Source organism: Melospiza georgiana, chromosome 1, assembly GCF_028018845.1.
Source record: "Melospiza georgiana isolate bMelGeo1 chromosome 1, bMelGeo1.pri, whole genome shotgun sequence".
In the NCBI taxonomy this organism is placed as follows: domain Eukaryota; kingdom Metazoa; phylum Chordata; class Aves; order Passeriformes; family Passerellidae; genus Melospiza; species Melospiza georgiana.
Genome location: NC_080430.1, coordinates 61,378,147 through 61,500,042, shown reverse-complemented (window position 1 = coordinate 61,500,042; position 121,896 = coordinate 61,378,147). Strand labels below are relative to the sequence as shown.

At 44.2% G+C, this 121,896-nt stretch overlaps 1 protein-coding gene across 1 annotated transcript; it reads left to right on the top strand.

Moving 5' to 3' along the window:
* The first annotated feature begins 538 nt into the window (after positions 1-538).
* Positions 539-110,136, top strand: NFATC1 (nuclear factor of activated T cells 1). The gene is made up of 10 exons (XM_058025065.1): positions 539-671; positions 9,486-10,584; positions 19,622-19,781; positions 43,524-43,726; positions 46,845-47,017; positions 48,951-49,091; positions 64,236-64,291; positions 65,524-65,656; positions 78,087-78,773; positions 108,188-110,136. Exons 1-10 carry the CDS (start codon positions 539-541, stop codon positions 108,235-108,237), a joined length of 2,835 nt encoding a protein of 944 aa, XP_057881048.1. The 3' UTR covers positions 108,238-110,136.
* The last annotated feature ends 11,760 nt before the right edge of the window (positions 110,137-121,896 follow it).

Genomic DNA, 121,896 nt, shown 5'->3' with positions numbered 1-121,896 from the left:
CGGGCGGCCGGGGCCCGTCGGTGCCCGCCGGTGCCCGCCTCCCGCTGGCGGCCCGCCGGCGGCGGGGCCGGGGCCCGGCTGACATCACGGGGCCGGGGCGGGGAGAGGGGCCGGGAGGGGAAGGGTGGTGGGGGGGGGGGGGTGGGGGGGGTGTTTTCCAGCTTTAAAAAGGCGGCGCCGGGCAGCGCAGCCCTGCGTCAGAGCGAGACTTCCCCGCTCCGCACACTCACTGCCCCCGTCCCCTGGCTGCAGCTCTCCGCGGGCGGCAGCGCCCGCCGCCCCGTCCCGCCGCCTCAGCGCGGGCAGTGCCTCCGAAGTCCCCACGCACACCCGCCCTCCTCTCCATGCCCCGTCCCCGGGGGTGCGGCAGCGGCGAGCTCCTGTGCCTCCGCGGGCGCGGCTACCACGCCGGGGGCGGCGCGGTCCCGGTCACCGGGTCGTGAAGGCGGGCGGGGGGGCGCGGGACAGGCGGGACAGGCGACGAGGGGCCGGCAGTGGCCCAGGGCGCGGCGCCGGGCTCCGCCACCCCGCCGGGTGGATGCCAAGCGCTGCCCCGCCGGCCGCCGCCGCGCCGCCGTCGCGGGACCCATCCAGCGGGAGAGAGAGGCCGGCGGCGGCCCCGCAGGACGACGCCCGCCCGCTCGGCAACACCATGAAGGCGGCGGAGGAAGGTAACGGGCGGCGCTGCGGGGGGCGGAGGGCGGGCGGGCGACGGTGTCCCCCGGTGTTTCCCCGCGGCGGCCCGGAGGCTCGCCGGCGGCCGCTTGCCAATAGGTGTCTCTTTCGCCTCTCGCAGGGCGCCGCCACAGCCGCGCCGCTGCTCCTGGCCGCTTCCCGCCGGTCCTGGGCCCGGGCCCGCTGCCGGAGGGGCTACGAGGGCGCCGGGGATCCTGTCAGGGGCGCACGCTTGGGGATTCCCTTCCCATCTCGGGGTTTGATTTGGGGGGGTCAGTATACAGCCCATCGTTGCAAGCAGTCACGTTCCCGGGAAAAGCAAGGAGTCCCGGGCAGTGCCAGGCGCCGTACCGGCGCTCCTGGCACACCGGGACAGGCGGGCACGCCGCGGCCGCGCTGCGGGGCTCCGCCGCCTCGCTTACCCCGCGCCCCCGGCGGGCGGGCGCGCTGCCGCCGCCGTCCCGGCTCGGGGGGAGCGCTTGCCCTTCTATCCCAGCTCTGAATCACAGCTTCTTTCTCTCCTGCTGCGAAAAGTGCCCTGAAAACACAGTGGCAAAGTTTCTAGAGGGACAGATGGTGGGAGCAGAGCTCGGGACCGCGCAGCTCCTCCCGGCTGAACTTGGCTCCTGCCATGGGTAGCGTCTGGCTGACTTCGCCCTCCCATCTTGCCAATCGAGACACTGTTCTCCCCCCGGAGCATCGCTATCCGCCTACCGCCGAAACTTTCGGACCTCGCCGCTGCTTACGGCTCCTTTCGGCCCCGGCAGCGGGACCTCGCAGGCATCCCCGCCGGGCATCGCCTCCGCGCCGCGGCAGGTGTGGGGCAGATCCTGGCTCCCCGCTGCGGGCCCGACGGCTCCCTCTCCCCTCCCGGCTTTCCCCGGCTCACAAGTTTCCTCCCTATCCAGCGGTGCCGCCGCTTTGCAGCGGCTGCTGCTGGGGCTCGGGCAGGGCTCAGTGAGCTGGCACGTCCCGGGCAGAGAAAGTTGTGAAGAGGCGAAGTAGGGGGGTTGTCCATGTCCGCCGCGTTCTTTCTGCAGCGTGGACAACGGGATTCCATTCCCTGGGTTTGTCCCCGGAAAGCTGGAAGGGAGCTCAAGACCCATCTCTCTTTCTTTCTTTCTTTCTTTCTTTTTTTTTTTTTTTTTTTTAATATTTATTTTTACACAGCTGTTTTCACCCTTGGGGTTCATTGCAGTTGACAAGATTCTGCCAGGGCGAAATCTACAAGCGCGGGTCTGACTGTGGCTTGCGAAGTGGAGAGCCTTTTGGGATGAAAGTTAATTACACTGTATTTAATAGAAGTGGCTGGCGTGCCAGTCGCACACTCAGACATCCGTGGGCTGCACGCACGGCTCTTCCAATGCCCTGGGCTCCAAGCACACTGAATACACCGTTTGTAAAAATTACATCCAGAGGCAGCTGACATAAAATGCCTTCTGCAGCCTCTTGTAAAGGATGAGGCTTTATTTCTGTGGCATTTCTGATGCCTATGTTAAAATGTGCCAACCCTCGTTGACAGTTCTCTTCCCCAGCGGTGTGGTGTATTTTGTAAGGGACTAAGAAAATGAGTCCAGCCAGAAAGAGTGACCCAATCCAGGAAACACGTAGGGGAGCCCTGCAAGTCAGGATTGCTGTCTGCAAATTAAGGAGCCATTTGATTGCCAAACAACAACAATCAAAGAAAATACTTTATTTCTTGTTTAGTCTGGGAAGAAATGTGCAAAGAGTCCCAGTGGGAGGACCTCGTTTTTTTCTTTGGGTGGTAGCGAGGTGTGGTGTCCTTTACCTTTGAAAATGCCAGTGTTTATGCCAGGTTTAATGCCATTGACAAGTTACATTTCACTTCAGGCTGGGGGGCTGCAGCTGAAGCAGACCATCTGATGCATCCCTTGTTGAACCCGCTTTATGGAGTTGGAACAAGTCCAATTAACTCCAAGGAGAGGCTGGGTGGGCAGCGGCTGAGCTGGTAGATTGGTCCGCGGGTGTGCAAGGGCGGCTGGTGACACGGAAATGGCCTTTTCAGGGCGCACTGCCTCCCCATAGCTCGTTTCTCTCTCCTCAGTTCAATGACACTGTTTCGAACGGGACTGTTAGCTGGAGGGCCACTGTTAATCTGTACGCACATGCGGTGTCGCTTCGTTTCTAACCTTTTCATGGCACATCTTTCCTCTTTCTCCTTCTCACGGGAAGGGTGCCAAATGAAATATTTCATTGACAGCACTAATACTAATGGCACTGACAAATCAAGCCGTCTGTAAATAGTGTGGGACAATTCACCAGTCTTGCAGGTACCTCACGGGGGAGAGACGAAGGATCGAGGGCAGCAGGTACTTGGGAGCTTCTCCTCTCCTCCCTGCCGGGACACTCCAGGAGATGGGCGTCTGGAGGAGAGCAGTGTCGGGGAGGGTTGTCACTGGTGGAGCCGGGGGCCTGGCGGCTGTCCCGCCTGTAGGCCCTGGGCAGAGAGGGGGCCAGGAGGCACATCCGTACCCGCTGCCGGGGCAAAGGCTGAGGGGCGTGCACGGGGGAAGCGGGCCGCTCCTCCCTGCGGCGCGGCCTGAGCCGGCGCCCCGGGGCGACCACGGTCGGGACGGGCGCAGGGGGAGCGGTTCCCCTGCTGCCAAGGCCTTCTGCACACTCGGGTGGGTCAGCCCCGGCATTTCGGCACTCACGGCCCCTTCGGGGCGAAGCCCAGCTCGGCTCCTGTGAGAAGCGAGCCTGCAAGGAGGCTCGTCCCGGCGAGGAGGGGGGAAAGAATAATGGGCTCAGATGGAAAAAAATTGTGTTTTCCTGGCACTTTAGAACGGAGATTTCGGTCGCAAGCCTGGAAAATGGTATTCCCTGAGTTTATAAGAGAATACTATTTTCAAAACTGCTTTAAAAAACTTCCTTTTGAAACCCGACCTGAAGCTTCGGCAACTGAGGAGCCGAGCCGAGCTGCTGGGGCGGACGCTCCTTTGCCTGGCGGGGATCTTTAGAAGGTCCCGGTGTAACATGACAGGAAAGCACCTCGAAACATAAAGAAAGTCTTAATTTACTTTTCCCCTAATTTGTATCCCGTACGAGCGGGAAGAGAGACAGGCCGGGCAGAGTCCTGTCAGCACAGCCACCGGAGCCCTTTGCAGGCGCCCTCCCGGTGTGTGGCGGCGGCCCGGAGAGGACCTTTCCCTCTCTGGCGCACGGAGGCGGCCGGCAGCGTTCCGAGTCCCGCTTTACTGCGCTTTTTATAGCAGCTGGCACTAGTGGGTGCTGCGACTAAGTGAAATTAATAATAAATAAATGAAAGCGGAGCCTCTTGGCTCACAGACGCGGCGTGGTGGGCATCCTCGGAAGAAACTTTATCAGTCGTCAGCGAAGAGGGAACACGCCGGTGTCCCCCTTGAGTGGGCTGAGCCGCCCTCCGTCCCCACTTCCCTCCCGCTGAAGCGCGGAAGGAGCCGCTCCGGCCCCCCGCCGTTACCGCCGTTCGGGAGCAGGTGAACTCCCGCCCCCTGCCCACCCCCGGGCTCCCCATCCCGCCCACGGCGAGCCCTCGGCGGTCTGGGTCTCCCCCGTTGCCGGGTGCCCCGGGTGGGGAGAGGGTTCCCGCGGAGCACGGGCTGCGCTGCAGGGGCACAGCCCCGGCGGGAGGGTGCGAGGTGGGCCGGGCACCGCGGTTGTTTGCATCGACCCGGAAACATCAACAGCGCGCGGGAGGGCGGATCGGAGGCGGCGGCGGCAGCGAGACAGGCCGCCCGTCGGGGCCGAGATCACGTTACCGAGCGCAGCCGTCCCACGCCGTGCCGGGGCTCCGCGCAGCCCGGCCCGCCGGCAGCAGGTGTCCGGGCGCGACGGGGCGGGCCGCGGCTGCGCCACCACCGCTGCCAGGGTGCCGGAGCGTGGCGGGGGTCGCGGCGGGAGCCATGACGGGCGTGGAGGCCGAGCAGGAGTTTGACTTCGATTTCCTCTTCGAGTTCAAGCACAGCGATGAGGGCGGAGGTGGGTCGCGGCAGGGCGGCCGGGGTACCTCCGGGGGTGCTGGCGGCGGGATGCTGCGGGGAGCCCTCCTTGCGCTGCCCCGTTCGGGAGGGGAAAAGGCTACCTCCCTTCGCGGGGTGGGGGAGCCGGCAATCCCGCCCTGACGGGTCTGCCCGGCCCCGGGCGGCGCTGGTCGCCTCAGCCGCGCCGGAAAGCGGCGAGCGGGGCCGCGGCGAGCGGGATAGAGTCCTGACCGAGCGGCAGGCGCTCCTCTGGCGGGTCCGTGGCAGCAGCCGAACGAGGTGCAGGGGGAGACGACCCGGGGGGCCGCCGGTGCAGAGGTTTTAGAAGTTTGGAGTTGTTTGAAATGTCCGGACCCCCTCGCTGACCGCTCGCACGGCTTGCCCGGCTGGCTTTGGGTCTTGCCCGTGACAGAGATAGCCTGGTTGAGAACTCACTTGAGCCCCCTTTCCCCATTCCCCCGTGAGCCGGAGTTAGGCTCAGGGTTTAGCTTGAAGGTCATCCGCAAATAAAAATAACGGGCGTGAATTTGTCACGCGTCACAACTGTTTCCAACTCTGGTGTCTCGGTCCGGCTGTCTGTTTTTATGGCTTTTAAGCAACGCTTGAGGTGGAAATGCGGCGAACAAGGCTGGAACTGGCAGAGAGAGAAGGTTGCCGCTTCCTGGTGCGTGGTGAACTCGCTGCAGCGTCGGTGATAGCGGGTCACCGTAAGAGCTCTTGTACAAGTGGGTGACTTAACGCTGCCTCAGAGTAGGGCTGTGTTTGCTCTGTGCCTTATCTTTTTGCCTGTAAATTCTAGCAGGTTTGCAAATCCTTGGCTGCCTAACGCAACCTGCCAGGACATGAGCGAAGGTGTTTGCACCTTCCTAGCTCTCCCCAGTTGCCCACCTCTCTAGGAGAATGTTGGTGTCCAAATAGTTGTTATGAGCTTCTAGTTTTTAGAAGAAGGCAGTTTTTAGAGTTTCACACCAAGCTTTTTTGATAAGTGTTCTAGTGATCTGAGTGTCTAAAGTGGAGGGGCCTAAGCAAATTAATGTCAAAGTCCTAGTGTGAGAAAAGTACCTAACTCCATTAGGCAATTTTGAAAGCATGAATTTAAACACAGACATAGATATGGCTTCATCTTGAGTAATGTAAGACAGCCTTCATCTTCTCTAAAGGCCCTACAAGCTGCAGGTGTTCAGCATTCCTATTTAAAATATGTAAATAAAAAACGATGGTGCTCAATGCCTTGCAGGATCCGACCATTAATGATAGAAAGGAATAAAACTTGCTGACTGTGAAATAACTAGAGGAAAAGAAGGAGCTTTTTAACTGCTACAAAGGGAAATGTAATATGTGGAGGTGTGCTCACAACTCAAAAGGGTCCAATTTCTTGCCCTAGTTATACTTACCATGAGTGTGGATTTGTTGGAGCAGAACTGATGCAAACCTGCACTGGTCTATCTGATACTGGGCTTTGGCCCAGGATATTAAAATACCCTATTAAATGTGTCTTGGTAGTCTGTACACTGGTCCTGGGTGCCTCTGTGAGTCACAGTCATAACAGTGACACTACGACACAGGCGTTACCTGCCTTTCATCTGCATCAGGACTGTCAAAATATCCTACATAGCTACATTATGTGATGCAGGATTTTATTTCTACCTGTCTCATTCACCCTCGTGAGGAAAACATCAGCATGTTATAAATGCTGACTATGGATGTGTGTTTGATGAATTTTGTAAATATGGAAGTTTTGGAGAATGAGCTTATTTCAGAAATTTTAGATGGTGGTTTTTAGCCCACAAACCAAGGTCTCTGTCTTGTTCCTAGTTCTGGCTTTTATATTTGGTAGACATATTTTCTACATGCTGCTTTTAATTTTAAGATATCTAAATACGTTTGGAAGGCTTTGGATTTTGCATCTTTTTATTTTGTGTACTATTGTACACAAGCTATGAATTGTATGGTATTATTTTTCTTGGGCCTTTAAAAATTGGCTTAAAAAAAAAAAGCATAATAGTTCTAAATGTGGCTATTCTTTGTCATGTGAATTAAGGAACTTGTTGCTTATAGCACTTGAGGCTGTCTTTTAATAAATTTTTTTAAACTGGATTCCAAAGGCTTATCTGAGCTTTGTATTGCCTATTGAGTCTGGGCTGCAGATCTCCAGCAGACTGCAGTGTTTGAATTCACTCCAGTCATGCATTAGAATTTGAGCAAACTGCTGGGCTCACAGTACTTGTTCCTGTTATTTTGTTTGTTTAATATTTATTTTTAATACAAGATCTAAGAGCGCTGATTCCGCAGTCAGCAGAGGCAAAGCCCACCTGGTGGGTGCAGAGCTGGGGCAGCCTGCCGAGCCCCCAGTCCCTGCCTGGCGTGTCTGGCTGCATGGTGCGTGGTAGGGACTGGCTGGGAGCGCTTCCCAGCTGTGCCATGTCACCAGTGCCTTCCAGCTGTGTGCCGGAGCAGGAGCCTGTGGAAGGGTATGTGGAAGAAGAGCACAGCCAGTGTCCCAGCAGCAGTGTGGACGTGGACATCACCTTCCTCTGGAGCTGGAGGAAGCAGTGAAGGGGCTGAAGCTGCCCTGAAGGCACTACTCTAGACCTTTTCTCTGAGCTAGTTTCTGAAACAGATAAGGTCTTACCACAGCTGTACCATGTCAGGGGTTTTTTCCATGACGGGTAGGAGGGAGGGAAGTGGTGGTGGTGGTTGTGGGTGGTGCGGCCAAGTGGCAAGGCAGCAACAAAACAGAACTGATTTTGGAAGGAGGGAATTTTGATCCCCCTGGCAGATCTGCCCCTTGGTGTGACCAATGCAGTTGGATTTTGTCAAGTAGCACCTCTTTTGCTGTATTTCCTGCTTCCCTGGTTGTTTGAATAGAGCGTGAAGCTGCAGCATGTTTTGAATAATCCAGTGTTATTTGTGGCACACTGCAGTGTAATTTAATGACCCTTCCTGAGCAAGTGGCCAGTATCTCAGGGCAGACTAGAGAGCAAGTTCAAAAGGTGTTGTTGCTCATCATTCCCAACTGTTACCTGCTATGACATGCATCAGCTGGAGCTGTTGTGAAGCTGCCACAGCACATTAATTTTTCCTAAGTACCGTTTGCCTTGGAGTCGTTGCCAGAGAGAAAGGTGAGCGTGGGATCACAGGTGGATGACACCAGAGAGGGCTGAGCTGATAAACAAGAGAAAGAGAATAGCTAGCTGTGCTGGTTACCAGCTTGGAGACTCGTTTGCATTTGCAGAGCTCCCTGGTCACCTCCGGAACAGCAGCTGCAGTAATTAACACAGCCTTTCCATATCTTCCGAGGGAAGGTGCGCAAGATGACTGCCAAGGGAACTTGCCTCCTGGGATAGAAAGTGACAGGTTTCCCATGTGGACTGGCTGTGGCCGCGGGGCATGTGGAGTTTCCATCTGTCCTGCAGGAAAGTGATGCTGCTGCCATAATAAACCTCAGGGAAGGCTGATGCATTGCAAGCACAGCTTGGGGCTGGAGCTGGGTGCATTTCCAGACTTCTGAGAGGAACCTGTACACCAGCCTTACCCAGACTCAGAGTTCAGCAGTCATTGTCCCTGATACAAAGATTTTGCTCTCTTTTTCCAGTAAAGTAAGAGATACTGGTGTTAGGGCTTACGTGTCTGGTTCATGTGTCCTGGTGACGCAGAGCCTCCCTATATCAGGAAGAAAAGAGGTGAGGATTCCTCATCCCACCACAGCTCAGAGCACCAGGGGCATGTTGTCCTTGGTTGAGGGCTGCCCATTTCCCCCATGGGCAGCCAACCAATATCTCTGGGTGACAAAAAGAGTCACTTATACATCCCTGGGACAAGGGAGCAGAGCTGAAGGAATGCCTTCAGCAGGCAGACAGCCAGGCTAGGCAGAGATAATGCCATGTGGACCAGTTTTGAAACGCTGGTCCACAGGGATGCTGCTCTGCAGGGATGGAGGCATGCAAAGGGCACGTTGTTCCTTGTGCTTGGTCAGGGAGCCCATTGGCACAAGGCTGTGATGTGATCTGTCACTTTCCAGGTTTTCCACACTGGCTGTGCAGCTCTGCTCTTGGTTTTATACTCCCGTCACTGTTAAATGGTTGGAGAGCTGGCCCAGAGCACACTGCTGGCAACGCTTGATGTGGCGTGTGCAATAACCAGCAATTTCAGTGGAATTTCAGCTGTCGCTGAGTAGTGAGACATCCATGTTTATCCTTCACCTGGCCTCTGCCATTTGGGCTGGAGGATAAGTGGTCCCAGAAACCAGAGCAGATGAATAGATCCATCTTTTTCCAAAATCTTAGTTAACTGGAACCAGTTGGAAACTTGCTGTAATTGAAATTTCGATTGTGTATAATTTTTTTAACAGAATGCAGTTGATCTTTTTCTTTGCTTTAGTCTGCCTCCACTTTTGTTTTTTTGTCCAGTTTTTTGTGAATTCCAACTTTTCAGTGAGGGAGTTAGGCTCACTTATGTAAAAACACATCTCTTCAGCTGCATCTCTGAAGGCTGCAGTCTCCTAGAATCCTGAAGCAATGTTGTTTGGCGACTCAATTTTTTTGCTTTAAAGGTTCACCTAGGAACCATGTTCTCAAGACCTGCTCTGTCTGCATGCATTCCCCATCCCAAGATATCTTGTCTTGTTCTGTTCAGTTGGTGGTGTTTTCAAGGATGCTAGTCTGCAGCCTCTTGCCCAACATGGCACACCTCTGGGCTGTGCTGTTGAGGAGAGCTGTGCTTTTGTGTGTTGTGCCATGTCCCACCATTTCAGCTGGGTATGTTACTAAGTGAGTACATTTGTGCAGCACCTCATGTCATTCTTTGTTGTTTGTTTGTTTCTTCCAGAACACTATAATTATGCATCTTCAAATGTAAATGCTGGCTTGCCTCTAAATGTGGCACATTCCTCACTGTCAACTCCATGTCATGGCCTGCAGACATCAAATCCCGTCATTTCAGTTGTCCCATCGACAAGCCATCCTTCTGGATACGGAGGACACATTGACAGTGGAGCCTCCGAGTACTACCTGCCGCCAAACATGAGACCTAATGGGGCTCCAGCGCTGGAGAGCCCCAGAATTGAGATCACGTCTTACATGGGATTGCATCACAACAACAACCAGTTTTTCCACGATGAGGTGGAGGAGGCCATCCCTAACGCCAAGCGGTCGCCTTCCACTGCCACTTTGAACTTGCCGAACATCGAGGCGTACAGAGACCCGTCCTGCCTCAGTCCAGCGAGTAGCTTGTCTTCCAGAAGCTGCAACTCTGAAGCGTCTTCCTATGAGTCCAACTACTCATATCCATACACTTCACCTCAGACCTCTCCGTGGCAATCCCCGTGTGTGTCTCCAAAGACCACCGACACAGAGGAGGGCTACCAGCGCAGCATGGTGGCCTGTACTTTGCTCAGTTCCCCGAGGCACTCTCCATCGGCGTCTCCCAGAACGAGCATCACAGAGGAGAACTGGCTGGGAGCTCGCAACTCCAGGCCTCCGTCTCCCTGCAACAAAAGGAAGTACAGCCTAAATGGCCGGCAGACTTCCTATTCCCCACACCACTCCCCCACTCCTTCTCCGCAAAACTCACCGCGGGTGAGCGTCACGGATGACACGTGGCTGGGGAACACAAACCAGTACACCAGCTCCGCCATCGTCGCTGCCATCAACGCCCTCACCACTGACAGCACCCTCGATATGAACGATGGGATTCCCATCAAGTCGAGGAAGACCACCATTGATCACACCCCATCCATGACTCTCAAAACGGAGCCGGCTGGCGAGGATCATGGGACCATATCGCCAACTGCCGATTTGTCACCAGAAGACTTCTCCAGCTTCCAGCACATCAGGAAAGGAAACTTCTGCGAGCAGTACTTGTCTGTGCCACAGCATCCTTATCAGTGGGCCAAACCAAAGCCTCTATCTCCAACATCCTACATGAGGTAAGGAACCCCGACTTAGAGGACAATCCCAGTAGTATCTTTATTGCATGCTTTTGTTTCCTCCTTTTCCTTCCTGTCTTGTTTCCTGCCAAATCTGCCCATCCACTCACTCCACTTAGCTGTGTCTTGTGACACTGCCTCTGTTGTTGGTGTGGTGTAACCACGAGTCAAGCCTTGAAGGGTGAAAGAGGCTGTTCAAGGAGCTGTCTATGCATAGGTTGTAACCAGTTATCCACTTTCCAGGGGATGAGCCCCAGTCTGGGAAGTCTGGAAATCAGGCATTCAGAAGCTCAGGGAGCAGGACCATTTCATGCCAACAAACCTGTGGCTTTACTTGAAGTTTATTATGTCTCAGTATTTTTATATTGCTGGACAAGCATATGATCTCATTATGGTGATTGTTGCAGGGCCTTTTACATTTATGCTTTGTGCACAGTGAATACAAGTTAGTTAAGAAGATGGTTCTTTTGCGAATTATTTCAGCTTATCTGAAATTTTTTCAGCTCATCTGAAGGCTGTCTGTCAATATTTTTCTGTCTCTACTGGACAGTGATTCTCTGGGTTTTTTTGTCTTCCCTGCTACTTCTGTTTAAAGAAGAAAAACTAATTTTTCAGCTGCTGGTGGTTCAATCTGTTCATCAAATTTATTTATCACAACAGGGCTCTGGGTAGGAAGCAGTACAGAATAGCTGAAATCCTAGTTACATTCATTGCATTTTCCTTCTGTCGTAGATACAGACTTTATTTTGGAGTCTTCTGTAAGAGGTATGTGGTGCAGGAAAATAGTTCAGCTTTCCAAGGGCTTGTAGGCTGTTCCTAGTCCCTGATTCTGATGGTCACCCCCTTTCCTCCTCCTCCCCAAGCACACCTGGCTTCTTGCTCTTGACAGTGAAGCTGCCTTTCTCAAAATGAAAGCAGTAAGTGTGTAGCTGAAGTGTTTTAGTTAGCAATGCGTTTCCTGGTTTCCAGCCTCGTCAGTCTCACCTTTCTTCAGCCAGCACCTCTCTGCCTTGTGCTGTCTCCTGAAACTGAGGTGGAGTGGTCCATGGCTCTTAATGTTGCAGCACACTCCCCTTCCTCATCATTCTCATTCTCCTCTGCATTGCCAAGCTCCTTTCAAGACCCTGGCTCAAATCAGTGCTGGGAAACGCAGCAACCCCTTTGGGTCGAGCCACCCAGAGTTAGGCACTCATCTTTCAGAGCTGGGGTGGAGACTTCTAACACCAGGCAAATCCTTCAGAGCCTTCCCATTTACTTAGAAAAAGCCTTTTCTGTTCCCCCACTGCAGTGCCAAGTAGCCCATGTTCATCAGAAAGGCTGGCCCTCAGCTGTTGTGTCAGGGGCAGCTTTTTGTCGATGACTTCAAGGGCAGGAATAGGACAGTTTGCCCAAACAGGCTTTTATCTTTCCGGTGCAGCAAGCGGCCGTAGGCGCTGTGCCACGCTCCATCAGGAGGCACCCGGAGTGCCTGTGCGCTAACACAAACAAGAAAGGTGAAGTGCACAGAACGAAGCCCCACTATGTTGTGTATTTAACATTTTTTCCACTGTTTTGGTCTTGTATAAAATATGTTTCCTGGTTTGCAATATGTTTCCATGTGATCTCATTAACTCGTGCTCTAGGGCAGTTGGAAGTTACTGTTGAAATGTGATTTTTAAGTTATTTTACCAATCAGATACACTGACAGTGCTTCCTTCCACCAAAAATACCTCTCATTTTATGTATATGAAAGTACTGGGCAAGTGAGCACGGACGTCAACAGGACCACAGCCTACGCAACAGAAATTGTTATTTTAAATCTTTCCAAAAAAATTGGTTAAGAATTTGTCACAACAGAGCTGGATTTTTTTCCTGTTATGTTACACATCTGTTCTATTTCAAATGCGAGGACTGGAGGGGTGGATTCCAACAAACAACTCAGGCTCCAAAATCTACCCGGTCATAATGATTTTGAGATAACCAGATTTGATTACCTCCTCTGTCCCTTCCTGAATATGCGGTACAGTTTTCATCAAAAGCCAGCATGCTTTGGAAAATCACTGACGCCTTTCCCTCCCTCTCTTGCATTCCCATCTCTTTGGGAGCAGGAGGGAGCGGGCTCAGGCACACCATCGGCTGAGTGCTGTCTCCGTTCCCAAGGTTTTATAGTGGGCATCAGTCTTAAAAGGAAACTGCTCTTTGCTATTGTTACTAAAATTGATGCTGTTTTTAATTTTTCATAATTGAAGTTCAGCCTGCTTTAGGCTTTTCAAATCCTGGAGCAGGGGAATAATAAGAGTATATAATGAGGCTATAATAATGTCTGTCTTAAGAGAAATAGAGTCTTTATGTGTTTCGTGAGCTGGGATGCTCAGCCCAGTCCCCAGGCCGTGGGCTCTGTGGTGCAGATCTGGGCTCACACATCTCCTTTCAGACTATGATCATGTGACTGTTCCTGCACGGGGCTCGAGGGTGCAGAGGATCACAGGCAGGGTGGCAGGAGAGTGCCTGACCTCACAGCTGAGGCTTGAGCTGCACAGGTTAACCCAGGGCTGGCGGGGTTGCAGCCCAGGGCCTTGCACCAAATTTCGGATGAAGAAAATATTTAAAGACCAAGCAGACATTCCAGGAGCAAGCAGTGAGGTAACAATGAGAATCACACCTTTTCTACACCAAAATAGTTACCTAAATATACCAGTCTGCCTCAAAAAGCCCTGGAGGTAAATCATCATGCAGAGTCAAGAGATGGTCTTTGTGAAGCTCTCTTTCAGTTTTATTTCCAACATATTTTTTTATTTTAGTATTTGTGCATTGTGCTGTCTCATTCAAATGCAACTAGTTTCTGTCTGTAGTATCTCTCTTAGAGTTACTGTAGGAAATAATTTTAAGAGAAGCACTCTATTGGGCAGTTACTGTATAAGCAGAGGAGGCTCTGTGTTTCTCAAGCCCTTGCTGTGTCAGTGGTGTTCCTTCTATGCCATTTCTCCATCTCTCCTAAGTGCTATGTAATGCAGGATGTCTTGTGGGCAAAAATGCCAAAACCAAAATGGAAGTACAAGACTGGACTTCTGCCCTCGGCTATGGGGGCACTGTTAGTGACTACTTCCAAACTGAAATCCCATTTTTTGTATTCTGCACCTGCTTATAAGCAGGTCCTAAATCACCCTATATCACAACAAAAAGTATAGTCACTCACCAAAATGCCATGTTTCTGAGTATCTTGCACATTTTATATGACTTCCTCTTCATTTGCTGTACTTGATTAAACACAAAGTGAGATTTCTCAGAGGCAGTTTCTTACTCTTTGAAAAGCAGTGCATTGTATTTATATCAAGTGTAATCAGTTTAATCCAAGGGGTGTGTTGGCCTTTAACACTTGAGCTTGCACTAAATGTAGTGTTTTTCAAGAGTAGGAGAAATGGTTGGGTTTGTTGGTTGGGTGTATGGCATATATGAGGTCTACCACACCCAAAGGAGATTGCAGGTATTACAGGTGACTTTTAAAAGCTCCCGATGGTGTTTACTTACGCAGTTTATTGGTTTTTAACAGTCAAAAGCCACATTTTCTTTAGCTGCCGTTTCTTTTTCAGCCTCAAAAATATGCATATATGTTTTTCACCTCACAGGCACGTGGTTATGTAGTTTTACATATGGAGACCGAAGTCTGTACCTAGAGAATGTATGGTTGGATACCTTTCTCCATGTTGCAAAAAGTATATTTGACTTTTGTCTGCATCAGTGAGCTTTTTTTGGGGTTTTTTGTGGATTTTTTGGATTCTACTTTTGGGACTCTGACAGTATTAAACTCAAGCATGCAAAAGTTGAGGCCCCAAATTATACAAATGATGTATCAAACAAACTATGATTACAAACTATGACTTTAAAATGTTGCAGAAATTTTTCTTCTTTCAAAAGAAGAAAAATTCATTTGCAGACCTTTCAGATGCTTTTGATTTTGCAGGAGTTTTTTGTCTGTTTGGTTTTGGTTTTTGTTTTTTTATAGGTGTTTTGTTTCAGACCATGAAATAGAGGGCAACCCTACTTGGGAAAAGTTGAATTTCTAAGAAAAAGGTACCAGCAATCTTAAGATGAGATGAGACAGTCATTGATGCAGCCGCAGCGGATTTGCTGACCTGTGCATCCCTGGCGAGCTTGCGTGTTTATGGCAGGCGAGAGGAAATTCCTCAGACAAAGCAAAGGCAGGGCTGTCTGGGCAGGACTCAGTGAAGTGAGGACTTGTGGCTGTGTGGCAGTGACCATCTCCTGGGACTCATTAGTGTTAATTGAGGGGCTGGCACTGGGAAGTGGACAGGGAAGAGCCCAAAATGCCGCTAATCTTTTTTTTTTTTTTTTTTTTTTTTTCTGCTATATTCTTGCTGGATAGGAATGTTTGGATGCTTTCAACATGTTTGTTTTGCCATCACATAGCAGTGGTTTTTTATTACATTTGGTTGCTGCACCATAAGGCTGAGAACTACTTGGAAGCCTGTCTCAGTAAAGTGATATATTTTTGTTTGTTTGATTTAATCCTCCCCACGCTTTCTCCCAACTGCTTTTTAGTTCATTCAAACAACCCTGCGAGCATCTTATTAATGACCTTCCTTCACCAGCTCATTTTGACACCCTAGGATTCTAAATTCAGAATAAGCAGAAATGCAATGCCAGCCACTTGTTATCTCCATTCCTGCAGCAATAGTTTCTTGTCATTTCTCTAAGCCATCAAATATGAAACTTCCCTTGCAAACCAATCTCTGAGTGTGAATTTTTAGGACAAAAGGGTGAGGTATTATGTGGGAGAATGACAACGACTCATGTTTTCAGACTTCAGCATGAGGAATTCCAGGGTACCTCATGCACTTCAGAGAGAAGCTACTTGTTCCACATGCCAGCAAAATTCAGCCAAGTCTAGGGTGGGACACAGCATCTATTTTAACAGCCCACAGCTAGATTGCTCAATTGTCAGACAGGAAATTCAAAAAAAAGACAGAGTAAAATCTGCCCGCGTTAAGTCATAGGTGAAATATAAAGCAGGTGTATTTTTCTAACCACAATCGAGTTGGTGGACACGTAGTCATCACCGTTGTTTTCTTACTCTTTCAAAATCACACACAAGGATCTTTCACAGGCATCCACTTCGATGTGAGACGAGTAATAAATAATAAATCATAACCATAATTGCATTTGGTGCAGAGTTGGAGCAGATTCAAGCTAGCAGCTTGGTAAAAGTTTCAGCAGCCCTGTGATTTTTGTAGTTTGTGTTTTTGTTTCTACAGGAAAACTCCTTGTCAGAAAAAACTATGTTTAGCACAGGGCATCCAGTCTCAGCTGTATTCCTTCTAGGTCACTCACTTTACTTTGGGTGCTGAAAGACACTGAGCCTCTTCTCCTTCTAGGCAGTGGTTCATGCCACTCTCAGCTGTCTGGGGTAGGTGACTCTGTGCTGCAGTATTTGTCCAAGAACAGGGATAGTCCCAGGGTGAGACTGGCAGTTGTTCTTGTGCCTTCTGCAGTTAGGAACAAAAATGTTTGTGAATCTCTTTTTCCAGTGGCCTTGGGCTAGTAGCTTAGAAAGTGTAATTATAATTTAATTCCCAAATGGATAGCAGCCATGTGAAAATGGAGCTTAAACACCTTTAAAAAGTTTAGCAGAAGTTTTTAGCTTTGTTTCCTCCCTGTAACTATTCCACTGGGCTACTTAGTATCTTTCTTTTTTTTTTTTTTTTTTTCTGTTTTTTTTTTTTTGTAACTTGATAAATCTTTCTGCTAAAGGCAGAAGTCAGCCAGACTGGATAATCTGTTTTTGATTTAATCATACTGTGTATCTGGTGTATGCAAAATAAATCACTATTCATCTGGTTTTTAATCTGATTTATGTAGGACAGAGTTATGTTGAGCCAGTTTGCTACAGCCTAGCACCAGGTTTTGTGAACCTGCCTTGAAGTAACCATACCTCATTGTAGCATTTAGGAAGACTACAGTGAGATTTATTAGGGCACAGAAAGAAATGGGACAGGTTTTCAGCTGGTGGAAAATGTCATCTGAGGAAAAAAGACTGATGTGTATTTGATAGGAAGACTGCATGAAGACCTTTAATTCCTCTTCTTGACTGCTGTGGTGGGAGCCTTCTATGTGACACAGGCTTGATGAGGTAGTTTGGACCTTTTCAAATTAATATTTGCAGCAACCAGATTTGATTTTACCACTACACCACTACACTACATTTGATTTTACACTACAATTTGGTTTTCGGCTTTTTCGTTTAGGCACGTTTAGCTGCAGAAAATTAAGTGCATGATGAAGATAACCTAACAGGAAATAGTTCTGACAGCCCCAGTCCATGACACTGCTAAATGCTTCACTTTGCTTCCTTTATCAGGAAAACTCCCATTAATTGTCAATTTGTAATTGGGCAGGTGGTGCTTTGGAATTTTGATTGTAGATTTGAGGCTAACAGCAAACCATATTTTTGTTTTCATACTTTATTTGAGAACATGAATTTTGCAACTTGATTATACTAACATTTTCAGGTGCTGATTTAAAAAGGGGAGGTTGTGTGTTTCTTTGGTTCTTTTCTTTCAAAGATATGTCATTAATTACAAAACTATGACTTCTATGTATCTTTAAAAAAACAACCCTCTTCACTTCAGGACTACATGCTGTCAGTCAGAGTTCTCCTTTTTAAGTGTTAAAAATTTCTAATCTGATAGATGTTCTATCCTCAGAAAAAAAAATCCATCAAGTGAGAATTTACTTAAAACCAGAAACATCTGTTTAAAAATGTGTGCTGATCATCACCAGGAGAGACACAGCTGTTTTGCTCTACTCTTTGTCATTTATCATTACTCAAATATGCTTCATCCAGATCTTTTTTTCAGACTAAAATATGTGTACCTAAAGTGCTAGGCAAAGAGCAGTGGCTACATACAATGGCCATCTGTCCGTAATTTTCTGCGGTCTTCTCGTTCCTTATATGAGCATGTAGCAGCAGAAGAGATTCCCCTTACCTCCAGAATAAGCCCTGGCCATTTTGGGGGAAAGGTTTGCACAGGAGCTCAGAGGGTGCAACATCCTTCTTGTAGCTGAGGCTGGGGCTTCCATTTGTGGAGGGGCAGAAGGAAAATTCAGTTTGTCCCTTGCAGGATCTTGCCAGTGGAGAGGGTGCCCCCCTGGCTTCTCTGGACTCCAGATGTTCATGGAAGCTCAGAACCTGCAGAGACAACTTTCTTTTAGATAAGCTTCCCCTTAGGGTGAGCTGGGATGATGAATACTTCCCTTTCTCTCTGTTATTGGGCTCCATGTCCTGAAGGCTGGAGAACAGAATACCTTGATGTTTGGAGCCTGCAACTTGGCACTGAGCTGTGCTGGAATAGCAGGAGGTGCCCAGGGAGCAAAGGTGGTCCTGGTCCTCACCCGGGCTGGGACGTGGTGGCTCCAGCTGACCCCTGTAATGTGTACAGTGTGTGTCCATGTGTGCAGATACGTGGCTCAGACTTGTAAAACATGAAGAAGGATAAGGTAGGGAAATGTAGCACTGCCTGAAGTCTCAGCAGTGCTCAGCACACAGGCGGTAACAGATGTGAGTTCAATATGCTCGTGGTACAGGGCTGGGTAAGCACTCAAAAACCCAAAAAGCAAAGCACAAAAGTGCCTGTGCTAGTGGTAGAAGTCCTGTCCTGCAGTGGAGCCAGCAGGGCTGCTGAGAACTGTAGTGCCTATGGAATATACCAGTGCGCTGAGTGTGGATCACTGGGGTGGTAACATGGAGTATCCAGCCTCCAGCTGAACAAGTGTTTGCAGTGTATGCATCCAGTGTGGAAGCTCTTGCACATCCCTTCCCCTTCAGGCAGCTCACAGGGAAAGGGAAGATGTCACCTGTGATTCCTACTGCTCAGACTGCCCTTGCTCCTGGGCTGCAGCAGTGAGGCAAGGATCCAGTAAATCCCCAGTTCCCAGCCCCCTTGCAGGCTGGGGAGAGCTGGTGAGCCCTTACCTGCAGGCTGTGGTGGCACAAGTCCTCTCACAGTGCCAGGGACCCCTGGCCCATGGCACCTACAAAGGGCCACGATTTTCTGCTTGCTGGTTGTCTTCTCCAGGCTGATGGTAGAGGTAATGAAGTTTCACATGAAAGGGCAGGGGAGGGTGTTGCAGTTGGGCTGTTTAACTACTTGCCAAGACTTTTGAAAGACACTCACTAACCTTATTGCTTAAATTTTAAGGTTAGTAAGTCTGTCTCAGGGCTGCTGTTTCTACTGTCCTTGTTTCTTTTCTTTCAAAGCATCAACTTGGCATTTCTTAGAGGTCTCCCAGCTATTTTCAAGTGTGGTTTTATACTGGAAGAGGGTTTCTAAGAATCTCATTCTCTCACCATTGAATGCTGTCAGGCTGCTTGATGGTAATAGGTGCTTGGTATTTTAGTATTTTAGTTAATTGTAGAGTCAGTGTTGAGCCAAAAGAGTGAGCTGCATGTTCTGCAGGCTTGCTCATCACCATCAATAGGATTCATAAGCAAGTCCTGACTTCAGAGTTTTCTCCTTTGAAGTGTATTAACCCAAAAGAGATCAGCTTTGCTTCGAGGCTCTCAGACATGCTTTGTGTTGGGAGTGAAGCAGGGAAATAGCTTTTCCTTCTTCTTTCCACCCCCTGTAAACAGAGCAGATTTGTTGAAACCCATTAGATTCATTAAATGCCAAACTAGTTTGGCATTCACTTTCACAGCAGAAATCGTCTTTCTAAAACTCCCCCGCGTCTTTCTGCCTTTTTATTTTGCTTTGAGAGTTAGTATATATAATATTTGTAATCTGTGTCTTAAAAATTTTCCCTTTTGGATACAAATCAGGTAGCATCTGGACCAACAGATATGCTCGACCCATGAACCTTCCTAAAATAGCCGATACCTTCTAAATTACTTATGACATTATCCTTATAGATTAAATTTTAACTGTAAGAGGGTGAAGGATGAACTGTGAGACTTGGTGTCTAAAGTAATAGTGCTGGTTGCTTGTGGTTTGTGATAGTGTCCTTGATGTTAATTTTTAATCTGTTTTCCTTTCCATTGTAGCCCATCCCTGCCTGCTCTGGATTGGCAGCTGCCATCTCACTCAGGACCTTACGAACTGCGCATCGAGGTGCAGCCGAAATCTCACCACCGAGCTCATTACGAGACAGAAGGCAGTCGAGGGGCTGTGAAAGCATCTGCAGGGGGGCACCCCATTGTGCAGGTACCAAACGGGTAACCAGCAGCACAGGTTGTGTATCTCAGTGCTCTGTGGTGAGCGCTGTTTCTTCTCTAAAACCAAAAAGTAATGGGAGATTTTTCCTGTCCTCAGAAATTCCTGCATATGACCACTCCTTAGACTTCATTTTAAACTGGGTGGACCAAGTTTTTGGTGAAAACAATGCAAGAGCAATGTGAATACAGGGTGGATCGCTGCTCTGTCTGTTTGGGGCTCAGCAAGTGTTCAGTGGTGACCATGGACCGACTTGTGCAGTCAGACTCCAGACTTTATACTGTTTATTCAGTTTATACTGAAATCAGCTGGGGACGTGCCTCAGTACATTTAGTCCTTAACTGGCAGTTGGATCTAATCAGATCTGTGAATGCATGTTGGAGTGCAGAGCTGTAGCAGGGATGTAGATGTTGCTGGTTTGGATGTTGCAGTGAGTTCTGAGCAAAGGCTTTTAGAGTTTTTCTGTTCAGTTTCTAAAACACTTCCAGCTGCTTTGGAAAGCATCTGAGAGCTGAATCTAGTTTCATGAATTCCACCAAGCTCTTTAGTTACTCTGTATAAAGCATTTAATTTAATAACACTCTAAACTGACCCTTAATTTGTTTTTATGAGTAGTCTCATTCATTTTTAAAGGCCTTTGCTCAGGAGTAGGAAGAACAAGATTTGGTTGTTTAAAAAAAAAAAAGAAAAAGTAGTGGGAGAGAGTGGGAGACAGTGCCTGTCCCTACCCAGCTGCTGCTTTCTCACCCAGCAGTTAAATTCCCAGTGCTGCCCATCAGGGCTGTGTCCCTGTGTGCAGCAGAGCCCAGGGTTTATCGCTGCCAGGATGCCACAGGACCCATGGATGCCAGGGCACTGCTGCCATGCTCACACAGCTTGGGCTCGTGCCACAAGCCATGCTGTGGGAGCAGTGGCTTGTTGAAAGCCCCGATGGCTCGAGATGATGTACGGACCACACGTGCAGGGCTGTGTGTGTTTGTTTATTTGCTGTAAGTCCCTGTTTGCAAACATGTCTGTGGAAGGAACGGTGGGAGGCTGGGATGACGCCGGGCAGAGAATGCTGCTGTGTAAATGTGTGCTGCTGCCACAGCTGGAAAAGGAAAGTGAGGGGAGTTGTCAGCAGCAAACACACTTAAGCTCTGCCAGAACTTGTCAGTGACATGGGATTATGGAAGCTGTCTGCTGGAAGTTGAAAGGTTTTAGCAGAACATTTGTGAATGATATTAAAGAGGAGCATGTGGCAGACATGCTTGTTTACAATTAATGCCTTCTCTGTTTGTGGCTTGATGCAAGGAAATGCAAATGGGGAGGTATCAATTCGCAATGGCCAGCTTGGCACTTAAAGTTTCTTACGTGCATTTTGGAAAGACTGAATGTGATGCCAACATTTAATTGGACTAAATGTGTCCAGACATTTCCCCTCTCATCCCCTGTCCCAGTCTGTCAGGAGGGAGCATGCTGCTTCCAAACACAAACAAGTGTCAGAAGAGAGGAGAGGAGAGGAAATTACAGAAGGCCATGAAAGGAGGGCAGAGGAAGCAGACAGTCCCAGCCCTGTCAATTGGCCCTACCGGCTTAATAAGGATTAATGTATTTTTCAGTCCTTTTGTTACAACCCAAACGTCCGTTTCTCCAAAAAGAACAGAAACATAAAGAGATGCAGAAAAAGCTTTTCTGTGCTGATATTGCCATCATGGCAAATTATCTGTTTGAAGAAATGCATAAAAGCTCTGACTTAGACCAGAGTTGAGTAGATGGATTGGTTAAAAGTACTTCCAAAAAGAAAAGAAGTGTTTATAAATAATTTTTGTAAGACAAATAGTAAGTACTTAAAAATAAAGAAGTACCTGAAAAACAAATGTATGTATAAATAAATGGATAAGAAGGAAATCTAGGGAGTATTTTCTGTTAAATTGGTGACTGGCGCAACCTGAAAAATGCATCTCTGAAACATCAGCAGGTTTCCAGATGGTTTGCATCACGTTTGATTCATCCCACTGGGTTACACAGAAAGGAGCCCAAGTTTTGAAGTTCAAACCCAGATGTAAGCTCAAACAGAATCTGAATGTCTTCAGGAGAGAGATTTTGGATCAAGCTTTTCTCTCTTTAATGTTTGTGGTGTTTTCTGTTGACTCAGGGAAAACGCTCATAAAACTGCTTTGACCTCTTGTACTACCCTTTTCTGTTACATTTTTCCCATGCTGACCCTCAGGTCTTTCTTATGTTGGTACTTTGGGGAAACTTGCTTTCATTCTGCTGTTGTTAAAGCTCTTCCCCCTTTATCTTCAACAAGAGGAGAATATGGATGAGGTCTCTCTCCTCTCTGTTTTTCTCTTTGTTTCAAACCCCCTCTCATTGGCATCTTGCTTCCCAAAGTAGGAGATGTTCTCACATTAATACCTCCACAAATCTGTTGGGCATGCTAAGGCAGAGAAGAAGTAAATCCAAAAAACATCCACTGTTCATGGCATGGTTCCCAAGCAAAATTGCCAGGAGGTTGCTTTCTCTGCAGCTGGAGCAGGTTTGTCTATCTTTCCTAGGCAACATTAGCTTCCTTGCTGCTGATCTCTTCTTTTAAGAGGTGGAATGTCTGAGGATCAAAGGTTTCTGAGGCAAGCATGCTGGATGAGAAGATCAGTAGCATAGGAGGGCAGGAGTCTCTCATGGGTATGACATGAAGCTTCAGAGCCAATTTTTTCCTTAGCTCCTCCACTCTGGTGACTTTTGTGTGTAGCTGGAGAGGGCCCCACGTACAGCTGAGGAGCTGGCACTGTGCTCAGTGCCACCACTGTATGAGATTGCTTTTCTCTCCCAAACTGAGCACAGGGAGGGGCAGGCAGAGCTGAGCACGGCAGGCTGCCTCAGGAGCTCAGACTGACCCACGCAAAGGCAAGCCTGGTGCGTGCTGGGGGCTGCCTGTGGCAGCAGTTCTGTCTGCCACTTGCTCCTTATCATCTCTGAATCATGTATGGGACTTGCTCACTGGAAGCTCCCGTGTGCCATCTCCCAGGCGTATTTCAGCCAGCAGGATTTCCTGTGGATTTCCTTCTGTGGAATGGCAGCACCTTCCCCACTGCACTTAGGAATTATATGGTTTGGAGTGCTTCATGTTGCCTGTGAAGGCTCATGAGCCTGGTGACACAATATTCCTCTCTTTCACGTTTTGCTTTTGCCTGTTTGGGTATTTGGCTGCCATGGCAGCTCCAAGCTATTGCTGTTCCTGATTGCTAAACGTTTGGAGAGTAGGATGAGCCGGCGCGCCTGGCGAGCTAAAAATGCCGCAGAGGATTGGCAAGCAAGTGGTGCTGGGGAGCGGTGCTGGTGAGCTCACAGCTGGCACTGGCTTTCACCCCTTGGCTTGGGGAAGTATTTCGCGAGTTGCTGTTGCCTTTGGTGATTTTAGACTGGAGTACTCCCACCTCTGAGTCAGAACAGGGATGGTGCCCTGGCAGGTACCAGGCATTGGGAAGCTGCATATTGTGTCCGGTGACTGTTAAACCTGGGACCACTCTGAGGAGCAAAATCCTGTCTGTTACCATCCTGCTGGCACTTACTCCTTCTCAAGATTTCGTGGCTCAGGTGAGGATTTTTTAAACAAAGCAAAATGAAGCAAACAGGTTAGTTAGCAAACCCACAGTATTACGTAGCTACAGACACATTTTAAGTGAAATGAATTTAATTCAAGGGGTTTACATCCAGAACACCTTTAAAATATCCTCCATTTGGACCTATCTCACAATTCTTCTTTTTGAGAGTAGTGGTGAGGAGTTGCACAAGATGGGGTTTGCATTCCAGCCAGTGATGGCTCTGTTTCAGCTACAGGTAAGTAATGCAGCAGATAAAAGTTTGCACTCCCCAGGGAGGGATGGCACCAGATTGTAAATACGTGGTCTGTAGATATTCTAATTAATAACTCATCTTTGAAATAAGTCAAGCACTTTGACTGCCTGAGATGGAATTTTTACAAGCAGGGTGTGGTGTATCTATGAGATAAAATCCAAATACTCAAGAATGTTTAATTAAAGGGCATGATGTACTCCCATAGAAGATTGTATTCAACAGTGAAAGAAAATATTCAAATGCATAGAGTAGTCTAGTAAGCACTTTTAAAAGCCATGACTATTATTAAACTTTTTGACTCAAAATATGCCATGAATTCTCTTCCAGGTCACTCCTGACATAAAGTTGATAAATTGGTTAGAAAAAGGAAAGAAAATTAGTTGTAGGGGTTTTCCTTTTTATCTAAATAACCAGTACTATCCAGAATTTGTTTTTCCCTTGAAAAATTAAGTTATTATGGAATATACAGTGAATGCTGCCTTGTCTTTCACTGTACCTCTTGGAGTGAGAGGGTAGAAGTTGTGTTTGGCTTCTGTGCTCCAACACAAAATTTCATCTGAGCCTGTGCAGAGCTGAATTGTCGGAACGCCCTCATTTTACAGACGGAACTCAATTATTTGTCTGCTGATTTACATAGTCAAAATGTTGTTTGTTCTGGGTGATTTGCTCAAGAATAATCGTGTCCTTTCTTGACAAGACCTCAGGTAGGCATTTCAGGTCTGATTTTCAAAGGCCTTGAGGCATACACTGGGATTTTTAAATCCCCTTGTGACTATCAAGTGTCAGGCTCCCTTCTATGGCAATCACTGCCTTGGTATTTTTTGTACATCTCCACATCACCATAATTAGGCACCAACATGCCCCTGAGTGATTTGTGCATTTCAGCAACACATGGAGTGTCTTACTGTTTGCTTCCCATGGATCGGTTGGTTTTGTTGCTTTCGGTTAACGAGCACAAAGTCCCAGTGCAGGTGCTGGCCACCACAGCTATCTGCCAGAGCCTATAGACCATCTCCAGTCCTATGAGGAATGAATACCTTTTGCAAACCCCCTGGGGAATAGAAAGCCTTGTTGACAAAGCAGTGTAACTTCAGGGGCCATCTCACTCTGATTAGCACCTCTCATACCCTGGCTTCACACACAGCCAACAGCACGAGGTCAGACATTCCTGTGATAACCAGAAGGCTTGATGGGAACCAGAGAGAACTGGAGAGCTAAAGTAAAGGAATGGAAGGAGCTGTTCACCACTGATGATAGAAAGAGGATGAAGGTAGAAGGAAGCCAAGAGGAAGGCTCTTCCAGACAGAGCAGGCCAAGTTCTTTGCAGCACTGTTGTGGTGCTGCACAGTAAGAGTGAACCCATGGCGAGTTCCATTTTGTGGGACCTGCAGTGCGTTCCTAAGTGCTTTTCTTGGTAGGGATCCCCACTGCTACAAGTTTGTTTTAAACAGCAGAACTGCCACCATTGCTGAGTGAGTCAAGGGAATTATAAAGAAAAAACAGTCCCTTGTGGATCCAGCTCATGGCCATCTGACACCTGAGCAAGAGGAGAGGATGTGGAAAAAATAGTGTTAGCTGCTTCCCCCTTCCCTCTCTGAGTATATTGGGGCAGAGCAGAAGGCATATTCTCATTACTAAGCAGTGATTCAACTCATCATGCTACGGTGGACTTCCTCTCTGTGCTGCTCTTAGCTTCTTTTTAGATTTCAGCATCACTGTTTTGTTCAGATGGAAATATAATCCTTCCTTATGTTGGGCATATAAAGACATTGGCAAGCACCTGTTAGCCAGGTTGCAATTAATAGCACAAAGCCATGCAATCACACAACAAACCAGACAGGGAACCTACACTTTATAACCTTGTTTTAGGCAGCCCGTACTTCTTAAGACTAAATCTGAGCTGAATAGCTTTCTCACTTCTTGCATCTGTATAGTTAAAGCAAAACCTCAAACTAGCACACAGATAATCAAAACTGAAATGTAGAATGATTTGGCAGATGTTTTAAGGCTGCTATTGCTTCTATAAATCCAGCAAATGGAAGAATGCCCATTGAAAGCTTTTCATCACAGTTGTTGGGTGGTTTTTTTTATTAGGAGAGTGTATTTTGGAAAGGAGAAAGTTTCTCATTTTTGGGGTTTACATGAAGTTGGTGCTACAAAGTAGTTCCACAAGCACAGCTGTATCACTAGCTTGTGGCCTCCCTGAGGAGGGATAAGTCCAGAAGGGAGCTGTCCTGGAAAGTGTGCTGCTGTCAGCTGGAGAAGATTTCATGACCCTGAAAATGCAACTTCAGTTCTGATTTATGAGCTGTCCTGGGGACAGGCCTCTGCTGTTTGGTGCAACGGTCCTTTACAAATGAGAAATGAAGTTTCCATCAGCCAGGGCTTGGGGGATGCACTCTGCTCTCTGTTAAAAATGATACCTCGCCCACGCTTGGCATGATGGACGCTGCAGTACATATCCCGGCTGTTGGGATGCTGAGATGTTCAGTCTGGCTTTCCAGCCTCAAGGCTTCAGCCCTAGGTTTGCCTTCACTTTGGACTCAGTGGCTGCAGGCAAAGCAGAAGTTGCTTATGGCCTTGAGGGAGGAGAGGATGGAAAACCTTCACATTCTCTGCTGGTGCTGTCTCCATTCCCTTGGGAAAGGGGGTGATGACACCAGCTCCCATCTGTCATTTTCATTGGCCTCTCCTGGTTTCCTTTCTTTCTTCTTTGCAATAAGGGAGTCAGTGGCATTGCTGTCACTGTGTGGGCTGTCTTCTAGCTGGCCTCTGGGGGCAGTTGATATGGCAAAGACCTTCTGGATTAGAAGGGAACCTTTACCTCCAGCACTGCCCACAGAGCCATCCTTTCTGCTTCCCTTGTCAGTCTGGTTTTGGTAACCAGCCGGACATGCACCCCGAGTCTCTGCAGCCAGTGTGATAGAAGTCTCTGCAAAGTCAAGAAAGGCAAAACATAACTGTAGTAGTCCTCTCTGATTCCTCTCTGATTTACTTTTCCTCAGGCCTTGTGCTGCATCCTTTTGACTTGGGGAACTGTTTTGATTGTGGACAGAGGGTTTTTCCTGCATGTGGTCTAAAAGGGCAATTAATCATAATTTTGGAAGTGTACCTCTAAAATGAGTATTACTACTTTTCAGCAAGGAATCACGACTCATACTTGACTGTTAGAGTGTGATAACTTTTCCTGCCCATTCCATCCTTTTTGTCCTGTGCTTTATATTGCATCACTCCTGCTAAAAGTTGCAGATGCCATGTGTCTTGCACTGTCACAGAATCAGAAGGCAGAGAGTACCAGTAGTGCTAGAAATGGCTACCCACTTTTCTAAGGAAAAATACAACCTGGGTAGACCTTTTGCTTGCAGACCTCAAATAAAAAAAATAAAAAATAAAACCAACAAAACCCCTAACTCAAACCAAATTACATTCAAAGCCATATTGAGGCACTCCTGAAGTCAGACAGCTTAGCCTGCCTAATTCAAGCACATGCTTAGGGCTTTGCTGACTCTTAGTTTAGCCATTTTTGAGAAAATAAGACTGGATGGGTGAGGTGTTGACAAGTGGATTTAAAATAGCTTTTCATGGCAGTTCAGGTGATATGTGAGGCTGTGGTCTGGGCATGAACCACATTCATCACTTGATTTATTTTTGGTGTAGTTGAGAAGACCTACACCAAAGTTACCAATCAGCAAATCTGCTCCAGACTTGCCAGATTATTGCACGTTAATGTGTACCCAGAATCTGAAATGAAACACAGTTAAAATTAAAATGCAGCTTTACCAGAAGCCAGATGCTTCATTATGAGCTGAGCTAACCTACCTGCCAAATACTGCTAACCTGCATGAGGCAGGCGATTAATTTTTTACAAGTCTGCTTTGGGAACTAGACATCTGTCCTCTGTTCCTAAAAGTAATATCTCAGGGCAAACGATTTTTTTTTTTCTTGGTACTCCAAATTACATAAAACATATATCATGAAAATTATATTGCCTGCATTCTATATCAAGATATACTGGAGGCCAGTTCATATTTCAGATCCCTTTCACACCAACCTCACTCCAATGGAATTTCTGGTTTTATACTTTCTAATTTTTATATGTAAGAAGAGTAAAAAATTACATCTGTAACACACTTTGTGATCTGGAATATCAGTATATATGGTTATAATATAGATTTTCCATTTTAATTAGCCATTATTTCAACTAGCAGGCTGAATCAGTGGAAAATATGGTGTCCAATTACTCAGTTGCTCTCTCAAAGTACATTGCATCTTCCTTTATGAGCAGGGGTTTATAATTTCTTTCTTTGTGAAGAATAGCTTGAGATCTACTGTGATACATGCCATGAAAGGGAGATGATCCATTACAGTATCTGCTGTATACATACACAAATAAAATTTGTTGCATGCTGTCAGTGCAGTGAAATCAAATAAACTTTCGTCTCCCTCGACATGTTTAAGAAATAATTTATCCGAAGTTGCATATTTTCACTGAAACAGTTGAAACATGCTAGTGACCAGTTTACTTACACATGGTAAAAATAATATAGGTTGCAGACAGATTTGTAATGCACTTTTTAAACACCTGTTTTTAATGTTTCAATACCCAATAAAGCAGAGGAACTCCTGCTTTTGGTTTGCATGCAGACGTTATGCACACTGGGATTTAAAAGTCTGCTGCCTAGGTTTCAAATGCAGTAAACAGCACTTGCAGGCACAGTGTGGGTACATTTTGGGACTTACCGACTCTGGAGTCTCCCTCAATGAGTTTTGCTCTTTGGGACATCGATAACGTGGTGTTACAGCCAAATGTGAATGCTGGTGAAAACCCACAGTCTTCCTGAGAAAGAGAACGTCTTCCTTGCCACTTGCAATCCTGCTTATTTAGAAATACTGCTGGTCCAGTTCTGTGTAATGAGAGGGGGAATAAATGTTTGAGAGGTGGAGCAAAGTGATCTGTTACAGTGAAACCAAGTACTTAAATACGTCCTTAAACTTTCATAAAGTTGGATGATATGTTGAACATGTACTTAAGCTTTCTGTCAAGCAAGAATACATTGATTAACTGGCAATTATTGTGCACTGCATTGCTACTCAGGTTACTCAGCTGCAAAATCTGCCGTAAGACATTTTTGCTGCCTTGCCACGGGTGTTATAAGAGATTGGGTGTCAGGCGTGAGTGTGTGGGGCTGTGAGCTGCCCAAAAATAGCATGATAAAGGGGAGCAAGTTGCAGTAGCTGCATTCTGTTCTTCCAGGCCTCTTTGCTGCTTTTCAGGAGGCCTACTAAGTTTTCCCTTTTAAAAATCCGATACTTTTTGGGCATCAGTTGCATCCCTGTATATTGCTACTTCCTTTTGATGGTTTTCAGGTGAATGCTACTAACTGGATCTTTTTCCTCTGTCTTCAGTCTCTGTGATTTTGGGATCCCTCAGGGTGACTGCCTCTTGTTTTTTTTCTGCCACCATTGTGCCTGTCTACATCTAATGGCCATGAAGTCTCTGAAGCTTTTACCGGATGTCTTGATAGCAAGTCAGACGTGATGATTCTGGAGCCAAGCTCTCCATCACTGAGCAACATCTTCCCATTACTTTCCTCTGTCTTTGGGCAAGCTGTACCTTTCTTCATGTCATCTAAGAGTGCAATTTAGACTGTTCAGTGAAGTCTACTCTATCTAGCTGCTTGCTGTCCCTGTGCCAGCATGAAAACAGCAGTATCAGCATGCATGTTCTGCGCAGGCCATGGATACCCACACTTGCTGTGCCTAATCAGCCGCACGTTCCTGTCCCCTCGGCTCTCTGGCAGGGAAGGACAGTGGCTCGCCTGGGAAGCCCGCAGCACATCGTCACTGCACAGACACATTAATAGCTAGAAGGGAGCGGGGTGGGAGAGAGATCATGTTTCGTTTCTGGAGAGCTGTTCAGAGATGAGCTGTGCATGAAGCCCCAGTGCAGCTCACGCATAGAGGGTTAGTCCCGACTTTTCATCCCCCTCTTAGCGTTTTCACCTGAGGCAGCTGCTTGGTTTAATGCTGCAAGCAGAGACACCTGAGCCTCAGATGGCTGCGACATGTCAGCATAAAGAGGCTTGAGCAGGGCTTGCAGGGTGCTGCTGCTGTTCACCGGCGGCTGGACTAGCAGTGCCTTGGCTCTCCTGCAGGTGCCCACCGGGATGTAACGCTTTGCCCCTGAGCATGGGCAGAGAAGGGATCAGAGTGCCTGGTTTGGATGAGACCCACCACTGCCAAGGCAAGCACTAATGCACAGGGCAGCAGGGCACTGGATGCAGCCACAGGGCAAGGGGATGGATATGGGGCAGAGGGATGGATGTGAAGAAAGGGGATGGATGTGGGGCAAAGGGATGGATGTGGGGCAAGGGGATGGATGTGGGGCAAGGGGATGGATGTGGGGCAAGGGGATGGATGTGGGGCAAGGGGATGGATGTGGGGCAAGGGGATGGATGTGGGGCAAGGGGATGGATGTGGGGCAAAGGGATGGATGTGGAGCAAAGGGATGGATGCTGCTCAGGTGCTCCCAGCAGCATGCCAGGGACAGCAGGAAGCACCAGGGCTGGTGAGGGGCTGAGCTCCTGCTGCCAGCCCCCCCTCCCTGCATATCCTGGCCTTACATCTTGTTGTTATGATTGCTATGGAAATAATTTCAATATGTTTCACAGCTCTGAGTTGCTGTGTCTTGCATTGTTTGGATGGAAAGCTGCTTGACTGGTTTTGGAGGGTGGCTGTACATGCACAAATACTAGCTGATTTTTTGTGGTGGTGGAAAGTAGGAGATTCACAGCATGGTTTTAATTAGAACTGCTCATTTAGTCTTTCATTGCAGTGTGTTCTTTAGTTGAAAGATAATTTAATTTTCTTTGTTTTGGAAGATTTTCGTGCTTGTCTGTGTGAAATGTCTTTATTTACTGTGCCTCATTGTGCTTTGTGCATAGCTTTGATTATGAGGAGAGTCAAAAACAAAACTTCCCTGGGCTGCACTATTTTCTACCTGCTGTGGGTTTTAATATAGTTCCACTTGTATATATGTACCAACTGTCTGCATTTCTAGGACAAAATCACCAGAGAAAATTGGCAAAGCATGAAGGGGTAGATTTAGCTGTAAAACTCTTAGTGACTTGAACAGGAATAGCGTGTCTAAAAGTTGTGAAGTGCTGAAAAAGTGTTACTGATATGGGTCAGTTTGGTTTTTCATCTCTGAGAAGTCCACAGAAGATATCACTTGTTGAAAAAAGGCAAAAGCCACAAAAAATCCTGCCTTCTCTTGCAGCACTCCATATTAAGATCTTGTAACACCTCCTCTTCAGTGAAGAGTATTTAGTCTGGTTGTAACACAGTGCAGCATGGATCAGTCTTGTTTATATATACAAGAATATTTAGGTAGTATCTGTCATATGAGATTTTTTTAAAAAGCTACATAAAATATGCATATCTCTCCTATAGGTGCAGGAACTCATAAATTGCTCATAAATTGCTCAGACTATGCAGTTACAAAAAGAAAGAATTCTAGATGGTATTTTTAATCAATCCTTAATAATCCTGAAATAATTTTCTAAATGGGTTTCAAATTAATTTTCAACCACCTCTTTTGCAGTGACAAACAAATTTAGACCACAACTTGCAGGCACATGTGCTAGCATCTAGGTACACAAGTAATCTCAAGCACATGTCCTGGATACATCAAAGCCTCATTTTCTAATCCCTCACAGTTTTCAGGAAAACCTTAAAGTATGTGAACTGGAACAGCCCCACTGCTGGCTGCAGGAGCCTCAGTTGAGAAAGAAGCAGGTTGGAGAGGCTTTGCAAAGAACAAGACAGTGCAGTGAAAATAGTGGAGCTGGGTAATGGCTCTGCAGTTTTGCTGTCCTAAATGAAATCCCTGAAAATCTTAGCTCAAATAGATTTTACAGGGGTAGTTGCTCTAATCACAGGGCAGTGTTAATCTGGAAGCCTATCTGTAATAGCAGATGTTTGTAGGAAAATGGCCTGGTGAGTTAAAGCATTCTTCTTCCCCCAGTTTGAGTAAAAATAAAGAAAAAAATTAGGAAATTTGGCCCTTGGATTCTCCAATTATTATTAAATTCTCTTTCCCCTTTTTGTAGTAGAAAAAGGTGTGTAATACACACTTGAATTGAATGTAAGAAGTAGTAATTCGCAGGAATAGGGCTCAGGATTCTATTTTTTTTTATTAAGGTTTAAGTATGCCATCCAGTTTTGGAACAATGACTACAGCAAGGCCATTGAAACTGTACATGATGGTGCTCCAGGACTTCCTGTGTGCTCCAGAGCAGAGGTCGGGAGCCCTTTTGGGACTAGGGGGGTTGCTGAAGTCTTTGCAGGGACATGAGCTGCTGCTTTGTGGCACCCTTCTGAGGAAGGGAGGGAGGGCGAGTAGTCCCATCGCAGGCACGGGGAGGGAGGCTGCAGAGAGCTGGTCAAGTGTCTGCCTTCTGGCCATGACCACCTTGTGCCCAGCCTGTGCCGAGGCTGACTCCAGGACCAGGCTGAAGCAGGCTCCCAAGGCCAGGGTGGAAAAGCCAGAGCACTGAATGTAGGCTGTGGGGGAGGCGACTTTGATCTTTCCCTCTGGGAAGGGAAAGGGCTGCGAAATACCACTGTCCGAGGTGATGGTCCTGTGCCTCTGCTGTGGAAAGCTCTGGGTGGCTGCCTGAAATGAAATGCCTGCTGGTGACGTTGCTGCAGAGCATCATGTCTGTAGTGGGCTCTGCCTCTGCAGGGGCCTTTTCCCAAGAGATCTGCCCCGTGTCTTAGGGTAAAGTGTGTGTGCCTCACAGCACTGCCCAGGGACTGTGGGACACTCATGCTTTGAACTGTGGCCTGGGCAAGTGACAGGGGCAAGTCCACATTTCAGAGCTTCTTACATGTCTGCTGCTGAGCTAATTGCCTTGGTTTCTCTCTGTAATCAGGGGAAGGCTCATCAGTACAGAGTTTAGTGAGCTATTAATTTTATTCTGATGTGAAGATCTGAAGCTGCTTGGGTAAATCACACCTTCAGAGTGCCTGTCTTGTTTTGCTGGCTGTGATGGCAGCCAAGGTGACTAGACCTTGTTGTTGTCCAGCCTGTACGTGTTAAAAGTAAGGTGGCATGAATCACCTGGCTTTTCCCTTTTTCTTTTGTCTGGATGTGTTGTGTACAATTGTTTCTCACTGTGCTCAGCAGGCTTTAAGGTCTTACCAGTTTGCCAAGACTGAGATGTAGTTCTTAGGCTGCATACCCAGGTAAGGCTGGACTATGGCTGGGAGAAGCAGTGCCTTTTAAGACCTTGGCATTTCTGTCTCTGGCTTGGAACTTGACTCATACTAGAGCCTCATGCTTGAAGTCAGCAGGTTGATAGAGTCACAGTCTTGGTTTGGGTGTAAAAACACAGATTCTGGTCTCCATCACCTCCTTGTCCTACCTCCCTTCAAAGGAGATATTGTTACCCCATCATCCTCCTCAGTTCCCAGTCATGCCCTGGCATCCTGCTCCACTGACTGCAGCATAGTCTCGTGCATTTGCAGCAGCAGATAAGCTATTCTAGAAGGCTTTAATTGGCAAGTTCTGCTGTTAATATTTGCAGCATTTTACTTGGCTGTCCCACTGGCTTTAAGCAAGGTTGTGGTGTTAGCCTTTGAGTGTTCAAGTCAGAAATTCTAGTGCAACAGCTGTTGCTAAATAATGTTCCTCAATGTGACAATATTTAGAATGATTGATTGAAAATAGTCCCCTGTATGTTGAGAAAGTTTTAGAAATCTTTCATGCTTATTTTATTTACTTGCAGTTGGAGATCTCAAGCCTTTCAGTTCATTGTAGCACTAGTGGCAGAGCATCTCATGGTATGCTCATTGGTCAGTCATGTCTATTCCATCCATTTGGGTTTTGGATTTTTTTCATTAAAAAAAAGCATCAACCAATGGCATCACCCTCGAGCAACTTACAGTGTGGAATCCAATCTCTCAATATTTCTTATAGTTTAATCAGACTGTTCTGAAGGTCAAAACTTTGAATCCAAGTTATAAGATACACCTGAACTATTTTTATTGCTGCATTTAGATGCTTTCCATGGAAGACATGCTCTCAGATACAACTGCAGTGTAATCAGAGCTGTAGCACCAGGTGGATCAAAGGTGGTTTGGGGAAGTAGAGTAGGACCAGAAGTGGTCTCCTGGCAGTGTGGGTACTGCCTTTGTTTTGTGAGGAGGTTGAAGCACAGATTGATTAAACAAAGAAGTCTGGAAATACGTAAAAAGTTGTTATGATTTTTTTCCTGCTCTAATCAAATCATAATCTCTGATAAAGCAAAAACTTTGGCAGTGCTGGAGATAGGAACTTGCTCACTCCATGCCCAGCTCACTGCACCTTCATCTGAGACATCTTTGCTCTGCACTTTTATAAAAAGCCTTGAAACGTTTTCCTTCTTTTAATTAATTCCTACATAAAAATTAAAAAAAAAAACCCAGACAAAAATGGACAGAAGTACTGTGAAAGCTGTAAGCCATCAGTATACATGTGGCTTTCAGAAGAAGCTTTCAAAGGTTTATTTCATACCTTCAGCCAGCCTCCTTTCCCCAAACACAGAAAGCAGTCAGGGCTTGATTCATGGACCATCTGATTATAATAAGTCTCACTTGGGGCATACAGCTGTATACCATGCTACTGCACACGTGCTTTATCTGCCTCCACCCTTGGGTGTTTAGTTCCTGCTCTGTGCTGTGGCTTTTGACTCCATTGGCTAATTAAATAGCAAAATGTCTCACATAAGATTTTTTTGGTCTTTTTAAACAAGTACTTGGCAAATCAGAGAAATTAAGAATTGGAAGTAGTAATTTTCGTGGCAACAGAACAGTAAGTGCAATATTCTTATTATGAATATGGCTCAGTATTTATAGCTCTCCAAATATTTACAGAGATAAAGCCTTTAAACATAGCCCCAGCTTTCTGTCTTCAGTAGCGGTTTAAATAAATGTCATTTGCAGAGAAGTTAAAATTGAGAAAAAAGGCAGCCATTTCTAGTTTAATATTGTCTCACTGATGTCCCTGAACTCCAAAAGTTTTCAGCCTGAAACTGAGTTCTCTCTGTCCCATACAAGCCAGTGTTTATCTTGACATGCACCTCAAAGGCACTGGCCTTTAATCAGATAACTCTTGTGAGTAGATGGGTGCCCCATTGTCCTCAAATTCACAAGGGTGAGAATTCAAAGTCGTGCATTTCCTGAAGCACTCGTGAGCCATCGAGTTAAAACATGGCATTGAGGGTGTGTCTGGGATGGAGTCAGCGAGGGATGCTGGCAGTGTGCTGCAGCATGGCTGGGATGGGCAGCGGTGAAGGACATGGTGCTGACGGCACCTGACACACCCCCGAGGATCCCGGGCCAGCCTGTGCTCACCACAAGAGCCTGCTGGGTGCGAGCGGTGCGTCAGCAGCATGGCGAAAGGCAGGCTCACAAGTGTGAGCTTGTCCAGGCTATCTGCCTAAGAAGGTGTCATAAATTCCTTCTGTAGGGCTCTTGTGATCTTTTTTTTTTAACCCATGCATGGCCATGGGTATGACTCCCCAAACTGAAAGCTGTGAAGGATGCTGAAGACAAATGTTTTGAGTAGAAACCTAACAGAGTATCTACTCTACTGAGTTTCTTAAGTTTCTAGAGTGAGGGGTTGGGTAGTTTCAGGGAGGACACTGTTGTGTTGGATTTACCCCAGACCTGGATTTATAATCCTTGGAGAGTGATGAGGCAGCAAGGATTAGAAGAACATTTCTATGGTCTTGGGGTAGAAGATGTCATGAGAACCGTAATGATTTCTTGGTGTCCTAGTGAATAAGGTGCCCAGGACTTACAAATCTATAATATTAGTAGCTCCTTTTCTAATAGGCATCTCTCTTGTGAGTCTAACAGTTTTAGGAGGAGTGTGACATGGGTTGGTTTTTAGGTACGTCTATTTTTTAGGAGGAAAATCCTTTCTAGAAATAGGGAGCAGTATCTTGTGGCTGTTTAGACAAGGAGATTTCATGGCTGTGCTCAGAGCCAGCAGCCACGAAGGCTGTTTTTCCCTGGATAGAGACTGAAATTACTTGTGAGCCAGTGACTGAGTGTACAGCATCTCTATTACATTAAGATTAATAATTCCTCAGCGTATTTGCAGCTGGAAGTTTTATATAGATCTTTATTCATCATGATGTGAACAGCTGCTCTTTTGCTGCTCTGTTGAGTTAAGGTCCAAGTGGCAGCACTAGAAAGTGCCACATAAAACATACTCCTGCTGTTTCCATTCACTGCTCTCCCATCCAGCTCTAGTCCTTGGCCCAGGGTTGGCCCCTTGCAGGAGCAAGCGATCTTATTTTTATTTGTGGACCAGCTCTGACTGCATTTGGATCTTATAACAGAGTTTGAATAAATCCAAGGAAAGTCACTTTCAGAAAGAAAAAATAAATCCTGAAAGTAGCACAAAAATCTGTAGGAATTCCTGTTACAATGTTATATTAAGTAAGTGAAAGACTATGGGATAGTAACGTGTTTCATTGCACAGAGCATAATTTAGTCTCTTTTTTTGTTTAACTGCATCAGATGTAGTACAGCAAAATCTGTCACAGCCAGAGGGTCATCTCAGCTCCTAAGGAAGTGTTTTATTTTCTGTTTGGTTGTTTTTTGAGAAGTTGTTCTGTTTTTACTGTATTTCATTTTGAAGTCTGTCTGCTCTGTTGTTTTGAATAAGATGCTCCCCTTTTTTTGGCTTGTCCTCTCGAAGGAGTGTCCAAGCAGACCAAGTTTAGTACCTGAGTACTAGAGTCTGGAGCTGAGCAGTGCACATCATCCAAAAACCAGTGCCCCTTCTTGCTTGCCTGGTTGCTGGCAAAGGGAAGATTTTCCTGGTCAGGATGATGTGCCTCGCTCAGTCCTAGGTACATGGAAGTGGGCGTCTAGGCGTCTGGAAAGAGCAAGGGGCACACGGATGGTGTGGCAGTGACTGAAATGTGTACACCTGCAGAGTGTGAGCCTGAAGGTGGAGAGAAACAGCTGCAAAGAGACAGGGATTCTGCGACATGCCCAGCAAGACACGTGCCTCAGTGGTTTGCTGGTGCTCTGTCGATGCTGCCTGTCTGCCTCATTGGCACTGCCAGGGCTGCTTGCTCCTTGTCCTGTGGGGACCTGAATCCCCAGAGTAGGGGCTGCCAGCCCCTGCCTGGCTCTGCTTGGCAGCTCAGGGTACAGCTGCCTGCTTGTGCCCTGCTGCTGCTCTTCAGCATGCACCCCTGATCTGCAGGAGGACTGCCCAGCTTCCCTCTGGAGCCGAGGGGTCGAGGGGAGTTCCATATACTAGTTCCCATGTCACCTGGATTTGGGAGAGGAGCTTGAGAGGAGAGTTGCTACAGTCCCAGTCCCCCATGTCAGGGCATCTGAGGTGTGTTTTTTTTCTCAGACCTCCCCCTACAAAAGAGTTAAAGCCCAAACCAGGTCAGAATAGGTATTAGGGAATTTTGCGACGCATGGGGCAGTTTTTTCCTGACTCTTTTTCCCAGAGGTGTAGGTTGCTGGCTCCCAGAGTGTTCAGCAGCAGGTTTTTGGGCATTTTCACCTGGAGGCATGGTGGCAGGGCAGCTCACTGGCTGCCCAGGCAGAGGCCGGGCAGGATCTCTGCAGTGCACACCAGAATAGATGCCCTGGTCTCCTGACCTCACCCCCTGTGCCTGCGCTTCACATGACAGTCACTGCCCGCAAGATCAGCTTTTCCCTCCTGCTGTTCAAACCCATGATGCAGTGGCTTACGTCCTCCAGTGCTGCCGTGTGGGAGCCCAAAGTAAATCCTTTTTCTTGAAAATCAGATTCACGATGCTATTTTTATGTGTGCTCAGTGCTAACTGCTGAAATCAATACGCAGGATGTTTGTGCACTTTCTTTGTAGATTAAACAGCTGGATCTTTGATTTGGTTTTAAAAAACCAGGACACTGAGCACTCACTGATGGTATTTTATTGAGACTGTATATTAGGTACACTTTTAAAACATGACAATTTGTTTTATTTTATCATTCATCATGTGCAGTTCCTGAAAAAAAAATACCTGCTGCTTGAAAAGCAATAAAGCTATTTAGTGTGTAGCTCCAAAGCTCTAGCTTAAAGAGACAAGCAGCCCTTGTCTTGACTTTAAAATGTCCCTATTTTATAGGTTTAATTCTGTTTGACCTTTTTTGAAAGCATTGCTTTCCAAAACATTGATGGGGATAAAAGGGAAAGAAGCACCCTTACACCAGACTTGGGTTGTTAGTCTCCCTGATGAGTCTCACCAGACTGACTCGGGTATTCCTTGAACATTTCTGGGAGTGCAAATGGTACAGGTAGATGTGTAAGGCTTTGCTGAGCATAAGCACTGTGGTACCTGCTGCAAGCAGTGTGGCCATCATTTACATGGTCAGGTAAGTATTTATTGTACTTAGTATTTTTAGAGGCATAAAATGGATTGTTGTCTTTATTATATACCAAACATAAGAAACCAGGCAAGAAAAACACACGCACTGATATGGATGTTCCCTGTGGCATTTTTTGGCACATCATTATCATTAAGGAGGCAGCCCCTACGGGCCTCAAGAGTCTCAAGCACAGCTGCTGACTGGTGTGGAGAGTGAATACTAAGTCCCTGGTCATGCCCTGCTTTGTTATTAGTGGGAGCTCAGCCTTTAATGCATTGAGGCAGGCTAAGCCCTAAATTATACCCCAATGTTCATTTGATATATTTGCAAAAGAGTCCGGGTCTGTAGGAATGCACCACTGTAGGGTTTTTGCAGTCCTTTCCCCAAACTCGCAGTAAGTACACTTGAAAGCCATTACACAGGATAGCTCCCTTTCTTCCTGACTGATGTCATGGGTGGTGCAGAGGGTGTACCTGGTGTGTCCCGTGAGAACAGGGCCATTCTTCTGGTGGCCTCCAGGAGCCTCTCCAGACAGAGGCTTCCTTGTTATGACAGGTAGCTTTCTGAGCATTTCAACAGATGCTTGGGCATGCCAAAAGCATAAAAGCACTTGGAAACGGAACGTGCAGAATATTTCAACTGTGTTTCTTAAAATAAAGCCATGGCTTAAATAATAGAAGTTTTCCTCACTGACTCTAGAATAACCACTGAAGCTGAAATAGTGTTTGAGTTATTGGATGTGTCACTTGCAAAATTTCCTCAAAATTTAGTAACTGTAGGAAGGTTTGGGAAGGTTTTGTGTTCAGAACACCTCATCTCCTTCTGCTCATCGTTTCCAAGTCTGTTCAATTCCAATTGGCAGATTTAATAGATGTGTACCAGGAGCACATTTGGAATCCAGGCAGCCTCAGTATGCTCACGTCTGTGATAAACCGGAGGTCATCATAGCTGTAGGACTGAATCAGATAGTACCTTGCTCGTGGCTGTGAGGGGTGACAGCCCTGTTTCCCTCACACTTCACTGGCCACTGGAGATTGGAAGATTCCTGGTGTTCGGTGCCATGGCATCTGGACACATGAAAACATCCAGCCCCAGTGCATCTCCCTGGGGAAAGGCTGGTGTTTGCTTTGGCACCCTGCACTGAGATGAGCAGCAGCCTACTGGTGAGAATCGAGACATGTTGGTGGGAGATAGCGCTGGGAAAGCGATGACAGAGAGGTGTAGGAATCCCAGGGAAGGCCTGATGCGGTGGCTCAGCCCATGCAGCCTTTTCCCTCTCTCTTGCATAAGAGGATGTATGGTGACGAAGAGCTTAGCTGTGATCGGTCCTGTTCTGGTGTTAATTACCAGTGACTGCATCGCTTTTGATAGAATTAGAGGAGTGTGTAATAGGCCTGCAATTAAGTCTGATTTTGATCTTAGCAGCTTCAGACAATAAAAATGAAAATGTCATTTGAGATGTGTTCAAGTATTTTTAACAGTGTTGTTCAAAGTTTTCTGAGGAAAAGCGCAGAGTAGTCAGTGTTTGGTCAGAATAAGAGAATATGACCTATTTTCATTTTGAAACCAAACACTTGGCTACACAGTTCTTATCTGCATATTTGAGTCTTTCCTGCATCTTTTCTTTGTACCAAACCAGGTGACTGCTGTATCACTGCCTTTGTTTGGGAAGGGAAACTCATTCAGAAACATTGTGCTCCTGGTCCTTTTTTGCAGCTAATTCTTTTCACAGTTTCACAGCCGGGGAAAGTACACCTCTTTCCACTTGGATCTATGTATTGCCAAGGAAAGCATGCCTGGTAGGAAAGACACGTCCTTTAATATGAATGCTGTAGCTGAGCACACCTTTGTCACCCATACTCAACCGCTGAGTTATTAGGAGCTTTGGACTGTGTTACACAGAGAAAAAGATAAAAATAGGGTGTCTGACGCATGCATCCCATGTTGCACGCCAGGAAACTGAATCGCTCTTCCACCTAGTACAGTACCCCAGAGCATATATGGAAAATATGCATGGATATGAACATGTGAGATCTTTCCTCACCAAGAAAAATGCTCAGTCACCCTTTTTTCCCATCCCATTTTATATTGATCTAGCTTGATATTCCCTTTGACTGCTGGCAAACCTACCAGCCTAAAGTCCCACAACTGTGCTTTTACTGCCACTGCTCCTCACTGTTAAACCTGTCTCCCATGTTTTGAGGGAACTGTGGAATATTCTTACTGCACCCAGCTGACAGTAAGCAGGATCTTGCCCATTCACCAGACATCTGCAGCGTGCTGAAAACTCCCGAGGCTCAGCACTGTCTGTCATGGAAATAATGCACTGGGTGCGTAGTCTAAAATAAGTCATTCACAGTATGTGCCCATTTAAATGTTAATCCTTGCATCGCTTTCTTTTATTGCTTCTGTTGGCATACACGATTATGTGACATAATATAAAAGTAAATAATGTGATGCAATGGGTAAAGCTCAAAAGGAAATACAAATTAGAGATCCGATGCTTCCTAACACAGAATATGACATAAAACTTACAGTGACTTGACTGTGAATTTTTCTTATTTTGAGGGCAGCATATAGCAGTTGAGCATATAGCAATTACATGAGTCTTTCTGGAGGTTTCTGGCACTTTCTAAGTCGAGGAGTAAGTGACTTTAGGTAATAGATCCAAAGTTAACTATGGCTCTGCTCTAGGACAAGGCCTTTAAAAAAAGCAAACATAAATTCAGCTTGACGATTACAAACCTTAAAAAACAATGCAAAACATGCAACTCAGATCTCATTATTTATTTTCCAGCATGGGAACACTTTTCAGAGGAAGGCAGGTGTGCAAAGCTGAGGACTCTGGGTGTTTGATTGCCTCCTGGTAGGAAACCTGTGGGAAAAGCGCAAGCTGAGGCTCAGCAGTAGGTTACAAACTATGGCAGCAGGCAAGTTCAGATTTAAAAATAAAGCCTGAAATAGCAGAACCCAATGCAAGACCAACATTTTTGGTCCTCTTTGCCCATGTTCAGTAAAACATATGGGTACCTTGGTGTGCGATTTTGCTTTTGCTGAATTGAGGTTTGAGTTACTCGCTAGTCTATTTTTACATTTTAAGCGTCCTTGTAACTCAATATGTGTTTGTTTTAATTTTACACTCTCCATAAAAAGCATCCTCCATGACGACTTGGAGAAGTGACCGCTGGCAATGCATAGAAATTTATTTGCCTGGCATGTCACACTGTCTTACTTTTCCCCCTGCAAACCCATGTGCTGGTCTTGACCAAAAATACCCTGGGATACCTTGTGTCTCCTCCCTTACCTAAGCTTTGCTGCTGAGGCTCTGGAAGTGGTGAGGCAGGGAAGATCAGCTTGGGACAAATCCAGGTCACTCCACCAGCCCTGCTCACACACACCGTTGGAATTAATGAGCAGCCAGGCTGTCATGGAGGGGGAACAGGATGGTGATGAGTAGGACAGTGGCTTCCCTGTGGCCACTGACTGTACCAGGAGCACACCTATGATCACCCACCTGCAGCTCAAGCTGCATGTCTGTCTCTGAGGGGAGAAAGCCAGGAGTCCCGCTTTTTGCAGCTTAGTGCTGATGTGTGTGTCAGGGACCAAAGGGGTGGGTGTTCCATGTAGAGCTGGAGGGAGGTTCATAGCTCATGGCATCCCACTGAAGGCAGCATACAGGCAGGGCTCTGCTTTTCTCTCTCTCTTATTTTGCTGATAGTGCAGATTATCAAAGTGCTACTAATGTGTTTCCAATTTTACAGTTCTGGCATGGAACCCTCATATCATATCATATCATATCATATCATATCATATCATAATCATATTGTATCATGTTACAACCCCCTGGTTCTGAGCTGCCTTCATATGATGTCTCAGGAATGCAGAGCTGATAAAATAATGTAGAAAAGCTAGAAATGAGCCTTCTCTTCTTCCTATCCCTGCATCCTTCCAGTATTCATGTGCCTTAGGTGAGGATATAAAATTGCTGCACCAAATCAAACAAAAATGCTTCTGTTCTCTTTGCTTTACTGACCAAAGTGTGGGGTGAAAAATTTACGGTGTGCCCAGTTGTCAATGGAAGATGTGTCTAGGCTCATTGTCCTCCCTTCCTCATGCATTGGTCACTTTGGTATCTGAAACTTTGCCACTGTGAAGTGCTGTTGCCATTCACCATGTTTGATAGTGGAGGGAGGGCTTTGGGCCTGTTAGTACCCACCAGAATTTTGCTGGGTGCAAGGAGTAACAGTGATTCAATATCTTTGTTTTTAATGGCATTCCTGCTATCAGATGGTAAAATACCCTAGAGAGTTAATATGAAATTGCTTTGTAAGGAGTGCGAAAATTTAAGGAGAGTGAAAATAGACAAAATACAAATTTAAGCAGCATTTGATATATGGGTTTCACTGCTTGTTTTCAGCTTTATTTAGCTTTGAACTTGCAGCTACCTTAAAACTAGCGTTGCTCCTTACCAAATTGTGGTAAGTTTTGAGTTTCTGTATTCAGTGATGGTGAATAACTCACGCCCAAACCCACATGAACCATTCAGAGTGGAACCTAAACCTACAACAAAATGAGTAGGTTTGCTCTGGGGTGGGGCATCTCCTGGGACAGTGCACCTTGCCCACGTTCCTCCCTCCTATAGTTGCTGCATCTTCCCTTCCCTTGGGATAAAACTTCACCACTAACCCCTGTAAGAGAACTGGTTTTGTGAGACTTATTTCCCAATGTCAGGTGGCAGCCACGAGTGGGATGTTGTCTGGGGACTCCACAGCAGTGGGAACCATGAGTAGCTACTACAGGAGATGGTACGGATGAGGTCAGGCTCTGCTTCCTCCGCATCCTGTGGCAGAAATAACTCTTGTTGTCATCAGAGCAGTCACTGTAATGTGGATGAGGTTCAACCCAGGCCCAAGAGCTTCAATGAGATTTTTGTGTGATTATAACAAGAATTTGACACACATGGTGAGCTGCTAATCATGTATATGTGATCTGTCTCCATGCTGTCCCAGGATTTATTTACTAGCATAAAAATCAGCTAATGAGGTCACAAGCAGCCTGCTGCTGCTGCATGAGAGATGTCCAAGGAAGCATGGGGATGGGTGAGCTGTGTCCTTTACCCTGTGCAACCTCTGTCAATTTTGCATCCCTCAGTACTGTGAAGGAACATCGAGTTCATTGTGTTTTTCTGCTGAGCACTGCAGCAGAATTTATGCAAAGTTTTCTGTGGATGTAGCAGGAGTACTCAAAAGCTCAGCCCATCTAAAGTGCCTCAGGTCCTTTAGGATAATGAGACATTTTGTGAGTGCACCTTTTTATTGTACCAATATTACATTACAGGAAAAATGGAAGGGGGGAACTTAACGCATAGCACCTGTCACAGGTTCTCTCCTTGAATTAGGCTCTCCTGCTTATAAAACTTTAATTGATTCCTAGCAGTTTATGTGCGTGGCGCTCAGTGGGCGTTTTCTGTTCTCTTGCCAGCTCCATGGTTACTTAGAAAGCGAGCCGCTCACGCTGCAGCTGTTCATTGGGACGGCAGACGACCGCCTGCTGCGACCCCATGCCTTCTACCAGGTTCACCGCATCACCGGCAAGACCGTTTCCACCACCAGCCATGAAACAATACTTTCCAACACCAAAGTCCTGGAAATCCCTCTTCTTCCAGAGAACAACATGAGAGCAATGTAAGACCAAGGCACCATGTCTGACTCCTAGCAGTTTCGTCTTGGTCAACTCACTTAATTTCTTTGGGGTTTGTTCCTTTCTTTCTGTACACAATTTTCCTTTCCCTATCTTTTTTTTTCTTTCCCCGCATTTCTCTCTGTAACAGTAGGTTTCCATAACGTTGCTGAGACAAATTGCTGCTAACCAGCGTAACAGCAAAACGAACTGCACAAATATTTATGACAACTGATTTGCTTTCATTCTAGAGTTTCAGCCAATGTGCTTATTTGCCATTTAAAATAAGTATCTCGGTTACTGAGCTGTAAATATCTCCTACCTCAGCTCCTGCATTTAGTTTCTAAATATGACACCTGTTGCTCCTATACGCACTAGCACAAGGAACAGAGCTGATTAAAATTTATCTTTGGATGTCAAAGGAAACTCTTAGAGAGCATTTCCAAGTACCCTTGTGGTTTTTCTGAGACGAGTGAAACCACTCATTTCTCACATAATAAAACTCAGCATTTTTCATGGCACTTGCTTACAAGCAAATCTTCCAGAACTAAGAGTTACCTCTGAGAACCTGTATTCAAATTTGATGTAGTTTACAGATTGAGTTGTTAAACTGGGCTAAGTTTAGTGCTATGCAGAAAAGCAGGCATGGTTATCTTAGGATATCTGGGGTGAAAATTAAGTGCCCTGTAGGTCCATTAAGCATCTGTAAACATCGTTATAGGATGGTACATAAAGGTTAAAATAGCATTCTGTGTAAGTGATATACAGCAAACCTTTCACACTATTTTATCCTGTCCTCTCTGTACCCCTCCCTCAAATCAGCCTACCCCCTGAGTTGTCTCCTCCCTTCATTCAAATCATCCTAAACATTATCTGAGGTGTTTGCCTTGGGAGGAATTTCTGTGTGCTTGCGTGCAAGTACAGCTCTTGGTGTGTGTATAAATATAAATGTATTAATATTTATATAGAGATGCATGCTCCTTTGTGAGTGTATATATAGAAAGATAGAAAGCAAGCAAGAAATCCTGACCTCCACCAAACCAAATACCACAAGAAAATCACAATTTCACTCCTTGTTGTCATACAGTTTGCCTTGCCTTAACAAAGTGGAAAATGCTGTCAGACACCTAAAGTCCTTCCACACATAGTGGCTATTAGAAGCTGGTTTGCAGTGTCATGTACAACATGCCCTGGAGTGCCTCATGTAAATAGAAGAGCCAGAATATGTTTAGCTGCATTGCCAGCTGGGCTTAGAGTAATCACTCAAGACCTGAAGATCTCTCTCAGTGCATTGTGTTAAAAGTCACAACAAGCCTTCAGAATTATTGGCCCTGTTCGCTGCCATCGTATGTTGGTGGGGCTGCATTGGGGTTGAGGAAATTTCACCAATTTGTACCCACACAGTATTTATCTGGCACTTTATTTATCCAGTTTGAATCACGTTTTTGGCCATCTAGGAACTTTATTACCATTTCATTCATCTTTCTCCCTAAAATAAAGGTAAGTTACACAGTTTGGGAGCCAAGCTGAATATTTTTGTGGCATGTGTGCCAGACTGTGGTACAGCTCACTCAAGAATCACAAACAATGCTTTGGCATATAGAGGCCTTAGATGTCAGTAGTCTAAAACCTCATGAAGGACTACCAATGAATTGAAATTTGGAGCCAAGGACTTTCCTCACACTTTGTGTTCAGGCCTTGATTCAGGGAAACACCAAAGCTCATCTGCCCATTTAAACTTCCTATTGACTTCAGATTTCAATATCCATGACTTTACAAGCTTGAATTTAAATACTTTTTCTTCTCTGAACATTTGGGTATGAGTTGTACGTCAATAGTCATTCAGTTTACAAGTGTTGCTGTAGGAGAGACAATATGGAGAAATGCACCATAACTTACGGATCTTTGCGTAGAATTTTGACATGGATACAAATACTCTGTATTCTTATGCAGACTATAAGAATTCTTATGTAATTCTTATATAGTTCTTACAGCTTCACCTGCTAGTAAGCATTGTTGGGAATCTTTAATACTTTCATTAGTTTCTTTGATCATGTCAGCAAGGGCATTTTTTAAATTCTGAAATCCATACTTTAGAAAAAATGCAGATCAAAACTGTGCTGCCATAGTGTTTATTTGCAGTTTGCTTCAGAAGAGCTTCAAAGGTCTAGAGGGGGAATTAAACTCTTTGAATGCAAAATAAAATTAACTATGCATACTCAATGTAATAAAATGCATGCCAGAGACCAGTACCCAGAAGAAATTGCCATGCAGCCTTTGTAGTCATGGCCAAGGCAGAGGTATTTTTGCAGTGGGTTTTTGAGTGCATATGTTTATATGTCTTTTGCTCTGGGAGCTTCTTCTGTTGAAATATTCTTTGACAAAAATCTTGGCTCATAAACTCATCCAGGAGAAAACCAAAGTTAAAAAACTAAAAAAGACAGTGCGGCCAGAAATTGTAGTAGTTGTATCTGATGAAAAGCATGTTTTTCCCTAATGTGAGGAGAGGACTCTGAGTGTTGTTTTCTTCATGCAGAGCTTCAGCTCAGCGCTAAGCTTGGGAGTATTTCTAACTCATTGAAATACAAACAAACTGACAGTAGAACTGATCTCAGGGAGAGCTTTTTTGCTCATTAATAAGAACTTCAGGACTTCACCCTAGATTGAAAATCTTGTCAGATTTTTGTCTAAATTAGTTGTAACAAGTAAAATTTTAAGTAGCCTGGCATTCTACGTTAGTAACAGTTTCTGCACTATTGTCGCATCCCACTGGCTTTCCTAGTCTTGCTGTTTCTTTGGGCTTTGGCTTATCTTTAACTACAATCCTTATAGGATGTGTTGGGGAGGAAGGGTCCTTTAGATTTTCTTCCTCTGAGAACTGAGGTAGCCTCCTAAATTTGTGTTCTTACAGCAGCCACTACCTGCTGCTACCAATAGCCCCAGCTCAGCCTCTTGGGAGTGCAAGTACTAAACAAAGTCTGCGGCGCTCAGCCTGGTCATTGGGCCGTGCCTGATGCAGTTTTTTAAGAAGAGCGTGCAGGAGAGAGATAAGATATGCACGCTCGTGTCTTCCTGAAGTCTTCTTGAAGTGAATTGAATTGCCCTGTGTTTCCTTTTGGATAGCATCGACTGTGCTGGGATATTAAAGCTCCGAAACTCTGACATTGAGCTGCGCAAGGGAGAGACGGACATTGGTCGTAAGAACACGCGTGTGCGTCTGGTCTTCAGGGTTCACATCCCACAGGCCAATGGCAGGACTCTCTCCTTGCAAGTAGCCTCCAACCCCATTGAGTGCTGTAAGTAGCAGCAAGCATCGTCCTCTTGCTGGATATTATCAGAAAATCTTTTAATCAATAAGGTTGAAGAAGATGTCTAAGATCACTGTTAACTCAGCACTGCCATGTCCACACACCTTTTGAACAGTTTTTAACTTTTCTGCCCTATGTGCATTCTGTCCACACCAGCATGCTTTACAATGGTTTTGCTTTACCTGTCTAGTTAGTGAACTTTAATCTGCTTTCCAAAAATACATGATTTACATTGAGAACAGAATATCTGTGTCTTAGGAAAAAATGTGTAGCTTTGTGCATTGAGTGCTGTAGAAAAACACACACAAGTAAAGAACAGTTAACTAATAGTAGACCTGGGAGGGACAGGGCCTTTGGTTTTGGTGACTCCTTATCATAAAGGTAACTGCTGTAGAAGTTTTGGAAAACATCTCTCATGTCCTGGTCACTCTGTTTCCCCATCATAAAGCAAAAAACCAGCAAACAAAACCCCAGCCCCTTTGATAAGGAGCTAGCAATATCCTAGAACTGACACACTGGCCTGCAGCTTCAGAAAACCTCCAGAAGCCAGGTTTCTGCACTGGGGTCTCTTTAAATGAACAGCCTGTGTTTTTTCAGATACACTGGGACACCCTTCAAAGATACCTATACCATTTTTGCTCTCTAAGCCTCATCAGCCTCCCCCACACAAAACAAAATGTATCTGCTTTGTGTAGCTTTAACAGTCCAGCATAAGTTGTGGAAGCTGAATTTCAGTCTAACTCCCAATGCTATTTTGATTGGCTGGATGGACTGAAACAATTTTATAAGGTTTTGTTGAATTCCATTCACAAAGTGGATCTTTTTGATGCTGACAGAGTAAGGGGGGAAACTTGATATCTGGCAGGTATGTGAGGGGTGAGCTCTGGCAGAGGGGATGGGAAGGAAGGCCTGACCATTCCTAGCTCCATTCATGCTGGAGGGCAAAGCAAAAAATGTGAGGAGTCATGGTTTCATCCTGCAGTTGTTTACGAGAGCTTTTCAGTTGCTACACAGCAGGATAAGGCACAGTTTGAATCTATCCTGAACTGGTCTGTGCAAAAGTGCCAAGCTCAAGGAACCACTAAATGTGAAGCTGGTTGGATTTGTGTTAGGGTACTGCTGCTGCTTTGAGTGTTGCATAATGAGCAAAAGCATGGCACATGCCTGCTAAAAGAAGTGGAAAACAGGAGAAAAAATAAGTGCTAGTGGTATTTCCAGTGCAGATTGTAGAATAAGTTGGTGCCAAAAACTTTATACATTTCTTCGTGCATGTGACACCAGAAGGAACCATATAATCTGGATAAAATGTCGCATTGTCCCTTGAAGCAGCACTCTCTTCATGTCCCACAGTTGAGGGGGCATAAAATTTGTGCCACAAGAATACCAGATTCCGTTTACATGATCCTGTGTGCTTGGGCCCTCAGGTTCATTTGGAAATACTTTTTCTAAAGTGTGAGCTGCTGCTGGATCACAAGGGCTATGTCTGCTGCTGCTGCTACAAGACAGTGTGCAGAATTGACTGTAGGGTATATATTGACTGAAACAAATTTTGCACATGCATGATTACCTTGTCCTGTATGCCTTGTAAACATACAGCATATAGAATGAGAGAAAATTATTTAAAATAAATGAATTTCCATTAAAATACACTTTCTGATATAGTACATATCAAGCTGAGTGTTAAAACACTTGTTCTTTGTGAGTCTTTTCAATCTGTACTGCTGTTTAACACTATTGTTTACAATGAAAGCACTTGAAAATGAACCATGTTTCCTGTAAACCTTGTGACCTTTCTTTGTTTCTGTATCAAACTCAGCTTATCTTGTGAAGGTAAGCATTAAGTTACTTACTAATGCAGTATTTACTTTTTTGTGTGTTCGTGGTTGCCTTTTTTTTTTAAATCTTCTTTGTAACTCTCCAGCTCAGAGATCTGCCCAAGAACTGCCTCTGGTGGAAAAGCAAAGTACCGACAGTTTTCCTGTTACTGGAGGGAAAAAAATGGTACTGACTGGTCATAACTTTCTGCAAGACTCCAAAGTCATCTTTGTGGAGAAAGCACCAGGTATGTCTTTTCAATCTAGACTCCAATCTGCCTTCCCCCCCACCATGTTTGTGTCAAATGATGAAAGCACAAATATGGTAATGACATTTTCTTCTGCACGTAATATGTTTTCCATGTCACTGGGAGAAGCTGTGGAAAGGATCTGAGCCGTGCCTAATGCTGAGGTTTCACACTGTGACAACTGTAGTTACAGGTAGACAATAGAGACATTGAAAGTCAACCTTTGGTTTTTGTTTATTGTAGCAAATCGTGAGTGTAGCAGGCAGGACCTGTGAAAGGGGTTGGAAATCTCTGGCACCATGTCCCCCTAAAGCCTGCAGCGCAGTGCATCTTAAACATTTCTGCAATTTGTGCTGCTGCAGGTGTGTGTGCACCTGTGTCTCCTGTGGCATTTACAAGGTGCTGGCTGAGGAGGACTTGGAGCACACACATTCATTTGAAGGACAGGTTTGCCTTGAGGACTGGGGGAAGGACTGAGCACAACTTCCCCTTGCCCAGCACTGCTCCTGCAGTGCTGTGGTGATGGGACTGGTTCCCCTGGAGGAATCGCAGGCCAGGCTGAAACGGGGAAAACAGCATGGAGTGGGAGCTGGGGCTGGGGCAGGCTGTGCCTGCAGGAGCGGTGGGTCACAGGGTGACAGTGCCTAATGGGTGTGAATGCCCCCCGCAGGAATAAGCGGTGGCAGTGGAGCTGGGAGTCAAAGTCAGCCCTGAAACGAGACTGCTAAGGATAGTTCTGAGTCTTGTTTTGGAAAGGGTTTCCCTGGCACTGGCACAAGCTATGAATTCCTCAGCTGCCGGCTGAGCCCCCCACCCCCACCGAACTTAAAACAATCTTGGGCACTCCTCAGGCCGCTGCACCAGCTTTGACACCGCGCCTGTTTAACCCTTTATGCCCACGAGGTTCCCTCGCTGCTCCCCTGCCCACGGCCCCTACGGCACCACAGGAGCTTGGGCCATGGGGCAGGACGGCAGGGAGAGCAGGGGAGGCTCTGGAGGCAAAGAGACCCAAGTCTTTGGGCTTAGCAAGCTCCGGACAAAAGCAGAAGACTCCCCTGAAATTCCCCACAGAATCCTGGGTCCATGAAGTTTAAGTTGTCAAAAGTGCCTAGGCAGAGGTAATGCCTTGGGTTTTTGGGGAGAGCCAGTTGGCACATTTCTGTGAACCCCAGGCACTCCAGCACACACAGTGGGGATGTGGCTGTGACATCAGCAGAAACATCCTTTTTGTTTCATAAGAAAGTTTAAAAAAATAGGAAAAATGTGGTATAGCAATTGAAAAAAACCTGAATTCTGTTCTCTGTGTTCCCCTCATGGGAGAAGAAAGTTAATGTCTACTTTACTTTAAACTTCCTTTGCTGCACAGAACTGGGTTAGTGTGACATGTCAGAAGTCCTCAATCTGTCTCGTTTCAAGGAGGAAACCACATTAAAGGGTGCCTTCCTTAATACTTATTTCCTTTCCTCTTCCTTTTTTGAGTTGGAAAATTTAAGTATAGCTTTCCGAAGGATTGTGATTTTGTTGCTGTTTGCTGTGTGTTACCACAGCGTGATCTGAACACTGTCTCCCCACTCCTATATTCCTATACCACATTAGGTACGCTAAAAACAGGATATTCACTGTATAGCTTTCAATTACAGAATTTAAGGTTCTGCCTTTTTTTAGTAGTCTCACTGTGCATTTATTGCAGTTGCAGGGCCGTACAGCCTGCAGGGGCTGAGCCCTTAGAGTCAGAGTGTGGTATCTCCAGGAGCTGCAATAATTGTGTCAGTAGAAATGACACACAAAAAGCAAAGCTGCTGGCTAATCTGGGCTGAGCAATTTTCAAGGCTTCCATGGTTTGTGTGCTATGCTGCCTCACACAGCTCAATGCATCAGAAGCAAACCAGAGTAATGTATCATTACCTTAGTGGCAGACTGCTCTGGCTGGATTTTTGAACAGTCACTGTATTTAATGTCAAGTGAACAAGCATTAGCAGCCTTCACTTTTGCAAATCAGCTTGGGGTGTTTCTTTTCCTTTCAGCTCTTGAACATCAGTGAAAGTAGGTCAAGAGAAGGAACACCAGCATAGTTTCTCTTTCTCTTAGAGCACTGGTTATGAACCGCTGTGATTAGCTGAAGACATTCATTAGTTTTGCTGCTGTTACCACTTTTGTTTTTGAATTTGGAATGTTAATCACGTTCCTAGTAGGTAGCAGCCAAACACAGCTATTACAGAGTAATAGATCAAAGTAATAGATTGTTGTGCTCATAAAGAGAATGTATCTTTTGTATAAAATTTAAATATTGTACTACGTCAACTTATGTCTTCAGTCCTTACTCAGGCAGAGTCCCCAAGCTGGGAGGCAGTCTGCTGGAGCTTGTCTAATTCCTCCTAGTCTGCATACTTAATTGGATAACGAAAGAAGTTTGAGAAGACTTTTTGTTTGCGTTTTTTTTTTCCCCAGCTTTCCTAAGTCTGCTGAGTGAATTGTGGTCTGCTGAATGTTTTTCCAAGAATGAGTCCCAAGCTTTCAGTCTTCAGGGCTAGCCCTCAGCTGTTGTAGTCTCTGGAGGAATGGCATTATCCTGGCCTCCTCTGGTGGGGGAGTCAGTCTGAGCAGTGACTCATACAAGAGGGAATCCCTGAAGAATGATCAAATCAATCTTTCTGCCGGGGCGGCAGTGGCTTCCTGCTTTTAGCTTAACCCCTTGCAAGCTGCTGCTCAGCCACATGTATGAAGCAGAGCAAAACAAACTTTGCAGCCCCGTGACTGTGTCTCACACAGGGAAAATAAGGTGTCCAGGGGGTGAAGGCATGGCACACTGAAAGGACCATGGGAGAAGCACTGTGAGGACTTTCTCTGGAAGGAGAACCCCTCATGGTGAAGTCAGGCAGAAGGTGCCCCTTTGAATAAATAATGAGTGTTCAGAAGTGGACTAAAATTTGCTCAAGATTCTACAGTACCATAAAAAAGTTCTTACATGTTGATGTGAGGCTTTATTTTGCCAGATTTTGGGCAATATTCTGTTGCTTGCACATCAGACCATTTTTTCCAGTGATGAGCAATGGTATAAAATGTCAAAGAAACCTAGTAGTAGTGAAAATGTGAATGTTAAATGTACTTCGAGAGGTTCAATTCAATTCAAATTCTGAATTCTTTTAAATTCAGAATTTCCTTAGACTGTGGAGTCCCACAATGACTTTGAGGCTTAAAAATTACACTAATTTTTTTTTTATCTCCTTTCACTTTCTGTCTCTCTTTGTAGGCATATGTTTCTCTTCCTGAGGTTCAAAAGTGTCTTGTGCATGTCATAGTTGTTGAGTGCCGTGTTGAGGGTGGCCAACACCTGTCTGTCACCAGAAGAATCAGTACTTTGTAAAATGCTGAAAAGTCTGCAACTCCTTACTGGCCAGGTCCCTTGATGTCTGTAGGCTGGGGGTTGCTGTGCAGTACGGTGTGCATTTTAATTACAAAAGTAGGTGAAATTAAATTGGTGTTTGTTAGCTATGGCAGGAAGTGTTTGGTGAGGAGTAAAAATGTTTCCTGTTAACATGTGCATCTGCATGGATCATGAGCTGGAATTATAACAAAAGACTGATTTAGTTACTTAAAATTTTAAAACTTTTTATTTTATTTGTAGATTATAAATGTACCAAGCAACAAAAGTCTTGAGGGAAGTTCAGAAAAAGCAGAGATGTTTGAGGAGTGTGTTTTAGGGATTGCATATCTATCAGCAACCTTTTTTTTTGATAACTCTGCAAACACTCTTTTCAAAGCTAATTTTTTTAAGGTGATGAGTTATTAAACACAAAGCAGCACAAAATCCTAACTAACCAAAACGACCATATGCTGGCTCTTAGTATATCAGATTATGATCAGTGATCTATAAAACTGTTCACTGCACTGAAAAAATCCCGGTTTTCATCCTTCTGTCTACAAAATATATCTTGTAACTGATGAAAGAAAGGTCAGTGATGAGACACAAATCCAGTATCACAAGGGATTATGCGCAGGAAAATTATGGATTATGTTATGGTAAATTATGGATTATAGTTCCTGGCATGCTGTAGGATATTTTGGGATAAAAAGAGTGTTTTGGAGGTTAGAAAAAGTCTTGTATTGAGATCTGAAATAGTTAATCTACCCTGAAAATCCCTCCTTGCTCAAAAATCGCTCCTCACTCCTATAGCTTTTAACACTGGAACTAGCTCAAATATTTCCAGACTTCACAGATTTGGCCAAGTCTAGGCATACCTGAAAGATCAGGTTAAACTGACAAAGTCTTTATAATCAGTTTGTGACCTATGGGCAGAAATGGTCATTGTATGTATTATTATTATTAATTATTATAGGGTTGAGTTGCCACTAGTTAAGTCAGAGCTCCAAACCCATTTCTTGTCTTTTGTGCTTAGTGACGAGAACTCAGGGCAAGAGTTTTAAAGAGTGAAAAGGCAGAAATGTAACACCCAACTTCACTATGGGATTAGTTTCTCAAATAACACTGACTTTGGTTCTTTGACTCTGGGATGTTGATGTTGAGGGTCATTTTGTCCTGGTCAGAGGCTGTGTCTGATCTTCCCTGTAACAACTGCCCCTCCCTGAAGATGCATCACTCTCTTTGATGGACATTTGTAGTGTGCACATTATCTCTAAGTAACTCCAGACTTAGAGACTTCAGTGGTTTTGAACAACTTGTTAATTACTCAGACTTCAGCAATAATCCTGGCACCTGCAGTTCTGTAACCTAATTGCATAATATCCTCAGCTATTATACCCAAAGTCTTTGACACTCAGAGTTCCTGAAAGATGGTAAAATAAACCATGTGTGAGCAACATTTCCTCCAGGAATTTTTCTTTATGAATAATCTCAAACAATTAGGAAGCTTTTCAGATTTAGTTATTGCGTCAAATTCTTCATTCTGTTGTTGTTTTTATTTTATTAAATGAATTTTTCTGTCAAAACTGTTCCTCCTCCCTGCTGAGCAGATTTTGCTCTTAGAACATGAAGGTGTTGATGTGCAGTAGTTATAACTAGAGCAGATGAAAGATAACTGGGTGAAATCACTAATACAATTTTTTAAACATATATTTATGCCAAAGGAAATCATAACTTTCTGTGAGTATTTCAGATGGGAAAATTTAACAGTTTGCCATCTGTTAGATGTGTGGTCAAGCTCAGTCAGCTGAATTTCTGCACAAGAAAAATGTGATACAGAAAAGAAGGAAGCTGGATGAATGTAACTGTCCACTCTAGCACATCACAGGTTTTTTGTTCCTCTCAAATTTCTCTGTCTCTGGCAAAAACTAGAATCAATCAGTTGCTGCCTTAAGGTACAATTGTCAGTTTTATAAATTCAGTTCTGTTTCCCACATGTGTGAGCAGGATTTACCTTGTGACATGGCAGGTAACTCAAACACAGTCCTTTAGCTTCAGCAAAACTTACAAAAAGCTCTGGAAGGTGATATGTTGACAAGACATTTGAGTGGCATGTGAATGGAACGGATGTGTTGAGGAAGCATGTGGGCTTTTTGGTTTGACTCAGATACGCTGTAGAGCTCAGGGTTTGGAGTCTGTTTTGACGTGATGTGATGGGATGGTGAGATGGGTGACCTGAGTCTTGGCAGAGCTTCACGTGGTAAAAGATCTGACATTCTCAGAGATCTTTCCATTGCTCTTTCCACTGCCAGTAGCAGTTTGGGGGGCAACTGGCCAAAAAGGGGTCATGTTTCACACCAGTAATCATACTGTAGCTCACGTAATAAATAAGCAAGTGGCAAAACTCTCCTTCCCCCTCTAGTCAGATAGGCAGATACTACTTAATTTTGTCTTTATCTGTCTGTTTATCCAAGTTCAGGACACACATTCCAGTTGGCAGTGTGCAATTGCATGCTGACTCATGCGCAGTGAGGTTAGAAATTCGGGAAACTAGATAAACTGGAAATTTCAAAGGCATACAAGTTGGGAGCATGGAGTTCATGTGAAGGTCACTTGAACCTAGATCCTAGAGATGTATTGATAGCTGAAGGGGTTTCTGGCCACTGCCCAGAAATAGATATCCTTAGGCAAATTGTGTCATCAGATGCTGGAGTCATTTGATGGTGGAACCCTTTCATGCGCACGGAGGAGTAGTGATGCAGCTTGTAGGAAATGTCAGCACGTTTCACTTTTTCCTGGCTGCTTAGTCTAGGGAATGGTGAAGACAGAGTGGGACAGCAGCCATACACATGAGATGGTGTCAGCAGCAGCAAGTCTCATCCAGGGTGTTGCTCTCACTGTGAAGAATGAGATCAATCAATCACAGATACTTACTGTGGACAACAAAGAAATAGGGAATAACCACATGGTCTCAAAAGTCACTTGTCAGAGTAATCCTGTAAATTTTTTATTATTATAGAAAATGTGGCTGAATGCTTCAAGTTCATTCTTTCATGTCTTCCAGACTAAGTGGCTTCAAGCAGCTGTATCTGTGCAATCAAAGCTTTGTCTCTGAACTTTTACAACTAGCACAAGATTTCAAATAGTTTTTACTGTTACTGTTCCAGTAGGACCGTCTGTCCAAACACACAGGAGTTCACAGCCCTTACAAGAAATCTGAGAGTCTAACGAAGTGATCAGTGCCTGAAGACAGTGGAGGAAAGAAGTATGGTAGATTGACCTTGGCTGACTGCCAGGAGACGACCAAGTGGGTCTCTCACTCCTCCTCCTTAACAGAACTGGGGGGAGAGAATAAGATGAAAAATCTCATGGGTCAAAGTAAAGACAGGGAGATTGCATATCAGTTACTGTCACAGGCAAAATGGGCTCCACTTGGGGGAAGCAAGTTATTGTCAATTAAAAATAGAGTAGGATAGTGAAAAACAAAGGTAAAACTGAAAATCTCCTTTGCCCCTGCCTCACTTCCCAAGCTTAACTTCACTCCTTCATTCCTGATTTCTATTTCCTCTCCTTGAGTGGCCCAGAGGATCAGGGAATGGAGGCTTTGGTCAGTCCGTAAGAGCTCCTCTTTACCATTGCTTCCTTCCCGTTCTGTTCCCTTGCTCCAGTGTGGGGTCGTCCCATGGCAGACAGTCCTTCATGTACTGCTTCAGCATGAGTCTTCTCCATGAGGTTCTGTCCTTCAGGAAGAGCCTGCTTCAGCCTGGGTGCCCTGCAGCCATTGTTCCTGTGAGAAAACCTGCTTCTGCCTAGGCTCCCTTTCAGGGGCTGCAGCTCCTGCCAGGAGCGTGGGCTCTCACTGGCTGCATGTGGATCTCTGCTCTCACGTGGTTGTTTCCATGGGCTGTGGGGGCACAGCTGTCTCACTGTGGTCTTCCCCACAGGCTGCAGGGGAATCTCTGTTCTGGCTGCTGGAGCACCTCCTCCCCCTCCTTCACTGTTGGGGGGTCTGCAGGGGTGTTCTCATCACTTATTCTCACTCCTGTCTCAGCTGCTGCAGGTTTTTTTCCCTTCTTAAGTACGTTGGCAGGGAGGTTCCACCAGCTTTACTGATGGGCTCAGGTTTGGCCAGCTCAGGGTCCGTCTTGGAGCCATCAGGAACTGGTTCTGTCAGACGTGGGGGCAGCTTCTGGAATCTTCTCCCCCCCTCCAGCAAAGCCACTAGCTAGACCTTGCTACGTAAACCGGTACAAGGGGATGCCTTCAAAGTTGTTTGTTTTTATAGGGAATGCCTACCTTTTTTGGAAAATGACAACTTGTCTCTTGTTGCTTTCCTGACATCACTAAGAATTGCTTCGTGTCTCAGGTGGGTAGCGCAGGAAATGTGGAGAGAGCTGAGGGAAGAGGAGCGTGTTCCTTTTAGGTCTGCTAAGGAAGCCAGATTATACCTTCAATGTGGAAGAAAATACAATGACATTTAAGACAGGAATAGAGAGATAGATTGTTTCCAAAGTGTGCCTTGTTGCTGGGATGCTGATGTCAGGGCAGAAAACCAAACTATAGCAGGAGGGACCTCTAAGATTGAGCCTGACCTTCTTGGACAAGAGAAACAAGAAAAGGGACATGAGGGGGACAATGGTATGGAAAAAAAAAAAGCTCTTCAAAACTATCTGCCAAAATGTCACAAGGAGTTGCCATAATGAGTAGTTTCTGGAAGTTGAGAAGTTACGGTCATATAGTTGAAGTGTTTGTATCTCAAAAAATAATGAAGAAGGAAGATTTAAAAGCAGTTGGATCAAATTTACATTTTAAGATGAGAAATAACTAGAAGTAGCTATAGTACAGGTGGTGGTGTTGGCATCCACCACAGAAGTAGAGGAAAATAATTATTCATGGAAGAAAAATTTGGAACTTGATTTAAACTGGCTGTGAGGCTCGTTACTCCAATAGTCTGAGAAAATATGAGACAGATTAGACAGAAGAAGATGGACCAGGAATATTTTACTCAGTTTCAGCTGCAGAGTCACAGGTTCAGCCTACTAGAGTTTCCCAGAGGAAAGTAAAATTGTGAAGACAAGGAGATGACGTGAATGTAATCAAAACCAGAGTGAAGTGCTGTCATGACTGCTGGTGGGTGGCTGTGCTCAATGTGCTTTGCTTGACCTGCCTGCTCCAGAGAGATTTTTCAGGGATGTCAGGCTGCAGTTTTACTTGGAAGTTGTGTGTCTTAGACCTGGAATTACTTAAAGTTATTAAATAAAACCCTCAGACCAATGATAATTTGAATAGAGGGAGATGCCAGAGAGCACAAATTGCACAACCAGCTTCCATTCTGCTGAAAATAGTATCTGGCAGGTCTTTCCAATGGTTTTGGCTCAAAACGAACCTCGATCCATCAGTTGTCAGCACTTTGCCTCCTTTTAATTACCTGGACTAAAATTACAGTTCATTTGCAAACACTGGAACTCAGAATAATTGCATCTGTTAGACAGACTGTGGTAAAAGGCAGCTAAAAAGGCTTCACCATTCAGGCAAAGTGAGTCCCTCAGCTTTTGGCTTACCCAGCTGAGCAACCAGAGGGGAAGCACGTGCCTGGCACTCACTCCAAAGTATGGTAAGATCCATTTTGTGCTGGATTTTTACACCTGCTCACTGCATGACGTTCGTATTGTTAATTCAAGGTAAAGAAGGGAGAAAAAGTAACTCGAGAGTAACATGTTGATGGCAAACAGACCTAAGTCTACATGGCACTCAGCTCAATACTGCAAAAATGTACAGCTGAAGGAGTGGACAAAATACATATGCTGCAAAAATGCTTATGAGAAGACACCAACAAATACAGCACCTTTGATGTGGAAACAAAAATAGGTCAGTAATGCCCGAGCCCTGCCGCACATGGACAGAGGCATGCCAGAAGGTATGCCAGGGATGGGGAGCAAAGCTGTGGGGAAGTCTCTGTAGCAGGACAGTAGGCTGTGAGGAGGGCAGAAGAAGACCTGGGGGGCTTCCTGGCATGGAAGAGGGAAATAAAGTAAATGAAAATCAGACCAGCTGTGTGGTCTCATAGCAAAAGTGGTGTAAGAGCAAAGAATAGAGATGAGGGTGGCTGGAGAGGCAATGAGGGACAACGTGCTGGGCAGTAGGCAGGCCATGGCACCAGCTGGAGCTGCCCCAGGAGGTAGAGCTGCTCTGAAGGTCGCTCTGGGACTAGGAGGCATCTCGCTGCTTGCCGGTCCCTAAGAAGCTGAGATCTCAGGAGAGCAAAGTGCCACTGAGGAGATCAAAAGAAAGGTCCTGGCCACTTGCAATTCAGACACTTGCTTTCTACTAGCACACACCGTATTTCTGAATGTTTCATTGCTGTCTTGCCCCATCTTCCCTGTACATCCCATGTCAGACTGCTTGGCTGGTATTGGTTCCTCCTTAGTGCCTGACCCTTGTAAATGTCTTTAAGATGTACACCAGTGTATAAGGATAGGTATAGAATCCCACCCACTTGGTGGGATCCCCTTCCCTTGCTGGTGTCCAGCTGGGGAAGCATTGTTTGCAGCAAGACAGCTGTAGGACCGGCTGAGAAAACTGCCCTGTCTGCTTGTGGTATCCTCAAATTCAGCAGGCTGCTGCCCCTGCAAAATCTGGCAGCAGTACACCCATGCCAACCCGTAAGTGCCAGCTGGTGAGACAGTGCCAGTGGGTCATGCCCAGGACTGCCCTGGGGAGTTCTGTCCTCCAAGCAACAGAACTTCCTCCTTGCCTCTTTCATTGCCAGTCCAACTTGCCCTTCCCCTGGAAGCTGATGGCATCTCTGCAGAGAACTGGATAACTCTTAAGTCTGAATGATGAGACTTTGCCATAGTCTTCATCCTCTTCTTTGCACAGAAACCCATCCACTCCTTCTGAACGTCTTCACAGATCAGCCCTCTCAGTGTCATGAGGGCACTCACCAGGGGAGAAGGGTAGCAGTGCAAGTTGAAAGCTTTCAAGTTCTTAGTTCCTCAGGGATTTAAATATGCATTGTTAGAGCCAAATAAGAGGGCAGACAGCCTTTGCAGAGCACCTCAAAGTGACTCTGCATTTCATCTGTGCCCTGCCTATTGTGGACATGTTAAAGTAATCTGGACTGTAACATAGGAATCATTGTTCAGGGTAATCTCGCAACACATTAATCAAGTAGTGGGTTCCTTTGGGAGGGTAGGGCTTGTTTCACCATTTTACTTGGAATATATGAATTCAAATACAGACTTACAGTGCAGCCAGTGCAGTCAAACTGTGTTGAAGCACAGACTGGAAGAATATAAAATGTACCCTGTGTATAGGCAGTGAAATCCTAGATAATGTCTATTCTTCTCATATCTCAAGTGAACACAGGTCCACTAAATATTATAGACTTTTAAAATCTCCTGTAGTAGAGTGGAATCACTTAAATATATCTGAATGCTCCCATTATGCCCATTTCATAGAGGCAAGATTTAAGTGGTTGCCAGATGTTATACCCTCCTGAGTTTCCAAGCTTAGGGTTTTTTGCATTTGTATATTCTTCCCCCCTTTCTGCAATCCATCGTTTTGGAAAGTTAAGCTGGTGGTTTGATTGTTTTGAGCTTGCGAACCTCTGACACTATGGTTGGAGTTCCCTGAGACGCAAAGGTAAATCCAGCCCTAGAAACCCCAGGGGATCTCTCTGAATGGGCAGTGATGTGGGGAAGATGCTACAAAAATGTCTTTGGAAAGTCTTTACAGCTCTTTGTGTTGCTCTTCCATGAGGAAAATTTGTATGCCATGGTCTGCAAGGCTCTATGGGTGAATAACTGAATCTGCTAGATTTACACAACTACTTTTCAGCCGTGCTTCTGTGTTAAAACAGACCTTTACAGTGCTTTTTTATGTGGAAATCTTGTAGCTGGGTGTGGTGGGGAAGCCGCTTGGTGACTCATACTGCAGGGAATTCCCTGATGAATTAGAGTATTTTTACTTCTGGACTTGTGCGCAGTTTCCTTCAGCGCTGGAGCGAGCAGCCGATAAGAGCAGGCTACAAAGGTCCATTCACTGTTCAGCTACCCCATGTTAAAACAGGGTGTTTATGCCTTGCAGAGCTGAAAATCCACCCTCATAACATGTGGGTTCACAGCATTTTCATCATTAGCAATCCCAGGTGCTTCGAGTTTCACAGCAACGAAGAAAACAAGGCAGAAGCGGATGGTGGCGAAGCAGGGATGGCTATAAATAACAGGGATGGGTCTGTAAATGTCAGGCTTCCTGACCAGCCTGGTGTCTTAGCTGGCAGTAGTGCTGATGGCCACCTGTCAGCACAGCCTCCAGCCTGTGCAGAGCGGGTGAGAGCAGCTTCTCCTTCCCCAGCACTGCCACTGTCTCTTTGGAGGAGGAGGGATTTGAGGATCATTCATCCAGCCCATGCGTGGTTCCTCCTTGAAGCCGTGACTCTGTCGGGTTAATGGCTGTTCTGCTGGCAGTGAGGGAGCAGGGCACTCTACCAGGGACTCTGCAGGGCTTCTGCCCTGCCGTTCCGTGCATGGATGTTTTGGGTTTATTTCCATTTGGTAAAAAAGCCCCTCACAAAATGAAAGAAATCAGTATAATACCTTGACCCAACTTTTTAGCTATATAAAGAACTGTCTTTCTCTTGAAAATATTGCACTATAAATCTTCAAAACACCAAAACAAAGCCAGGCATTTGGTTTGGAGAAGACACTTCTTATTACTTCGTAAAAGTAAATAGTGAAATGAAAGGGAATGAAATAAGACCTTTGGAAAAGACGTTTTCTCCGTTTTCCTTCGTGCCTCCTCCTCTCCTTCCTCTCCTGACTCCATCGCCCCCCCTCCCTGTATAACAACTGCCCATTTGGGTACGGTAATTCCAGAGAGCAAACTTTAACGGGAATGCCTGAAATGTGTCTGCTTCAGCTTTGTGTTATGTCTGTAATTTGAATTATTTGCATTTTGGAAAGGTATAAATTGCTTTGGTGTACTTGGGTTGGCTGGCGGCCAGGAGGGAGTTGCCTCGGGCCCAGACCAGGCGCGTTGCTGCAGATGTGGCAGGCGTACAATGGAAACTTTTGTGGGCGAGCAGCCCTCACTCCTCCAGCACACGCTGACAGGAGGCGGCATCCCGCCTGCTCGCCAGGCTCCCCGGCGGATGGGCACTAGGGCAAAGCCATTTTCTCCGGCACAGATGGACTATCTTGAGGCTTAGGGCTCCCACAAACCATTCCAAAGCCATTATTCCTTTTATTTTACTTTTTTCTTTTTTTAATTTCAGCTGAACTGTTTAAACCTGCAAAACATGTTTACTGTAAAAGGTTGACGTAGTGGTCTAAGGTTTCCCTCCTGGAGCTGGTCCCAGTCCGTGGGCGTTGAGATTTCCCTCTTGGTTCACCAGACGTAATATGAGGAATTGTCTTTTTTTCTTTTTTTTTTTTTTTTTTTGGTCTCTTGCTTCATAACAACTTTTGCTCCCTGTGTTTTTTTTAATAAAATGTCACTAGCTGTTAATGAGTTGTCTATTCCCTACTTCTTCCTTCTCTTCCCTTTCCCCTCGGTTGCCGATGGTCTGGACAGTCCCGTGGGAATTTCTTGGAGCAAAACCCGTATTGTTCTTCCTAGCTTCCAAAGACAAGCCACGGCTCTGGATTTTTTATTTTTCTAATAGTTTGGATTACAGCATCTAAAATATTTCTGAACAAACTCCTTTTGTCATCATAAAAATTTTAAAAATGCATAAAGGGAGTGCTGCATGAAATAATTGAAAGAATAGCTGGAGATGGAGTCATTTTGAATTTTCCTGAAGTATCGGCAGGAAATAAAAACCAGAAACCTGAATCAGATCATTCCTCTTGCAAAGCACAAATTAAACATAGCAAAAAACCTGAACTTCTGGTAATCCATTTACAAAGGCAAATTGAACACATGTTAACTACTAGTCTGGACGTCTGTAGGTTTTTAAAAAAAATGGCCCAGCAAACCCCTTCCAAAGCAGAAGTTATTACACTTCACAAAATGTGCGATAGTGCGATAGTGTCACAGCGTTGCGTTTCTTTTGTAGCTGATTGGATTAATTAGGGGCAGGGAGGGAGTGCTACAGAGGCTGGACATAAAGGAGGCTTCTCCCAGACATGGGATGTGTCCTGGCTTGCTGAATTTTGGTCAGGGTTTTCTACTGACAGCCCAGGGGAAGCATCTGTTGGATAAATTGTGAAGTGATCACCAGTCCTCCCAAGGAGCCTACTTCAATTCTGGCACTCTCCAAAGGCATCGCTAAGGAGGCTCAAGCACTGAGACTCTCAAGTCTGGCTGCTCCTGCTCTCCCTGCAGCTGAATGTGGCAGTACCAATTAAAGGGATTCCTCTTCCAGCATCACAAGTTAAAATGTAGCAAGAAACTGAGGGTAGATCTGCTAATTGTTTTCCTATGGGAAGACCTGCCAAATTCACTGTGGAATTTGTGCTGCAGCCTTCATGTTGTACTTCTTTCCATACATTTAAGAGAAAGAGGTTTTGGATATTAAAACAATCGCCAGGGATAGTCCCTCAGCAGCATTCCTTTCACAGTAGGACAGCTGTACACAAAAATATTATTTACAGACATTTGTAATAAATCAGGCAGTTCTAAATGCGTCACCTTCATCCTGGCCATGAAAGCGAAGAGAAAAGAAAAAGTACCATTCACTCTTTTACCTTTCAGAGGGCTGTTTTTCTAAGGCAAGCCCACATCCATGAGATGAAGTTCAAAATAACTAATATTTGCATTTGCATGTCCCAGTGCTGCAATAAATGTACAAAAGAGATGACGTAAGTTTCCGTTTCCCCTTCGTTTCAGTAACATCTGACAGTGGTGGGACTTGTGAAGCTGCATGTGTCTCCACCGTCCAGCTTATCCAGCTTATCCAGTCTGCTTATGGCCTTTCATTTGTGTTTTTCCAGGACTGCAGAATGGAAACCTTACATTCTGTATTAGTTTTCGTGTTTCTTTCCTATTGAGGTCTCAAGATGCAAGGAAATTAAAGCCCACCTTGTTTTCCAGTGATTTCTGTATCAGTAATGTGCAGGAAAAATGACCAGACAAAGCCAGTTTCTTTCAAAAGACACGTTCCCAGAAAAAGGTATAGTTGTGGCTTAAATCTGTGTTTGCTGGAAAACAGAAATTTGGTAGATTTGGAGGACCCAACACACCACTAAAAGCAGCTCCAGAAGTGGGACTACTGTAGCTGAACAAGAACAACTTCAAAATGGAGTCTAAAGCTGTGTTTCCAAGCCTGTGGCCTTGCCTTTTGACCCAAGTAGCAGAATTATGACAAGCCAGACTAGGAGTATATTAAAATGAAATCCTGCATGGCTGACTAGCTTCCTTAATGCTACCTTTCTTTTTGTATTGTTTAGTATTAATATTGAATATGACTTACAGCTTAGGTAGTGTTCAAAAGGTGTAATAAGTAGAAGTATTGTGGTCTGAAAGTTCAGCAAATTGAGATGTAGAACAGTTGCATATTTTGTCCAGTCTAGTGGCAGAGCAAACTCCCAATGGCTCCCCCCATCATGATATTATGCACTCTGAATTGTGGTTCTTCCCTTCAGAAAAGCTGAAGGGGCTCCTGTCACAGGTGACCCAGATGGTCTCTAAGGTGGGCAACGCTTTGGGCAATGCGTTGTGAGAGCTCCTTTTCACATGTGCAGTGCCCCTTCAAAGAGATTGTTTTTGTGAAAGTCGTTCCTTTCTTGGCTTGGGAAAGGAAGAAAGGAAAGAACTAGATATCTTTTTCTTTTGTCTTTTAGATGGTCACCATGTGTGGGAAATGGAAGCCAAAACCGACAAAGAAATGTGCAAGCCAGTAAGTCTGCCTTAAATATTTTAACATCAAGATGAAAAATATATATTGCCTTCTCCAGCATTGTTACTAAAGAGGGATTTCCAAGGCTTTGGCACTGAAACAGAACAAGTACTTAGGCCTCCCCTCCTGGAAATCTTTCTTTAACGTGAGCATGGGGTAAAAAAGCCTTTGCTGGAAGCTATCCCAAAAGTAGGAGAGACCATTTGGAAAATATTTTTTCATTGTCCGGGATGGGCCAGTTCCATCTGCTCGTCTTTTGTCTTGCTGGGTCAGTTCTTTCCACTGCTCCCAAAGCAATTTCTGATCATTTTCCTTGGCTTTCCTCTATCTTCAGCAGGAGAAACATGAGTCCCCTCACAGGAGATCCACATTGGAGAAGTGTGGCTCTCTCAGCCATGACTCCAAGTGGGAAGTACGTCCACTATTCCACGTCTGCAGGAATATGCAATACTTGCAAAATTGCAGGCAAACAATTTAAAGATCTCAGCTGAATTCAGGCCAAATGCAAAGAGAATTCCCCGTTACTCTTTCAAAAAGTGCCAAGGGAGGTTTTGATGGTCATAGCAGATTCACTGTGCATATCTCTGAGCTGATGCCCTAGAAGCTAAGTCATTCCTTAGCCCCATGCTGGAGTATTTGGTTTCTGGCAGTGGAAGAGCATCTACACATTCACCAGCCCTTTTTCATGTTGCACTAGATGTGCTTGCAGCAGTGACTCTCCCATGCACAGAAGCTAGCGTGCTTAGAACTCCCTGGATTCTTATATAAAAATATATTTCACTGTGGAAAATTGAACTATTTGAGTAATTCTGTCCTGATGCCTTTCAAGGGAAATACTGTTAGGTTCAGATACATCAGGGATGACCTGCCAACCGAGGCGTTGTGCTTTCTCCTGCTGAGTTGGAAACCACAATTTGATTGTGGTCCCAGATTCTTGACAGAGGCAAGCTGGATAGAGCCTTGTCCATATGCAGTATCATATTTGCTGTCCAAAGGGAAGAAGGGAGCGCTAGTGATTTTGTAAAGATCTTAGCCATGCTAAAATAATTTCCCTACTTCTAGAGTCCTTGGCAAGGACGCTGGGGTTGGTGGGAAGCCGTCCTTGCCCACAAAGCCCACCAGTGTCCCTTCAGAGAGTGTTCCTCTTCCTTCTTGGGGTTAACTTTTCAATACTACTGTACAGCTAGACTGCCTTAGTTGTGCCTTGACTTTCTGATTTGTTGCTTTTGCAGAATTCATTGTTGGTTGAGATACCACCTTTCCGCAATCAGAGAATTACCAGCCCTGTTCAGGTCAACTTCTATGTCTGCAACGGGAAAAGAAAGAGGAGCCAGTACCAGCTTTTCACCTATCTTCCTGCTAATGGTAACAAAACAAATTCCTTATCTCTGCTAGTAAAAGTGAGATAATGATCATACATTATTCTAATAATTCTTTAGTAATTCGAATATTTTGGAAATATACCTGGTGCTATGAGAGTGAGAATAAGTCCAGGAGAGCTGCTTTTGTCTCTGCTGCCCACAAAAGAGACTGCAGATTGTTTCCATTTGCATCGGTGGCAGAGACCTGTTGAAACAAGGACTTCTGCTTTTGGGAGCTGAAGAGCCACAGCACAAACTCAGACGTTTGTGAAGGCACTGAGCTCTCTGCTAAGCTATGGTCAACCCTTGGACTGACTTTCTAACCCCAGAGGGTAAATTGCATTCAAATAACATTTCTAAATTCACACCACAGTATTTTAAGCATGCTGGGCTCTGAACTAGAGGTGGTGTGTGGATTCCCCTTGCAGTCATCTCGCATCTTGCTGCCTTGCACGGGGTGAAAACTGAGATGGACAACATGGGTAGAGATCAGAGTGCTCCATGTAAAATGCTTCGTGGATGCGAAATGTTCAGAAATGTGTGACCATTTTTTTTTTTTTTTGAGCTTATATTGGTAGCTGTGAAGTGACAATAAAGTCACTCATGGTAGCTGAATTCCAAGCAGGCTTGTATGAAGATTTTAATAGCTAGTAAATTTAGGGGTTTTTTTAAATTATTATTTGAAATGGCTTTTTTTACCAAGAGCACTCTTTGGGGGAAAGTAGGAAAAGAAAGCAATTGTTGTTGTTGTTTGGGAACAAAAGGAATTAGAAAAAAATTATGAAGCTTTGCTTTTCTTTCCAAGTGAAAATAATCCTTCTGTGGGAAATACCAACAAAGCAATATTCAAGTCACATCACATGACTTGAAGAGACATGCTAACTTTTTGTAAGTGAAATCCTATAAAATACACATTTGCAATTTCACCCAGTTAGCATGCATGCACTTTTATTGGGACTTAAATTAAAAATACAGGAAACCTGACCTGGCAACGGAGTGCTTATTGCATATGTTCTGTGTAGCTGTGCTTCACTGAATCAGCCTGCTTATGCAAACTTCATTCCCAGTGGGGATGTCTGTACATTTAAAAACTGTTCATCTCTTAAATTGGAAAGAAAAAGAGTTGTTATTCTCTTCCACAACACTTTTCAGCAACAAAAATCAGTTGTAGAGGCAATCAGGTATTGCCTTGTCACCCAAGTTACCCTCATAAATATTTCAGATTCAGGCCTCTTCTTAGCTGCTGTTTATTAGGCAGCATCTTCCCTCCAGCCTTTACATAGGCCTTTTTTTACCATTGTATTCTAAACCCTGGGAATAGTGTGCACTCCTGCAGAGTTGGTTTATGCTATCACTATTCTGTGTTTGGAACATTTGATGCGAAGAGATGAGAATACATACTAGTGACAGCAGACTTAGTGACAACAGGGAACCAGCCTAGGCTTTATTCTGCAAAGGCATCTTTAATTATGGTAATTGTTGAAAACATTAGGAATCTTGTTTAGTCTGCTGCACCAATTTAAATTCAAGTGAAATCTTTTCATTTCTGTGTGAGGAAACCTGAAAGAAAAAATGTAACAGCAGGGTAGGATAAAGGAAAGCAGTATTCCTAGTAAATATTCTTTCCATTCCTATTTGGTTCTCCATTCACATTCTCTTAATACATATGTATATGTGCATGTAGGTAATTGAAAAACACGTTGCATTCTTTGCAGCCTCACCCATAGCAGTGGTAAAAGTGAATGTGCTTCTGCAATCATCAGAATTAATAGTATAGTATGTTTTTAATAAGCATGTGTTGTAATGCCTGTGTTACAGCCGTAAGGGCAAACCCTTCTGTGGCTGGTATTTTTGCCATCATGCCTTTCAAAGATAGATACAATCACCTCTGCTGTGTATTTAGAAACCACGTACAGTAATTGAATCAGTCATTCATGCTGCTGTATTTCTAGGAGTCATTTTAGGCTTCATTTGATTTCAGTCACAACATTCTTTTACTGCTTCAAGGCATTGTAGAAAACCAAAGTTTAGCTCATGCAGAAAAAATTACCTAAGTCAAGAACCACTGGGTGATCAATGTAAAAAAATGCAGAGGAGATAAGCATGATTTTGGCCCAGGTAACACTGTGTTTGTTGTTTAAACAAATCCCACAAATAAAGAAGGTGGAGGGTTTTGACAAGCGAATGTCAGAGTGATCATGAAGTGTAAGATGTGGTTTTACACAAATGAGACAGTATCCTGTAAACTGCTTCTTAATCTTCTGTGCTTTAGGACTAATCAAATGCTGCATTTCAGTGCCTACTGTAGTTTTGCAGGTATTTCTGTGTGAAGGAGCTTTTAAAAGCTCCATGATGCACATCAGACATATATTTTACAGCTCAACTGGACTGTGCCAAAGCAAAATACCAAATGTGGACTAAAGCCTGAATGTTATGTGAACCTCCTGGCTGTGCTCCTGGGGTGGGTGTGGGCACATGCAGAGCAGTGGGAGAGCCATGGGCTCGCTGTGCAGCTCCCACCCCCACTGTGGGGCTGTAGGGGGTTTTTCCTGTAGCTCCTATTTCTCCTCATTCCCTAGGGGAAAACAGCCAGTGGATCCAGGGACACGTGACCTCACTCATCCCACCTCCCATGGATGGTCCTATAGCATCTCCATGGAGTTCAGCTCTGTGACGTGCAGCCAGCACAAGCTGCCATCTCCAGCAGTGTTATTTCACCATCTCAGGGCTTCTCCCATGCTGCAGAGATGTGGCAGGATTGTACCTTCCCTCTGTTAGATCAAGTGTTTGGCAGAGCAGGGACTTACTTGGTGAAGATGAGTTTCTGCTTCAAAAATAAAAAAAAACTGCTGTAAAAATTGAAATCTTACTACTCTGTAAATGAAAAGTTTAAATAACAAAGCAAAACAGAAAGTAGATGCTTTGCAAAAGGAGCCAAGATCTTGACAACGGGCTTGCTTAAGTCTTTGGCTTGGGATAGACTGTAAACCTAAGTACTCATAATCCACTTTTAATTGAAATTTTGATTTACTGTTCTGCTGAATTTGAGCAACTCATGAATGCTGTATTAGCTTATATTGTACAGAAATGACTGTAATGTCATTTTTTTAGTGTTACTTCAATGATCCATATCACTGAGCAATTGCATGTCAGTTTTGTCCTGGAGGCTGCAGGCTTGTAGGCCCTTGGAGACTCCTCCACAGACATGCCTGGCACAGAAATATAAGTAGTTTCCATACCATTCTGGCACAGGTGAATTCCTGCAGCTCATATGGTAAGTACTGATGCATTTTGCATTGCCACATCCCATCAAAATTTGAGGAGAAAGGCTCTGGACCAGACACTGCAGTCAGGATTCTGAGCAGAGCCTTTGGATGTTCAGCTTTTAAAGTGCCTCCACTGCTGTGGCTCCGTGCAGGGGGCTCTGCAGCTCCATTACGTGTGGCAGAACATTTTGGAAAACCACGTTTCAGGGTTAAACTAACCCGGAGTATCTGAAGAAGAACACAGGCGTGTATGCTGGGATTCTAAATCCTGTGTTTTCATCTAAGAAAGCTGAAGGACTTCTCCTGCTCAGAAGACTTTAAACAATGAATGATAAGGATTAGATTTCTGTCTGTTTAGATTTCTTTTAAGTAGGTACAAAAAAATAGAGGAAATGTGATCAAGAACTTATTTTTGCAGATAGGAGTGAGTACTCTCTATGTTTTCTGTTATCCAACAAGTATTGACATCAAGAATGTTGAACACAGGAAAGTTTTTCTTTGAATTTTATTTATAAAGTAGTGATATTTGACTAACTAAAGACAGGCTAGTTTGTCCAGGAAATATTTAATAAAAAGGAAAAAGGAGAATTGATGTTTTCTTCTACTGGAATGAAAAATACGCTTTTGCAAAGAGTTGATGATAAAGTATTTCCAGTTTCTGTTTCTGTCAGGCTTCGTAATTGTCAAAGCATTATTAAAAGATCATTTAATTGCTTCTGGTATTTATTAAAATGGTGTTGATATTCTGGTTAACTTTTACTTTGAGATGAGTTTCACTACCCACAGGGTCAGATTTCCAACTGCATAGCCTTCACTCACAGATAGAGCTTTTCTGCAGCTCCTTTGCCTCCCTGCAGTCATCTGCACAAGTCTTCAAGATGTTGCGCTTCTCTGAAAACCTGGCCACAGTGACTTGGTGGAAGTCCTTTGAATCTGTGGGTGAGAGCCTGCCTGTGGTGACTAGATGTGCCTCAGTGTTGTAGTTTACAGCCCAGCAGCGCAGAAGTGAAGCTCTTAACATTGTAGAATAGAATCGTAGGATATCTCAAGTTGGAAGGGACCCATAAGGATCATTAAGTCCAACTCCCCACTCCTTTCAGGACCACCCCTTGGTGTACGTCTGGAAAGGGTGTGTGCTGCCCACAGCATATTGTCAGCATTCTCCTGACTTACTGCCTCTGCTCTAAAATTATCCCCTGCCCACCATACAGATGGGTGCAGCAACACTTTGCTTATGGCTGCATTGAGCAGCCATGCCTCTGTTTCACCTCAGCCCTTCCGCCCACACCTCACTCCCTAAGTTCAAAGATGACATCAGCCCCTTAGCAGAAATGAGGATGCACAGTGTTGCCACTCTGATGTGACACAGCATGTGGCTTGTGCTGATTATCTCCTGACACCTCTCACCTCTCGGTATTTGTTGAAGTTTCCTGCTTGAGGTTGGCAAAATTATCAGCCTAGTCCTTTATGCAAACGGTGGTGGCTTGGGGGCTGCTGGGGGAGCAGGGCCAATGCAGGGCCTGTGTCGTGCAGGGACCATAACCTGTGCCTGGTGCAATACAACCTCAGCAGTGCCTCAACAAGGGGACGGAGCGTGGCTGAGTCAGGCCTGGAGCCTCAGACCTGCTGGAGGTGTTTTCATCCCCAGGAGCATGTGGACTGCTGCAAAGCCAGCACATGGCAGGACAGGTCAACAGAGGGGACGGGGTTAATGGTTGGCCCCAGAGGACTTTTATTTTAGGTGATAATAGGAATCACAGTTACTCATTTTTACACTGTACACTGACACAGTTTATTTCATTTTGGCTACTCAGTGGCTGATTGGTAATTTTGATATTTAGCAGAGTAACTAAAAGCAGGTGAGATTTTGTCAGAGTCCTGTTCTCATTTATGACAATCACAAAGTTCATCATCACTGGGTGTATCAGCCCCTCCACTCCCATCCAGGAGCCATGGGAAGTCTGTGGAGGAGCAGAGGAGGCTCGTGTTGCACTCACCAGCATTACATCCTCAGGTGCTGGGTGCCCACTGGTGCTGCCCACACTTTGTGCATTGCCCACACTTCATCCAGGTGACATCCATTTTCAGCAGTCAGACAGAGCCCATCCAGCTGCATCTGACCTGCACACAGAGTCTGTCTTGATCTGTGTGGAGAGGCATGTGAGGAACACTGCCTCTCTGTGGTGCTCCATCTTCACCTGGAAGGCCAGGAAAAAGCATCACCTGTGTGACTGCCCTGTGAAAGGCAGGGGTGGACAAGTGCTCTGTAGAAGCCCCTGGCTGTGTCTGACCATCAGCAATGATCACCCCTAGCAGTTAACTTCCAGTGTATAAAGTTATATTTTCTCAGTATCTCAATTTTCAAATATTCCCCTTCAGCTGTAAAAAAACCCAGCCCGTAGTTTTGGTCATTGAACTCCTCTGCATGAACATTTTGAGGACTCCTTGCCTTGCTTTCCAGTGCATGTCAGCACTGGTGGTGTAATATTGTGTAGCATCATCAAAACAGACCTCAGCCCAGTGGATTTTAACATCTGACAGAGGTGACATAGAAAGCTTTGGCCGGTGCAGAGTGGGTGTTGTGCACAGTTAAACGTCCAGTTGAAGGCAGCAGTGGAGCCAGGTGCTGCACCATGCTCTGGAAGCAGCAGTAGAGCAGCCCAAGTGGGCATATCCCAGGACTTGATTTTCCTATTCAACACTGTAGGATTGAACAAATTGTTCTGGTGAAAAATTGTAACTTTTAAGAATTTTTATCTCTTTCTTTTGAAAGAAAGCTAATGCATAATTTTCTGTACTAGCACAACCCAAAATGCCCTCCACCTACCTTCTAGTTCTCCCCACCTGATTTAGCAGGGTATGCAACAAGCATACCCTGTATATAATCTTCTGTCTCATAAATATGTGTAGAATAACCTAATAGATTAACAGCTGTTGAAAAGCATTTAGCAAATGAGTTAGCTGGAAAGCACTTCCAAATCAGATAATGCCACTGTCCGAGATTATGTGGTGAGGTGTATGCACAAGGTTTCCATCTCCCCGAGCCATTCTTGTATAAAACTGTACATATTCATCTGAACCTGTAAAAATCCATACACAAAATCCAAAAAGGGCTGGCAGGCAGGCATGTTTTAGAGTTAGCCCTCCTGATGAGTAGCCCCAGTAGTAGTGTACAAGTAAGAGAGGGCGCGTTCAGATACTTGTGCAGATAAAAGGTGCACACACCCATGTGCTCCCTGCAGTGTCTTGATGGCAGGAGGCTTCCTTTGTGTCTGAGTCACCGTGCACTGGATTTAGTAACTAAAAGCAAAGGCTTGATAGCAGCTTGACCTTTAAAAGTGTTTTGGCTTAATAGGTGCCTGGGGGAAACACCAAGTTCACAGACAGCATCTGCACAGGTCCCTGTAGTTGACTGTCTCACAAGATCCCTGGGACTGAGTGCTCATCCCGTGTCGCTGAGGTTGCCATTGCTGCATGTACGTTGGCAGGGCATTTCAGAAAGTTCTGCTCAGCCATGTTGCTCGGTGTTACTGAAGCAGGGATTGTGTTTTGTGAGGGCAGCCAGTCCCTTGCCTCTCCCCAGCACCAGCTGCTCCGCAGTCAGAACAAGGGGTGAGGCCTCAAGTATGCTGGATCTGGCCAGTGCTGCAGCAGCAGCCAGCATTTTGTCTTTGCACAAATCCATGGAGATGTGTCCACATCCCTAATTAGTCTTTGGTCACCCAGCAGCAAAGCAGTGACAGGAGCTGGGGTCGCCAGTGCAATGTCTTCTGAAGGTGTGCTGCCAGTATCAAAACTGACTGACGGGAGGATTTCAAAGGCACAAACGGCCTTTCAGAGCTCAACTCAGTAATGGAGATTTAGATAGCTAACTCCTCAGCTCTCTTTGAAAGTCCCATCCCAAATTCTTACCAATTGCCAGATATTTAGTCCAGAAGTTGAAGAAATGTGTGTGTGCACATGATGAAAAAAGTAGTGTTTTGATTTTCATACTCTTAACTAAAATCTGTGTGCAGGTGCCAGGGAACTACATCATAGTCTGCACCATGAAAGGAAGCTATTTTGTTGGATAAGCTCAATCAAACTTACAGATAAAATAAATATATTTTAGTGCCATAAATGTCTACACTGATAATACTACATGGAATTGGGAATTTGATAGTTAAATGTTAATCAGGATAAACATCTGCTTAATTGGTAAGATTTTATTTTTTCAGTTCACATATTTTAATAACATTCCTCCCCCCCAAAAAAAAAAAAAAATTAAAAACCCATCTGGATTGCTGAAGTGTAAAAGCAAACACACACTTGTTAAAATTGTCAAAAAATATGTATAGTTTATATCTGAGTACTTTCTGACTCCTTTTACTGAATGTGCATGATTTATTATTTTTCTTCTAGGTTTGATATATTAACTTTTTACCTGCTAGAAAGGGCTTTCATTTAAATGTGGGCTTGCAGAATTGGCTGAAATATTTCTCCCAGATTCAGACACACACAGAAGGACCATTGTCTTCCACCAGTGCCTTGGTATGATGTCATAACCCTGATCTCTCTGAGTAAGAAGCTTTGATTTATAGCTAGGGCTGCTGCCAATGCGTGGTTCTCAGAACTTCATATTAAATTAGATGACATAATGACATGAGTTCAGAGTCTAAGAAGGCATCACCAAACCATTGAAAACTAATTTGAAATTAATTTGCTTATCAGACTAATTTAGAACAGTGACTTCCGTCATATTTTAATATTGAAAATCAAGAACTGTATAAAACCATCTGTCAGCTGACCTTGTGCATTGTGAAGTAACAGGCATTAAAAATATCACTGTACCGAACTTGCATTCTTTTTTACCTTTTTAGGGCAAGGGCCAGATCCTTCAGCACTCTTAAATGAATAATGTGGCTTCTGAGTCTCATCTTTTGTGTTTACAATTTCACAAATTCTGGCTTCATTGCTGCACTTAATTATAGGTGAATCTCAGTGTATCACAAATTCAGTCACAGTTTTTTGTTGTAGCCAGCTGAGAGTCTGCAAGACTGGGTGCTACCTCAGCACCACAGAGCAGTTCTGAGATAGAATAATTGTTGCTGTTGGGTGTGGTTCTGCTGGATTTAGGAAGTGACTCTTTCTGCTGAAAGTGTTCACAGGTTCTGAACAGCTGTGAGGCTTTGCAGTTAATTGCCAGGCCAGGCCTGCTGTGTGACTGACTAGGAGTGTCTCTTTTAGCTGGCAGGGTGTTACCAAGTCATTCAAGATTTGAAATATTTGGGCTAAAAGTTAGGCTAATACTGTTTTCTGTTAAATATTATTCCTGAGAAAATTAGCAGTGCTGCCTATATCACGTTGCATCTCCCTCTGAAATACTCACTTGTGGGAGTCAGTGATGATGGAAGTGGATGTGTGTTATGACAGCTAACTTACCATGCCTCCATGGGGATGTATAAAAGGGCTTAAAACCCCTTTTTCAATCTTGGTTTTGTAAAGACTGGCAGTTCATCAAGCATGAGTCAGTAGATAAGTGGTAACACAAGCTGGGCTTTGAACAGGGCTGTCTGCTGTGTTGTCTCATGCAGAGGGTTCCCCTGTGAACTGCCTAGGGTTCTCCTGTGCAGAGCCCTGATTTGGACTTGATCCTTGAGAATCCCTTCCAAGTCAGGGTATTCTATGATTTTCTTATCTAGGAGAAAACGGTGAAGGTGGGTACTAAGGTTTGCATCAAGTTCAAAGTCAGGTACAGTTGCCCACCCCAGCTGAGCGTTTCAGTCCCCCAGAAGTCAGTGAGACAGTGGGTGAGGATGTGTTAGTTCCTTGTAGCCTCATTACAGTGTTTGAGTACACAGTAGACCCTGTGATGGTAAGTGGGTAACCAGTGAATACAGTTACACGCTGTTCCTGCTTTGGTTTGGGGAGGTGTGCCTTGAAATTTCCATAGCTCTTGCTTCGGGCCCTCTAAAGTCTGTTGAAAAGTGGACAAAAACAGTTGCCCTTTCAAAGAAAAAATGTAAGGTGGTTTACACCAACTTCTGACACAATCAGAATTGATACTTGATTAATATTTATTAATAGTAGTATTTTCAGAATGACCAGATCAGACCCACAGGTAGTTTGAGTTGAGTTTGCAAATCCAAACATTGGCAAAGATTTTTGGCCTTTGTTACTCTGTTTGTTGAAGATACGTAGGCTGGGGAGAAGCAGGTAATGGGCATAAACAAGCCATTAACTGATGTAATGCAGCAATTTGTGGTATTGTATCCTCTCCAAGTCAAGTACTACAGTTATTCATGTAAAATACTAAAGCTGAGATCTGGCCGGAAGGGGAATGTTAATGTCTTCCGTTTCTTCTGACATGCTCAGCTCTACAGGTCTGATTCCAGATCATCTGGATCATTAGTAATGGTTTCTTCTTGGGAAAAAAAATTCTTACAGACCTCCTTTCTCCAAACCTGTACCTCATGAAGAGGTTTGCTGTTTTTTTAAGGGGTTGAGTGGCTGCCATCCCAGTCTGTATGATGCTCACACTCACTCTGCACAGGGTTAATGGCTATGCAGCTGGCAAAACACAGAAAAGTCAGATACAAATCCCTTCACCATTTCAGCAGGAAAACTTTTTCTGTCTTCTGGTGTGATACTTACTCTAATGATGAGATTAGCATACAAACAAAATATATGAAAGAGAACATGTCTGACTTTCTTTACTGTGTTGAAAAAACACATCAAAAAAGGTAATGATAGCAGTTCAGTTGAACAAGTTCAGGCAGCTCTAAGCATAAGTAAATCGAGTATTTGTCCATTGAAAGACAATTTGTTTCCCATTACATGAAAAAACTGATGCCCATAAGTATTAGTTCCAAGCAAAACAACCCTGACTAGCCCTGACCAGTCTCTGTTTTCCATCTGAATTTGTAGGCATCAGGAGTGTCTTTGGCTGCTGTCACCATCTCAAAGTGAGATTTTGGACTAACAGGTGTGGAATACAGTTCCTGCCACCCATCAGTCCTTCACCTTGTGCTGAGCAGGACTTATTGGTGGTCTTCCATTGGCTGTAGTATGTGTATTTCAGTGTAGCAACACACACAAAAAAATTTACAATATTCATGACCACTAACCAGACCTCCAAATGGACCCCATGGTATTGCTATTTTAAAGAAAAGACTCAGACTGAAGTGACAATAAAGTGCAATGGTGTGCTGCAGAAGAGCTACAATGAAAAGCCAGCCTGAGATCAGGAACCTGTCTTCCATAAAGCCTCCAACCTGCCTGCCACCAGGGCTATAATCCTTCCCTGGGTTATAACAAGTCAGACAACTCCAGGGTTTATTGGAGTTGTATTGCCAGTGGTTGAGCGTGGAATTATTTAGCACAGGTGTTTCTATAACAGTGATATATTGGGAAAATTTGGTGTTCAACAACCATCATATTTCCAGCTGTGCTGTGGTTAGTGCTAGCACAGTGATCCTAATATAAAACATGTGAGAATATTTGCTAGCTCAAGAACTTGTTAAAGGTATTTTCTTACAATATCTGAGTTGCTGTGTTTATCTAGGTGCATTTCTTCGGTCTTGCATTTTCCTAAAGTGTGTGATAGTGATTTTGTCAAGCTGTCACTGAACATGGAATCTGTTTCTCTCTAGCCAAGTGCATTAGTAGCCCTGCTAGCCAGTGTGCATCACCCAAGCTGGTGAAAATAAGATTGTGAGAAATCCAATGACAGTCCATCACACCTAGCCTATTTGTCTTGAGCAGCACCTGTGCATCTGTTACATATATAGACCTGTTTTTACTGGGGTGCTAGAAATCTTGAAACAAGTGTTGCAAGCAGCTACATGTAAAAGAACATAAAAGGAACAAAGTTAACAAGGGGCTCAGGGACTGTAAAACAAGGGTAGTGAAGTGCATTCACCACCAACAAAATCTCATACAGAGCCTCATACAGGCTCAAAAAGACTCATACACAAACATAATAAATGGCTGAAAAATGTGTGTTTTGTAAAACACGTGCAAATAAAAATACAATCAGAGATGCTCATGCAACACACATGTATCTGAGCTGAGTTGTGAAAAGTGTTTTATTATTAACTTTGTGCCATAATGGTTTGGGTATTAGAATATTACGAAAAATATTCTCTAGTGTCACCAGAAATTTTTTAGAAAGAAGATAAATGCCATCATGCATCCATACTTGATTGTTGTATGCATTAGAGGTGCATCTGACTAGAAAAAAATACATCTATGGTCTAGCTTGGCTCTATTGTAATTTTCCTGACAGAGAATGTGGGTCAGTTTTGCCTGTATACTGCATCTCTTGTAGGAGAAGCTTCAAAGACGCCTCTCTTTGATTTGAGAGAGAAAGCAAATGTTGAAAAGACACCTCAATTTGACAAAGCATCTTTCCTTGATTGGAGAAAGCAGCTCTGCATTTGTCACCACTGAGCTGATGCTCACTGACAATCATTTCTGTCCACATTCTAGGAGTTTTTAGAGATGTGACTGCTCAGTTAGGGCATTGTTTGGGACAGTGGGTAGAGCAAGCAGAGGTCTAAAACAGGAATCAGTGTTTCTTGGTAGCCAGAGACTGACTAACATTTGTTAGGAGTTGGCATTAGCAAAACTCAAATGCAATTATGTAAAAAACTGAACAAATCAGATCCTACTCTTTAAAAAATACCTTCATAATTTAAAACTTCTTGTACATAGCACTTTGTCATGTATCTTTGCAACTTTATTTTCATTGAACTCTAAAAGCCCCATCTCTACCTTATTATGCTCCAGTTTACTGCGTGTACATTTATCAAATGGGCCATCGGTAGCTGTAGAAATGTAGTAGTCTATCCAAGTTAAAATTCTTGCCTTGATTACTACAAATCCATGGAGCCCTTGGGTCCAAAGCTTCCACTGAAGCACGGCTATTTGCAAATAGATTTTTATAGCACATTAGTGCTGGAGGAGAGTCCAAAGAAAATAGTCCTTTTCAATATTAGAACCAGCTGTGACTTTCTTGTGCTGATGACTCATTCATTTTTTTTTTATAGGGTGGGAGAACTAGGCAAAAGACACACAGAGTCTTATTCACAACGTTGTTTGTTTTGCAAAGGGTATCCTAGCCACAAGCCAACTTGATCATACCAATACGCAACTCATGTTTATTTAAAACCTTTTTTCTTTTAACAGTTCCAATTATAAAAACAGAACCCACAGATGACTATGAGCCTGCTCAAACCTGTGGACCAATGAACCAAGGCTTAAGCCCTCTCTCTAAACCGTACTACAGTCAGCAGATCATGATGCCCCCTGATCCTGGTTCGTGCCTCGTGGCCGGCTTCGCCTCCTGTCAGCAGAGAAACGCCATGATGTCACCTTCTCCCAACGCAAGCCCCAAGCTGCACGACCTTTCATCCTCTCCCTACAAGTGCATCCCCAACCCGGGCCACAGTCACCTCGGACTTCAGCAGCCCACTGGAGGTGTCCCCACCATACAGGAAGTGCCAAGGTCTATAGTTGTGCACCCAAGCCCCCCCGAGCAATCATCTCACGTCATGCTGCAGCCGCAGGTGAGTCAACATCTGAGCAGTAGCTGTCCCCTTGGTTATCAACAAACACTCTATCCCAACAGTCCCTCTTCTCCAGTTCCATCTGTTACCCAAGAGCCAACCTATTTGCAGTCCTGCAGTCCAACTCACTCATCCATAATGGGTCAACAGCAGCAGCAACTGCCGAAGGTTCACAGAAATGAGTCTCCAACAACCCAACCACTGTCATTGCCAGAGTTGCATGAGGAAAGTAATCATAATTTGGCCCCTATTCCTGTAACGATCAAGCGAGAACCTGAGGAATTGGACCAGATGTACCTGGATGATGGTAAGTCCTCCACGACACAGGTTTGCGTTCACCATGTTGCTCTATCAGTGAGTTCCCTTAAGCCCCCCTTCTTTTGAATCCTGGTGGAGAAGAAGTTCCATTAATAGCCTGGTGGAAATGTGCGGACTTTGCTTGGGTTGTCTTTGTACAGGAAAGGGCCCTTTCATTTCATTTGCAGTAATGAAACCCCATTATCTAAGCATTAAATGTTGTTAGTTAGCATAGAGCTCTAGCTGCATGACCAATAGCTATGTTGTAATAATCTTAACTGTATGTTCTTGGCTTATGCCCATGCCAGTGACCTGTGGAACTGCAGTGAAAACATATTTAACATTGTCCCATTCATAATGCAGTGAAATGTCTGATGTGCAAATCTGTTCACTGAAAATAAATGTTAAACTGCTCTACTTCAGCTGAGAAGGTTCAAATTAAAAACGGAGGCGTATCTTTCGGCATCACTTTTCAGTCTGTTTGCATCTGATGTTTAGGAGAACCTTTTTTCCCCATTTTTATTGTGGCCTTGCTGCTGCTTTTTCTTTTCTTCTTTTTTTTCTTTCTCTGGTTTTGTGAGATTCTGTATGTATATATATTTTACATTAAGCACTGAAAAGCTGAAATGCTGTGATAAACCTGTAAGACCCAAATATTTATTAGTTGAATGTAATAAAAGAGAAAATATGAAATTTGGTTATGTGACCTTACTGAACTGCGATTGAGCATTTGCTGCTAAGAATCCCAGTAGTATTCTGGACCCTTACCTTAATGCAGGATGGGAATTCCCTTCCAATAGCCACGTAACTTTTTATAACATACCATGCTCATTGAAGAAAGAAATGCCACTTAAATGGCTGCATTGAAACTACTTGGTGCCAAGGAACATCTGAATGTTATTGTCCTTTAGGGAGAATTTAAGGACAATTCATTGCACTGTTTTGTTTTGTTTTTTTAAAAAAGGACATTTTGTCATTCTATTTTAAACAGCATGCTACTCACTGAATTAGGATTCAAAATTAGTGTTCTGGAGCCTGAGTAGCAACTCTTTGCTTTTTAACTTCAGGAAAATTATTTTTCTTCACAGAAGTTGTTACTGCTTACATGATAGAGAGAGCTAGGGAACTTTCCCTAATTAGGAGATAAGGTCAACAGTTTTGCACAACACATCTTTTTGACAAGGTTTTCCTCATACAGTGTGCATTTTTATCACTTACTTATGCTGCAAGGAGCATGATTTCAACAAGGTATATGAGAAATGTACACAAACAAAAAAAATTTGGGGTTTGAGAAAAACCCCTAAGTTTAGATAACTCTAAACCTAAACTCTGCTTTTGAAGAAAACCACAAGAAAGGGGCAGCCTTCCTGCCTTACCTCTCAAAAATCCCACTACCTCTTCTCAGACAGAGCCATGAAAGCTGCCTTTGCCTTTGCTTCTTGCCCCACTCTCAAGGGCTGGATCCAGCTAGTGGATGTGGTTCCATGAGCTGACCCAACTGACAAAGTGTAAATGGTTTTGCCTTTAACCTCATCTCTGTTCCATTGCACTCCAGTCCTCTAACAGATGATCAAAACTAATTGTAGAAGCTACCATGTACATCTGCACTGATATCTGAGGTTGACTTTGGAGATCTCTTCAGCTAGCCAAATCCAGATAGACTTTCCTTTGGCATTCAGCAGGCTTTCAAAATCCTTCTGTGGCTAACCACAACAGCTATAGACCAAGAAAGACATGACAGTCCTGATAATGGTATATACTAGGAGGAAGCCCAAGCCTTTGTGGTTCAATGAATTAAGTACCACCAGTTCCCACTAAAGAGGTCAATCAGAAATGGCTAAAATGATATTTAGGTTGTCTCAGGGATCACACTGATGGAGCTCAACCCACATGAGCTGCCTTTTCCTATCTAAACTTTATCTCACTGCCTGAAGAAAAGGTCATCCACTCTATGTATAGCTGAATGGACTACTACGCTCTTTGTATTTGTCTCAGTATCTGAACGAGGGGCTAAAGGCAGGAAGTGTTTCTTGTTGGATTTGTGCTGGCCAAGACACCCTGTTCAAACCATGCAGAGCTCTGGCATGCCTCAGACACGCAGCACAGGAGCATGAAGCTGTGAGTCAGGCTGGAAGCCTGTTTAGGTATATGCTATATGCATTTCATGAAGGCAGCGTTTTCACCACCACTGCAGACATGGGTTTCACATTACATTTAATCTGATGGAACTGCAGGCTCCTATGGAAAGGGTGGCCTCAATCTGTCTTGCTCTGTCACGTGTTCTTGCTGCTTCCTTCAAGTCATATCAATTGATTATGGAGCAGCAGAGCAGGCTAATGGAAAATTAGCCTGCCCAAAATAGCAAAATCCACACAGTCGGGTCAGCTCATGGAACCATGTCCCCTAGCTAGATCCAGCCCTTGAGAGCAGGGCAGGAAGCCTGGTGCTGTGGGTCGAGGGTGCTGCTAGGTCACTGGGTGGCAGAAGGGCCCACCAATAGGCCAGAGCAAGTGTGAGTTGAAGCCACTTCTCATGCAATCTTATCCTCCCCAGCAACTATCTAAGCACTCATCCTGTTTTGGTTAAAAATCCCCTTCACCTGTCAGTTCCAGAAGGGTGACGTCTGGGCACCCTCTCCCAGTCTCAAAGGGCATTTTGGCCACTCTGGTGACTGCCTGGAAACCACCAGTGACTGCATCTGGTGTCCCAGGGGGTGCTGCTCACTGAGATCATCAGGGAAAAGGCCAAGCATGGATGCAGCAGCCCTGGTACTGTGCCTGGTACTGTTTCATTCACACCTCTGACCATAACAGTGAAACAAGGGACCACCGTGAGTTTTGGTGAGTGGCTTGTGCCAAATAGGAGCAACTCGTTTTTCCATGTACCTGATTTTTTTTTTTAAATAGCAGCTTTTTGAAGGTACCACCATATTTAATTACTAGTATTTCCACCTCTAAGTGTTTTTTGTGTTGGAGGAGTGGGTGGAATATCTGTAGCACTTGTGAACAATATGAAAGCCAGAGACAGGTCAGGTATACTTAACTGCTTCCCTTGCATGCTGCTTCGAGTATAACAACTCTTTTTCTCATCCCTGGTTAATGAAATATTTTAATGACATTAAAAATTAAATTCTCAAAGCATCACTCATTTTAATAAGTATATCTTCACAGGATCCTGTAGCTATTTATTACATCCACTTTTATCTAAAAGTATTTAAGAAATGTGAGGTATTGACATCTAACATACTTAGGGGACTGCCAGAAAAAAAAATATCCAATTGATTTTCCCAGATTATAACTGATAAAATTTTGGTTGCTTGTTTGCCACTTTAGGAAGGTTTGATTTATGTATCTAATATACACAGAGCCATTTTGGAGCAGAATAAGCAGAAATCATTTGGTTTCAGCTTATGGGTTCAAAGTAATATTCATTCGTTTAGTTCTGGAATATGTCCAAATATAGACCATTTACATTGCAAAGTATGTATGGAAAAAAACAGTCAATTAATTTATATAAATAGAGATCCTTTATATGACATTTTTCTGCTTTGGTAAGAGGTGCGTAGCTGAAGTAATATAAAGATAGCACATGAAGAGAATTCCATTTTGCAAGTAATTTCTGGTCTTGGCAATCTCATTTTAAATCAAAATCTACAGTAGCCACCTGGGCTACTCATTAAATATGTTGTCCATTTCAGCATGTGAATATGTGATTCCACATATAGAATGTATTTAAAACTCGCGCCGTAAAGTGATACCTGATATATTATGGCTGTGCTCTTGATACTGAAAGGTATCTGGCTTGGATACCAGCACCCCTTTCAAATCATTTTGAGTTCAGCGTCTTAGCAAAGATTATGGCTGACTACCTTTGCTGCTTTTACAGGAACATTTGATTAAAAGCAGTTGAAATTGTGACATTTATGCCTGCTTTCGGTCCTCTGTGAGAGGCCATGGTCCTTTGCAGGGGGAGAGGGAGTGTCTCCTGTCCTCTGCACCAGGAGCTCCTGCAGATATTGCCATGACACTGGGGCACCCTGGTAGGTGATGCTGGGACTCTCCATGTCCTTGTGTCACTCCTGCCCTAGGCAGTGAAGGTTAAGTGATGTTTGCCTTTTAGATCTAACCTGAGAAGAGTTTGGGGTGCTGGGTGCTAAAGCTCATGGAAAGTCATTAGGCAGACAGGCTTGAGGGACCTCTTAAGTACAAATTTATGCTGTAATTTCTTTTAAGAAAATGCATGGTATTTAGGTATTGATGTGTCTGCTATACAGCCCTTTGAGATGTGAAATGGAATTAGTATTGTCCAAAGAGATGGGTAGTTTGGGAAAGCTGCAAGTTGATGAGAATTCTTCCTGGTCCCTTGAACCAGATGTGAAAATTTACCTAATTTATATCTTTGATATCTTTATATTTTGAATGTGCTTGTCTCTGCAGTTATCTAACTAGCACTTGGGTCAAAAGCTATGCTAGTCTGCTCTTGAACTAATCCTCCTTCTTTTGTGTTGACTAGGGCAACTCAGGCAATTTTTCAGAATTTTAACTGCTTTTCTTAGTGATAGAAGAAACTTGAAGCCAGAGGCAGGAGAGTGGAAATTTACACAGCTTTCCGGATGTCCAGGCAGCTGGGAACTGGCCAGGCTCACAACAGGAGATGCTGTAGGTGACTTGAAATCACGTTCCTCATCCCCATTTCCCTTTCCTGGACCTAGTGTAGCCTGTGTGAAACACGGAACTGAGCTCCAAGTCTTTCATTTCACCAGGACGGATGATGCCAAGAAATATTTTTCAGGTTGTAACTGGCATTCCCACAAGCTGTTAGATATTTTACCTGCAGCAGAATGACACTCAATTGTGAAATTATTTCCTGCTTTTAGAAACATCAAAGAATGTTGTTTTCATTACAGATGAAAATGAAGCTATTTTGAAAAAGTAAGGGGGAAACACATTGATACCAGCAGAAAAAAAATGTGTGACTTATATTCTCAGCAGATTTCAAAGTGTATTGTACATTCTGTAATCCCATCTGTTATATTAGTGCACAAAACTTTACAAAAGCAGTTTGTAATTGAAAGCAAAGCAGCATCCTGGAGGATTCTTTAATCAAGGTGCTTGTTACTCAGTGCTTGAGTACTGAAGGCCTGGCTTCTGATCTCAACTTTTGAGATGCAGTGGCAGCCTTGTTGAAATCAGGAGCACACTCTCATTGCTGGCCATGAGGCCAGAGTTCCACATGCTGTTGAAAAATTTTTTTCCAGAATGTCCTGAGTCTTGTGTAGGAGCCAAAACTGAAATAGCAGCATCTGAAAGACAGATCTCCTGTCTGGAGTTTTGTATATTAATTCAGCCTCCTCCTCTCCACATGAATGCTTTCATAAAGGTCTCTATCCTGATCAGATCTATAAATCTTTGCATAGTAAGATGAAAATACACAGGCCATAAACAAAGGTATCTGATGTTTGGATATGTGGCTAGCAGAAAGTATCAGAACCACATAATCATCTTTTCTAAAACAAGAAGGCTTTTGTTCTGTGATTGTCTTTGCACAGCTGTGAGTTTTATAGCACTATGCCAATGAATGCACTCATTGCGACTTGTATTTTACTCTGAAAAGGTAAATTGGGAGTATTAAGCCCCCAATAAGTATGTAAAAGTGGCAAAACCACAGGTAAAGTGTTATTGAAAGCTGCAGTCCTGCCAGCCATTTCATTTTGAGCGTGGCTCTTTTAAATATAACTTTTGCAGTAAAAGCTGTAACTCCTGGATGTAATATGAGCTATTGCTAATGTCATTCCCATGAATTGCTTACAGTGTTGAACCGTTAGATGTCTGACAAGTCCATATATCTCCTATACAGTATATATGAAAGTTTTTTGCCTCTAAACCATATGTTCTCTTTTTACTCCTCTATATTCTGGAAATGCACGTGGTTTGGTGATATAGTTTATTTGAACAGGAACCATAGCAGACAGAATTATTCTTTTGCTGAAATGTACCCTTTTTCATACATCTCAGCTTCATGATTAAAGCGATTGGCTCTTAAGGCGTTAAGTTTAGTCTGCTTCTGCCACAATTATGCCTTTGAAAACTCCTGAGTTCACCCAGTGATTTCCAGTAGTCCAAATGTCATTAGAACAACATGCAGGTAGTCTGTAAAGTCCAGTAACACTGTCTACACCTTTGGTTTGGGCGAGCTTTTCCCTTCCTCCCTCTTGGCCAAGCTTTGCAGCTCTGGGAGAAAACAAATAGCTTTCCTCATGGAAAGTTTTACTTAACCTGGCATGGTGCCTGAGCCTAGACCCTCCTCATCTCTAATGATGATTGAAAGTGTACATGCTACTGTGATAAAACACGCTGAGGGTTAACATTTGGGGCTTGGGTTGTAGGCGATGAGTAAGAGAGGGCTGAAGTAATGCGTTCGAGTCAGCCCTTCGTTGGACTTGCACGTCTGGGTTGGAGGGGAATCCTGTTACACGAAACCACACACCCACGGGAATGCATTTTGCTGTTTCTAGCAAGTTTGATGAATTGGGTCTCCCAGGAGGCCCGCCAGAAGAAAGCCCCCAGAAGCACAGATGACCAGACTAGGTGTCTTTCCTGGTTTTCTGCAGCCCCAGGTGTGCAGCTGCCCACAGAGCAGACCTCTTAGCTGTGGTATGCTGTGAAACATAGTAGGGAACTTTGCTTTCTTTCTATGTCAGCACTTACATTTCCAGGGAGGTCCTTGAGCCTCAGGCTTTCAAGAAAGTGTCTGGTGCCTTCAGAGAAGTCCTTAGTGGCTCCAGCCCCATTCAGTGATGCCACACACTGGTGGAGGGAGCGGGAGGCTGACCAAGGGGCAGGAAAGCTGCAGAAAGCAGTGTTGAAAAAGCAGTCTTTGGCTGATGTGCATCTGCACATGCACCTTCACGTTAACACTTGGAGTTATTAAGTATTTGTCTGCAGCTGTGTTGCTCCCCCTCTTTCTAGCTGAGACCAGCTTGGAAGAAGTCACTTCTCACTCCCATGCCTGATGCATTCTTCCATTTCTGTATCAATGACTGCTGGTGTTGCCGCTTCAAATAGTGAGCGTTTTGTTGGTTATTTTCTGTAAGCTTTCCCTGGGAGACCAGAGCGAAGAAGTTGCTGTATCTGAGCCTTGGTAACAGTTACATCTGCTTTTAACCCTGGAGAAGTGCCAAGGAAAATACATGGCTTGCAGAAGCACAAGCTTCGTGAGAAAGCTTTGTTCGGATGCAAATTATTTCAGGAATATGTTGTTTGTTTGAATCCTTTCTGCTGAGCTGAGCAATATTAGCTGCTCAGGTGTGGCCTTGTGCCTTGGCCTCCGTGCTGTCATGTCCTGAGCCCCTTCTGTCAAAACATTAGTGGGGAAGTTGTGGTGCAAGCCCCTTTTCTCAAGGGAGCAGAATACGGCACAGGCCCCCGCAGCGCCTCTGCGGAGCTGGGCTGGCAGCTCAGCCCAGCAAACACATCTGTGCCAGAGGGAGCAGCCTCCCTGACTTCACGCACAGTGCTCTTGAGAGGTACTGGAAGGCTGCTGGATCCCCAAGCTGTGGAGGGCCTGCCTCTGCTCCCACTTAAGTCAGTAACACCGTTCCCTTTGGGTTCATTGGGAACAGGGCCAAGCGCGTGGCTGGTAGTTAAAGCACACATAATAGTTGCATTCATGGAAGCCTAGTCCCTGATAGACAGGCAGAGAGGGAGTTTTTCCAAGCAGATTCCTGCACGGCACCACTCATTGTTTCACTGTGTCTGCCGGACAGCTGGGGGCTGGGGCAGGGGCCTGATAGTGGCTTGACCATGGCTGCAGAGAGCAGGCTGCTTGATAACCTGGCTCCGGGTCCTTCCTTCTCTCTGAAGAGCTGATGCTGATTGCAACCAAAGGGGGCACAGGCTTCCACAACAGGCTTATCACCAGGCTGGGAGGAAGCTTATGAAAAAAAGCAGACCCTCAAAATGTTTCCCTCCTCCTCTCTCACTGAGGAAGTCTGCAAAGCCTGGGTATTGAAAATACCTGGGAACAATCAGTGAGTAAGAAATACAGTAGGAAAACTGCAGTCCTGTTCCTTGCTGGCCAGCCTGGCTGGGTTTGGCAGCAAACCAGGGAGCTGGACCCACCCTCTACCTCCTCTACAGGCTTCACTTTTAGGTCTTCTACATTTTGCCCACCATGAAACCTACTGAAAGATAAATAGCAGAAAGCTGAGTGAGATAGGGCTCCAAGTGTGTCAAAACTCTCAAACTATATTGTTCCTGAAAAAATAAGTTGCAGTATGAGCACTGGAACAGTCCTGAAAAAGCAATGCTGCAGGTTATCCAAATCCATAATTAGTGAGTTAATTCTTTGATCCTTATGTAGTTATAGCTCATTATCTAAGCGTCATGTAAACACAACAATGTTCTTCACTTGTCTTTCTTTGTACAACTAAAACGTGATTTCTTTACTTAATTTTGACTCTTCTGCAACCATACTGCTGCAGAGAATGCAGAAGACAAAATTTTATTCTTCATGTCGGTATGTCCAGATTACTTTTGATGTTAGATTTCTGTGGGAGCTAGGGCTGAAGATCTATTCCATTTCATAACTCTTGTGATACCTTTGGAGTTGCAAAATAGGTATTGCTGTAGATATTATGAATCCATTTTGATATCCTGGGAGCAGCAGTCAGTTCCTTTTCTAGTGCTTCAGGGAAAATATGTGTTTCAGTGTCTTCTGCAGATTACTTAAGAAGTAGAAAAAACACTATTTTGGGTCACAAGAGAAGCCTCCAAAAATAACTAACTGAAGAATATTTATTTTGACCTTTATTTCTATCCTGCATATGCAAATCCATACACAGATAAAGTATCTGAATTTATCTATAAGGCCTTGTGTTCCAATTCTTTTACATCTTTGTAGTTGTGGTGGGTGAGAGTGATCTCTTGTACTCATGACTGACTTCTGAATATCCTGCAGGTGCCTGTTGAGTAAAACCTTTTAAAAACATGAGGTCAGGTGGAGAAGCCCATCCCTTGGAGGTTCTGTTGTGCACAGTCAGTTCTTGAGCCATTGCAGCTCCATTGTCACTAGTGCTGGCATCTGAGCTTTTGCTATCCAGTTATTCTTTTGGAAAGCTGAAGTGACTGGCCATCTCTTTGCTGTTAGTTGACATGTTTTTTCCTCTGTGATCACTGTGTTCCACCAAGCTCCAGGCTGCACTTGTACTCAGCTATTGGCTTGAGGCCTTTCACCCCGGCCATCTGCACGAGGCATTAACAACTTCTCCAGACATCTTCTTCTTACAGTAATGTCTTTGGGTCAGTAGTACTGGGAACTTCAAATGTTCTTCACAATCTAACATGACTTTATATGAGCTTGCCATATAAAAAGAGAAACTGGTTCTGTTTTGTTTTTTTTTTTTTCAATTGCACTCTTTATTTTTTTTGTTCTGAAAAACTTCCTTGACTCATTAGCTGCTCACCACTGCACGACACACCGTGGGTCCCAGCAGCCAAAGGCCAGAGCTTCCTGAAGCTGCTGGAATTGATGCCACGCAAATTCTGTTTTTCCAGTTTTTCTTGTAATGAGTCCAAGTTTTACCAAGTTGTACCTCAGCCAGACACTGCACAAGATCTCTCTGGAAGGGCCACCAGAAATGGAGATGGCTGTGCTATTCCAGACCCTGAGCTCCTAGGTAACTTTGAAAGAGTTCTCAGGCATTTTTTCCTTGGCTTTTTCTTCCCCACAGAGAGTGCGTTAGGATGAGGAAAGACCACATTACAAAAGAAAAAGATACAAAGTTGATTTTAGGGTAGAAAGTGCCATCAGCCACAAAGACTGCTTTTTGCATCAGCAGAAAAACCCAGGGGCAATGGCTGCTTCAGAAAACTTTTCAGGAATTCTCCCACTGTCTCTGGAAACCTGTGCTGGATCTTTACAGGCCAGAAAAGCACACTACCATCTATTTAAAACACAGACTCATAGTTGGATGAGCTGTCACCACTTGGTAGGAACCCACAAATCTCCATTGTTACCAGACAAACTCCTGGTTTCTGCCCTCTTCAGCACGTAGAGTTGTAGAGATGAAGGTGACCATGGCCTTTGGGGTTAGAGGGTTCAGACTTACCTTTTTGCAATCTGATATCCCAGATATTTCATGTCATTTCAATGGCAAACTAAAGTCTTAAAGAGGAACCAGCAATGCTGAAGTCAAGGACAGGTTTGCCAGAAGGACATGCTAATGTGAAAGCAGCTCCTTGGTGCTATTTTAGTAGCTAACTCACAATTCCAGAGATAGCTGCAGCCCTCAGCTAATTGGTGTGAGCTTGCTGGCAGAGGCAGAGGCAGATCTGTGTTGCAAGACTCCAAGACCCCCTGTCAAAGCTGGGGCTGCAAAGGTTTCAGCACGTTGGAAGGGATGGGGCAATGAGGCCCTTTGTGACAAATACAGGCAAGTGCATGTGTGTCTTTACATCTACTCCATTTGGGAAACTTAGTAAGGAAGGTAAAATAGCAGCTGTCTCATGAAGCTGTAGCACCGTCAGCAAGCATTTTAAAGTTTCAGACTTCGAGTATGAAACTACCTGATGGCGTAATTAGAGTGAAAGAAGGCCTGAGAAAAAGAGAAATGAGAGGAGGGTTAAATATAACATCCCCATTAAAAAAAAAAAAAAAAAAAGCATAGATGAATTCTGGAAGAAGAGGAGAAAGGAGGAGTGTGGGTGTGGGGTGTGAGAGAGGGGAGTTTGTCTAAAATTGAAATGGTACAAATGAGTAGTAAGAGCCCAGGATTTGACTGCGTTGGAAAAGTGTGTCTAAAGAATACTTTGCCCCAAAATAATTTAAGTATAGAGAAAAATGAGAGAAGATGATGAAATGAGCATTGTGCTCCTTAAACTTACATAGATCCAAGGAGAGAGGGTAGAGGAGCCTTTCTGTCTGTTGGTCTGGATTGAGATGGCTGCATTGCCTGCAGGTGGAAAGGTTTGGTGGGCAGCTGCCCCAGGGCAGGACATTCAAATAACCCCATGGCTTATTTCCATGTTCTGTAGACAGGTTTTGTAAGGGGCAAGGAAAGGGCTTCAGAGCTGCCACTGGGTGGAGAAAGCTTCCTCAGGGAGACCCAAAAACCCTCAGAAATATGGTAAAAATGAAGAGGGTGGGAAGTAGTCTTTGAATAAATATAGTCCCATCACCTGAACTTAGTGAGAAATTGTCATATCAGTTTTAACACTTAGAGTGTAACAGAGTATTCAGTAAAAATGAGAAAAATAAGAATATATGATCCATTTATTTTTCCCCAGTTGGAAGCTACCCAGAAAAAATAGTGCTAGAAGGAGTAGAAGTGATCAGACCTTGACAAGGCAGTTGAGAATTTGTAAAAGCTCACTTTCAGGATATACAACTGAAGAATAGAACAGGAAATCCCCTTACTTTGCAACTTTTGAAAGATGGCATTCAAGTTACATTTAGGATGTCATCCAAGTGCCACAAAATTTTTTCCATCATCTTTGATGGGTGTTCTAAAACAGGATGTGTTAAATCAGGGAAAATAATAACAGACTCTCAAGTCAATTAACAGAAGATTCACAACAGATTGTGAATCACTATATTAAAGAATCAATTAGAGTCAGCTATTTACATAAAGGCAAAGTAGTAGCAAAAGAAATTTTGAACTAGAAAAATCAGAACATCTGCTGAAATTTCCAAAGCTATATTTAATGTTATCTTAGGAAAAGCACCTGGACTGAATGGTGTCTCATCACAAATTTTTAAGTGTTTCCAGACCAAAATCACTTGGATACTTCTAAAAAAAAGAATCATCTGCTAAAGTAAAAGAGAAAACTCCTTTCTAATCCCTTCCTTTCCACTGAATTTTGTGGGATGGGGAACATTACCATCTTAAACCATAGCACCTTCTGCTACCGTGAACTACTTTGCTGGAACCCAGGCCTGCCCTTGCATAACAGTACCATTAGCTAACTGTAGGGTAGGCTTTATTATTATAAGGAATATTTTGGATTCAAGCACTCAGCACAGAGTGTATGAAAAGTGAGCAGACTTCGATAGAGATGCCAGATTTCCTGCCAAGAAATCTACAAATGGATGGACCTTTTCTTGGTTTGTTAGATGAATATTCAGGGGAAAAATCCGCTTTTGAAATTTGCAGCAAGCCTACTGTCATTAATTTTAGTGAGGAAGGGGATAAGATACATGGCTGTCTGCATCTCTTGGTGTGAGCTGTGACCCTAAAAACTTTTGGTCAGCCAGACAGAGGTCAGCCACATGCATACCTGATGTTTCAACTCTATTTTTATGGTTTCTCTGATAGTAACATCTAAATTTCTGCAGCAACCAACATAATTTCTCTGTTGTCAGTTAAGAGCCTGCTTCAGGGAGGAGCTGGCAGATGCTTGTGACGCCAGATGAGGCTGTATCATGCTTTCTGTCGTGCATGATCCCCTGAGGGATGTGGCCACCACCTCCCTGTGCCTATTTTTGGAAAAATATCTGTGTTCAGAAAGTTGTCTGAAGACAGATTTACATCTCATATGAAAAACTTTCATTGGGGGGAAGCACCACTGAAGGGGGAAAACCCCACATCTTGTGACACTAAAATAATTGTAAGAATTCTTCACTGAGATGTGTAGGTGGGAATATTTCTCATAATATGGAAAAGACATCTAGATTTTACATTGCTGCAAAATTAAAATCTTATGAATGGGAAAACTTACCATTGGGTATTTTTGATAGAGGCAACTGGAGTAACTCAGCATAGATCCATCTAATTGTAGTGCAGCTGCACTGATTTCTACCTGTTCAGACCCAAAAGCAATTTAGTTAAGAATCAATGTACTAGCTGCAGGGCTGATTATTCTGGCTACATCCTTACTTGAGATTACCTTGCTTTTAAGTACTAACAGACGTTTCTATGTATCTTTCTCTTTTCCTTTGCAAACTTTTATTTCTGTTATTTATCTGTGTCTCACATGCCAATGGAAATCAGAAAAGGAAATTAATTTGTATGAATGGTCTTCATAAACTTCATGATTTACCAGTAATGAAATCCGGGTTTGCAGAATGAGAAATAATAGGGCTTTTCCAAAATATCTTAATCCTTGGCTATGATTAGTGGCATAAAATGAACCATTCTTTCCTACGTGTCTGAAGTCCCAGTTGTGCTCCATGTGATGTTCTTTCCAGTCTCATGTCAGTAAATAATTGCCATGCTGCACTTTAGACTGTCTCTGACCTTCACTATCCTCGCTTTTCTTGAACAAAATTTAGGAATTTTTGCAGATTGATCTCCTACTGTGATCTGATCTAGTCTAGTTTGAAAGGAAAGCTTGTTAATCCTACTCTCAAATTCCTTACCCAGTTTACTATAAATGTACTGCTCTGTAAGCATACGTAATTCAGCACAGCCATAACAGTGCTTAAAACAGGATAAGGCAATGCCTCATATTTTCTAACTACTTCTACTTCTACAGGAATACAAATTCACTCTCTTTGTATTGTCAAGAATAACTTTTAAAAAAATGGTTTAGCTAGTTTCAGTTTCATGATTTTTTGCCAGAATATTGTCTAGTCTGTCTAAACTTGGTCAGTTTGTTTAATTACCTGAATATGAACCAGATATTGTTCATATCTTAAGGAGCCTCTTTTGAGGATGGGAAGAACCAAGTACCTTAACATGATCTTATTTTAACAACTAAAATTTGGTAGCTGTGCTGTGTACTCAAGTGAAGCAAAGATTTTTAGTTCTAGAGAAATGGTTTAAAATTTAGAAAAGAAAAACTGCATGCTGCTACTAAAACCCTGTGCATGGTTTTCCAGTATTCCCTTGAAAGTGGATAGGGCTCTAGGATCAAACTGTATATGCATATGCACTAAAACCAACACACTGAAGTAAACACAGAAATGTGCTTGTCCTGTTTGAGTGGTGGAAATCAGAAGTCTGCTGACATCAGAGAAATCTCGAGTGCTTCAAAATTCAGGCAAAATAGGAGAACACATCTACCTGCCTCTTTAGCATATCAACTTTAAAACATTTCAAATGATCTTTTGGGAATAATGAAGAAAATAGAGTGTTTACAATACAGTGACTGGTATTTTTTTTTCCTGCCAAGCCATCAGCCCAGTACATTGCATATTTGTAGACTGCCTTTGCAGATGTCTGTCTGTGTTTAATAAGAACTTGATGCAAGGCTTGTTGAAGCAAGTAGGGATTCTTCAGTTGTCTCCTGTGCTCTTTGGATCAGGCTCCAATTCACAACCTTCACTTAATAATCTTTTAAAAACTCCTGTGTTGAAAATAAATAATGCATGAAAATCTCTAATATTGTATGAAAATTTCAGGACCCAAAACTTGATGCAGACACAAGTTATAGCTCCCAGAGTAACTGTAGAATTACATTAATAAGTTAAGTTTAATGGCACATACAATAACCTGAAATGCTGCCTATATTTCACTGACTGGCAGTGCTTCAAGCACACTCACTTTGGTTCTTTGGGTGTGCTGATATTTAAAGCAATGTTTGTGTTGGTTGCAAGGGATCTCAAGGAGATCTCAGCATGTTCTTGCACACTGAATGCTGTGTAAGTGTATTTTGTATGAGTGAGCCATGTCTGTTTCTGTCATCCTTTATGCCAGTAGGACAGAGACATTCTTCTCCTAGAGTAGTCCTTATACAAATGTATAAGGTCCCTTTTTGGAAGTCTCTTGAGTGGCTGTACTCGTTCATGTGGTCTGTAATGAGACAATGACAACAGTGCACCATGTGCTCTCTGTGGAAAACAATGTAATTTCAACAATTTTTCCATTTTCTCTGATGTTTTTCTCTAAAGAGGGGACCTTCTGTATGTGTACAAAGATTTCTGTTGCAGCTCCCCATAGATAGCCATGCCAAAGAGAAAGCATGAAAGCTTCTAAGGCAGGACATTAATCCTGACTTATCTGGCCCTCAGAGACATTAGCTAATCGAGGCATGATACTCCATACAACAGGACAAGTGCTGTAAAGCTACGTCTGTTATCCCAGCAAACATGGAGACATCATTCCCATGGCCATTTTACAGAATTTGTTTGCCTCTGACAACGGCATCCACAGCCTATGGTGCTATCAGCTCCAACAATTAATCTGATGCTGGCTCTCTGTGTTATCGTCTCCCTAATAAGTCTTTTTTTTCTTCTTTTTTTTTTTCGTTCCCACCCCATTTGTGAGAACTTCTCCCCTGGAGCTCTTCTCTATCAGGCCCCTGCAGCTGCTGTTATTTTAGATATGGCAGGAAGTAGGTATCGGAAAACAGCAAGAGCTCACAGCACTCAGAAAAATCTAGAAATTCCTCTGATTTACCCCAGGCTCTGGCTCCAATCAAAGCTGGTTGAAAAAAGAAAATGAAAAGCGAGGGGGGGGGGGAAGTTGGCGGGGAGAAAGGCCCAAGCAGACAACTGCGTCTGGGCTGCGCGTGTAAGGAAGGAGAGTTCAGCCATCACCTCCTGCGGGGTACCGGGGGATGCTCTGCATGGCCGTGTGGGATGGGAAGTGCTTGGCTGGGAGCAGCATTCTGTGGCAGAGCTGGGGCTGCCACCCTCTCCAAGAACCAAGGAAACCCCTTCTTGCTTCCCCAGGGACATGTGTTTCTCATCCCTTTTTCTTGTTCTCCCCCTTGCGTGTCCAGTGTGTGCCTGAAGCAGATCGGCTTCCCTGGCCCTCCAGTGGCTCCTGTAAATGCTTTTAGCAGCAATTACCAAGGGGCACCAGCCAAGGACACTGGTGGAAAGTCACTGGAGCAGGAACTTACATCACTACTATTATTACTAGTATTAGTATTGTGATTATTATTGTTACAACCACTTTTATTTTTATTATAATTTTACAGCTCAGACAGGATACTTCTTAATCTGCTCAGCAAAGACATTTTTACTCACTCTGAGTACCTTTTAAATCAGGCTGACTTTGGAGATGACTTCTGAGAGGAAAGAAAAGAAAAGAAAAGAAAAGAAAAGAAAAGAAAAGAAAAGAAAAGAAAAGAAAAGAAAAGAAAAGAAAAGAAAAGAAAAGAAAAGAAAAGAAAAGAAAAGAAAAGAAAAGAAAAGAAAAGAAAAGAAAAGAAAAGAAAAGAAAAGAAAAGAAAAGAAAAGAAAAGAAAAGAAAAGAATATATAAGAAAAACAGCTCCAAATCATTCATTCAGCAAGCAGTTTAGGGAAGACACCACCACCCCCATACGCAAAATTCATGCAGAAAAATTATTACCTTTAGGACTGGTTTTAATAAATAAATTGCCCCTTTGACACAGCAGATAAGGAGGAAGATGTCCACCCACAGACATCTCACACTATTAGCAATCTAGTTAACATCTGTGAATGTTTTAGGGAAAGAAATTACACTTTGAGACATTTCTTTTTTAATTACAGGCTCCAGATGAGATTTGTTAGAGCAGGGAAATGTATCCCATAGCGACTGATGTCAATAGCAAGCAGTCCCTAAAGCCAGCCAGGATTGGGAAAGCCATGCTGTTTGCTGCTCTTGGCACTGCTCCCTGCTTTCACAATGTCAAAGTTAGAACCGCCTTTATATGCACTTTCCATTTTTTTTTCCACAGTAGCTGTTGCCAGCAAGCTGTAAACTACCGTATATCACTCAGATTTAAGAACCTAAACTTTAAAACAAATTAAACTCTTGTTGACATTGTAGTAAAAATCAGAATCGAACTGAACAGCTCAGTAAAATTGCACTTCAATTATTTTATGGATTTAAGATTGTTTTCTAGGATTCCCAGACTCCCAATACAGCAAAGTTATTTCCTCTTGGCAGATGTCTGGAAAAAAAAATTCATTGAATGGATAAAATCATGTGGCAGACACCAGGTTGAAGCCTAAAGGGAGGAAATGGTGTCTCCCCAGCACCTGTAAATATTTGCTCTGTGTCTTGACCAGGAGAGCCTTTCATCCATGCTTTGAAAAAAATTTTCAAGGTTTTCATTTTATGAGTTTTGAAGGAAATAGAATTTTCATCTGTCAAAACCCAGTTTCAAACTAGGTGTTTGTGTGGGTTTGAACGAGAATGGCAAAGGCAGATCTGACCCACCCTTTAGAACCACATCCGATTGCAGGTAAATGCATGCAGCACACCAGTGGTCCGAGTCCCCAGCCTCTGCTTATCTTTCATTTTCCTACTTAGCAGCTAGTGTTGGGTATTCTTTTTATAATTCTCTCTTTTTTTTTCCTATTCTGTAAAATGGAAACAAGGGTTTCCATCTGATTAATTGCCAGGTTTCCATTCTTTTTAATGTTTCCTCTGAAAACAATTCGGAATGAAAGTATTTCAGAAATGTGTGTAGATGGAAGTTACAGGAGATAATAATTTGTTTCATGGAACTATGTTTTACAAAAGGTGTGGTGCACCAGAAGGGCTGTTGTGTGGAACAAACAACAATCCATTTGTGTGGCCTTTCATCAAAACCTTTGTTGCACTTTTTTCTTTTATCTCATCGGTGGAATGTCCTTGATGTTCCCAAATCTCCAGACTAAAAGCGCTTGGTTCACATGGTCTTCAGCAAGAGCTGACCCTTGCTGGATTGCTCTTGTTGCAAGGATGCTTCTGAAGAGAGAGCCAGATGTTGCACATCTGCATGCCCACAGCTAGGTCCTGTGGTCTGCATGTCCTGGCTCATCTCCCCAGGGAGCAGGGACCTGCCTGCCCCTTCAAGCAATGTGTAGTTGTGTGGATTTTCCAAAGCTGCTGTGTTAGCCTCCATGCATTTACCTCCTGCTCTGAATTAGCTGATTTGACCTGACTGAATCTCATGAAAGCAACCAGTTTTCTTCATTGAAGCATTATTAAATTTTTAAAGCTCCTCTTGAATTACTGTTAAAGTTCTTCCACTCATTTTGTTGCCTGGAGCACCTCTCAAAAGTGCAGACCAACTCCTCCTGGAGTTTGGATGTGCTGTGAGATCGCAGTCTGGGCCATGGAAGCACCCTGTCATTTCTCAGCTATTGAGAAGAAAGGGTTTTGAAATCCAGCTCCTCAAAATGAGGTAGAAAAGAAGCCTGTTGCACATTGCAAGTAGCTGTTTGGAAAGTGTAATGCAACCATTTTGAATAAAATTTCAGGTCCTTAAGTGTGTTTGAGAGATGAGTGTTGCACACCTGCTCTCAAGTGCCTTTTTCCTAGTTCTCTAGTGCTGGCTGCAGGTTTACAGTGCTTTGTTCTCGGGGCAGAATAAATTTCCTCTCTAGTGGGGGGCACTGAGCATCAGCAGGGTTCTTGTGTCAAGCACAAGGGGGAAGATTTTGTCTTCCCTGGGAGCCCAGCTGTGATTCTTGCTGAATTCTTGCAACTGCATGTGGTGATTTTACTGTTGACATTGCTCTGTCAGTCCAGCCAGAGCTTGAGCCATTCTGCAGCTAGGCACAGCATGTGGGAGAGGAGAAAAGAGGAAAAGACATTTTGTCATGTTTGCAGCTCTGTCACACTGGGACCGCGTACAAATAAGAGTATTCTTCCAGCTGCTATTATCTGAGATACTTGCTGGAGGTGGTTTTAGCATCCAAGGAGTACTGGAATCCAGGAACAGTCTGGGTGCAGTTTTCACAGCCACGTCTCCACACTAGGGACAGCATCCACTAACACCCTGGGGGTTTCCACATCATGGCCCGAGCTGCGCTGGTATATCTCCAGTGCAAGTCTGCTTAAATCAGCCCTTGGATCAGAGCTTCACAGCCAAACTGGATAGGGGGTTCATTATGAAAATATCTGTCCCTAGTTAGGGTGGTACAAAGCCAAAGCATGAGTGTCATTGAGCACTGCCAGTGCTCTTGTCCAAGGAGCCATGACAAAGACAACATGCACTCCTCTTTGAGGTGCAGTGTTCTCCAGGAACAGATGCTGCCGTGGTTGAAATGAAATCCTGTGGCATTACTTACAGCTCACATTATGGTGGTGACCAGGTCATCATGCCAAAAGCAAATTTATTGCGTGATAGCTTTTTATTGTATCCATTTTTTTGCCATCTCATTGCAACTACCAGTTCAGATTGCCAGAGCCAGCCAGGTTCTTGCCCCCTGCTGAAGATTAGCAGCTGTGTTCCATTGCCTAAGGATTTCCCCCAGCTAGCATGACCTTTCCCAACCTAGTCCCCAGCAGGCTCATAGGTGGATTTCTTTTCCCTTATCAAACACACAAAAATTTTATTAGATCCACCCAGCCTTTCTCTTCCATTCAGCAGCATGTGGCCACTCACTGAGTCACTTCATGGTCATCCTTTTATCTGACTGAGCAAAACCCCTGTGGATTAGGGGTTACCAAACAAGGCTCAGCCTTCACACGGGCAAGGCACAGATGTGTCCCCACAGTGGCCGCTGCATTGGTTATGGCCTGCACGGCATCCTCCTGTTGTCGCTGCCCAGATGCCCTCTTTGCTGGGTGATGTGAATAATGGCTTTGATCTTTTATGTTTGGCATGCACTTCTCTGATGAAAAGGGCTGTAAAGGAATGAGGTGGTAGTGATGGTGATGATGGTAGGACAAGCTGAGTTGATTAGAAGAAAAAAAAATAAAAAAAGACAACCAAACACTTCTTGCTCAGAAAAAGATCGTATAGACCGTGTTTTAATTTATCTCCAGGACACTTCCATTCTTGAGACTATGTTGCTCCTGCTCAAGTCCATTAGATTTTGAGACTGGTTGAGTGGAAGAAGAGTGAAGTCTCTTGGCCATTTTCTACCCATGGAAAGAAAAGGGCACTCAGCAAATACTGCTATGTGACCTAAAGTGTTTCTTTCTTGCCTCCATTTATTGTTTCTTTGCTTTACTTGCTACGCCCAGATGCACACAAGCTGTTTTTTTATGAACAGCAGTGCAAGGTGGCTCATTTTGGAGGATTCCAGAGGATCACTACGGGCCACACTATTATTACATAAAGTCAATTAAAGAGCATACATGCACATCCCATTGATTTGATTTAGAACTAATGAAAGCTTCAGTAATGTGCAATTACAAGAAACTTAATGACCCCTTTATACTGAATGCAACTTCTGTGGCACCTAATATGCTTTGATGAATTGCTCATTATGTGCAATGTTAGAAAAGCTTCTAAAAAGATTAATAATTGTATAATCAATAGAGAAATTCAGTTTTCTTTTACTTTTTTTAAACTCTGAAATCAGTAAACCATAGAGATTATGGACCTTTTCTTGCTCCATTTTTTCCTCCTGTACCCCCAGAATTATTTTTTCTCTAAAGCTAACCTGTCACTTTTCCAGCATGCTGAGTAAAGCCCTTTCTTGTGTTATGTAGAAAGGTCTGGCCTGATGGCCATGTGAGGTCTGAAGGGTTGGTGTCAGCTGCCCACAGAAAAGCTGGATGCCTGCACATGGGATGCTCCTTTGGCAGGGCATGAAGTCTGAGTCGCAGCCTTCAGCATCAGGTTCAGAGCTCTGTGACACGGTCCAGTACCACCCCCCTCTCCCATTCACAGCTGGTGAACCTTAGAACCTGCCAGCCCTTGGGGCCATCAGGTGGGCTTTATCCTCGCTTTTCTAACCATAGGACACCTTGAGACCCTCATGTCACAAGTGTTATCTATGCTTCAGTTGCCAGCTAGTTGTGAGGTACAGCAAACCTTTGGAAATGGGATTAGGAAAATAAGAGTAAAAAGACAAAAAAATGAAGTTTCATTTTGGTGACATTCAGAATTTAGCCAGAGATGCCTGGAGGCTAGAAAAATAGGCAAATACAGAATTGTTTAAAATTTCTTTCGATTTTGAATCTAGTCTTGTCATGCTTCAGGGTGTGAATCATGAGTTCTAAATGCTGGGATCTGACAGTCCTGTTTCACTGTTGGGCACTAGATTGAAAAGGAGAACTCTTCACCAAGATCAATTTGCATTACTGCATTGCTCATGACAAGCAAATTCCTGTTGTCTCTGGCAAAGGGGTCCGTGGTCTTCCTTTCTCCTTCCAGACTGGCACTCGCAAAGCTTCCAGCAGCGCTGGCCTCAGGTTTTGGCCGCCTTAGGTAACATTTGTGTAGTGTATCTGTCGCATGGAAATTTTGTGTAAAACATAAAATATGTCTGTTTTGTTTCCCTTACAGATACTCTTAGGAACGTAAACACATCATTTTGGTTAAAATGTGGTTTATTTGTTCATTGCCCAGCCTTGCCCTCACACGTGTGCGTATGTGTGTGTCAGATGAAGCTTGCATCATACCGGGGCAGATCCTGCAGCCTCTGCACAGCCCAAATGCCTGTCTCCCCAGGCAAGGTTGGCCTCAGTGAGGGCTAACTGAAATTCCTCTTGAGTCTCTGATTCTTTGGTAAAAAGGGCAAATTAGATTGAGTGCAGCCATCCTCAGACTAAGAGTAAAAACAAGCTGAAGTTTAGACTCCAGTGTTTTGGAAATCACTGCAGCTCTGCTGATCCTTAAGCTAATTTCCAGCAGCCGGGGAGTTCATCCCTAAGTGTTTGCAGAGCAAGAGACGCAGGGCGTTTCCAGGGCTGCATATGGGAGGGAAAAAAAACCTGAAACCCAGAAATTTTGGTGCGATAGGATGGGACTCATTTAGTCTGGGCACCTATTCAAGAGCCCCAGTTAAATTGCTGCCTCACAGTGCTGTCATCACACTAGAAGGAACCTTTCCCATTAGCCCTCCGCAGCGCAACCACCCTGCAGACTTGGAGTTGTTAAACTAAAGAAGGCAGAGGGAAGAGCAGGTAGGAGATGGCTCCGTGGTAATGGCTGTCACGCACAACAATGCCTTCCATCATGCCAAGCTGATGCTCTTATGGGAGGATCATGTTTTATTTAAACCTGCTGCTTGTTGTCACTCACTTGCTCCACTGCCCTATTCTCTGTCTCCAAAAATAGCATGCCCTGTGGTAGTGGCTTATTATGATTAAACAGATAAAAATAAGTTTAAGGTTTAAACACATCCAGGACACCTGAGGTAATACAAGATCTGACTTCTTTGTGGAACGTGTGAAGTTATATTTTCCACTGCTTCACAAGACTTGTTTCGTTTGGTTTTTAATTCAGTAAGGTTTCATGTGATCTATAGTTTTGGATTACAGTCTGGCACCTCAGGAATTTATATCACTGTTTTCTGATGTTTTGCCTCACTCACAGAACAATGCTTACTAGCTTTGAAAAAATACTTTCTGTAAGAAAAACTATTTTTTTTCTGTGATTTGAGTAACAATTATATGTTGTTTGTTGCAGTTTTCGTCTGTCAAAAAGTAGTGATGCTTATTAGTTGTGAGGAAATAGGTACCCTGATAAAAACTGGAGAATTTTAGTCATGGGATGGTTTATACTAGGAGCTTAATTTTTTTTAGTCACTGTACATGCATCTATATTTAGCCATTTTTCTCTTAAAATAAAATCTCTACATGGAGATAAGAAAAAAAACTTTCCTCCTGTATTTTGGCTTCCTCTGCATTCATTTGCAACTTTGAATTCCTCTTCAGTGATTCTAATATGTGGCATTTATCTAAAAGAAGGGCGTACAAGAGCACAGAAGCTTGATGGAGCAAGATATGGCATCACTCCTGGTGGAAAAAGTCCGAGGGCAATAATTATAGGCAGCAAAGTGAATGTCATACTACAAAGCATTACTACAGGTAGCATGGTGTCAGCATCAAACTCATAGTCACTCCAGAGCTATGTGTCCCCAGCTTTCTTCCTATGCTGAATAGTGACAGCAGAAATTCAGAGCACTTGTGGGTGCATCCACGCTGTGAAATGAGCTGTATGGAGAGATTCCTGACCTGAGTGTCACTGTAATTGTACCCATGTGAGGCTTGACCTGAGCTAGTGAGTTCTGCCAGGAGGCAAAAACAATGAGCCAAACCAAAGCAGTTTTGCTTTCAGGACTGCTACTTGTTTCTGGAGGTGGCTCAGACCTTCCACAGAGCTTCTGGAGGCTGTGACACAGAAGCTGTGCAATCTGACCAGCATCAAACACCATCCAAATAAGGTGTCCATTCTTGGCATCGTACTGCTTGGGCAGCTACAGCCATCAGAAAGATGAAGTGTTATTGTCCAGACACGGCACTATCAGAGTGTGATTTACCACAGGTTTTCCACACACGTAGCTTGAAAGGTGCAGCTGGTATTACTTGTGTTTTCCATGCCATGTGAACCAGTTAGAGCCGGCTGTGTTGGTTCATTTTCATCAAGAGAGCGTTTATGGCATCTCAGCCTCTTGTCTTCAGTTCTGCTCCATGTTAGTGGCAGTGGTCCCCGGCAGACACAGGTGGACATGAAGTAATGAACAAAGGTTGTGGATAGAAACTTTATGTGATTCTGCATGCCTGGATGTCTTGGGACATGCCATGTGGCACTTTCTATTGATGAGGAAACCAAAAACCAACCTGAAGGAGCTGAGTTGATGCCATTGCTATTTACAGGTCAATGGGGGCATGTGAATCACAAGTTGTCAGCTCAGTGCAAAGCATCTAAGTGTCCTTTTGCCTAAACTCTTACCTTACCTCTCTGAGAATCAAAAAAGAGTGAGGTGAACCTCCCTTTTGAAATAGAAGAGTGCATTATAAAAGGCCACAACAGTAGATACAACCTTACTCAGTCTCCTTCTGCAGGCCTTTCTGGGCTCATGCTGACATGGATTGAAGTCATGGGAACATTGGTCTTTGGCTTCCACATGTGTGACAAGACAGCAACTTCACCTAGCCAGAAACCCGAGATTTAATGTTTCTGCTTGCAATGTGAAAAGGAATGGGATATGTTTTCAAACTGATACCATTCACTCACAAAACTGTAGACTCAGCTTTTCATAATTGTGAGCTTGACCATGGCTCTCAGCTTACTTCCCATTTGTTCAGACTCTTGGGGGATATTCACCTTTAGGAATATGAAGTCTTGTATACTCTCTTATTTGTATCCCCAAAAACTCCCCAGTTGCGGAAACCCTGTGCATTTGCCCTGTCCTAACTCCCTGCACCACTGACCTTGCAGCTTCTTTGTTCTGAGCAGGATCAGTGTCTGAGCTGGAAGGCAGAACTGTGTCTCTGAATGATAGGGGTTTTATTAAAACAGAAGGCCACATTGTTATCCACAACAGTAGTCTGCAAGGAAAGCAGAAATCTGCAGAAATTCAAAGTCTTGCCAGTTGATGGAATCCATGTACAGCCACCAAATGTTAAAAATACTGCATTTCCTATGAAGTTCACATCTATATATGGAACCCACATTTGTACAGATATATCTGGTTGTCCCGTTCCGTGCAGGAACCCAAACTGGTGCATCGGTAAGACACTGATTTTGCTAATTAGTAAAGCAGAAATTTCCATTGCAAGGGCATTTCAAAGCAAAATTAAATATAAGAGGAAAAAAAACTCCTTATTAAACTAAAATGTGGGGTAACAGCTCACCACATCCTGCTAATGTGGCATCTGCTGTTTAGCAAAGGAAAGGTTCCTCTTTCAGAAGCCTTGACAGGTAGAGAGGTCACGTGTTACCTGCATTTCTCAGCGTTATTATTTTTTGACTTTTCTGTCAGTGGAAAAGCTGAACATGACAATGGAAAATATCAGTTGAGAGAAGGCATTGTGGGGAACTGTAGGTGTTAGCTATGAAAGCGACAGTGGCCTCCCCCCCAAAGCCAGCAGAAAAACAGTGAAAAAAAATCTGATGACAAAGGCACTGTAAATCATAGTACTCAGCTGTTTGGTCTGATAGGGATCAACCTGGTGCTTAAGGGAAGTGCTGTGCTACTCTAGGCACTGAGGGTTAAACATCTTACATGCTATCCCAGATCTGCTGCTAAGATGTATGTAGGGCCGGCAACAAGCTGGGTAATCATTTGTGTCTCATCTGTCCTACTTATAAAATGAGTCTTTGTTAGTACTCAGGTCATGTTGTTTTAAAAATTAGTGTAAAGCCATTGGAACCTTTCTTTGAAGAATGTTGTGCTTATTCAAAACCCAGCGACTCCTGGAATGGTACTGCAGACATGGATGGATGTGTATCCAAGAAGCTGAGGAATCAAAGACCAGCATTTGCTTTAGGAATGAAACTCAAACCTGGGCCAAAATACTGATTGCACTGAATATTGCTGTTCTGTGGAACATGCACAATCCTCCTGTAATAGTAGCAGGTTTGTAAGTCAAAACTTGAGCATTCAAGACTGTAACCAGCTGATTCTCCTTGATTATATAATAAATATATTGTTACAAATGTGAGAGCCGAGAGAAAAGTGTCAATTACTTTATCTGCATATCAGATTTTGCCTCTCTGGGAAGTTCTGCAGTAGTCCTACAGGACCAAGCGGAGCTCTGAGGATACCAAAGTGATAGACGGCAAAGGAGATAGTGAACAGGGAACAGTCAGCTCATTTACTTGAAACATGAATTAAATTTACAAGAAACAAATTTAAAACAGGAAAAAACCCCAAACTTTTTCCACTCTCACATATGTACACTGTGGAACTCACTGCTACAAGAAACTGTGAAGGCCAAAACAGGTTCAGAAGGTTACTAGAAAACTTAATGGAAGAAAGTTAATCAAAGTCCATTAGAAGCAAGGGTGCAGACCTCTGGCTCACTGTGGCAGCAGCTCAGTGGCCACAGAGAGCCGCAGGCACAGACTTTCTCAGGATTTTCCTGGGGAAGGCTGTGAGAAAGCTCAGAGAAAATAATGAGAAATGTGTTATGGAGATTTGTTTACCAAAGGGTGATTTTTTTAATTGGACACTGGATGGTGTTTGGATGGATTGTCCAATTAGGTCAAAGCTGTATCAGACTGTCTGTAAGGGTCATGAGCTTCTTAATAAATATAGTAGAGTATGAGATAGAGAATGAAGCAATGGATCAGCCTTCTGCAATCATGGAGTCAGTCCTAATTATTACCCAGCTGAGGGCCAGCAGAGACAGCTCACAAAGTTCTCCAGCAGAGCAAAGATGAACTAGAGACAGCCTCAGTGGAGGTATGCTGGTTCTTATGCTCCTTCCCAAAGAACTGACAGTAGTGGTGGTTGTAACACTGGTATGGATGGACACACAGGATACTTCAGCAGAACCATATTTCAGTAACAGAGGTTTGATTTGCTGTTGGGAAGGACAGTCTTGGGTCAGCCTACAACAAGAATATTGATGTTTTCTTGCCAAATGAAAGAAGAATCTGTTCGGGGTCAAGAAAAACGTTCCAAGATACTCCATTTGATGCAAAATAAAATATTTCCTAGCATGCAACAGAAATGTTAACATGTTTTGGAGTATTAGAAGGAAGTAAATTTTCCAGAAATCATAAAAAATGTGGAGAGTCCTCATGGGAGTGCTGGACCATGCAGTTGAGGGTAGCGGGGATCATCCTTCTAGCAAACCCAGCACATTTCACCTGCACTTGCCTCCTGGTTTTCCCCCATTTCTTCCCACCAGAGGGTTTTCCTTGCAGCCTCAGGTGTCTGGGTGGGCAGTGAGGGAAAGCCCGCTCGAATCACACTTCCCCTTTCATCTCTGCTAGCTGGCTGCTGCTGCAAGGTCAGCTGTGCTGCCACATATTCCCCCACCTCGGCCTTTTGCATGCACCCTTGTCCCTCTCTGCAGGTTTTTTCCTCTGCATTTTTGGGAATATTTTGCATTTTTGACACTGCAGTGGGTCTTTACAAACAGCAAGTGAAACAGCAAGTGAAATAGTGAAATAAAATGAGCTGTATCTGAGCCATGCTGTCCACAGACAACTGTGGAGGAGAGAGATGTTGAGCGTCCTCTTGGTGGTCTTGGCCCTCTTTGGTTGTGATCTGGTGGCAATGGATGCATTTGGGTTGAGGTTCCCAAGTCTGTCTCCCAAGTCTGTGGTGACAGTCTAGTGACTGTTGTTGAACAGCTGCCAGATGTTGTTGCATGAGGACACCAGGCTTACTCATCAAGGTAGCAGAAGTCCACCTCTCTTAAGAAAGTAATATAAAATAAAAACAAGCAATAAACTGTTGTGAGTCAGTAAGAGAATATGAGTGATTTCAGCTGCGGACAAATTGATTTGGGTGCTGAGAGATGGAGAGAGTGTGACTCAAGGAGCACTGTGGTCTCATGGCCTGAGCCAAAGCAGGTGGGCTCCCAGCTGAAAGGAAAAGTTGCGTCATATCTGGAGTAAGACATGTCCTGCAGCGCTCAAGTGACAGAGGATCAGCTGAAGGGACCTGGAGGGACTGGAAGGGGCAGCCTCTTGAGAGTCTAAGCTGGTTTTGGAGTTGGACCTTCGGCTCATGTCATCAAGTTGCTTCCAAAATACCTTTGCTACATACCTTTAATAGGGGAAAGCATGAGCTGGCAGGCTGAGGCTGTTGCTTTTGAAAGTTTTACTGAAAGAAGCAAGAGTAACTCAGCAAGTGCTACAGCATTAGTCAGAGAGATTTGAGATGCCTTGGTGCTAATCCTGACTGAGATGGGGAGGCCCTTCACATTTCCACCTCCCTGTCCCCATGAAATGCCAGTGATGTTTATGTTTACATTTTACAGAAGCACTGTGAATATTCATTATTTAATGTTTCTAAGCAGTAACTAACTGTACAAAGAGTGAGGATAGCCCTGACTAGTGTCTTAATTTTATTTGATTTAACAGAAGCTTTGAGAGAAAGTTAGCAAAACTATGATGCTGCCTGGCTGGTAGGAGGATTTGTTTTCACTGTCACATAAAATACAAAAGTATTGCTGTGTGGTTTTGCTGCAGACCTGAGAATGCCTTGAGAAGTTTATCACAGAAGCGATCTTTACAAAAGCATCGTGGCAGAATTCCACAGAAGTTGAATGCTGTTTGCACTCAAGGCAGCAACTCAGTCCCTAAAGCTCTCTGGAGTCTGGCCATGTGTAAATGGGGCTGCACTTCTGGCTGGGGTTGGATGCGTACAGAGCAGCCTTTGCCTCAGTGCAGGGCTTGCCACTTGAATTTGTTTCTGCTCTTTGGTAATATTAAAGATGAACTCCACAGCACTCTCAAGGGGAAGACCTGCTTTGTCTTTTCACAGCTCATTTCCATAGTTCTTAGTTTGCTGCTGTAAATAGACAGTTACAAATGCAACTGATATTTCCTCTCTGAAGTATGGCGTGTGTATCCATTGGTAGAATTGGTTTTGATGGCCAGGACCTGTGACACAAATCCTGACTGATTCATGTGCTGCAATTACTAAGTGGGCAATAGGTCTGCAGGAAAAAAAAAAAAAAAGAAAAAAAAAAAAAAAAACAAGCCATAAAAACCAACACCAAACCCCCAACTAATTGCTTCAGGAAGCTGGTTTTACACAGGCTTGGTCTTTTCCAGTAAACACACGAAGTTATCTGGATTATTGTGAAGAGCAGCCCGCAAGGAAAGGAAAATGCAGGCTTTTCTGTGGTGCTTCCATGACGTGGGCACTTGTTTCCCAGTCCTGGCATGTTAGAGAAGCTCAGAAGCAGTGATAGTCCTGTTGATGGCATTTTGTCTATCTCCATGTAAATCAGGTGGTGGCAGTTGCTTTAGGGAGGTGGAGTGGAAATAAAAGGGATGTTGTGTCGATGACCTTTGCCAGGTTCAGTCATTTCCTGTCCATCTGCCAAAAATCACATGGACATAATTGGAGTGTGGGAAACTGTATTGCTTGATGATCTTCAGGGGAGGGGGAAAAGAAAGAAAGAAGACTTGTGAATAAAGAAAACAACTCTTTATCAGTGGAGATGCAGTCTGGCTGGCTGATGCTGAGATAGCAGACCTTGTTTATTCTCTCCTCTGACTCTTGCCTGGAGTTTTTTTAACTTGTTTGTCCCTCTCATTTCTTTGTGTGGATAGAAGTAAAGAGTGCATGTCCACATGCATTGATCACCACTATGGGAGGGTATATATTTAAACATGTTACCAGCTCTAGGGAATGGGCAAGCATGCAGCAGCTTCCTCTCTTGTTTTTTTTTTTTTCCTTAATATCAACCCACAGTGGAAAAAATCAGCATGTGAAGTTTTATTCTATCTAGGCATTGCAGCTGCACATATCCAGGTTCAGAGACTGGCAGCCTTCTGCCACCAGTACCTACCATGGCTAACATACTTTCCAAGCAGCTCTTTTTGTGGAAGGAGTAGATTATTCTAGGATCTCCTGTGGTCCTCCTGGCTTTGCATTTCTGAGGCAGTTCTAGAGGAAATGAAATGTTTTATCTGTAACCAATTTGAAATGTTAAGTATGTTTGATGCAATCAAAGATCCAGGATGCTGCTGGTTTTGTGATGCCTGGTTTTACACAGTATTTAGCATGTTAATAACCTTGGTTAATCCTGCTGGGTTTGCACTGTGATCAGCCTGTACAAGCTACCTGGTGATGTCACACTTACTGTTCAGAGTTGTACTGGAGCTCTCAAGGAATATGTGCGAGTTCGGGGGTTTGTGCACTGAGGACAACTGCCTGCAGCAGCAGGATACTAATTGATTCCTTTTCTTGTCTTCTTTCTTTGCAGTAAATGAAATTATAAGGAATGACCTTTCCAGTACCAATGTCCACTCATAGCTTTCAGTGTGGGCTGGTATGAAATCCACACTTTTGACTTGGCTGGCACATCACCTCAAGTCAGGAGAAACCGAATGAACTGAAGACATTGCCTGGTACCACTCTGATCTTCCACCTTAATGAATGTCAGGAACTGAAGATTTACCTCTTGCTTACAGAGAAGTAGCTCCTCAACTTCAACTGATGAAACAGAAAATCATCTCAAAAGAGAAAATAAGGAGTATGCTCCAAGATGGCGCATTTCATGGGACAAAACTCGGAAACTCAGCAAAATCTGAGCGCTTCTTCCCTTTGCTGATCCTTTTGGCATGGCACCCCTGGAATACAGCCCTGGAAGTGCCTTATTTTACCAGGTTGTGGCATCAGGGCATTTTTAATAAGCTTTGAATTTCTTACCATTAAAAGTGTTGGTAGGTGCAGAAACTCTAGAGCTTGAATTCTGGAGAATGATACTGGAAAAAAGCATAGGACTCTGCAGCAGAGTAGGGAGAGCAATCGCAACTCCAGTAAGACACCTTAATGAATTCCAGAATTTTCTCAGCTTTTCCTCTGCTGTAATGTACAGCCTATTGCCTTATTCTCAGTGCATTTCAAAAGCCTCCTGATTCATCATCATCTCAGCTTTCTTTTTGCATATCGCCTTCATTACCTTCATTACGTGCTAATGAATCATAGGGTTGGTAGTAGTAGCATGGTAAGATTCTGATTTTGATCCAGCTTCTGTCATAGCACAAGTGAGTTGAATAGCACAAAATAAAAAAGGTTGATGGACAAAAAATTGAAATCTATCTTTTACACGATAGATGAATGTGTATGCATGTACATACATACTAGTATATATGCATATATTTATATATGAAAAATAATAATGATGATTGCCTAGTAAGGGCACTGAATTTAGCAATAATTTCAATTTCTGAGAATGCATTTCAAATCCACCGCAAATATTTCAGCTACTTCTTTTGAGGGTTTGTTGCACCTAAAGCAGGTATGCATTTTCTTTCCTCATGCAGTTAAGCAAGCACTTTAGATAGGCAAGAAGGATGCATATAAGATACATGTTATTTACCAAATGTCAGAATATGAGTTGTAGTAACTGTAAATACCATTATGGAAGAGTGTAAAATATTTGTATTGTTATAATATTATTATTCCGCAGAAGCCTTATAACTCTGTGCTACGTGTATGGAAAAGGATGTTACCAAAAACCCACCTCGGTTTCACATGCGGCGCTGTATAGTGTGTTTTCAGATTAGCTAATGTTCCTGGACTCACAGGTAGGCATGTAGAGTAGCCTTCAACATTGTATTTTTTACAATCAACAGCTTATTATATAACTAGCAACGACCTATTACTTCACATAACCAAAAAAAAAATTTAAAAAATAAAAACAAAACTAAAATAAAATAGCATGACTAAATTAAAAATGTTTAACATTAATATTGTGCCTTAGGAATCTGTGCCCCCTCCTGGAAACACATCCTAACTACACCTCCGAACTGGGGTGGCTCCTTAACCCCGATGCAATGAAGACTGAACAGGTTTCACAAAAAGGTGAAATCTAACTAAGTGTTTTAAAACATTCTTCTGTATAATTATGTCTTACTTTCTTAAGGGAAAAAAAAATGAAAGCCATATTTGTCACATTTGCACATTACTGTGAAGACATGAGAATATAATATGGCTCTATGTACATAATATGCTGTTACTGGTCCTTAAACAGTCTGTTATTCCTCACCTGTTTAATCCCAATTATTTACCCTGTATTTAGCCTTGTAGACATTGCATGAAACGTTTCTTATAGACTGCCATATGAAAAGTTAAAAAGCTCGACAAATGTCAGCTTGACTTGTAGCTAGAAAATAGAATTAATAAAGCAAAATGTTTTGCTGGAAGCTAGTCTTAGAGTGGTTCATTTTATGTTATCTTGAAAAATCTTATTTTCTCATATAAAATAACATTTTTAAATTATATACATATATCTCTCCATCTCTTCTATATGAAGCTGCTTGCATCCTGCTCATATAACCATCTTATTATGTCTCTTGTTAAAGTCTCTTGTCAACAGACTCCTCTTCATTTCCCCACTGCATTTAAAGACATGGCTCTCAAGAAGAGGAAATTATATATTATATAGTCCTCAGATTTTATTCTCTCATTATTTCAGAAATGTCAATAAACTGTGCATGGAGGAATCTCTGATTATGCCAAAGCATTTTTTTTATTTATATACTAAATATCTTGAGTGAGGCTTTAACCGTGCAGGACAATGCACACATACACACAGAGGCACTTTTCAGCAGTAATTTTAGCAAAGTTTTCGAATGTATGGTTTGGTTATGTTGCAGCTCCTTCATTCTGATTTTTATTTTCCTCTTTAAGCTATTTTGGGGGGGGGGGGGGGAAACCACCCCAACCTGTTACGTTTAAGCCTGGATAATGGAAGATTATGCATCTGTTGTATATGTATTCATAAAATAAAAACGAAAGCAGAAATATTTCCTGTATGAGACTGCTATCTTGTTTCTGTACATGTGTTACGGTTGTTGCTGTCAGTTTAGGAAAATCATTTTCATCAACCTTTTTGAAAACAAAACAAAACAAAAAAGCCACAATGCTCTGAACTTGGAGCGTAGGTATGTTCAAAAATAGGTGCGTTCAAAAATACCTTTGCCATGGATGATTCTGACTATTCAAAAGAGCCCTTTGGCTGAGTTTGAAGTGGTGAAACAAGCTACCTTATTGATCACGCAACAAAGTACTTGGCATCTGTGTGCATTGCTTGGACAACAGATTCTTTTGCCCTCCCTGGAACCATTTCTGCTGGGTTAGCCTGGGTTGCTAAGGGTAGGCTTAGGATCTGTGGCCTTCAGTGCAGTACATAGCAGAGACATTTTTGTTAGGCTGAGGGCTTTGGTAGCCCTCAGGAGGAGGGCTGGCCATGGGCTGGCAGGGGGGGATCTCTGGCCACCAGCTGCCTATGGTGTGATTGATGGATCTGCTCTGTATGATGGGTCCTAGCCCTGAACCTCCTCACTGCTCTGCCCCAGGGTGTCAGCTTAGTCAAAGCTGGGCTGAACACAGCTCTGGGCTTCTATCAGCTCATCAGGTGGTGCCTCTGTATGTACCAACATCTGACACCTGATGGGCCATGAAATGCTGAGAAAACCTCAGCTGCTTCAATTTTTCAGCGCCAAAGGCAAGTTTTAAATTATACATGATGCCTACCACAGTAGTCTGGTTCTACATAAGCACTTAAAAACCATTCAAAAATTCCTCGAGGAGAAGGAGACACAAATATGCATTGAAGTCTTTGTTGAAAGATCTTTCTCTGCTTTGGGTTTCTCTTCCTGTAAGTATGATGTGTCAGTCCCTGCTTAGTCCATCACACCTGGCTTCCATGGGGCTGGTACCCAAGCCCTGGCCATTTAAAGAGAGGCAGATGCTCCAAGCCCATCAAAACCCAGATAGGGCCTAGCTCTTCAGGGATCAGTCAAAGAACTCTTTCTCTGCTTCCCAGTCTGGAGGGTGGAAACAGTGATATTTATGCCTCATGGACAGCATGAGCTGTATTGTTGGTGAGGTTCCTGGAAAAAGGAAAATACTGAAAATTCAGTCACAAATTCTCCTGGAGACCATGACATTTTGTATCCCAGCAAAATGTCACAAACTGAATTCACTCAAGCAATGTACTTTAGTCATTGTATTACCTGGCTTCCTGTGCGCTTCCTTTCCCTCCCTTTTCCACACATCCTTCACGCAAAGCACAAGAGACCCAAGCACAGCTACATTAACCTTATCTTGACCAGACTTCTCCAGGCAAAAATAGCCTTCAGCAAACTCCTAACTGACTACTTTCATTCATAACCAAAGCAGAAGGTAAATCCCACACATCCATCTGGTACTGTTTGACTAAATAGCCTTGCTGGAGTCATGCCTTTGAGATTTTCCTTTCCAACTGAAAATGGCAAATTTCGAGGAGTTAAGTTTCTTGGACAGAGTTGTACTGCCTTGAAGCTAAGCTTTCCTTCAGCATGTGTATAATTTTATTGCGTTCATCACTGTAAATCAATTGAATTTGTCTCAGTAAAAATAAAACAAAATCCCCCTCATCAAGTACATTACAGAGGAGTGTTAAGGTCAATGGCATAAAATTGTGTTAGTTTCTGTAGCTCTTTTTCAAACATGGAGTCTAATTTTATGTCATAAGCACTGATTAGATTGTTCATCAAACTAAATTGAGTCCTCTGTTCTCCACCTTTGCACACACTTGCACAATATGGAGGTCAAACTCTTGCCTGTTTTAGTTTGCCCATACAATTTCCTCTTTCTCAACAAGTTAATATTTTTCTTCTTTGCACTTCTTTCTAAAAAAATAAAAATATTTGGATTCTCTTCAAGTAGCCATATAATTTGTTCTGAGCAGATCAATTACAGATTCTCAAACTGTTGGCTTTAATTTCAGGTCATCCTTGAATCCAAAACTAGCTTTTTTTTGGCCTAAGAGACCGTCTTTTTGTACTGTGCTGACTTGTAGAGCTTTAACAGTTCAAACGGTTGGGTTTTCAGGATTTAAGACAACTGGTAGTGTACCTGGAACTTGCCATCACCCATGGGCACATTAGCAGCTGTCATTTAAACTGAAAAGTTGCTGACTGTAGTGCTTCCTTAGCTATTTTCAGGGACAGATAACCCACAAGCCACTCTTTGCAGATGCGGAAAATTCATTTTCAGTCATTTTAGAAAATCCCTTTTTTTTCAGCTTGGTAAAAGAGTTTCCAAAGATGCCATCAGCGTCGGTTTCCAGCATCTCTTCTGAATTAGTTTCAGCTCCTGCACCCACTCAGCTCCTGTACCCATCCTGTTTCCAGTGCTGCTGATGGAGAGCTTTGGGGTCCAGAGTAACAAAGGAAGCCCTGGCAGTGGGTGCTGCTGTCAGAGCTGCAAAACCTCCAAGAGCACACATGCTGTGGGGTCCCAAAACTCAGTGTGATGGTGTTCCCATCCAGGCAAGGGACATTCTTTTAACTGTAAAATCTGGGAGTTTTCTGGTCTGGTTTGTTTTGGTTTTTAATAGGAAAAATTACATTTCCTCCAACATGAAATCATTTGCTCTACTTACTTTTTTGGGGTCTTTTTTTCTTTAATTTTCTACTTAGAAAATACAAACCACATATTATTTTGGATCTGGTTGATCCAGACTGCACCTTCTTTCCCACTCTCTCCCCTCCAAATCTCTGGGATGGGCTGCTTTCCCAGACAACAGCTCCCCTTCCACCCAAGCAGAGCCACACAGGCGTCACATGTACACTGCCTCTGCCCAATTTCTTGAACAGTTTCTCTGCAGGAAACTCCTCATGGATCTTTCCTGCCTCACTGGACCCTTTCCAGGGCTCCTGCCTGGGCCAAGCTGATCCAGCTCTCATCCTCATGAAAATCTTTTTTGTTTTTTGTTTTTTTTTTTTTTTTTTTTTTTTTTTTAACACAGGTTTCTCGTACATTTTATTTTACAAAAAATATCAGCCCTGGTCAGATGACAACACTAAATGAAGCCCATGCCTTTTGGTGGATATAATGAGTTACTCTTATGCTTTCCCCACACCTCACACACGGAGAGCAGCTCCTCTGGTGCTGAGCCGCCGTGCCCCGCCGGCACATGGCGACGGCTGCAGCAGCAAGCTTCTGGAGAAGGCAGCAGAGCCGCAGCTTTCCCACCCAGCGCCGCCAGCCAGGCTGGGAGGGGAGACCCACCGCAGCACAGCCCGTGGGGCTCGGCGTGGGCCGGCAGCAGCCACAGCTCAGCACACCTGCAGAAACAAACGCGGTGCCAGCGCGCCCCTGGGACGCGCCCCAGGGACACCGGGCTGGTCAGAGCCATTACAGGGGGGCGATGGTGGCTTCCCCGCCCGGCAGCAGGGGGCACATGGGAGAAGGGGCTCCAGGGCCAAGGCTGAGCGGCAGAGGCGATGCGTGGGAAGGAAGGAGAACAAACTGCCGAACTTGCAGGATGAGTCTGCAGAGGTGGGTGTATGAAAACTCATCTATTTTCTTTAACTTTCCAACCGAGCAGTGTGGTCTGGGCAGAGGAGGTGTGGATGGGGGAACCCCAGCACTCTTTCCCTGCCCCTCCTTGCCTTCAAGAGCAAAGTTCTTTCATCAGGGAAGTGCCCGTGGGAGAAGGTAGCACTGGGGTTTTTCAGGTCTGCTCTGGTGCAACCCCTCCCATGACTGGTGACCCCAGCCACACAAATGTAAACTAAGCATCTACACAAACACTCAGACCCATGTAGGAGTTTCTGGTTGGGCTTTCCCTGCAGTGCACATTGCCACTGACACTTCAGAAATCCAGTTTCAACAGAGGCAAGTGAGATCAGAAAACTCTCACTCACCAATTAGAAAGTCAGTAATTTCAGGGTTTAATCCATATAATATGAGGGGGTGTGGTGGAGGGATGAGACAACACTTTTAGAGCTGCTCCTCTCGAGCACTCCATGCCCTCTGAAGCACAGCAGCAAAGCACCTGGCTCGTCGCAGGGCCACCCTCAAGGCAGGTGACTGCTTGAACCTCACTGTTATTAGGAGGAAGTTCTTTGCTGTGAGCCTGGTGAGGCACTGGCACAGGCTGCCCAGAGAAGCTGTGGATGCCCCATCCAGGGAAGTGTTCAAGGCCAGGTGGGATGGGGCGCTGAGCAACCTGGGCTAGTGGAGTTTGTGACTAGATGGGCTTTAAGGTCCCTTTCAAGCCAAACCATTCTATGATTCTATTATTCAATAGCAGCACTCCTCTTTCTTCAATGTAAGCTGGCAGGCACCAGAGACCTTTGGCAATGTTTGTGGGCACTGGGTGCCAGGGCATCTCTAGCAGCTTGCAGAGGGGGATGCTGCCTTTAGCAGACCAACCCCTTGGTATTGCTGCCAGTGACCAAGAGGGCCAGGACCACTGCATTAGCAGGATGTGTCTGTGAAGCCAGTTGTCCTGTAGTAAAGAGTATCATAAAGGCTTAGATCCAGCAAAAAATGTTTAGTCTACCCCACCCTTTCTAAAACATGTGTGTGTACCAAACAGTAATTAAAGAAATAAAACTTGGTGCTAAAAATAATAATGGGAAATTATTGTTATATTTGTGGTTCCATCTCGTTCCATACACGAGAACTGTATGAGCTTTATATAGGTCTGAGGAGTTATTGATTGACAAATAATGTTAAATAACTTCTTATATAACACACCGTTTAAGGAGCTGCTGAGCTGCTTAAAACATTTTTGTGGCTAAAGGATGTGCATTTTTGGTGACTCAAGTGCACAGTCTGAGCTCTAAAACAGTGGTCAAGCCCAGGAACAGCACATCACTCATCGCTGCTACCTACTGCTCCAGTGGTTGACCCCAAACCCCCCATTTCCTTTCCTCACAGCCGGATTGAGAAGTGTGGGATAACGGAGGCTGCACGCGTGGCTGCTGACGCATTTCGCTCCCCATGCAGATTACAGCCTGGTTCTGCAGGGTGTCACTTCCACCGGCCAGCCAGCCATGCTGGCTGATGGGAAACACAGAAAGGCCATTTCTTTCAAGGCAGATATGTATCGGTTTAATGTGTCTGAACTGTTCAGCTTGAACGGAAAGTCACTGAGGCAGCCTGGCCCTGGGGTTTGTGCTTTACATAAAGCTGGTGCTTTATCCAGACTATCACAGCTGCTTCTGCCAGCCCTCCCCAGTCTGAGGGCAGTTTTCAGAAGAGAAGAGGGTACCTGTGCTTGCATCCTAGTGCTGGGGACCTCTTCTGCCACTGGCCCGCTCAAATACACAGCTGATGCTATTGAGCTTTTTCAGAACTGGTGTGGACCCAGCAGCTGGCATGGTACTTGGTCAAAGTCCTTTGGGATCTTTTGATTCAAGAAATCAAGATTTTAGCCTTCCTGGGCTTTTTCCATGCTCAAGAGGGCTGACTGCACATAAAAACCTCTCATTTGCTAGACCCAGTGAGTCATACAACGCAGCACCGTGCTATGTGAAGGCTCTGAATACCTCTGTTTCTTGCATTTTTTGTGCTTCACAGCCATGCTTCATAACCATGATGAGGAATGAATTTAATCCTCTGTGGTCACACATGCAGTTAATCTGGACCGGTTGTCAGCTGGAAGATAAAGCCAGTGCCTGGGGTTCCTCTCTCCTCCCATCTTCTCCCAGCGCAGCTGCCTGGAGCTTGGCAGGCGGACGCCCTTTGGCAAGGCCCCACAGCCAAGCTTCCCCTGCTCGCTGGCTGTGCTGTCAGCACGTGGCGTGCTGTGCCTGCATCTCAGTGAGCTCCTGAGCATCCAGCTGCCCCTGGATGCAGGGCAGCCTCGCAGAGCTCAGGGGGTTTGAGCCCCGGGGGTTCTCAGGTGCTGCTGGCATTGAAACCGGGCCTGCAGGGATGGCAGTCACAGCATGTAGGAGCGTCAGGGGGCAGGACAGTCAGGATGGACGGAGATGAGAGATCTCTGCAGCCAGGTCATGGAATCTGGGGTGTATTGCAAAGGGCCTGGGTGCAGGGCCTTGCTGGGAGCTGCCAGGCACAGCTCGGAGCAGGCCCGAGAGAAGTAGAGTGGTACAGAGAGAGGAGCCAAGAGCATGATAAAGAGGATGAGAGAGTAAAAGAGAGGATAAAAGGGCGAGGTTCTCATTACAATGCAATAAATCTTCTTCTGTGTTAAATATTCTAATTCTCACTAACCAATCTACTACAAGACAGAAATCCTATAGCATTTCCATACAGCCTATAAGAATCACTACATTCCCATACTGTGTTACATTTTAAACCTTGAAAACTCCTCTTTGGACTCCTTCTGCCAAGCTAGCAGGATCTGCTCTGACCCTTGGACCTGTCTGCTTGCAGAGGGTCTTGTTTCATCAAAAGGGGATTACCTTCAGCCAGCCACACCATTGTTTTCCCATTGTTCAGTAACTAAGGGATCTCAAAGCTTGCTTTCATTTCAATCTCACTTATAGTTTCCATATTCTCAAAATCTTTTGCCAGGCAATCATATTTATAAGGCTTTCCTGTTTCATCTTCCCCAACAAAAGCAGGACACACTGATCCCTGGAGAGCTTTTTCAGCTCCTGGTTGCTTTGTAGTTGACAGGCATGGTAAGGTCAGTAAGGCTTGCTTACACAAGTTTTGCCTGCTGGATGCTCTTCCTCAGCATGGACCTTACACAGGAGGGTGGGAAAAGAGCAGTGTTTTCTCAGCTCTGTTTTCTGAATATCCACTTGACTTTGGCCAATGGGTTCAGTCAGTACTCTGAAATAAGTGAAACCACACATCCCAGCAGCGCCATATTCTGTCTTATAATACAAGTTGCCACTGGAGACAATATCAGGAGTTATTTCAGCTGATGGGAATTTTCCAATTTTTGGTTTCTTCTATAAAATTTTGCATTATATAAAGAGCTAGCAAAAAAAATTTTGAACTTAGAAGAGGAAAACACAGTATCCTTCTTCAGCTGGCTCTATTGTTCACATCTTTGATTATTTTCTTCTTTCTGTGGACCAGTAATTTTGTCCAGTTAAAAGGAGCTGGACTGATGTTGATCTTCTACAAGTAGGACTGTAGTTATTCCTGAATGATGCCAGAATAAGGGAGGTCAGAGTTGGGCTCAAAATCCTGCTTCTCCAGAGCTTTATGATCAAAGTTATGTTGTGCAAAACACAGAGAAAGGGTGAAGGGAATAGAAGACAACTAGCTTTATTGCAGTCCAAAAAAGGGTCAGTGCATCAGCTGTGCTACACACTTTGCCCTTTGGCCGCCTTGTAGAAGGGAAAACTCATGTGCCTCAGCCCTGGCTCTTTAAAGGAGATTTTCAACCCAGCTGATTTCAGAGGAGGTGAAGTTGCATCACTTTCATCCCAACGGATTTCCAGGCTCTGTCTGGCGGCATTCTTGGACCCAGAGGTGCTGATTATCAGCAGTGCAAGCCCCATCAGCCACCCGTCCTGACTGGGGACATCTGGCTGAACCTGTGCCTTTGGGGTCGTGCCTGCTCCCACCAGCCTCCAATCTGCTTCTCTTTCTTCAGCAGGTCAGTGATTTAGCTGCATGGCACATGGAACACAGCCACAGCAATCCCATCATTTCCTGTTTCTGCCTTCTGCTGATTGCAATCCTAGACAGGCAAGTTTGGAGAGAGGAAAATGCTGTCTGCACACCAGGTCTTGCAGGGGGTCTCATTTTGGGTGGTGCAAAGCACTGAGGGATGTGTGCAAGGGGGTAAACCAGAAGCATCTGGTGAAAGGCTTTAACACAGGCTGCCAGGGAGGCAAGAGATGAGTGACCAGTGAGTCACTCAGCAGGCACTGAGTCAGGGACATCTCACTGCACAGGCTCATACTCAGCTGAGGAAAACTCTCTGCTGCCCATATGCACCGAACTAGTGAGGCCAAATCCTGTCCTTCTCTCATTGCAATGTCCCAGGCTGCAACCTGGAGGGGACTGAACAGGGTGAAGATAAAATCTCAGCGCAGGAGCGATGATCATGTTTGGAAAAATTTGAGAAAAAGTGTTAGTATAAATGCTGCTGTTTCTAGTCTTACAGTACTATAAGTTCCTAGACCAGTATTGATGTTCCTAGACCCAAAGCAGGTGTCCCTGCCACAGATGGATGCACCTCCTTGAGGGATGCATCTCCTGCCAGAAGGAATTGGGCCATTACCTGCTGCTGCTGCTGCTGTCTCTGGGCTGTTGTGACAGAAACCGAGGTCAGTCAGATCCTGTGGCCTTTGACAGTTTTACTCCTACTCTGCTCATGTGGGCAGCTTGTGTCTCACAGAGCTGGGAGGCTTCACAACCTAGCAACAATATGTATTTACACAGCCTCAAAGATTCCCAAAGAAATCTGTGTTGGATTTTACTCAAAGATAGAGTAATGATAAAAAAATGAAAAAAAAACCAGAAGCCCCAAAATAACTTGTTTTGTTTTTACTTGAAGTTGGGTTTGCTCCTTAGTTTAGAAAGACATTTTTTGTTGAGTTTAATATGTATAACTTTTCAGTTATGCTGTGTAAAAATAGAAGTCAGTGCTGACTATCAATATTTATCCATTTATCCACAAAGCAATTATTTTAGAAGGCCTGTAGCTACAACACAATCTTTGTTCTGTACAGTTTCCATCATGATTACAAATTGCAAAAAGGAAGCCTCAGAAGGAGTGTTCTGCAGCCAGCTTCATATAGGGAATATGTCCTGGTTCCCAGATTTAAAAGCAAAGGTTGACAGCGTTCCAAGTGTCTGTGTGGTGAGGACAATGGAAAAAATAGTATTTTAGCCTTGGTTGTGTACAATGTTTAGGCCAAGTTGGATGAGGCTTTGGGTAACCTGATCCAGTGCAAGGTGTCCCTGCCCATGGCAGAAGGGTTGGAACAAGATGATCTTTAAAGTCCCTTCCAACCCAAACCAGTCTAAGGTTCTTTGAACGTTTCCTGCCAAATTGCTGGATGTGAGGTTTTGGGTTAACCCTCCTGTGTTCCCGTGTGGCTGTACAGACATCACTGAGGCTCAGGGCAGTGCCTTGTTCCCGGTGGTCTCAGGTCCTTCTGGCTCTGCTGATGCAATTAAGGGATGCAAGCCTGCCCTGATGGAAATCCCTGTGACTGTGGAGCTGTAACCCAAGCTGGAGTTTGCCCAGCTCAGTTTGTGCAGCACAAGACATTAACAGAGGCCTTGCTAACTGAGCTCCTGTAGAGTGGCAGCCTCCAACAAAGATGCAACACCACCAACAACAGGAAGAGATTATTCTCACACCAGGAGTTTTGCTTCACTTTTAATCACCACCAGTTCTTTCTTGGCAAAATTTTTCAGTGTTGTGTTTTTGAACTTAGGAACCTGCATTATCTGTCTGGTCCTGCAATTCGTGGGCTCTGTAATAATATACACTCACACCTCACTATTCACTTAAAGCCCTAAACAGACCTGAATATTCTGTTTGAAAATTTGGCGAAGAGAAGAGAAGAGAAGAGAAGAGAAGAGAAGAGAAGAGAAGAGAAGAGAAGAGAAGAGAAGAGAAGAGAAGAGAAGAGAAGAGAAGAGAAGAGAAGAGAAGAGAAGAGAAGAGAAAAGAAAAGAAAAGAAAAGAAAAGAAAAGAAAAGAAAAGAAAAGAAAAGAAAAGAAAAGAAAAGAAAAGAAAAGAAAAGAAAAGAAAAGAAAAGAAAAGAAAAGAAAAGAAAAGAAAAGAAAAGAAAAGAAAAGAAAAGAAAAGAAAAAAGAAAAGAAAAGAGAAAAGAAAAGAAAAAGTTTTTGGACAGGCTGTGTTGCACTAACAACCATCAGCAGCCTCTGTAAGTGAGGCAGTGCCTGCCGCTGCCAAACAACCACGTTTCATTACTTTGGAGCCACATTTTAGGGCTCAGGCAGCTTGTTTAAGTACATTTATAGTGCCCCACCACCACGGGCAGCCCTGCTGCAGCCTCACCTCGGGTGTCTGTCAATTCTGTCTGGCTCTGCAGGGCAGCTGTCTTCCAGCCCTGGGCATGGGGCTTGGGGCTGCTGCTTATCTCCAAGGATATGGGGGATGCCAGGATGTGGGCTTTGCCATCCCCTGGAGCCGCAGGGTCGGCACGTAGCAGTGCCAGCTGTGAGTGCACAAATCTGCTGCTCAGGGAGGTGAGAAACAACTGCTGCAATTAGGAGCACAGAGGTGATTGTGAGCAGGTAAACTGCCAGAGCTGGTGAAACGCCAGAACGGGATTTGGCCAGGACACCACAGCTAACACCTGCATGTTTAAAAGGAACCACACGGGATCATTGACTCCTCAGAGCCTCCCACCTCCTGAGTCGCCTCTCCCCTGCAGCAGCACGCCACTGACGGGCAACATCTGGTCCGCAGTTGACATCAGAAACATCATTATTATGAACTGGGCCGGCAGAGACCCAGCCGGCAAACCGCAGCCTAATGAACCTCCAGCCCCACACTGTGCAAAGGCTCCCAGCCCAGCGCTGGCTGTGCCAGGCCTGGTGGAGACTCCTGGAAAAGCTCCACTGCAGGCTGCCAGGCGGCTATCAGGCCAGATTGGTTCCTGTAACGTGTGAGCTCCAAGGAGAAGGCAGCAAAAAATGAGTGAGCTGACCACAGGCAGATTTCTTCCTGAGTGTGTCACTGGTGAACGCTGTAATTCCGAGCCGGAGGTGGGAGAATGGGTTTGTTTTTACAAGAAACCTGTCAACGGAGAAAAGAAAAAATTTGAGAAGAATTTAGCGACTGGCTGAATTTGGCAAATAATTTCAGCTGGAGAAAATAGCTAAAATAGTTCAAACTTGGAGCAGGGAGTGGGAGACGAGAAATTCTGAAAATCCATTATTTGCACAGCTCTCCTCCAAAGAGTTTATATTATACTGCCCGCTACCAGCTGGCCTGAGATTTAGGTTGCCTAATATTTTCCGTTATAAAAGATTCTTTCAACATTTGTATTTTTTTAGAAGCTCTAACACCTCCATTGTTTGCAGTAGGCCCTTATAATTTGGCAGGGACAAAGCCCCTGGGCTAGAGAAGTGCCTTTTCTTTCATCCATGAAATTCCAGTCAGGTTTGGCTGGATTAAAAAAAAAATAAATAAAAATAAAAAAACACACAAAAAAACCTGTTAAAGATCACCATTTCCCTTCTCTCTCTTATGTGCCTCAAGAAAATATGCT

Excerpts from the sequence above, each read along its gene's own strand:
- NFATC1 (XM_058025065.1), top strand. The coding sequence starts at position 539 with ATGCCAAGCGCTGCCCCGCCGGCCGCCGCCGCGCCGCCGTCGCGGGAC. Across the intron at positions 19,782-43,523 it reads GGGGGCACCCCATTGTGCAG|CTCCATGGTTACTTAGAAAG; the intron begins GTACCAAACGGG and ends TTCTCTTGCCAG. Across the intron at positions 65,657-78,086 it reads CACCTATCTTCCTGCTAATG|TTCCAATTATAAAAACAGAA; the intron begins GTAACAAAACAA and ends TTCTTTTAACAG.